The sequence below is a fragment of the Taudactylus pleione genome, unplaced genomic scaffold (assembly GCF_031769625.1).
Source record: "Taudactylus pleione unplaced genomic scaffold, aTauple2 ptg000039l, whole genome shotgun sequence".
NCBI lineage: Eukaryota > Metazoa > Chordata > Amphibia > Anura > Myobatrachidae > Taudactylus > Taudactylus pleione.
Window position 1 is genome coordinate 317,759 of NW_028284441.1, and position 144,179 is coordinate 461,937.

Sequence of the window (144,179 nt, forward strand, 5' to 3'; positions counted from 1 at the left end):
CGGGGGCGGGGTATAGGGAGGGTGGATCAGTGCATCCTGGGAGCTAAAGCTTTTAACTGCGTGGTGCCCGTGATCCAGATCCAACCTACACCCCAAGGTCTCCCTGTGGACCATATGGACTTTGAAGAAAACGAGTTAACAAAGGTAAGTTCTTAACATAACACTCATTTTTACTTTTGTCATTGGGGGACACTGGAAACAATTGGCATAGTGAAGCTACAGGAGTCTTGAGCACCAAAGAGTTAACATCTTTTTGGATAGCATCACATGCTCCTCCACCCCTATACTTCACCCCCGGCCCAGGGAAGCCAGTTTTCTTTGGTGTCCAAGGAGCTGGGCACAATTTTTGGGTTGCCTGAAGCAGCCTGATTTATTTATTTTTTTTTTTTTATTTCTTTAATTTATTTTTACTTTCATTTTTGGGCTGTCAGTGGGCAGCGTTACACACACTTCTGCTGAACACTCCACCACCTTGGTGTCCAGTGCACTGGTGAGCAGGTCGGTGCAAGGGACATGTAAGCTGCTCCCAAGCAGCTGACACTGCTGGTGCTCTGGACAGTGGTGCCCAGTCTACTCTGGCACCACCACTAGATCACCAGGGATATGGTTTACAATTGGGCACCATTGCAGTGGTGGCAGGTCCCTGATATGTCTGCCGGAAGCTTTGCCCTGTTCTCTTCCCCCACCCCATATCGGTATCCTGTGCTAGGCTCCCCGCCAAAGTACTTCTCTCTCCTTCCACTAATCACCAAGCAAACAACTTGCCTCACAGTGCTGTCTGCTTATTAGGAGAGAGGGCTATACCTCCTGCCTCCCCCTATGCATCACTCTTGTGGTTCCAGGTTATATCCTATGCCCTTCCTCACCTGTACTTTGTTGCTGGGACCCATTGCCTTTTCTCTATGTACATGAATACTTTTGTGTCGGTGGTTTGATTCTAGCATATTTAGACCTAACTGATAGATTTGTGTATGTATATATTACATGCATACATAGTCGAGTTACATTATTATGACCACCAGCTAATAGCCAGAGTAACCGCCATGTGCAGCACGGACAGCAGCTGCACGAACTGGGAGTGAATCAATATGCTTGAATGTTGGCACAGGTACCTGGAGCCATGCTGACTGCGGTGTATTCGACAGCTGCTGGAGGGTGCGTGGTGAAGTATCCATAGAGCAAACAACGATCGAGGTGGTCCCACAGATGCTCATTTGGGTTAAAGTCTGGGGAATTAGGGGGTCAGGGAAGTACTTGTCTTGCTTGTCCAACCACTGTCGGACATTTCAAGCCATGTGACATGTCTCATTGTCTTGCTGGAAGATCCTATCTGCCTCAGGGAAGACCATCTGCATTTATGAGTGTACATGCTCTGCAAGGATGGATTCATGATCAAATTGGTTGAGGGTGCCCTCCACATGGATGAGTGGGCCCAGAGAATGCCATGACAACATTCCCCAGACTATGACGCCACCACCAGCTTGTGTTCTTCCAGCATTGGTTGCAGGGTGTTTGTTCTCAGATTTGTTTCTTGCCTGACATGCCAATGTTCATCCATTCGATGAAGCAGAAAACGTGACTCATCGGAGAAAGCAAACCTATTCCCCAATCAGTGGAGGTCCAATTCCGATACAGGCGTGAATATTGAAGCCTTCTCAGCCGATGCACCTTTGTTAGCATAAGTGCAGTGACCATCCCTTTTGCTTCGGAGCCCCATGCACAGCAGGATTCACTGAACTGTCGTTTTAGACACGTCTGATGGCCCCCAGGTTCATTTGACGGTGAGCTGCTTCACGGTAGCGTGTCAGTCGGCCCCCACGCACCTTTTGGAGCCGGCATTCACCTCACATCAATGGCACGTTGTGCTCCGCAGTTTCCACATTGGTTATTCGCAATGGTGCCATTTGTCGAGACATGATACACCTTTACCACAGCACACGAACACCCTTGGCCCGAAAGCCAATAATCATTTTTTGCAACGCAGATCACCCCTTTTACCCATGACAGCAACGAGTGATCTGTGCAGATGGCCTATCGCACACCTTTTGTACCCACCAAGTCAGCACAAGGTACGGAATGTACTTCATGGGCTATGCGCTGCCAATGTCAAATGTAGGAGGTGGTCGTCGTAATGTGACTCGACTGTGCGTGTGTGATAGAGAATCTGTTTCTGCTAAATTTAGTTTAATTCTGCAGTTTAGGTGTATTACAACACGTCTGCCTGCTAAATTAGTAATTTATGCAGTCTAGAGGTGGTGTTTTTCTTTTGTGCTTATGCCTTGTCTGGCTATATATTTTGTACTACAACACTGGTCTGCCTGCTGAATTAGTAAAATTTGCAGTTCAAGGGTTGGTTATTTCTGTTGTCAACCACGCTTCCCATTCCAAATGTGACCTCCTTCAAGGACCCTACGTATAGGAAACTGGAAAATTTCCTTAAGTCAGTCAATCTTTGCTAACGCGGGTGCCGCCTTACGCCCTGCCCGTGTGGCCAAGGACCTGGGTCGCTAGGCAAATTGCTTGGAACACGTTACTCTTATCAGTAGTGGACAACATCCAGGACGTAAGTGCGTACCTGGGGGTGGCCACTATTGACTCCGGCATGCTCTCTTCAAAGGTGTCTGCCTTGGCGGCAAGACTAACACTATGGCTTCACCACTGGTGGGTGGACAGCAAGTCCATATAAGCCCTGGAGGTTCTCCCTTTTTCAGATGAGGTTCTCTTTGGACCAGAGCTGGATAAGATCATTGCCATAGTTGCTGCATCTAAAACTGGTTTCTGTTTATTAGAAGCTCCCAAAACTAAGAGGTTCTCCTTTCGCCCACAGGGAAGAGCGAGAGGTCATCCTTTCTCCAGATCTAAGGGCTCTACTGCTACAAAATCTGAGGTCCAGGGGTTGACAGGCTTGTTAGATCGCCACCAGGCTCCCAAACAGACAAGCCTGCGTCATGATGGGGGAAGACATCATCTGGGGTATGCGACTGTCCCTTGCTCTTTGCCAAGGTGTGGCTGGGAATGACCGCCAATGCTTGGGTAAGGGGCATCATGTCCAGAGTGTATGCCTTAACCTGCCAGGAACACCCCCCCCCCAGTGCATTTCTTTTCCACCGGTTTGCCAGTTGACGTCGGCCAGGTGGACACTCTCATGGCTTCCACTGGAAACCTTCTGGCCTCCAACATTATAGCCCCAGTTTCTCCACCTCAGAGAGGAACAGGGCTTTATTCCAACCATTTTTTTCATTCAGAAACCACTGTCCCTTCCATTCCATCCTCAACCTGAAGACTCTCGACCTATTCATCGGGGTTCCCTGGTTCAGGATGGAATTGCTATGTTCCATCATGCAGACCATGGAACCAGGCGATTTCATGGCCTCCTTGGACATCCTGGATGCTTACTTACATATTCCTCAAAGATGTCTTTGGTTTGCAGGGCAAGAACGATCACTTCCAGTTTCAGGCCTTTCCTTTTGGTCTTTCTACAGCACCTAGTGTTCACAAAGGTGATGGCTGCTGACCTTAGCCAGATTCTGCCATATCTAGATGACCTCTTCCTTCTGGCCCAGTCTCTGGATGTTCTTCAGGAACATCTTTGCCTCACTGTCATCTTGCTGCAAACCCACATCTGGCTGATCAATTGGCGCAAGTCCAGCATTACTCAGTTTTAAGGAAATGCTCTATCTAGGTACTGTTCCGGACTCCAAAGCTTAGAGGGTCTTTCTTCCCAGGGACAAGCAGTTCTCCCTTCAGTCCTTGATAAGTTAGTTTCTCTGGCAATGCAGAATCTGTTCACCTGTGTATGCGGGTTTTGGGGCAGCTGGTTTCCTCCTTTGATATGGTGGAATACATTTCGCTCCACTCCAGGTCTGTACTATTGGGGCAGTGGTGCGGCTTTCCCCTCCTTCTCAAGTCTCAAACAATTGTTTTGTCGCTGGTAATGCAGCCCTCCCTTATCTGGTGGCTCCAGTCATCCCACCTGGACATGGGTCGGCCCTTTCTGATCCATGAGTGGGTTTTTCTCACCACGGATGCAAGCTTCCATAGTTGGAGTGCTGTGACAGTCACTCATTCCAGGGGAGTTGGTCAGATCGGAAAGTGACCCTACCGATCAACGTCCTGGAATTTTGGGCAGTTTACCGCATGCTTTGTCGAGCACAGCCTGTCCTGAGTTGTAAAAGTACAGTCAAGCAATGCGACCACGATTGCTTATATTAACCATCAGGAAGGTACTAAGTCTAGGTGCCATGCTGGAGGCCTGCTGCATCCTTCAGTGGGCAGAATGCCTCCTACCAGCCTTTTCAGCTGGACTTCCTCAGCTGGCAGGGGGTTCACTTGGGGGAGTGGTCCCTACACACTGATGTATTCCAGATGATGGTCCGCCGCTGGGGTTGTCTGGACATCGACTTTATGGCATCACGGCACCACCAAAAGCTGTCTTGATTTTAGCTTCTGCACCAGAGACCCAAGAGCCTTTCTGGTGAATGCTCTCGTTGTCCCATAGAACTTCCTACTGGTGTACATCTTTCCCCCGATCTCTCTACTCCCGTGCGTTCTCCGCAAGTTGAAGTTGGAGGGTGCACTGGATTGGCTGCAGAGGGCATGGTACGCAGATCTGCACGGTCGGTCTGTAGGCACCTCATGATGCCTACCTTTCAGGCCGGATCTTCTCTCTCAGGGTCCGTGCCTTCATCCTGACCTAGCCCTTCTTGCTTTAACCATGCTCTGTTCCCTAATCCACGAGGATCTGTTATTAGGTTTGGCTATTTCGAGAGTAGTTCGGACTGTAATATGGATCCCTTGGGTTTTTTGCCTTTCCAGAATCTTGCTGGCTTGGATCTGGGTCTTCATCTCTTTCTTTTAAAAGTCCAGGTATCTGCCTTCTCTGTCCTTTTCCAGCTCAAGGTGGCCCATTTGCCTGTGGTACAAACCTTTCTGTAGGGGGCCCTGTACATTCACCCTCCTTTTGTCCTCTCGATAGCTCTGTGGTACCTAACCTTAGTGTTACAGGATCTTCAATCGAGCTGCATGTGCTCACGTGGAAGACAGTTGTTTTTGTTTTGTTTTTTTAAATACATTTTGCGTAAAGCACCATAAACATCAACAATACACAATTATATATACCCTACAGTTGCATGGCAGCAAATAAACATCCAAATACAGTAGATAATTATCTCAGCAACAGAAAAATGACAAGGCTTAGAAATACATGTTATCAATAGTGATCATCCATCTATGGCCAAAGTGAATTAAATACAGAGCATCACAAAGAATGAGTTAAATGCTTTTCTATGGTCACTTAGTGCATTATCATTACAGTAACAAAGTTGTTACCTATTTACAGCCAAAACAAAATTAAGATGGGGGAGCCATGCAGGACCGCAAGACCCAACCTCCGGAGTTTCCTTAAGCTAAATGGGAGGGTAAAATCTGAGTACCGACTGTGTACCGAAGGGAAGATCCCCCAAAAGTCGCCGTTTCTCATACAACATAGAGTTGAAGATGCTTTAAAAAAACACCATGTGAAGTTCCCCAGGCAAAATGGAGATGTAACTCTCCCATGTGTTGAAAAGTTGTGAGGTTAAACTCACTTTGTTCAGTGAGGTTTCTATCCAGTCCATATTAAAAATATGGAATAACCTATTTTGAAACATCTGCAAGGAAAGAGAACTTGAAATCCAGTTCTGCAAAATAACTTTTTGAGCAGCAGCACTAATTGCTAAAATAAATGCAGCTTCTTGCATCCCCTTGCTGGCCTTTGTGTGGTTGGTGCCATCCCAAATAAAGCCCATTCCCCTGTGAATGGGATATAAATTATCTAAGGAGAATTTCCAGATTGAGAGACAAAATTGACTTAGTAACGGGCAGGACCAGAAATAATGTAGGAAATCTACTTGTGGAGTCTGACATTGTAAACCATGATTTGAAGAGGTCATACCTGCTAAGTGTTGTCTATGAGCTATGAAATAAGACTTTGTGTGTATATATATATATATATATATATATATATATATAAAATGTCAGGTCCATAAATATTGGGACATTGACAGAATTTTCAGATTTTGGCCTCTATTCACCACCACAATGGTTTTGAAATGAAACAAACAAGTTGTGCTTTAACTGCAGACTTTCAGATTTAATTTGAGGGTAATTACATCCAAATCGGGTGAACGGTGTAGGAATTACAACAGTTTCAATATGTGCCTCCCACTTTTTAAGAGACCAAAAGTAATGGGACTATCAACTCAAAAGCTATTTCATGGACAGGTGTGAGCTATTCCCTCGTTATTTCATTATCAATTAAGCAGGTAAAATGTCTGGAGTTGATTCTAGGTGTGACATTTGCATTTGGAATCAGTTGCTATCAACTCTCAATATGAGATCCAAAGAGCTGTCACTATCAGTGAAGCAAGCCTTCATTAGGCTGAAAAATCAAAACAAACCCATCAGAGAGATAGCAAAAACTTTAGGTGTGCCCAAATCAACTGTTTGGAGCATTCTTAAAAAGAAAGAGCGCACAGGAGAGCTCAGCAACACCAAAAGACCCGGAAGACCACGGAAAACAACTGTGGTGGATGACAAAATAATTAATTCCCTGGTGAAGAAAAACCCCTTCACAACAGTTGGCCAAATCAAGAACACTCTCCAGGAGGTAGATGTATATGTGTCAAAGTCAACAATCAAGAGAAGACTTCACAAGAGTGAATATAGAGGGTTCACCACCGCAAACCATTTGTGAGCCACAAAAACAGGAAGACCAGATTAGAGTTTGCCAAACAACATCTAAAAAAGCCATTACAGTTTTGGAACAACATCCTATGGACAGATGAGACAAAGATCAACTTGTACCAGAGTGATGGGAAGAGAAGTAAAGGAACTGCTCCTGATCCAAAACATACCACTTCATCAGTGAAGCATGGTGGTGGTAGTGTCATGGCGTGGGCATGTATGGCTGCCAATGGAACTGGTTCCCTTGTATTTATTTATGATGTGACTGCTGACAAAAGCAGCAGAATGAATTCTGAAGTGTTTCGGGCAATATTATATGCTCATATTCAGTCAAATACTTCAGAACTCATTGGACGGCGCTTCACAGTGCAGATGGACAATGACCCGAAGCATACTGCAAAAGCAAACAAAGAGTTTTTAAGGCTAAAAAGTGGAATGTTATGCTATGGCCAAGTCAATCCCCTGACCTGAATCCGATTAAGCATGCATTTCACTTGATGAAGACAAAACTGAAGGGAAAATGCCCCAAGAACAAGCAGGAACTGAAGACATTTGCAGTAGAGGCCTGGCAGAGCATCACCAGGGATGAAACCCAGCATCTGGTGATGTCTATGCGTTCCAGACTTCAGACTGTAATTGCCTGCAAAGGATTTGCAACAAAGTATTAAAAAGTGAAAGTTAGATTTAGGATTGTTTAGTTTGTCCCATTACTTTTGGCCCCTTAAAAAGTGGAAGGCACATATAGAAACCGTTGTAATTTCTACACAGTTCACCTGATTTGGATGTAATTACCCTCAAATTAAATCTGAAAGTCTGCAGTTAAATCACATCTTGTTTGTTTCATTTCAAAGTCATTGTGGTGGTGAATAGAGACCAAAATCTGAAAATTCTGTCAATGTCCCAATATTTATGGACCTGACTGTGTATATATATGTATGTGTATGTGTATATATATATATATATATATATATATATATATATATATATATATATATATATAATATTATAATTCCTAATACTGGGTAACTTGCACAAACTCTGCAGATTGTCGGGCAAAGCTTCACAAGTTAGTGAGGGGGAAGGAGTATGCCATTGACTGTCCCCTGTGCTGACCTGCTCATGATCTATCTGCTTTCACTGGATGTTATAATGTAACACTATTGCCCTCCTGGCGGGGGGAGAAGATCGCAGTATATCCTCAATGGCATTATACCAACCAAATCAGAAAAACCCTGATTACAGAGCTCGCATAATGTGCCTGAAAGAATGCTTAATGGAATTGTTGCTTGCTCAAAAGTTAGCAGGCGTATATTAGAGAGATATATAAAAGATTACTCACATCTTTCACTCCCTCTCTCCACCATAATGTAAAAGGAAAGGATGCAAGTCTACTTTGAAAATCAGGATTGGTTAGAAAAGGTAGAAATAAGGATTTGTGTGAGCTTAAATGGTGCTGATGGTGTAGTATATGCCACAATCTCCTCTTGCATCACAAAGGTGTTTTCCTGTACCTCCTGACTAACTTCTGCATCATGTTAGTGTATGAAGCTGATTAGGTTGTCGTCCAGCAGAAACTGTTTATAACCGAATATGTATATATATTACTATAGTGTAGCCAATCCCGCAAATAGCAAAATATAAATGTGTGATTGTAATAGGTTAAATATTGAAAATTGATACCTCCATTGTGTCTGGTCTGCTGTAGTTTTTAAGAGGGATATTCTGGGGTGTTTGCCCTTCCAAAGGAAAGTCAGGAAAAAAGCATTAATCTTTAAAGTGTCAGTGACTGCAATAAATTAGAGTAAGCGTGGGAAAGTCATCATTTTTATTAGACTTGCCCTACCTAGATAGGATAACAGGAGCTGACCACACCCCAACAATGGACAAAATGGCCTTGGTGATATTTGACCGATAGAGAGCAGATGGTGATCTCAGCAATTGTATACCAAGATATGTAATTTGAGATTTAGTCCAAGACCATGGAATAGGGTTACTCCATAATGGTTGGACAACCCCTGGCGTCAAACATAAACCCACAGACTTAAGCTACATACACACGTAAAGATTTTCTGTCCAACCATCCAACTAGTTGATTTTTTTTTGGAATGAAAATCTGGTAACGTATGGGAGTAACTGATGAGCAGGAATTTGCTCCTAAATGCCAGAAAACAGATGAAAATGACGTCAGACAAGTTTGAACAAATTGTTTAGATCAAACATTTAACAAACAGTTTTTGTCCATTTTCCGGTATTTGGGAGCAAATTGCTGATTGTCATGTGCTTTCATACCTTACCAGGTTTTCATTCCAACCAATCAACTAGTTGGATGGTTGGACAGAAAATCTTTACGTGTGTATGCAGCCTTAGACATATTTAATTCAAAACCAGAGACACTCCCAATAGCTCTCAGAATATTTAAGAGAAAGGAATACAGTCTATTAAAAAGTGACTATAAGGTATGGTGCGCAAAACCTGCTGCCCCCAGTTCAACACAACAAATGGAGGCTCACCCGACTCCAATACATATAATCCAACAAAGCAAAATTATTGTGTCATCCAGTGGCGCTGGATATAAAATGTTGCAAAACACAAAGTATTGGGATAGTACTTAATCCTTATCAGAAATTTGAGATCCTGCTGATCATCCTTTTGTATCTGGAGTTCTCAAAATCTTCATACTTTGTCCATATGATACATGTAACAAAAATAGTAAAGGAATGTCTTAATAGTCTGATGTAATTTTCCTGTTAATGTTCATATGCAGAATGACGTTGTTCTTATCAAATAGGCACATATGGTTGATGCGTACCCCACTCACATTAGAAAGTGTGGTTTAACTCCTAAAAAAGGTTTCTTTACTCTTCCTTCCTAATTGTTATTCCAAACAAGTCTTTTTATATCGTGACACACAAATGTTTATGAGGGGTGAAGTGATGCGTACCCTACTCACATGGTGTAAATGCTGTAACCTGCATATAATGGTTTCTTTTCGGATATCCTCCTGGAGTATCCTCGGGGTTAATTCCCATATGATGTTTCCGAGCCAGGGAGCAGCCTGACATGCTCAGTACACAGCCCCTTAGGTTGTCGTTTCCTGCTCATACCGGCAGCTGCCATCTTCACCGGGGCGCAAGAGTCGAGGAACCGAGTGTCGGTCTGACAGCGCCTCCTGCCCCAGGCTGAGTTGTGTCAGGCTGCTCCCTGGCTCGGAAACATCATATGGGAATTAACTCCGAGGATACTCCAGGAGGATATCCGAAAATAAACCATTATATGCAGGTTACAGCATTTACACCATGTGAGTAGGGTACGCATCACTTCACCCCTCATAAACATTTGTGTGTCACGATATAAAAAGACTTGTTTGGAATAACAATTAGGAAGGAAGAGTAAAGAAACCTTTTTAGGAGTTAAACCACACTTTCTAATGTGAGTGGGGTACGCATCAACCATATGTGCCTATTTGATAAGAACAACGTCATTCTGCATATGAACATTAATAGGAAAATTACATCAGACTATTAAGACATTCCTTTACTATTTTTGTTACATGTATCATATGGACAAAGTATGAAGATTTTGAGAACTCCAGATACAAAAGGATGATCAGCAGGATCTCAAATTTCTGATAAGGATTAAGTACTATCCCAATACTTTGTGTTTTGCAACATTTTATATCCAGCGCCACTGGATGACACAATAATTATGCTTTCTCAGAATATTTAAGACTGCAGATAGTTAATCCTTGGGATTAGGTATATATACTAAAACATCATCCGCAAATGCAATAATACGAACTTCCACATTACCTATCAGGATTTCCTGAAAAAGAGATGGGGTTTGTAGGATCCTAAAGAGGGGTTCAATAGCTAAATTAAATAAGGGTGAAAGGGGACACCCTTGCCATGTTCCCCTATGGATGGTTATCGGAGAACCACGTGAGCCGTTAGCAATTAAAGAAGTGGTAGGAAAGGAATAATGGCGAACCAGTTGTATAAACGAAGGGTCAAAGTCCCATTTCTCAAGAACCTGAAACAGATGGGGCCATGCTACGGTGTTTGAATGCTTTTTGAGTGTCTAAACTCAACGACATACAATCAGGATTTGAGGAATGGGAGGCAACAATCACAGCTGCAAGGGCAGTCTGTATTGCCTTCTCTAACTGATGACCTCATACAAAACCAACCTGATGGGTTCACGGAGTATACATTGAAGCCTATTAGGCATTAATATAGAACATATCCCACAAACTATTATAATGCCTTGGGCATACTAATACATAAAATATTGATGATGAAAAATGTGTCCATATATAATCCAGTCCTCATTTATTCTGTCTGTGTCCCCTGCATTTCTACATCAGGGTCCATAGGGTATCCACAGGATACCTTGGGGTATAGGTGATGACGTCAGGCATCGGGCACCATAGAGTTAAGTTTTCAGCCTCCCAGGATGCACTAGGGTCCCCCTCCTTTACCCCGCCCCCGAGCCAAGGCATCTCAGTTTCATTGGTGCCCGGCCGGAGTTGGAGCACCTGTTTAGAAGGGGGCTAAGGATAGCCCCTGAAGTTTTCTTCGAGGCAGCTGTGACTGCACATCTGGGAGTACAGCATGGACAGTCACTGCTGACGTCCATGCTGTCTCCCCTACACCCCGCCAGTACTGATCCGGGGATGCTGGTAAGCATCTGGGGTCACGGCTAGCGGTGACCCCAGATGTTTCGGACCATGGCCGGATTCAAGGGGCAGCAGGGGTCCCGCGGTGGGTCCCTCCTTAAAGCACATGGTCCACAGTCCCCAGGCAGGGGGCTCCCTGGGGACTGGCTGCAGCGTGGAGCCAGGTACTAACCTGCGCTTCCACTACCCCCCTGGGACAGCGGGCCGCAGCTGAGCAGCAAGCGCTGCGGCGTCCCAGGGGTTAATTGCATGCCAGGGGAGCGCGCCTTCCCTGTACACAGCCGGTGCCTCCCCCTCTGCACACAGCCATCTCTGCGCTGCCAATTGGTCCTGTGGCAGCGCTCCTCCCCCAGGCCGGCCTCCTCTCTGCTCCTCGGTGGCCATCTTTGTATGGTGAGCGCTGCTGACGGTGGCATCGCGGTCTGGGTCCCCCGGCATACCTCTCCTCCGTGGAAACAGGTCTGTGTATGCAGCGCTGTGTCCTACCAGGCTCTGTCTGTAGTTGAGGAACAGCGCTGATAGTGCAGGGATTAATTCTTCTGCATTGTATGTGACTTCTGCTAGCGTCTGCTGCCTGTACTTTCACTTTCTACTGTCAGCCATTTTACTGTCCCTGCTCTTCCTCTGCTAAAGCCCTTGCGGTGCGGTGCTTGCAGGGTGGTTCTCCCACTATACTAACGAGTATCAGTGAGAGAGGTCACATACTTACCATCATGTCTGAGAGTGATTTTCCTCTCCAGCTTATGTGTACTAAGTGCAGTCTACCAATAGCGGAGGGGGAGGGTAACGCGGAGGGGCTATGTCGGCAGTGTTATTTATTGGCGCGGCCAATTACTGTCACGGCTCCTGTACACAAACCTCCCTGGGCTTGTTTAGCTAAAGCGCTTACAACCCTATTGGGCCAGTTAGCTCCGCCACCTGTGTTTTCTCAGATGGGATTGTCCCAGCAGTCAGTGGTGTCGTCACCCATGCAGGGGTTCCCGAGACAACTGATGGTAACCCACAGTCTCCCTATTTCCCCTCCCCAGGTTTCACAGGAGCCTGCGTGGGTTAATACACTGACAAGTTCGGTACAGCATTTGTCGGACGTGTTACAAGGGGAGTCTGTGTTGCGGCCTGTGACGTCTCTGTCTGCTCCTTATGAGGATGACGACGTGACATCTGATGGTGAGATTCTGGATCTATCTGACAAAGAACCTCTCCGCACTAAAGAGTCGGACGCTAAGTCCAAGGTTTATATTCCTGGCCTTATTCGGGCAGTCCGCACGGCTTTATTGAGGATGATGATCCTCCGGTGTCGAAGTCCAAATATGCCTTTTTTAAGGATATTAAGGGTGACGCCACAGTGTTTCCTCTTTCAGGTCAGTTAGTAGACCATTTAGAGGAGGCGTGGAAACACCCTGGTAAACTGTTTCAGCCCCAGAGGCGTTTGGCTGTGGCTTTTCCGTTTGCGGACAATTATTTTTATAAGTGGGAAACTCCAAGTGGATTCTCACGTGACACACCTAGTCCGAAGTGCCACCTTGCCCATGCCCTCCATGTCCTCCTTTAGGGATGCTACGGACCGCAAGGTGGAGATCTGCCTAAAGTCCATTTATTACCTTCCGGGGGGGGGGCATCCAGACCGGCTATGGCCATATGTTTGGTAGTCAGAGCTATGGAGCGCTGGGCTGATAGTTTGGAGGCATCTTTGGATTCCGACTGTTCGGCTGAACAGGCCGAGTTGGTAGGCAATCTCCGGGATTCGGCCACTTACATCAATGAAGTGGCCTTGGATATCATTATCCTCACGTCTAGGATTTCTTCGGCAGCTGTTGCTGCTCGTCGCACCTTATGGTTGCGATCTTGGAAGGCGGACGCTGATTCCAAAAAGGGCTTAGAAGCTTTGCCTTTTAATGGAGAAGTCCTATTTGGTCTGGATCTGGCCAAAATTGCAGCCACGCTGGCGGCAGCCAAATCTGCATGTCTCCCGTCTGCTGCGGCCCCTTCAAGTTCGGGTACGTCGTCCTTTCGGCCTTACAGGGTAGGCCTAAAGCAGTCTTTTCTCCGGCAGGCTGGGCCCAAGAAATCGGCCAAGCCCAGGAAACAGGCCTGAAGTACCAGACGTCCGGCCCCTAAGTCAGATGACAAACCTGTGGCCTGACGGTCCGGGCCTCCCTTTGGGGGGTCCCAAAGTGGAAGGCCGCCTGCTACAGTTCGCCCAGTGTTGGTCGATAACCACGACAGACAATTGGGTTCACGAGGTGGTTTCTCACGGGTATGCCCTCTCCTTTAGGCACAGGCCCCCATCACGATTCTTCACCATGGGCCTTCCATTAGACCGGAACAAAGCCTTGGAACTGGGGAAGGTTTTGCACACTATGCTCCAGGCTGGAGTTATAGTGCCTGTTCCATTCTCCCAGAGGGGCCAGGGTTTCTATTCCAATCTATTTTTGGTGCAGAAACCCAATGGGTCGTACCATCTGATTCTCAACCTCAAGGCCCTTGCAGGTACCGCGGTTTCGGATGGAGACCCTACGGTCCATCATTCTAGCGCTGGAACTTGGGGATTACATGGCGTCATTGCACATACAGGACTCTTATCTGCATGTCCCTATTCTCTTGCACCATCAACAGTTACTTGGGTTTGCAATCCGCAATGATCACTTCCAGTTCCGGGTGTTACCTTTTGGCCTGGCGACAGCACCACGAGTGTTCACCAAGGTCATGGCGGTCATGGCGGCTTACCTGCGGTTGCATGGAGTCCGGATGTTGCTGTACCTAGACAACCTTCTGTTGGTGGTAGGATCTCCAGAGCTCCTTCTACGCCACTTGGACCTGACGATTGCAGTTCTGCAATGTCACGGCTGGTTAAACTGGCAAAAGTCCACCCTGATCCCGTCTCAGAGGAGTCTGCATCTCGGAGCCTTATTGGACTCCAGACAGCAGAGGATCTTTGTGATGGGGGAAAAGATCTCTGCCTTACAGCTGAGGGTGCGCAGTTGTCTGCAGAGTCGCCGAGTGTCTCTGCACTCGGCGATGAGGTTACTGGGCTCCATGGTGTCAGTATTCGACATGGTGGAATATGCCCAGTTTCACTCCAGACCTCTGCAGCAATTGATCCTGTCCAAATGGAATGGACTGCCTCAGAGTCTAAAATCCCAGACGATGGTGCTCACTCCGGAGGTTCTCCTGTCTCTAGCCTGGTGGTTGCAGACGACCCACCTCAACAAGGGTCGTCCATTTTGGGTGGCGAACTGGGTCTTGTTAACAACGGACGCCAGTCTTCGGGGCTGGGGAGCTGTCACGGGTCCACACTTGTTCCAGGGCAGGTGGACTCGGGCCGAAAAGGAGCTTCCAATAAACATCTTGGAACTCCGCGTGGTTTCAATGCTCTCCAGCAGGCACATCGGGTTCTCCAAGGTCACCCCGTGCAGGTCCAGTCCGACAACGCCAACACCGTGGCCTACATAAACCGACAAGGAGGAACCCGAAGTCGGGCGGCACTCGTAGAGGTGTCCCGCATTCTGGTCTGGGCAGAGTGCAACCTCCCGGCCATATCAGCAGTATTCATCCTGGGAGTCCTCAACTGGGAGGCGGACTTTCTCAGTCGCCAGGACGTACATCCGGGGGAATGGTCTCTGCACCAGGACGTCTTTCAACTTCTGGTGGACAGGTGGGGTCTTCCAGAGATAGACCTCATGGCGTCACGGCACAACAACAAGTTGCATGTGTACGGGTCTCGAACAAGAGACGAAAAGGAGTCTCTGGTGGATGCTCTGTCCGTCCAGTGGACGTTCCGGTTTGCTTATCTCTTTCCTCCGTTTTCCCTTCCGCAGGTAATCCGGAAATTCAAACAGGAAGGAGGTACGCTCCTGTTGATAGCTCCCGAGTGCCCCAGGCAGCACTGGTTCTAAGACCTTCAGAGTCTGTCCGTGGACATTCCTCTGCGGTTGCCGCTACGACCGGACCTGCTATCGCAGGGTCCTTGTCTTCACCCGGACCTGGCTCGGCTGTCTTTGACGGCGTGGCTGTTGAGATGGCCATGTTAAGGTCCAGGGGGTTTTCCAGCTCTGTGGTGCAAACCATGCTAAGAGCTCGGAAACCATCCTCTGCGAGGATATACCATCGTGTGTGGCATACGTTCTTCCAGTGGTGTCGACCGAGAGGTTATGCCCCTCGGGAGTTCCGTCTGTCTAGAGTGTTAGCTTTCCTACAGGCTGGGCTAGACCATGGGCTTCGCCTTGCTTCTTTGAAGGTGCAGGTGTCTGCCCTGTCTGTCTGCGATCCCTGATGTACGCACCTTTATGCAAGGTGTTCTTCGAATTCAGCCACCTTTTGTTCCACCGGTGGCGCTTTGGGATATAGCTGTGGTCCTGAGGGCTGTCCAAGGACCGCCGTTTGAACCACTGGGCTCAGTGGACCTTAAATGGCTGACAGCTAAAACAATATTCCTTCTGGCCATTGCTTCGGCCAGACGTGTTTCTGACTTAGGGGCTCTCTCCTGTAGACCCCTTTTTCTGATTTTTCATAGGAACAGGGCGGTGCTGCGCACTCGTCCTGGATTCCTTCCCAAAGTTGTTTCAAGTTTCCATATCAACGAGGAAATCGTTGTACCGGCTCTTAACTCACCTGATCATTCAGTGGGTGAGGCCACTTTGGACGTGGTGCGGGCCTTAAGGATTTATGTTGACTGTACTTCTTCGTTTTAGGAAGTCGGACGCCTTGTTTGTCCTCTATGGCTTCCATAAAAAGGGTTGGCCTGCTTCAAAGCAAACTTTGGCAGGTTGGATTCGTATGGCAATTTCATGAAGGCCTTCTGGTTCCATCCTCTGTGAGGGCTCATTCCACTAGGTCTGTGGGTCCTTCATGGGCAGCTCGACGTGGTGCCTCTGCAGTCCAGATCTGCAAGGCTGCCACGTGGTCCTCTGTCCATACATTTGTGAGTTATTAAGCGTTTGACACCTTTGCCTCTCAGGATGCTTCCTTCGGGCGGCAGATTCTCCTTTCAGCACAGGAGCGTCCCCACCCTTAAAGGATACTGCTTTGGGACATCCACAAGGTCTATATGGACCCTGATGTAGAAAATATGAGATATGGTAAGAACTTACCTTTGTTATCTCTATTTCTACGAAGTCCATAGGGTTCCACAGGACTCCCGCTCTGTCGCACCTGTGCTGCAGATAGGCTTTACTCTGGTCACCGTTTTTTTCCATCTCCCCCTGGTGAGAATGTGATTCTTGTGTGTGTCCAGATCTTTTTTCTCTCTTCCTTCTCCTCCTCCGGCCTATGGCTTGGTAACTAACTGAGATGCCTTGGCTCGGGGGCGGGGTATAGGAGGGGGACCCTAGTGCATCCTGGGAGGCTGAAAACGTCAGGCATCGGGCACCATAGAGTTAAGTTATCACCTATACCCCAAGGTATCCTGTGGAACCCTATGGACTTTGTAGAAATAGAGATAACAAAGGTAAGTTCTTACCATATCTCATATTTTTCATTTGGTGCCCATTCTCCAAACAGGAAGTCTAAAGCGTCCTGTCTTTCATGCTCACCGCGGTCTCCATTCCGACCTCGTTAACCAGAACTGGATGATGATGTCTTCCGGTGAATGGAACACAAGCCGGAACCGCGGTACTCTGCGGTGGGATGCACAGCAGGAATTCACAGAAGCCTCCATAAGGGATATATTTATATGGACAGCGCAATTCCAAAGGATGGGTTTTGAGCATTCCTTTTTCATGTATAAGTCCATCAACATTATACCTCATACCATGAGATGTATTATGTAAGAAAAATAAAAATGATAATCAGTTAGTACATTGGATACCACAATCTAATAAGAACCTCTATCCCACAGTAAAACAAATCTCTAAAAATCTAATATCCATTTATTCCAAATTTATAAAAATGGATAAATACCAAAATAGTCTTATTCATATAAATAATAAAAATTATATAATAAACAATATATATAATAGATAAAATCAGGACTATAAAAACCACTTCATCTTGAAATCTACATTTAAGCCCCTAGGTGCCTGTGTTTTTTAACATCAACATAGTTTCCATTTCCATCTTAGCAAGTCTCACATCCCTATCATTATTCCTCCAATGTGGTAGAGCTACCTTTACTCCACAAAAAGATATCAGATGTTTAACATCACATTGATGTACTTTCTTAAAATGTAAGGAGACGTGTTTCTAATCCTTTTTTGATGTTCCTGACATGCTCGGAAAGCCTCTCTTTTAGTGTTCTAGTGGTCTTGCCCACATACTGGCTTCCACAGGAGCATTCCAATAAATATACACAGTATTTTGATTTCACGTAACAAAATCCTTGATCTCGTAAACTTTTAGTTTGTGTTGATGCATACTGTGTAATTTTGGATGTACCACTTTTACACGTTTTACACGTGCTACACATCCCACATGTAAAAAATCCCTTGGATCTAATACTAGTTCCAATCCTGGAGGTTGGGAGAGCACTCTGTACTATATTATCTTTAATATTACGGGCATTCCTATAGACAAAATTAGGACGTTCATCCAATACTGTTTGGAGGGAAGGATCATTTTGTCAAAATCCCCCAATTTTTCCTTATTATGCCCTCAATTTGTTTATACTGATTACTATATTTTGTGACAAATGGTATTTCAAATCCTTTTGGTTTCATTCTGTTCTCCCTTTTTCTGTGGATAATCTCTGTTCTATTCATATTGCTCCCTTTATTTTCAGCATTATTTACTATCTGGATATCTTAACCCTTGGATGTAAACTGCTCTTTCAAGGCTTTTGCTTGTTCATTATAAACATCTATATCTCGAACAGTTACACCTAATTCTCTGAAATTGGCTGATACTTTTCAACCAATTTTGATGATGGTTACTTGTATAGTCAATGAACGAGTTACAGTCCATGCTTATTATAAAATTCTTTGTTTTTATACAACCTTCCTCCACATAAATGGAGAGATCCAAGAAGTCAACTGAAACATTGCTGCTATTAAAGGTCAGGACAATATATAACTACCGATGGAGGTATATTGACGATGTTTTGTTTGGGATGGGGATCAGACCTCCCTGGATAAATATAATTTTTTAGTTTTATATGGTTCTTTTTGTATATGTGCTTATATTCATTTTTCTTTTTACATAATGAAGGATATAAGTTGAACTTTTAGTCTAATTAAATTAATTGTATGTAATCGTGATGCACTATTTTGAATGCTGTTTGCTAAAACTTAATGCTGAAGCAGATGGAATGCAATTAACATATAATTGAAAGCAGATGATCCACCAATGTTCTGATAGGTCACTCACTACCTGTATAAATTGTTGTTCATGGACAGAGTAGTCATCTCAGCCTTTTGATAAAACCCCTGTGAGGGGAGAAACACGTTAAAGGAGACCTGCATTTGTTCCTGTGAAAACTTTAAACAGATTACACGGAGACCTTTTCCAGCCAGGATTTATCCATTCACTGCCCTACACCCTTGTGGCTTTTTCATACAACCAAGGGTTAACCGGAGTGTCCAGGCTCCTTGCTGGAATTTCTAGATCCCCTGTGGGGTGCATCCACGGTGAGCGGCAGACCAGCCTGCTGTAATCGGCATCCCCGCTGCAGGTGCTTTTGCTGGAGGGAGACTGCTCTGTACGAGTGTTCTCCAGCCCTACACAGAAGATACACTGTATTTCCCCCACACAGTGTAACAATCTTGGTTCTCAAAAGAGGCACACTGCATCCACACTACCCCTTTAATACTATACAAGCCTCCAGGGATATCTGGATTTCCACTGTTTAGCAGACGGGGAGTGGTGAGTCTATTGTGCTTAGGAACACTTTTTTTTGCTGGGTTTCCTTCTGGAAACAGGAAAGCATTTATATCACAGTGTTCATGCCGATTGTGACATTCTTTTACAATCAGATCTCACAAGCATCTTTTTTTTTTTCTGCCAAGCAGGACTTTATTTTATATATTTTGAACTTTTTTATAACTTCATTTGAGGATTATGATATATATCCAATTCTTATGTGTATATTGATGCATATTTGCACCTGCTGATTGTTCATTTAATATTCAGGAACTGCATTTTTATGTGTATTTCATTATTAAACATTTGGTATACTTATTGCTCCATTCTGCTTTTTATGCTTTAGTGATCCTAAGCGCAGACATATATATTTTTATTCTGCCTTTTGTGAGAGGATTTGTGGCAGTCTCCTCTGTATGTCAGCTGCTGTGGATTCACTTTAGATCTTTGATTGATTAAGCGCATCACTACATTTGGTTTTTGGGGATCAAAACTAATCTGAGATCAGGAGGGGAGCTGAGGTCATCCGGTCACAGAGGGTTCTGCCAGAGGCTGGATCCTTAATTGTAGAAATAAATGTGCATTTTTTCCAAGGCTTCGACATCATAGAATGCAATTTGCACGCCCTATTGCCCCATCTGTAATATGAGTGGCTTGTATAAATAAGACGTTGACTCGTTGTTCTAGGGTTAAGTCAGAGGGTTTACTGATATAGTCACGGAAACTACGTGATGCATCCTTCTGCAAGGATTGATATTTTCTAGCATGATCTCTTTTCAATTTCACTATATAACCTATAATGTGGTTTCGACGGTTCCCGGAAAAGAATTTGATTATCCCAATGGTCTATGTTGTCACCCAAGAAATGAGTCCAGGAATAGGACAGAAAACGTTTGAAGTCTTCAGATTGGGCAAGGTAATCCGGGAAACGCCAAAAGGGGTCCTGAGAATGGGTAGTCTGTAAATACAAGCACAAAAGTATCTGGGCATGATTGGAAACTACTACATCCCCCTATGTCTGTTGATTGACCTTAGTCAGAAGTGAAGTAGTTATTAAGTTATAGTGGCCAGCCCAGAGACTGCGTGGACAGTCTTCTGGGCTTGCAAGCCGGCCAGCATGAGTAAGCTGAGGCTTACTCAGCTGGCCATCCGCCATCACAACCATCGCCCACCGATGGTCGCTATGGTGATCCAAGCCTGCAACCTCCGTCATAGTGCTGGGGATCGCAAATGCAGCAGGGGGTTGTCATACACCTCCTGCTGCATTTGCATTATTGCAAGGATCGCAATTGCAAAGCTGCCTGCGTGCAGCTTTGCAATTGCGATCCTTGCTGAATCAGGCCCCAACTACGGAGTCCAAAACAGTGTATCATAAATCCCAATGAAAAAGCAGTGCCACGCCTCGGATTTTGAATGATAAGATGCCGATAGGCACTCCCCTACCCAAGAAGCCCAAAGAGTAGAGTGACATCATCGGGATCCCCGCAAAGCCATGGGAGAAGGAATCCAAACTAGGAGGGTAAGTGCAATGGCGTAACAACCGTAGGTGCAGGGGGTGCGGCTGCTATGGGGCCTGGCCATCCTCCTGCACCTACGATGCTAGGTCTCAGTCCTTGGCCCTCCTCCCTCTGTACTCCCTGCACCCAGTGCAGTTTCTAGGGATGGGCTGCCCATGCTCTCCGCCCTGCCCCTAGCTGACCAGCCACTCAGCACACAGAGGAAAAACTTCTTTAAGCCATGCCCATATGCTGAGGAGCCCGGGTGCGGTGGGTGCAATTTCTGAGAGGGACTGGGAGGGTGAGATGCCATGCCACCGCCGGTCAGGCACTGGGGCATCCAGGCAGGCAGCAGCAGACAGAGCAGCAGGCAGCCAGTTTCTCTCACAGTAAGAGTGAGAGAGAAAGGAGAGGGGTCTGATACTGTTATATTCTGTGGGGGAGGAGCAAGTCCTCACTGTCAGCTCTGCCTCCGGCTCTTTATTGACGGATACTGGGAGGAGGCATGGCCACCTCCTCCCAGCTTCAGTCAATGAGGAGAGATGAAGTCGAGGGGGAGAGGATGTGTGCCTGCACTGTACAGCGTGACCACGGAGCAGGTAAGTCGAGGGGAGTGAGGGAGGGTGAGTGCAGAGGGGGGCTGTGAACATTTTTGCTATAGGGCCCCCCTAGGTCTAGTTATGCCCCTGGGTAAGAGACTAAGAAAAGAACCATAAAGAGGGTACAGAAGTGTTAGTGGAAAAGGAGTGTCAAATAATTGGATATGATCGCGTTACAAATATTATATAGTCGTCTTTGGTCTGATGATGTATTACTAGGATGCTACTTTGCGTCGTTGCAATCCGATGCGCTAAACTGCGAATTCACAACACATACACTGACGCACATATCGCACGCACACACATATATATATGGACGCTCATATGCGTATGCACATACTTACACTTGGATGCTCATCTGTATATAGTCGCATACATAACGACACATATTTGCTTTTTCAACACACAGACGCAAGATGGTTCCCACACATTATAGTTAATAACCAGAGTTATTAAAGGAATTTTTAGCTAATAATTATGATGTGAGATGTACTTAAAAGAGATCTAAGGTTCAGAATACAGTGGACATGTCATGTTTGGTATTCTACTAAATCCCTGCTTATTTGCAGACATCCGTTTCTATCGGCAAAGGAGTCGCATCTTGCGTCAGTTAGTTATGGATGATAGGGATTTATTGAATAGGATGTTTTTACTAGTATGCAGTGTTGTAGCCAGTATTAACCAGTTGTTCGGTGGGAAGCTACACAATGTGACCGTTGGAAGACTGAGCCATACCCCTGATGACACCGTATGAACCGACCAATGACCAGATTGACCAGAAGCAAGAACCAATGACAACCTGTCAATTTGTCTCTTTGTTAACTCTGAAACCTGTAAGGTATATAAGCTGTGTGCTGACCTCAGTGTACAGGTATCTTCTTGCGACCGCAGACGTCTGGATTGATGCCTGTATACTGGGACCAGTGCGCACATGTAAGTATCGAGCTGTACTTTATTATTGCTTTTTACTCTAATTGTTAAATCTTACATTGTGTTACCCCTTTATACATAAATAACTTTTTTGTGCTTTGGAACCACACGATTGGACTGGAAAGCAATTCTTTCTTAAGCGACTTGCAGCACTAAATAGCGACTTATAGGTATTCATAGGTTCGGCCTTGCGGTCACGCTACTGGAAATTATGCAAAGTGACCGGATCTCTGTTCCTCAATAAAAGGTGGATGATGCGTCACATACGGGTAAGAACGCAATCTGTTTAAAGCCTGTTTAGCACTTTATGTTGTGAAACCGAATATCCGTTTTTGTGTGATCTAAGGAGCGCTGATTAGAATCCAGGGACAAGAGAGAAGTCTGTTTCTTTTATTGTCAGTTTTGCTCTTCAATAGGCGATTCGCAAATAGCGTATGCGTCTTCTCTGCAATACTGCCACATGTTTAAGCAATCTGATAGTCTTGTATCGCTTGTTAAAATCTCTGAATAGATATTGTCACGGAGGGAAAGCATTTTTCTGGCCAGAAAACAAAGGTATATGAATGTGAACGTATGCTTGTGATGTGTAAAGGAAAAGGAAAACAGAGAAGGTTTTTGCTTTTTGAACTGCTTGAAATAGACAGGGCCGGTAAGGTGTCCAAGAGGTGGAATAGGGCAGCCGAAGCAGTATACATAGCGGGTATAACTGGGCGACAAAACAGAGGTTGTTTTCTCAGCCGAATCCCCAATAGTAATCGCAAAGTCCATTGATAAGTTCTAGTGTCTCTGGCAATGCGATCGGACCGCATGGTGTAAACAGTGATTGTGACTTGGGGGTCGTGGGAGGAAATCACTGGCAAGGCTAAGTGTTATTGGAATACTTAGATTCTACCAGTGGAGAGTAACTCAGAGTAGGAAGCGGTCGGACAAAGCTTGATTAATTTGTCTGGAAAGCATAGGCTATCTTCTGTTTCCTCGTTGTGCACGCTAACGGAAAAACGCTTAGCGGTCGGCGGTGCACAACGGGTGGAAGTGAGTGGACGCAGCTTGTTTAATTCATCCACCGGTCGAAATCTCTAGCGAAAGCAGCCAAAGCGTTGTCCCAGATGGGTGCTAAGCAGTCGCTAGGGATAGTCGATGAGGTGCTGCTTATGAATGGGCCGATTGGATCGACAAGGTATATAATGAATGTGAAATATGGCGCTTATGCTACAGCGTATTGCGACATATGGGTCAAGATGACCAAAGAATGTATGAAACCCTTTCCCAAAGTTGGCAGTTTCGATTCAGAGGTACTGAGTAATGTTAGAGATAACATATGTTTAGTCAAATCTTTGAAAAAGAGAGTGAAGTATAATGATTGTTTAAAGCTGTGGCTGCACGATGGGAACACGTGGCAAAATTGCACGCTGCAAAATAGCGTACACACGTGGCAAGGTAGCACGCCGCAAAATAGTGTACTCATCCCGGAAAGTAACACGCTGCAAGGTAGCGGTATCGCTCATAAAGGAGAGCGCGCATGTGCACCTCCGCCACCATATATGGCCACTGGTGAGAATACAGCCGATACCAAAAATAATTAAACAAAAATCGTAACAAGTAACCTATACCCTGTTTTAAGTCACCTCCAGGAAAATGTAATTGTAGAAGATGATGAACCCACTGTAATTTCAGCCATTTCCCAAGCTGTTAAATTTGCTAGATGTTCCACGGAGACAAGGAAAGGCAGCGGCTGAAATTGGTGAGATTAAATGTATCATGGCCATAAAGGGGCAATTGTTAACATTTTAGATATTTAGGTAATCATTCATAATGTTGGAATGTTAGCATTAAAAAGTGATTCTGACCATAGTGGATGTTTTACATACATCATTTGACTGTACTGTATGTGTTAAGTGTACGCAGTCTTAGTCATTGTGCATTTTGGTAAGATCAGGTGTCCTTGTTTACAGTATATATTGAGATTGAGAACTGAAGTCAGAATAATTTCTATATATGTTAATAAGAACAGGTTTTTTTTTTCTTTGATCTACTTGGAAGTCTAGACGACAGATCCATTCGTTGTTTAATTCACACTGAACAGCAGGAATAAACCCTGCAGCATATCTGCTGTGAAATTTATGCATTAAGGTACACATTGGCACATGTATAGTGCATGTTTAAAAGTACTGGAGAATTCATAATTAATCACAGCAAACCCAAATATGAAAGATCTCTGTGTGGAGTTTGTATGTACTTCTGAAAAAAATCCTTGCAATACAGCAGTTAAGGAATTCACTTCTGAGTAAGTTATAACATGTATTGTGTTTATACTGTGTTATCTGTGTATTAGATCGCATGTAAACCATATATAATATTGCAGTCATAACTTATTTTGATTTGAAGGTTTGCTGAATATGCATTGTTTAAACCGTTGTTGCTTCATCTCTCACAAACAGGGCACAAGTATGCAAAGGACAAATTACAGCCATGCCAGACTAAGGTCAAATACTTGGGACACTGTCTAACCCAGGGGCTAAGACACTTGACAACGGACAGAATACACGCCATACAGACAATGACACTGCCGCAAAACCAGCAGCAAATCCGTACCTTCTTGGGCATGTGTGGATACTGCAGGACGTGGATCCCAGGTTTTTCTATTTTGGCTTTATCATTACAGGACTTAGGGCCTGATTCAGACCCACTCGCGAGCGGCTGTACGCTCGCAAGTGGGTCGATGGTCTGCACTGAGCATGCGCACGACGGAGGGAGCTCCGTCGTGCGCATGCGCCAGACACGACGAGCGAAAGACTTTCCTTCGCTCGTTGTGTCCGATCAAAGGGGGCGTGCTGTCAATGTTGATTGACAGCACGCCCCCTTTGGTGGGCGTGCCGGGGGCGTGCCTCCCTGACGGGGGCGTTCCCACGGGAACGCCTCCCGTCAGAAGCCGGCCCACTGACATCACTAGTGATGTCAGTGGGAGTGATTTTGGCTCTGATAGAGCCAAAATCACTCCGGAGCTTGCGGTTGAAAACCTCAACCGCAGGCTCCGGCTCGCAATTTCGATGGTCGCGATGGTCACGACCATCGCGGCCATCAAAATGCACGCTCGTATAGCCTGTGGGTGGTGACCCACAGCTATACGAGCGTCCAGGAGGACGCTCCATGAAAAAGGAGCCCGGCCCTCATGCAGAGCGTGCGCTCTGCTCAGAGCGTACGGCTCTGAATGAGGGCCTTAGTTTCATCCTCAAAACCCAACTGTGTCATACACACTGAGGAGACAGAGCAGGCTTTCCTTAACCTTAAGGATAGTCTGACAAAAGCACCTGCCCTGGGAATACCAGATTATGAAAAACCCTTTTGAGTTATATTGTACGGAAGCTGATGGCTGTGCAGCAGGTGTCCTCACACAGAAACATGGTGATGCTAGTAGACCTGTAGCATACTACAGTACACAATTGGACACTGTGGCAAGATCACTCCCTACGTGTTTAAGAAGTGTAGCTGCAACTGCTCTTCTGGTAAATAAGAGCGAGGACGTAGCATTAGAGCATGATACAACTGTCTATACACCGCATGCAGTATCTGCTTTGTTAAATTCTGCCCAAACCCGACATGTCTCTTCAGCAAGGTTCACAAAATGGGAACTAGCTCTGATGGCACCTGCAAATATTACTATTAAGCGGTGCAATACGTTAAATCCAGCAACATACTTACCATATGTGCCTCGAGATGCACAAAGAGTGGAGGAAGGTGAGTTTCTGGTTGAAGATGAGTTTTACAGGTATACTGACACATGATTGTATGGAATATTTGAATCAGACCTTTACTGCAAGACCAGACATACGTGACACACCATTAGAAGATGTAGATTTGACGTTTTACACGGATGGGAGTTGTCATAGGCAGACAGACACAGGAGAATTATGCACTGGTTATGCTGTTGTAAATGACGAGGATGTTGTAGAAGCTGAACCACTTGATCCACCTCACTCAGCCTAGGTGGCTGAACCGGTGGCAATAAGGAGAGCGTGTGAGTTGGCAGAAGGTACATCAGCTAACATATACACTGACTCTAGGTACGCCTTTGGGGTAGTAGATGATTTTGGGGCTCTTTGGCGTCTTAGGAACTTTATGACAGCAGCAGGCACACCAGTAGCAAATTAACAGCACATAAAAGGACTTCTGACAGCAATTCAATTACCAAAGGCAGTAGCTGTTATCAAATGCAAAGCCCACACATGCGAGGAAGACCCAGTGTCGATGGGCAATAACAGAGCAGATGAAGCTGCCAAATGGGCAGCAGGGTCAAGCGTTAATATACCAACTAACAAAGTGATGGTCTTCCAGACAATAGACACACAGAAATTAATTGAAATGCAAGATTTGTGTTCCCTACAGGAAAAGGCGGTCTGGAGATCGAGGGGATGTGGTCAGGACTCTGGAGAGTTGGACAAGGTAGGCCTGTTGCTCCCAAGGCATACTACCCAAGCTTGGCTGAGGCAGCGCACGGTCTGACTCATCTGGGAAAAGAAGGTATGTGCGAGTTGGTCAGAGCATATTGGTGTGCACCCATGCTTTTCTTCTCAAGCTGGAAAGAGAGCAATGTCCTGTCTGACTTGTTTGAGGAAAAATGTCAGGAAGACGATACCAACCGAGCCATCCCATATCCCTCCGACAGATGGTCCTTTTCAGGTAATACAAATTTACTTCATTCAATTACCACCTTGCAGGAATCTCAAGTATGTATTAGTTTGGTAGAGGCATATCCAGCTGCCACTAATACTGCTGTTTTTACTGCTAAGAAGATTGTTCAGGAGTTTGTATGCAGATACGGTATCCCTAGAATCATAAAAAGTGATAGTGTTACTCATTTCACTGGTGATGTTTTCCAGAAAATGTGTAAGCTAATGGGAATTAATAGTAGACTTCACACCCCCTACTGACCGCAAGCCAGTGTTGAAGGTGGAGAAAGTGAACGGTACTATTAAGAATAAACTGAGCAAGATCATGGCTGAAACTGGATTAGTATGGCCAGAAGCCTTACCGCTCGTCTTCCATAGCATCAGAACCACTCCCAGACCTCCTCTTAATCTGTACCCCTTTGAGATACTGTTTGGGAGGCAACCTCAGTTGATTATAAGTCCACAGGATGATTTGAAGAGTAATAATGAGGTTACTGTGAGACATCTTATAAAAATGAGTAGACAGCTGAAACAACAGCAACAAATATTGAAAATGTTGTTACCTGATATGCCAGAAACAAATTGTCATGATGTTGAACCTGGAGAATGTTATGATCCGAAATTTCTTATGCTCAGATTGTTTGACAGACCGATGGGAAGGTCCTTACCAGGTGTTGATGACAAGTACCACATCGTTGAAGGTAGCAGAAAGGGATACCTGGATCCATTCCACTCACTGCAGAAAGGTCAACCACCCGAAGGAGGTACAAGGAGAAATCGAGAAAGACAACGTGGACCTGTTGATTGCGAGCTTGTTCCGGGAGAACTAGAGACTGCAGTGAAAACACCCGACCTGGAGACATGTGCAGATTACTATTCCAGCAATGGAGTGGCGATCTGTTTTTGTGTCCTTCTTGTTCCAAAGTTCTTCTCATGCTTATTTGTTTCAGGATGTCTTATTTCTGTGACGGAGGACAGATGACGGAGATGGAGGCCGATAGTGATGCCGATGGAGTGGAGTCGGAGGAGAGCGCAATAAAACGATCAGGGTAACCTATGGTCAAACTCAGTTTAGGAATTGTTAAGAGATCTGTTAGCCATGGAACTTGGAGACAGTGTGAGGGGTTATTGTCTGAGGAATATTATATCTGTGAGTACTATGGATCCCTAGTTGATGAGAAATGCATCAAACGATGCCAGTCCAAGAGTAATCTGTATTTGGGCGGGCATCCTTTAGAGGATTACCATTCCTTAGTGGGTAAAGTCTTAAACCAGACTGCATGTTGGGTGTGCACTCACGTGCCTCAGGGACAACATAATGTAGGATTAGTACCATTCCCATTAAATTTCTCTGAGGTCCTTGAATTACAGGGAGGGAGGTCCATAGACGGGAAGTATAACATTATCAGGTCCCATAGTTTAAAGCTGTGCCAATACTCCATAGATCGGTCTTTGCTGTGTCTGAACATTTCATACATAGAAAGACTGGACAATTGTGAAGCAGACTTATTGGATCAGACAATGGCTCCCCACACCAGTAGTGACGAACACCAGAGACGAGGACATAGGAACTTTTACAATAAATACTACATTCGGTTTGTTCCTATGGGTTATTGTAAAAATGTTATTTAAGCTGAAATGTGTCTTGTACAGATGAGAACAATAGGCATAGGTAGTTTTGTTAAAACTTTGTGATATTGTGCAGGATCGTAATATACCATATGTCCATAGGTATTGACAAAAAATATACAACACAAATTGCAGTAACACTGCAGTATGTCTCCTACGATTGGAGAATTGTTTGTTTGTATTGTTCAAACCTGATAGGTGTTTTTGGCCATTTTTTTCTCCTATCCTACTTTTTTAATGAATATCAATAAAATTTATTTTTTATAGCTTGTTAATGCTGTAGGAGTGTGCCCCACATACGGAGTCCTTTTTCTCTCTTCTCTGATATATACAATTTACTCCTAGGGTGCACCTTCTATCATTATTGCTTTATAACGATCTTTCTTACCCACCAATATTCCTGTGCAATAAATCCTTCCCTACCTCCCCCCTTCTCCTATCTATATATAACATATGCCCTCCCAGATCATGTACACTATGTTTGTGGAAGAAGGGCATATTCTTGGTTATCTCCGAGTTCCAAGGGTTTATGTTTTATAGGTAAATTGTTCCCAGAGGTAATGACCCTTGCACATGATGAAATGATTAGTATAAGTTGATAAAGAACTGCATTACAATCCTGAAATTGAGTGTACCATCAGATAATAACATGTGAATAGGCTTCGTCATGTATAATAAAATATATTGTAAAATGTTCCGTTAAACATCCTAGATAATGTAGTCCAGTGGCGGAACTAGAGAGTGGTGGGCCCAGGTGCAAGAATATGCTTTGGGCCCTCTTGCCGATTCTTGGCACCCCAACATTTTTTCACCACACCTCACTACCCCCCGTCATTAAATCCAGTCTGTCCTGACTCCTGCTGCCCATCTCTGTTTTTCACCACCTCACACCACAACACTCCCCCCTGCACAGCCTTTATTTAACCAAATCTTCACACACCGCATCATCCGCCCTGCTGCCAGTGTTTTTATAACACTTTACACCGCAACCCCCCCCCCTTGCCAGAGGCAGATTGGGATGGAAAACCAGCCCGGGAAAAATCTAGAAGCAGCCCTTATGGGGGCGCGTCTGTTGAGGAGGGCAGAATACTCCCTCCTTTTTGGGGCCTAGAAGTGCTTTTGCAAGCCCATGAGGGGAGCAGGGTCGGCAACAGAAATCTTGGTGAATGATACACCGTCCATCCCTCTGCACTAGGTACAGGCCAGTCAGTTTGGAAGTCTTTTCTTACCTATATGGTGGTTTCTCTGCCATGGAGAATTTAAGCCTCACTGAGCAGCGTCTTCAGCTGGTATACACTATTTATGTAGATCATACTGTCTGGAAGATGCCTGTTTACATAGAAAATATAACCAATGTCATCATCATAACCAGATAATTTATAGTAACAGAAGTTTTTGTGCAGGGCAAAATGTGAATTTCCCTGATCAAATAATTTCTTTGTCTCTCCTGGCTCCCGTGTTACTCCAGACCCTCTTACATCTCTCCATCCTCATGCCCCCCTGTGGTTCTCCAGGCACCCTGTGTCTCTCTCCCGGGCTCCATATCTCTCCATCTCCAGGCCCCCTGGTCTGTCTCCAGGACTCCATATGTCTCTCCAGGCCCCCCTGCATCTCTACATCCCCAGGCCCACCTGTAGCCTCATTCTCTCAGCTCCAGTATGTCTCAGCCCCATTCCCCCAGACCTAGTGTGTGTCTTTCCCATTCCCTAAGACCCAGTGTATTTCTTGGCACCATTCCCCCACTGTGTCAGCCTCATTCTCCCCCCAGCCCCAGGGTGTGTCAGCATCATTCTCCCCTCCAGCATGTTTCCCAGCCCCAGTGTGTCAGCCTCTTTCCCCCCACCCCCAGAGTGTGTCTCAGCCTTGCCTCCCCCCCCCAGTGTGTCTCAGACTTGCCCCCCCCAGCCCCAGTGCATGTCTCAGACTTGCCCCCCCCAGCCCCAGTGCATGTCTCAGACTTGCCCCCCCCAGCCCCAGTGCATGTCTCAGACTTGCCCCCCCCAGCCCCAGTGCATGTCTCAGACTTGCCCCCCCCAGCCCCAGTGCATGTCTCAGACTTGCCCCCCCAGCCCCAGTGCATGTCTCAGCCTTCCCTCCCCAGCCCCAGTGCATGTCTCAGCCTTCCCCCCCCCCATACCCAGTGCGTGTCTCAGCCTTGCCCCCCCATACCCAGTGCGTGTCTCAGCCTTGCCCCCCCATACCCAGTGCGTGTTTCAGCCTTCCCAAGCCCCAGTGTGTGTTTCAGCCTTCCCCCCCCCCCCCAGCTCCAGTGCGTGTCTCAGCTTTCCCCCCTGCCCCAGTGCATGTCTCAACTTCCCCAGCCCCAGTGTATGTCTCAACTGCCCCAGTGTGTGTCTCAGCCTTCCACCCACAGCCCCAGTGTGAGTCTCAGCCTCCCCGCTCCAGAGTGTGTCTCAGCCTTGTATCCTCCCCATCCCATACCAGCGCAGCCGCCACTTACCTTGGCTGCTTCTTCTCCGCGGCTCCTCTCGATCTTCTCCTTCCGGCAGCCCGGCCCCTAGTTATAACACAGCTCGCATGACGTCACGCGCGCCGTGTCATAACTAGGGGCCGGGCCGTGGCGGGTGGCTGTTATTGTTGGTGGAGCTGGAGCGGGCTCCAACCATTTAAGTAATGGGGACTGGGTCGGCGAGCAGCGGCGCTGTCGGATGCAGGCGGCCACGGGCCCCTGCACCACAGAGGGCCCCGGGGCAAGGCACCGGATGCACCGCCGCTAGTTCCACCCCTGATGTAGTCTCAATTTCCCCCCAAACTTCCTTTATAGGTTTGATGAGGTCCCACATCTTACCAATGGTCCCCCTATAGATCCGATGAGTGCATATAAGGGTTGTTTTACCCTTTCTTGAAGCGCATTGACAGTTCAATGACCAAATTGTGTCATACTGTTTACAACATTGAACAATAATTTATTATGCATGACTAAGTAGGTTAAGAATAGAATGTGATAGTGTATGTTTGTTATCAAAGGATGGGCTGTCAACGTCAAATAATTGGATATGATCGCATTACAATTATTATCTGACGATATAGTCTATGGTCTGATGATGTATTACCTGGACGCTACTTTGCATCAGTGCAATTCGATGCGCTAAACTGCGTATTCACAACACACATACACTGACGCACATATCGCATGCACATATATATATATATATATGATAAAAAAGTACTAATCCCAGCGCTTGACCTATCAGACGTTTCTGTATATCATTTTCAAAACAGTTCAAAGAAATATTCAGCTATGGTTCTGGTCTCCCAGTGGCAGCTCAGGTTCTCCCAAATGGATCCTCGTTGTATGGTCCCGGAGTATTATGAAAAACAAAATGTGGAAGACAAGCGCCTCATAGCGTATTATGTTTTACAACGGAATACCCACACCATACGTGGCCAATATGCGTACCGTTAAGTGCTCATCCAATAGCTTATATGAGATCTTTACATCACGCCTGAACCTTTAGGATGGTACTTTAGCTCCTCCAGCGTAGATATATGCCAGAAGGAAAATATTCACATAGTGTATTACCATAGATAATTTTATTCACATACAATAACACATATCCAAAAATTGCGTAATTACATTAAAGAGCAACAAAAAAAGGCTTATCTGAAAGAATCACTGGGTCAAACAGAGGTCCCCACTTCCATATATATATATATATATATATATATATATATATATGATGCTCATATGCGTATGCATATACTTACACTTGGATGCTCATCTGTATATAGTCACATACATACCGACACATATTTGCTATTTCAACACATAGATGCACATATGCGAACGCATATGTGCATGATGGTTCCCACGCATTATAGTTAATAACCAGAGTTATTAAAGGAAATTTTAACAAATAATTATGATGTGAAATGTACTTAAATGAGATCTAAGGTTCAGAATACAGTGGACATGTCATGTTTTGTATCATACTAAATCCCTGTTTATTTGCAGACATCTGTTTCTATCGGCAAAGAAGTCGCATCATGCGTCCCCTAGTTATGGATGATAGAGAGTTATTGAATAGGATGTTTTTACTAGTATGCAGTGTTGTAGCCAGTATTAACCAGTTGTTCGGTGGGAAGCTACACAATGTGACCATTGGAGGATTGAGACATACCCCTGATGACACCGTATGAACCGACCAATGACCAGATCGACCAGAAGCAAGAACCTATAAGAACGTCTGGATTGATGCCTGTATACTGGGACCAGTGCGTACGCGTATGTATCGAGCTGTACTTTATTATTGCTTTTTACTCTAATTGTTAAATCTTACATCGTATTACCCCTTTATACATAAATAACTTTTTTGTGCTTTGGAACCACACGATTGGACTGGAAAGCAATTCTTTCTTAAGCGACTTGCAGCGCTACATAGCGAATTATTCATAGGGGGATTACCAAAGACAAAGATTAGTAAAGAGGTCAATGATCACTTGAGACGAGCCAGAGAAATAGAAGGTTCAGAAGCAACTTGTCTGGAGTCACGGTTATGATTGGAACGCAACAAGCAGGATACCTTCCAGTGGACCATACCCAAGGTATCCAGGGAATTCAACCATTCGGGAGGAGAGCAGGTAGTAGGGTATGGGGTATTCAAGGTTTGAACTGGAGGTTCCCCACAGAGCCACCAATGTCAGCGCACTGCTGGTGTGAATGCAACAGGCAGCAGAGTCCGGCAGCTTACAGCAATGAACAGCAGCCAGAGAGGTAAGGAAGGGCTATGTCACACAGGTACACTGTGAAGCAGCAACCAACACAGGGGGGGGGCGTTCTTAGCCTCTGGTCCATGGTGAATTCAGGAAGGTAAAGCCGGGCATGTGGCAGTAAGGAGCGGTAACCAGCAGAGATACAGAGGGCAGCAACGCTCCCGGGACTTTAAATAGCTCCGTTCACACAGAAGGGTTACTTCAGTTTCATGGCTCCCTTTTGTCGCTGGGATGCCAGAAAGATAGCTGGAGGAAGCAGGTTCCACAGGAGATATACTTGATAGGCAGTCTCAACTGTTCCCTGCTGGCGGTCATTCAAGCCATCAATCTCAATGGCTCGACTCTGGGGTAAATAAGAATTCCCAAACAGTGGAAGTAGCTCCAGATTCCCTAGGTTCCAGGGAGCGCAGGGGGATATCCAGCAAACCAATAAACAAAAAAAAAGGAGGATTGTTATCCTTTATTTATATGGCATTTTATTCCGCAGCACCTCCCAAAGTACTATACATAAACTAATGAGCAAACACAAATACAGCGACTTACAGTACAAAACAATGCAGGACAAGGATATAGTTTATATACATTGCTGTAATAGCAGTCATAACACACAAAAGAACGTCAGCTACCAAGTGTTAGGTGCCCTTGTGGGGATTTTGGAGTAGATGATCGTATGAGTGAGGGAAGCAGAAGCACATGAGGGAAGAGGGCCCTGCTCATTAGACCTTACATTCTAAAGGGGAGTGGCAGACAGACTGGTGACACAGATGGGGTAGACAGGAAGAAGCTTGGAGCAGCAGGCTAAGATGACAGCTGGAAGACTTTGATGAAGTATTGACTTTTGAGAGCCCGTTTGAAGATTTGTGGAGAGTTCCAGAGGTAGGGAGCAGCAGGGGCAAAATCTTGGAGGCGGGAGTGGGAGGAAGTAATCAGTTGGCAAGAGAGGTGGCATGCATTTGTTGAGCGAAGTGGGCGGCCAGCAGTGTGAAGTGAGATGAGATCAGAGATATAAATGGGAGAGGTTTGGGTGAGGGCTTTGTAAGTGAGTGTAAGAACCTTGAATTGGGTTCTGAAGGGGAAGGGGAGCCAGTGTAGGGCTTGTAGGAGAGGGGAGGCAGATGTAAAACTTTTGGAGAGGAAGATGAGTATAACAGCAGCATTGAGGACAGATTGGAGTGGAGAGAGGTGGGAGTCAGTGAGGCCAGATAAGAGGAGGTTGCAGTAGTCCAATCTGGAGATGACCAGTGAGTGTATAAGGACCTTAGTTGCCTCCAGGGTGAGAAAGGGTCTGATCCTGGAAATATCCTGGACTGATTGACCTGTTCCCTCCATTTCCTATTCCTCCCCAGGTTCTGAAACATATTGAGAGGAAACAATCAACGATAATCCTGGTGGCTCCGGATTGGCCACATCGGATTTACATCGGCTTCTGAGCGACGATCAGTTGCCTCTTCTGCTTTGTCCAGACCTGTTACAACAAGGCCATGCTGCCTTACCTTGACTGCGTTTAACCGTGTGGCTGTTGAGACCTTGATCCTAAGGAGGAAGGGTATTCCAGCAGCAGCTATTCTTACTATGCTCAGGGCCCATAAGCCGGTTTCCACAGCACATTACCACTCCATCTTGTGGGCTAATGGGCTCCTTACTGAATCAAGCCCTGCGTTCCTACTGAAAAATAGCACTATATATATATATATATATATATATATATATATATATACACACACTCGCACGCACGCGCGCAATTCAGAGAAAAGTAACTGGACACCCCCTGTTTCAGCTGGTTTGATATGGGTCCACTAGTTGTGATGCATGGTCACTTTAACTCTGAGAAGTACAGAGACGTTCTCGATTACCATGTGCTCCCTACATTGTTGCAGTTCTACGGAAACAACAAATGTTTTTATCAGGACGACAATGCCACCTGTCATGTTTCCAGGGCAACACTGGACTGGCATACAGAAATATTGGTAACCCAGATGGACTGGCCAGCTCAGAGTCCAGATGTTAAATCCACTGAGAACCTCTGGGACGAATTGGAGCGATAGGTGTATTCTAGGATCCATTGTCACAGTTGGTTACTGTACTTAAGGCGTAATGGCAAAACATACCGCCTGCTGTTATCCAGGTACTTGTGGACAGTTTGTCAGGAAGGGTGTCTGCAGTAATCACTGCAAGTGATGGACCTACTCAATACTGACGTCAATAAAATATCGTATTTCTATTTACTGTGAGTTCCCAATCACTTTTGTCTACATAGTGTGTGTGTGTATATGTATATATATATATATATATATATATATATATATATATATATATACACACACACACACACACACTATCTGTTACATGTATTTAGTGTTTACCTAGTGTGTGATTTAAGTACATGAAAGACTGTACTGTTTGCCAATACATTACTAGTAACTCACTTTCCATAACACAAATACACTCGTTAACCCATGCAACACCTCAGACAATACTCTGACTGGAAACTTCCACTTCTTGCAAAAAAAAAAAAAAAAACTGCCCATCCCCTGATATAATTCACAGATGAAGAAACCGCAACATCCAAAAGTGTAATCCACACAATTGATCTAATCCTTAAATCTATAAGAAGCCTTCAGTAAATCCCCCGGGCCTATGTCACAGGCTCTGACTCATCGCCCATTTCTATTCTGAACTTGTGAACTCTCACTTTTCCTGAAAAGCTACATAGCGAAGTCTGCACATAGAGTACAAATTCTCTAAATCTTACAATTATTGGGTTCAAAACCCGATAACTGATAAATATGACCCTAAGGGGCCTATTCATCAACACTAAAATAACGTTTTTAAGGACATTTTCCTTAATTAACGTTATTTTACTATATATGAACACACCCCGAGCAAGGAGATATCAGTGATATCTCCTGTGCTAAGTCCCCCTGCGTTAATTTCTACACTCCCCATATATTAGTATGGGGATATGGAAATTATGCTATTTATCAAATTCCTAAAATGATGTATTTTCGGAATTTGTTGGAGTTACTATTCACCACTGTGAGGTGGTGAATAGCAGGTGACACTTACCTGCTTCCAGCTGGTGAGGTCCCCCGGCGTCTCCCTCCGGCACTCTGGTCCATCCTCTGGCTCCTGGGGCTGTGCAGACATGTGTTCTCCCAGCAGAACACAATAAAGTTTAGAAAAAAAAAATTATTTTTTTTTCTAAACTGTACTGTGGGCTGCTGGGAGAACATGTGACAGCACAGCCACCGGAGGCGCTGCAGCAGGCAGCTAAGTGCGGGGACGGGGGTAAGGTGAGTGGGCAGCGGGGGCACAAACTTACTGCTGCTGTAGGCTATGCTGTGCATGCGCTGGTTTTACGATGGTGAACAGCGCATGCGCAGAACGGATTCCAGCTGCAGTAAGTTAGTGTAGATAGAGATAACTATCTATTTCCCGAAAAACTGTCATCACAAAAATGACAGCTTTTCGGGATAGATAGTTATGGGGAGGAGGAATGATGAATTCCTACGGTAATTAGGTAGAACTCCATGCAAGGTCTAAACCTAATTACCTCCAGAGAATAGGCCCCTAAATCTGCTACTACTAGTGACCTCCTTGATAAACCATGAAGCACTTACCCAGATCCTGTGAAAATTGCACTCCAATATAGAATTACAGAAATATATTTGCAAAATGGAGAAATGAACAGAAGGACTACTCCGCTCAGGTAAACACCAGCGACAATCCACCAGAACAGACTGCAGACAACAAAAGTAAAGGAAATCCCAATGTATTACCTGCTCCTAATCCATCAGTACCAGCACAGTCTAATTGGAATGTCTTCCTCTATTACTCACACTTTGCTGTTACTAAACCTGTCTATTTATCAAGTATTGCCGTGGTATCACCAAGAAAACTGTACTTGTGATGTTATCAGGAAAAGAAGATTGAAAAAAAATAATATACTGATTAAATAATGTTTTTTCAGTCTCACAGGGGTATTCAATATGGGAGCGAAAAGTCCGTGCTGGACTTTTCGCTCCACATCGGAGATTTTCCTGGGATAAAGTATCGGGCGCGCGCCCGCTTTATCCCCGTATTCAATATAACACCTACGAAAACGGGAACCTGCAAAGTGGGATCTGTAAAAAAAAACAAAATTTATCTGGAATAAATTGTAGGACCCCCCTAAAACTGTAAAAACATGGGGGATCACTATGGGTACCCCCGTTTTAGCCTGCAAATGAAAGTCGGGGATTTAAATAGCCGCAGCAGGTGTTTTTTTCCCGACATTGAAGAAGTGTTGCAGAAGAGCACTCAGGTTATTTTTTTCGTTTTTTTAAGTGGTCCCATCAAATTTGGGGTACATAAAAATGGGTACTAGCATATTTTTATGCCCCTAAAGTAAGTTTTAAAAAATTCTGCAACTATGCACCTGCTGCTAATAGCCTATTCTAGAATACACCTGCCGCATACTTGCAGAACAGCCCATAACCTATTTCCCTATTTTTATACACTTTTTTCCCATTTTTTTTTTCACCCCAATTTTTAAATTCATTTTTTGGGGTAGTCCCTATTTTTTTAAAAACTTTTATGACACAGTTATTTTTAAAATGTCATTCCCAGGGGTGCAGGCTATTTTGTTTAAGCCTGCACCCCTAAACCCCCATTCTGCACTTTTTTTCGCCACCTATTCAGTGGTGAAAAGTTATCCCCGTTTTTTTGCAAAGACTTTTCGAACCTGCAGAAAGTCTTTGAATTTGAATACGGTGTAAAACCAAAACCTCCGAATATGACGTCATCGGTGCGAAAACATTGCAAAAACTGAGTTTTCGCTCCATATTGAATACCCCTATCAGTCTTTTTAAAATAAATTAACCTGTAATTGTATAACTGCACTAACAAATCCTTTAATAATCCATTGCTGATATCTAGTGGTGATTTGTAACCTGTATTCTTACTGGTGATATACAGTAGCTACTGGGACTAATTTCATACATTGTACTGAGATTGTTATGCTAGATGCTCTTTAAACTCAATCTGTAATTGTGTAACTCTATTGGGTATTTAGTTCTGAACTTTCTCGTGTAACCACATACTTGAATACTACTTATTCTACACTTTTAATAGTGTAAAAGTTTATAACTAACTATATAATTATATGATAACATTTCTATGTTTTCATAATTGTTTGACAGCACTAACTAATCCTGTAACAGTCCATTGCGGATGTCTAGTGGTGGTCAATTAATATCACGCTAGATAGTGTTTCATTGTAATTATTCTCTATTTTCACTAGAGATTGATATACCCAGGAAATTCTGACAGAACTATGTAATTTGTATTTTTTATAGGGGATCACTTATATGATTATATAAGAAATCTAAACACCGCTGCCCAGGAGCCCGATTCTATTTTCAGTAACCATTAGGTGATCCTTTCGCAATATTCTCCGAGTGCTTTAGGGCATGGACAAGTATATTTACAAAACCATGCCACCTAAACAGCATAACTCCGTGAATAAACAGGGGAAAGCTAAGGCGCCATCTCAAAAATCTGACCCGTCTTCTCCAACACGGTCTGATCCGGTACCTCGGAGTCTTCTAAAGCTGTGGCTTCCCCCTTAACTGCTTAAGAGATCTATGGCTTTATGATGCCACTCATGAATAAGAGATATGAAGACTTCCAGCCCCATTTAGATGCAGGTCTGGCTCGAATTGATATTCATGACTCTCGCATTACAGCACTAGAATCCAGAGTTAGTGGTAAAGAAGATCGTTTGCAATCTTGTCACACCGAGGTAGCAACACATGACAGGCTCACACAACAACTTCAGGAAAAGGTAGACTATTTAGAAAACAGATCCAGATGAAACAACTTAAGGTTTGTAGGGATAGACGAGTCAATAACAGGGTAAAATGTAACCTCTTTTCTTAGCACAGACTTGTGGGGATCCTGGATGATATTGTTCCACATACGTAGAGAGCTCATAGGATTGGAGCTGAACGTGAAGGTGCTCATCAGAGATCTCGCCCCGTGATTGTGCGATATTTAGGTTATAGAAGCAAGGAAAAAGTTCTAGTATATCAACACTGAAAAAGGCCTTTAGTTTTCCCGAAAAACACTACTATCCAGCATTTACACTGAACTCTTTCTCATTACATATCATAATACCTATCTATCCCCACTCTGCCGTTTCCGAATGGGGACCTCGGAAAGTCATGATTGTCCAAAATGTCATCAGGAGGGGGCTGATACATATCATTGCCTCTGGGCCTCAGGGGCGCCGAGAGGGGGGGGAGCGGGTACAGATTACCTGGGCTTCCTGAGGGGCCCGGCGCCGCCCCCCCTCCCTCACAGCAGCCCAGCACACAGCGTGTGCTGAGCTGCAGTTGGAGACTGCTCATGGCTGCTGAGCAGCAGCCACGAGCAGTCTCCTATGCCTGTGCGGGGGACCGATCACACTGATCGTGCCCCCCCTGACTTTGCGCCGGGCTGAGGGGGCTCCGAGCGCCCCCCTCCCCGGTGCACAGCGCCGCTGCAAATCTTTTTTAATTCTTTTTTTTTCAACAAGGGGGCGTGGCCACGCCTCCCGATATTAGGCCACGCCCCCTATTACCGGGGCCCGCCTTGGCAGCCCTGCTGGGCCTGCCCCATAGCCCAATATATTTGGCACCTTATTCGCCGCTATGTAGAAGCGAAACTTGTAAATGTTGTGCCTTTTACCCCGCAATGGGCAGTCTTAAGTATATATGATTATAATATACGAATGACTATGGCAAGTAGGAAACTTTTAGAAGCTATCAGTGCCGCTGGTAGGAAAACAATTCTGCAGGGCTGGATAGACTGTACACCTCCTCAAATACCTCTGTTCCTGAACAAACTTTATATTTTGGTCAGGATGGACTGGGTGGAAACACTTCTATATAAAGAAAAATATGTGGAACGTTTCTTTATGTTATGGGAGTTGTATATAGATAGTTTCCCACTCACAACTAGGAAACAAATCCATCATAGCTTTAATAATATCACGTAGTATCTTACCAATTAGCGGCACAAGACCCACCTATTTCCTTAACTTAATCGATAAGGAATTCAATAAGTTCCTTCCTGCTCCTATTATAGTGTTTCGGAATCGCAGCTGCAGTTGCTCCTGATTGTTGCTTATTTTTGCTCTTTTTTCGTTTGTTTTATTTATTTTATTTATATGTTGACCATCTGTATGTTACAATGTGTAGGTCAGGTAAGTTATTCTCACTATCAATATTACCTCTTTTGTCTATGTGTGATTTTCTAATTGTGACCACATTTATTCAGACTACTGTATATTGTATTTGCTACATATATTTTGCTATACTATGATATTTGTTAACATTTGTTCTATGAAGTCTCAATAAAAAAATTGTTTAAAAAAAAAATAAAACAATGAATGAACCTAATGCACTTTACATAAGATAAATGTTATCTTATGACGGGGGCAGAGTGAAATATAATAGTTCACAGTATCAAACCTTCACATGTGGTAACAATCTTCCTAAACGCTGGTTCGGAATTAGCAGTGTTACTACTTAGCAGTGTGATTGTGGAAGAGATCAAACTTCTGATCAGAAATATGGGGTTTGAGATGAAAGTTGTCGTCTCCCCAAACCCCACATTGCTCCACTACTATCTATTCTACTACTACTTGCTAAATTTACCAATTCTGTTACTTCCTTTAAAGTCTGCTAAATGTACCCCTTACTACTTTAGTGCAAATATTATTTATATTATCATTTTTGGTCAGCACTTAGGTAGTGATTCTTACAGCACAGACCGATGACACCCCAGGCTCACCTCCACATCCACAGTGACATCGACTTTGCTGCACTCATTGATAACCCACCACAAAATAACCCTCACACTGTTATCACAAACCCCTTCCTACTATTCACATCACACATAACAGCAACCTTTTTTTTTTTACCAACACAGGACAGTCTACTCTACCTAATGATGAACATCGGAAGCCCGGCATTGAATGACTGTTGGGCTTCTGATATCAAATCACTCAATGCAATGGCTACTTCCGGCTGTCCGCAGTTTAAAAAAAAAAAAAAAAAAAAAAAAAGCAGTGAGCCATTGGGCAGGCATCAGAAATCTGCATGCGATGGCTGGCAACCATTGAATACGCATAATTTGATGGAAAAAGTACTTCCATCGGACTGGAAACATCGATGGTTGCCAAGCAGTGACTTCCAATGTCCATCGCTACCTCGACTCTACCAGCAGCTTCTCCATTACACTTCGGCTAAGGACATGCTAACACCAGAAATCTGAGCAGTAGGAAGAAATGTAGCAGGTCCCAATGGGTTACGTACATCTCCGATAGCGTGAGACCTACGCATGCACAGATGCCGCACTGCATATGTGCAGATCTCTTCCTGCAAGATCGATCGCTTGGACACCGCAGTCTGATTGACAGGCTGCAGAGATTTGTGGTCTGAGCGGGGTCGACGACATGCAGCACTGCAGAAAATGGGGGGTGACGTCGGCCATCATGAGGGTTACTCAGATGACCAATGTTCACGCAGATGATTCGATGCTGTGTCTTCTAAATATCTGCGCCCCGACTTATCCCATGGGCCCGGCGGGAGCTCAGGCCATATGTCAGGACAAAACCCCCTTCCAGAGCATGTGCATAGTATTTTTCACTGTTTTTTTTTGTTTTTATTTAGAGTGGCTGTGGCCACGCCTCCTATGTATTCCTTGGGCCAACCGTTCAGCTCGATAGCCCTGGAGATGATCACATTAAATATAGAGCCCCCTACTCTCCCATCTGCCTGCAGTATGTGCAGAGGTCGCTATTCTCAAACCATATATTATCCCCTCGTCCATTGCACAGGCAGACTATGGGCCTCACTCAGTAAGGATCGCAATTGCGATGACAGCTGCGAAATTACACACAACGCAGCTGCACAAATATCCTAATTCTTGTCACAACTAAGCCAGAATAAGACGCCCACTGCTGCTTTCTCATATCCGTCCAACCTCACACTTCTGCGTAAACATCGGTACCATTGATGCACATCGGCCCTTCACGCACATCGGTACCAACGTCGCATATCGGCCCTGACCAGCCGCAGAAACTGAAAGTCTTGTCACCCACAGTGAGTACTCAAACTGCGTATGCCATCGCAGTGGCTAATTTATGCACGTCCATGAAACAGCGTTCAAACGGACAGGCACGCCTGCTTTTTACTGACCACTCCCCCGTCTTCACCCACAAATGCTGACAGCCTGTCACTCACTTTTAGATGGTTTCCTTTGTGCGTGCGTAATCGCAATGTGATTGCTGTGCACGTACTTATACGCATTCGCAGTGACAAACAATCGCTCGACTGCGTCCATAATCACTATTGCATACGCTGTTGAATCAGGCCCTTTTTTTCAAGCTGTACATCCCTAGATAGAGAACCAGATATTGGGCCAAATGTAATAGGGTGTCAGTTTTAGTAACAATACAAACTCGCACTTTCTCGCACTTTTAAAAAGTGCGAGTTTGTACTGAAATGCGAGTAGCATTAAAAGGTGCGAGTTTTAGAGAAGCCATCACAGATCAGTGAGATCCGTGATGGCTTCTCTGTGTGTGTAAAAAAAAAAAAAAACGTGCACCCCCTCCCCAAAAGCATAACCAGCCCGGGCTTTATAAAGCCTGTTCTGGTTCTAAAAATACAGGGGCCAAAATGCATAGGGGGCCCCTGTATATTAAGAGCCAGCACACGGCTTTGTTGAGCTGGTCCTGGTTCTGGAAAATCAGGGGACAAAACGAGTAGGGGTCCCCTGAATAGTCCAGAACCAGCACCGAACTCTTTTTTGCGGGGGGATAATGCCACAGCCAGGGAAAACCTTTCACCAGTTTCCCCGGCCAAAGCATTATCCCTGACTGCTAGTCAGTCCAGGCCAGGGATCCCTGGGGAGTTGGGTACCCCCCTAATAAAGGGGTACCCCTCTCCAGGGCACCTCAGGCCTAGACTGATAGCCCGGGATTTCAGGGGACACCTACTCATTTTGTCCCCTGATTTTCCAGAACCAGCTCAACAAAGCCCTGTGCTGGTTCTTAATATACAGGGGCCCCCTATGCATTTTGGCCACTGTATTTTTAGAACCAGAACAGGCTTTATAAAGCCCGCGGCTGGTTATGCTTTTGGGGAGGGGGTGCACGTAATTTTTTTTATTTAAAAACATTTTACATAAGTACACACAGAAACATGTACATATCTCATGGATATGTGCATGTTTCTGTGTTACTCTGACCTGCTCAGGATGTACTCGCTAGCCTGAAGCAGGTCTAATATTTGGGGACTTTTGGTAATCTTTTTTTTGCGAGTCTGAAACAGACACCCTACTACATTGGGCGAGTTGATTGTTTTCAATGTGAAAACATCTGGATGCGAGTTTGAGAATGGAGAGTTTTAGTAACTCTGAAAAATGCGAGTTTTAGTGAACAGACACCCTATTACATTGGAGAGTTGTGAAAAATTGCGAGTTTAGCACCAAACTCGCAATTTACCAAAACAGACATTTGGCCCAAAGAGTGGAAATGTATGTGTGAGTGGCACTGGTTTAACATAAGCTTTTATAATATATAAGTGAAAAGACTGGTAATGTGGATGTCTTAGTTGCTTCATTTACGGGCACCAATGAAATGCTAGCCTGGGACTATTTCCACCCACTGTATGGCTATTAGCTGTGCACAAAGAGGAAACGGTCGCCATGCAGCGCCAAACCACTTCAAGTCTTCTCCCAGTCCTCAGGCGTTCTACACCTTTATAGGGACCTGCTGCAAAGAGCATTTCCAGGCACTTTCCTAGTGATGGAATATGAAGCTTCATGCACTCAAAACTGCCCCCCGTAATACAGACAGTGCCCATGCCATGGTTCACTTACGTTATCTACACCAAGCAGCATTATAGGAAAAACAATTAATAAGTGGGGTGGAACTACAGTAGGTTGGCATTTGATGTGGTGTTTAGCATCTGCCCAGGGACATCTCTAGTCTCCAGAGCTGTCTCCCTAGAAAAGTGCCTTGGAACACCCAGTCACATCATGCACTGGTGTAAGTGTAATAACAGTGATCATATTTTTTATACCAACGTTCCCCTTCTCAGACTGCATGGGTCTGATTCTGAGGTGGACGCCGTAGCAGCCAGGACTGCATCTTTATGCTAATGTGGCTGCCGAAGGTCTCTCTACTGATTCGCCCACCAGCTGCAGTGCTAATGTGCGTATTAAGACGCACCATCGGTCGCTACATCGGAGATTGCACCAGCCCTACAGAGACGCAGTACCTTTATCTGAACAGTAGACGCAGTCACTGGCTGCGATATATATGCCCATGACATGCCCTCGTCAGACTAGCCACCCCCTTGTTATCACCCAGAAATGCCCACCACATTTGCATATCTCTTCATACAATTTAAATCTGCGTCTTTGGGCCTGATGCAGAGATGTACACAAAGCTGATGGCTTGCATACATCTCCCATGGCTACTAATCGACGCAGAATCTGTACTGTGCACATGCCCATCAGTCTCTGCCAGATCACTCACAGTGTCCAATGACTGACATGCTGCAATCGTATGAGGGCTGGGCGGGGTGGTGACGGGGTTAGTTTTAAAAGAACGAGGGCGTGTTGTCCCCATTTTGTAGGTGTGCTGAGGCCAGGGTCTGTGTCTTCCAACCCACATTTCCTGGCCCCGCCAGAGGAGTTCTGTCGGCCATTCTGACTAAGCTTAGGCTCACACAGATCCCTGATGGTTACCGATGGGGATGCGATGCTGCACCCTTGGACGCAGCAGTGGATCACAGAAGCCGCCAAGAAGCATCTATTTATATAGGGCACCTCCTGCTGTATTTGCATAAGTTAGCATCACTGCTGTGTTCGAAAACTTTATGTGGTATCCTTCGGAACATATGCACATTGTGGCCATCAGGACACACGCACACTGTGGCCATCAGGACACATACACATTGCAGCCATCGGGACACACGGACATTGCAGCCAACGGGACACATACACATTGCAGCTCGGATGAAAACATTGGCCGCTTGCGTCCAACATCGCCACTGCGCCCAGCTGTTAATCAAGCCCTTTGACTCCTAGATAAAACGTTAACAAATAAGTTGTGAACAAATTTCGACATTTCTTTTAATCTGTTTGAACTCTATAGGAAAAAGGTCACGTTTCATTAATTATTTACTTTACTAAAATCGACACATTGTGATTTAATCCCTGTGCTGTTTGATTAAACAATATATTTGTTATGCTGTATGAAAGTAACATTATATTGACATATATAATTACAGGCATGCACAATCACTTACAGTCATTATTCAGTACAACCTACAGACAAGAGGTCTCTGAAAATTGCTTCTATTAGTTCTAGAATTCTGAGGGCATATAATATGCTCATTGGGCCTGATACAGTACTGATCGCAAGTGCAACTACAGAGGCAGATTGAGTGTTTGCCATCGCACAAATGTGTATAAGCCGCACTGCACAGCATTTGCACTGCAACTATGGACGCACAGAGGAACCCATCGCAGAGTGAGTGATAGGCTGTTAGCATTTGTGGATGGTGAAGGGGGGGGTGGTTGTTTGTTACCTGGGTGTGCATAAATTAGCCACTGCGATGAGAGCTCGCTGTGTGAGAGGCGACTTGCAGTGCCTGCGGCCGGCCAGACTAGTTGTAAATGCTGCGTGACTGGCCGATGTACATCGATGGTACCGATGTTTATGCAGAAGAGTGTAAGAAAGCAGCAGTGGATGTCTTTATGCCGGCTGAGCTGTGGCAAGCATTAGCATATTTTCGCAGCTGCTTTCCGTGTGAATTCGCAGCTGCAATAGCAATTGCAATCCGTACTTAATCAGGCCTATTGTCTGTACAGAGTGGAGGAGTCGCTTTGCGGACTGAGCCATTATTTATGAGATTGGTACCCACATTCTGATCAATATTGGTTCAATGCACAAAATGGCCTCATTGTGTGGGCACTGGGTGCATTTGAGTGGCGTGTTGATGCAGCTTATGCAAATTCAGGGTTTTGTTGGAAATGGAATCGGAATCTGGTCCTGTGGAGGTTAAGAAAGATTTTTTGGAACCGTTCCTACCCATGGCTATTGATGGTCTGTCCATCCTGCACAAGGTAAGATAACATAATGTGACACAGGGAAAGCTTGGAATGCCATCCTTATTCTCCCAGTGCAGTGGCCCAAACAAATCACCTTCGTTCCTAAATGTGACAATGTAGGAGTTGACCTTGCTAATGTCTGCGCTTCAGAAATTTTTATTCATTTGGAGTAAATACAAGAATAGGCTCCTGAACCTAAGTTTTTATCCCTTGAACCTAAGATATTAACCCTTAGGTCAGTATGAAACAAAGGTCAAGGTGACATCTCCAGCAACTTCAATCATGTCAATCTGGTTGGCGGGTAGACGATGGACATAGTTGAAAATCTTTGTTCCATTAGAATAGACACCAAAAGCTCCTCCCTCGTTCTTGATTTCCATCTGTGATGAGTAATATAGAAGAGAAACATGAATGCATACAGGTAGTTACAGATATCCCCAGATGCAGCTTCCAGGCCTCTGGTAGCATCTGTTCTTCTCACCTGAAAGCCTTGTCCTTGACAAAATGGCATGTATGACATCTGCCGTTCCTCAGGACCCCAAGTGCCCCTGTCCTGGGTATTTCTTACCAATGCTCCTTCTCTCAAGCGGGGGTTTATATGGAGGTGGATGTTTCTTGTTCTGCTACTAATCAGGTTGACATGGAACCTGTGAAGGTGACAATGACACAGAGGGTTTTACAAACTACTCTGCTTAGTTTTCCATACTTGGGGGATGGGAGAGAGAGATCTACTTTATCTCTCTCCAAGGCTTAGTACATAGACCCCTTTGTATTTCACTTTTTAAGGTAGTTAACCCATCAGTGTCCTCTGCAAGCATCTAGCAAATAAAAGTAGACATTAAATGTACAGATTTAAAGTGACAAAAATAGTCTGCTCCATCACCCAGATGGTTATGTAGTCAGAGGAGGTAGGGAGTTCCGAGAACCACAGAGGCGGATATACCTGCCTGGCCAGACAATGCTCATTTGCTAACATCACAGTTAAGAGCACCCATCACCTACACAGAGAGGCCCTTTTAGGATCCAATTTTTATGTGAATACATTCTACAATATATTAACTGCATTCTACTATATTCATGTCTGAAGAGCACATGTGCATTTTAAGACACAGGGGCCTATTCATTAAACCTAAAAATTCTCTGGAGATAATAAGCTTTAGAACTCTCATGGAGTTCTAGCTAATTATAGGTGGAATTCATCATTCCACCTCTCCATAAGTATCTATTCCGAAAAGCTGTCATTTTTGCGATGACAGCTTTTCGGGAAATAGATACTTTTCCCTGCCTACACTACCTTATCGCATCTGGAAACAGTGCTGCACATGCGCTGTTACATCTGTAAAACCAGCGCATGCGCAGCACTGCCTACAGATGCGTTAAGTTTGTGTACCCACCCCTCCGCTCACCTCCCCCCCCCCGACTTACCTGTCCGCACAGCAGCCTCCGGCTCCGTCCTGCTGGTCTGTCATGTGGTTTCCCAGCAGATCACATGACAGATTAGAAAAAAAAAAAAACTTTTTTTTTTTGTCTAAACTTTCTTGTGCTCTGCTGGGGAGCACACATGTCCGACCAGCCTCCGAAGCCTGAGGACGGAGCAGAGCGCCGGAGGTACTCGTCGGGGGACCTGCACACGCGGATACAGGTAAGTTTCACCTGCTATTCGCCACCTCACAGTGGCGAATAGTAACTGCATCAAATTCCGAAAATTGATAATTTTCGGAATTTGATGAATACCACAATTTCCACATCCCCATACTAATGTATGGGGAGTGTGGAAATTAACGCAGGGGAACTTAGCTAAGTGGCTACATGAATGCCAAAATAACGTTATTTAAGGAAAATGTCCTTAAAAACGTTATTTTAGTGTTGATGAATAGGCCCCACAATAAGAACACCGTAGACCCTTTCAGTTTGCAGTTACATTGTCCCTTTCTCTAAAAATGTGACCAAGGGGTCTTTGTACAAAGCCTTGGAGAGAGACGGTGGCGTCACAAGATGGGTGCGGGTCGCACCCGGGTGTCACCTGCCGAGGGGTGACACCAAAGTGCTGACTCCTCCTCGGTAACATGAGCCGGATAACATGCAGCACTCGGCTCCTGACACAGTGAGGGAGCCAGCATTATGAAACAGAATTGTCCCCGGGGGGCAGTCTGCATCTCCCGGACCCCTGGAGTGACTAAAATGGGGGTTCGGCCACAAGGCCACGCCTCCAACCTACGAAGCTACGTTCCCTGTCTCGTGAGCCCACTCCCCCTTTTAGGAAGCGTGTGATTTTGCCGTGTGCACAACATCCCTCTCCGCCCTAACCCGCACAGGGTGTCACCTCAGTGAGGGACACCATTGGAGAGAGAGAAAGTGGATGGAGATAAAGTATCGACCAATCAGCTCCTAACTGTCACTTTACAGGCTGTGTTTGAAAAATGACAGGAGCTGATTGGTTGGTACTTTATCAGGGCTTAGTACATAGACCCCCAATAGTCTCTGGGATCTAACAGTAATCAATGGTTTAGCTCAAAGACAGCTGTTAGTCACAGCTAGTGGGTACAAAATGTCGGACATTTGCTGTCATTCTTAGGCCATGGCTTTTGATAGCGTGCCTGAGCTTAGTCCTGCAAAAGACCAAGGAAACACAATGTCATACAGGGGAAGCTTGGACACACCATACAATTACCATGTCAGTCCAGGTTACAGAGAAACACGTCTGGACAGGACACAAACGCACCTGTCTGCTCCATAAGACACGTTTCCAATGAGGGTGATGTTTCGGTTTTTGGTGAAATGTGTCTGCATCGCAGCTTGGAAGGGCATCACCTGGGCAAAGAGAAGCAAACCATCTTATGAGCTAAGCATGGCTAGGGGGGAGATTTAGAGATGGACGCTTATTGCATCGCTGCAGCTGCTGCTTCTTTGGATTTTATAATCAGATAGATAGGAAAGAAAGAAAGGCTAAAAAATGTCTACGTTCCAAACCACAAACGATACAATAAAATATCAAAGTAAAACAAACATACCGGGTTATGCACAGTCATAGGTCCTTTCTGGGGCTAAAACGATAAGATAGTACGAAATTGATACGATCCTACATTATTTGAAAGTTTGCATATGCCATGTACATTACAGAGTACCATAATAAGGGGATGTAGTCAGCATACCGACACTGAAAGGCCGACATGGACTAAATATAGACGTCGAAATCCTGACGCCTATCATTAGTCTCACTACGAAATCCCGACACCCAGCATACCGATCAAAGGTAAGCCGGGTGTCTTAGATTCTAGCCACAGGGGGGGAGGCGGGGGAGGTTTAGGGACCCCCAGCGGGATTTAGGATTAGGCACCCCCGGGAGGGTTAGATTTGGGGGAGTTAGGGTTAGGCACCACTTGGGGGGGTTAGGGTTAGGCATCCCCCCATCCCCCCCGGGAGGGTTAGATTTAGCGTGCGAGGAGGGGGGTTAGGGTTAGGAACTAACGGGGAGAGGTTAGGGTTAGGCACCTCCAAGGGAGAGTTAGCGTTAGCGTAGGGTAGGCCAACTCACCATAGACATTCCAAACACAGGTGTCGCTACCATGCTTTGTACCTAAACCAATAAGAAAAGACACAATCATTCTCTCATTTGTTATTGATAAGTGCTTGCCGCCATGCCAAAAAAATATATAATTTTTTTGTTTCTGGTATAATATACTTATTTATTTTATACTGATGAGATATGGCGGATGTTTGGGAACATGCCATAATAGAGGAGACGGGATAACAAAAAGTATTCTTAGAGCTGAAAGCAAAGTTACATATAACCTGATGTCAGGGCTCACATACATAGTACTACATGTGGCCAGAGCTATGATGACTATTTGGTAAAAGCAACTTAGCCAGAACGGCAGAAATGGTCCATTGTACCATATGAAGACAGTAACGACAGATTACATGAGCATTCGGAGTGAGAGTAATCCATGGCAGAGCGATGTGGTATGCTTTACCTTGGTAATATGGCACCAGTTAAAGTATTTTTTAACCGTTATAAAACATTGGGTATACATTTATTTAGTGATCTGAAACAACATTGTCTTTTAGATTTTCATCAATGTATATTTAACTGTTTATCTCTTTTTGCAAAGAAAAAAAACAAAACTTGACTCACCATGGGTGCTGCATATGCTGGAGGAAATGCATTTTGACCCTGAATTGCAACAAAGAATAACAAGATGAAGTGTCAAATTATAGCAATGATCCAAGTCTTAATAACATTAATAATGTTAGCTGGAAAACAAGTTAAAATCAGTAATATTAATCAATGTTCGCCCTCTAGATTCTCATCCCTTAATGCAAAATGCGTGAAATAAACTGGTCAAGAGAAGAAACTGGTAGATCTGTCCACAATAAGCTTCCTGCTATCCACAACCTCTTCATTTCCCACTCTCTTAACCTTTCGCCATCACCAAAACCTGGCTCTCCTCCTCTGACACCGCCTTTGCTGCTGCCCTCTCCTATGGGGGCCTCTCCTTCACCCAATCTGTCAGACCTGACAACCGTCAAGGAGAATGGGTGGACATTCTCTTATCCCCCAACTGTACTTTTCGCATCATCCCATCTGAGCCCTCGCTCTCTTTCTCTACCTTCGAGGTCCACTCTATCTGTCTCTTCTCCCCCATTGATCTCCATGTTGTAGTTATTTACCGTGCCCCAGGCTCCTCCACCCAATTCCTTGACAACTTTGCTGCCTGGCTTCCCCACTTCCTCCCTGCTAACCTCCCCTCTATCGTCCTTGGTGACTTTAACATCCCTATTGATATCACTAATCCAGCATCTATCAATCTTCTCGCCCTTTCCTCCTCCTTTAGACTTTCTCAATGGACCGCCACTGCCACCCACTGTCCTGGCCACTCCCTTGACCTTGTCTTCACCCATCTGTGTGCGCTCTCTGACTTCTCCAACTCTTCCTTCCCCCTCTATGACCACTATCTACTCTCCTTCACTCTCACAACTCCTCCACTCCTCCCCTCTCCCAAAGCCACCATCACCAGACGTAATCTCAAGACTCTCGACCATGCTGTCCTGTCCTCCTCCCTCACAGGTGAGGAGGTCCACTCCCTCATCTTGTCCTCTCCACCTGCTGCCTTGACTCCCTCCCTTCTTGTCTCCTCTGCTCCCTCTACACCACTGCCTGCTCCCACCTTGCTCTCCTCTTCAACTTATCTCTCTCCAACGGCATCTTTCCCTTGCCTTGCAAACAGGCTCTTGTCACACCTATTCTAAAGAAAAATAGCCTCGACCTGTCCTCACAAACTTCCTACTGCCCCATGTCTCTTCTCCCTTTCACCTTGAAAGTACTTGAGTGGCTTGCCTACATCTGCCTCACCAGGTACCTCTCTGACAACTCTATCATTGATCCTCTCCAATCTGGCTTTCGCTCACTTCACTCCACTGAAACTGCCCTGGTCAATGTCACCAATGACCTGCTTTCAGCCAAATTCAGGGGACACTTCTCTCTACTCATCCTCTTGGACCTCTCTGCGGCCTTCAACACCGTGCATCATCCTCTCCTCCTTTGTATCCTTCAGACCATTGGCCTCTCTAACATCGTCCATGCCTGGTTCACCTCTTACCTCACCAACCACTCCTTATCTGTGTTTTCGTCCAGCTCCACCTCACCCACTTCCATCCTTCTGTCCTGGGCCCCATGCTCTTCTCCCTGTACACCTCTTCCCTGGGAGAACTCATCAGTTCCTTTGGCCTCCAATACTACCTCTATGCCGATGACACAATACCTCTCCTCTCCTTAGCTCTCCCCTTTTGTCCTCTCTCAGGTATCCAGCTGCCTCTCTGCCATGTCCTCCTAGATGTCTGAAGCTCAACATTGACAAAACCAAACTATACATTTTCCCCCATAACCAAGTCTCCACCCCCACCAATCTCTCTATTACTGTTGACAATGCCATCATCTCCTCTGTTCTCCAACTTTGCTGCTTGGGTGTCACCCTTGACTCCACCTCTCCTTCACCCCCCATATTAAATCTCTGGCTCAATCTTTTCAGCTACGCGCATTAGGCCATTCCTCTCCCAGAATGCTACCAAACTGATTATTCATTCACTAATCATTTCTCGGCTCGACTACTGCAACCATGGTCATAACTACCATAGATGCAAGGAGTGCAGTGGCTATGGGGCCCATGAGGAAGTCATAGCAAGTGTTGAAAGTGTTCCACATTAGCATCCAGGCCAGCTATGCACACATGCATGAAGTGAAGGCCAGCTGTTCCCCACCCTAGTCAGCAGCGCAGTCCAAAATTAAAATAGGGGAGCCACACCAACTGCCCGTGAGGATGCCAGTGAGGATGGCAGTTGGTGTGGTTCCCGTATATGAATTTTGAACTGTGTTGTAGCCCCACCTCTGGAGCCGCCACTGCTAGTCAGTAGGTATTCCTGCTTCTGACAGTGGTGTTGTATACTGAGGCGTCCACATTCATTGTGTCTGTGTGTTACGTGCCAATATGAACCGGTACACAGCTGAACAACACGTATTTATTGTCCAGACGTACTGGAAAACTGAGTGTATAAAGGCATGCCAAAGACAATTTATGGAATATATTTATATTTCAATTATTATACACGTCAATTACTTTAGTTATAAGAAAAACTTTGGGGCCAATACCGAGTGAATTAGTGAGTTACTACCCCACAAAGGACATACTCACATAACTTGGGGTATACGGTGGTGGTGGTGGTTGTGCCGGTGACATTCCAGCCTAAAATTGTAATATAAAGAACATTGATCATATCAGTTTGTTTAATATCCTAGGTTCTGACTTAGGTTACAAAAACCCCTCACAGTATTAATATTGCGAGTTCAGTCTGCTTGTGAGTTGTAAATGACCCCCGTTTATGCACAGAAAAGTATGTTGGTGTATAATTTTGTATTGTGTTTATGTATAGAACTATATTTAGGCTGAGAGTTTTAGTTGACAAAACGAGTTTTGAGAAAATGTTATGTTATATCAAAGTGTACTCAGGACCTATACACAGAGGGCCTGATTCAGAGCCGTACGCTATTTGCGAACGGTCGTTCAGAAAAAGGTTCCGGCTATTTAAATTGAGCGCTCGCTCTTTGCGGTCTGTTGACGCCTCTATGTCTGAGCGAGCGAACGAAATATGCGCTCGCTATTTTGTAAAGACGCCCCCTGGCCGCTCGCATCCTACGTCATCTCCGCTATTTATTTCATTAATCGAGTACATCGAAAGGCGTCTGAACTGCTCGCAGTGCATGTGGTTGGATTTTCCTACCGCAATCATGCGAACAGTTCAGGCTAAGAAACAACCAAGTGACGTGGCCGATGACGCTGCTTTGTTAATTATGCACACGCTTAAAACGCCCGTTTTGACCGTTTGGCACGCCTGCGTTCGGATCTCCACTCCCCGTTTTCAAGCACCTTCCCCTGTTACCACCCACAAACGCCTCATTCTGTCACTCAAATTAGCAGGCATTCGCTATTTTGCGAGCACACAATTTCCGACCGCAATGACTGGTTCGCGCATGCGTATTACAACCCATACGCATGCGCAGTTGTGCGAACATCGCTCGGAGCGAACGAGCGGCCGCTTACGAGCGGCTCTGAATCAGGCCCAGAGTTGGGAGAAAATTGTGTCGTATACACAAATGTGAAATGCGTTCTGAAGAAAGGCTTGCTGGGCTGGTAGTAACCGCGAATGTGACCAACTTAGCCTGCCTAGAATATGCACCTCCTGTGCTCCTACAGACAACAGAAGCAAATGTGCCAGGGTTATAACAGGGGTTGAGGCTTTACAAAATTTTGTGTGCTCAAAAATCAGTACACAATTCACAGAACATACAGGCCAGACAGAGTAATTAAAAACTAATATAGTCACGGGGAGCAATTAAAAGGAAAAAAAAGAACACAACACAAGTAAACGCCCTTTATTACAGCAGACCGGTCTCTCATTTCCCTGTAATCATGCGAACAGATCGCAACAGAATATTACTAAAATATTATCATAAATAGGTGGGATTTAGAGGCATTTAGCCAATCAAATGTGACTGAAGATCATCATCATTATCAGTTTGTGGCTTGTACCAAGTGATCCGCAAACATGTTTATATGCATCTGTATGGCACAGTCGGCATGGCTGTAACAGTGTAAAGTTGGTTGGTGCCATTAGAATAAAAATTAGTTGTGAAACAAGTATGTGTCCAACTCTCCACCAGGCCCTGTGCAGGCAGCCGTTATCTAGGATGGATCAATAGTTAAAGAGGATGTATCTTATTAATGTACAAAGCATCTTGTTCCTCAGTGATGTGACTAAGGGGTCTATTTACTAAGCCTTGGATGGAGATAAAGTGACCGGAGATAAAGTACCAGCCAATCAGCTCCTAAATGCCATGTCACAGGCTGTGTTTGAAAAATGGTTGGTTGGTACTTTGGGCCTGATTCAGACCCGCTCGCGAGCACACTGCGCTCTCAAGCGGGTCGATGGTGGGCAACGCGCGTGCGCAAGCCCCGTAGCGAGTGAGAAATCACTCGCTCCGGGGCTCGCAACAAAAATGTTTTGTAGGTGGGGAGGGGGAGTGGCTGTACAAACGGAGGCGTTCCCGAAGGAACGGCTGCCATTTGTGGGCGGCCCTACTGGCATCACTCGTGATGTCAGTATTTAAATGATAGGAGCTGAGCTGACAAAATTTTCAGAATTAACTGCAATAGTAACAAAGTACGATCTGGAGTCGTATCCTGGATACTCTCATCAGCTGGAACTTGGTGACCTGCCCTTGAGTATATCCTCCCCGTCTACCCCATCTGTGTCACACCTGTTTGTCTGTCTTACCCTTTTAGGATGTAAGCTCTTGTGAGCAGAGCCCTCTACCCTCTTGTGCTTCTCCCTTCTTTACTTTCATCTACTTCTTACTCCCCACTACACCTAACACTTGGTTGCTTAAGCTCTGCTGCTTATGTGGGTGTTATGGTCGCTAATGTGGCAATGTATATTATCCATGTTCCTTGTCCTCTATTGTATTGTATTGTACTGTAAGTCTTTTGTCACCTAATTGTTTTCATACATTGTAAGGCACTGCGGAACACTTGTGGCGCCATATAAATAAATAAATGATAATAATAATTATAGTGGACTTCCTGCTCTATTAGAGCAGGAAGTCCACTTGGCATTGCGAGTGCTGAGACCCTACCACAAGGGTCTTATCGCAATGCCGATGGTCGCGATAATCGCGACCATCGCCAGGCCGCATGCACAAGCAGTGGGTGGACAACCACAGCTGTGCGAGCGGCCTGGAGGTCGGAATTTTAAAAAACAAGGGACGCCCTGATTCAGAGCGAGCGCACGCAAATAGCATGTGCCTCTGAATCAGGCCCTTTGTCTCCATTCACTTTATCTCCTTCTAAGGCTTAGTAAATAGACAAAATAAATCTCAGTGAATAGATTAGCCGCATTCTAGTGCTAAATGGTTCAACTGCCAAAATGGTGGATTCCATTAAGTACAGACAAAAAGTACAATTTACAGGTATATTCTAGTACTCATTTAGGTGACTGAATTCTCCTGAAATGCTGTCTGACATTTGGGGGGGAAGGGAAAGGCTGAGTTCATTACAGGAAATATAGGTATGTTGGTGCTATTGCCCGTTACATTCTCTTTACATTACAATCCTCCTCTCTAAACCAAAACAAAGAGATGTGTAATATATTTGTTTATTGTCTTCTGTCCTGGGTTGCCAAATGTCAATACATTTAATGACAATCTATATGAAGATTATATAAATTGTATAATAAAGAAATTAAACCATTCTACTGCTGGTGTACGAGCTACAGGTTTACAACAGTAGGCTATTGAGCAAAGGAATGCAATAAGGTAATTCAGCAGCAGATTCGGGTTCCGAACTATAGATAGACAGTAAAAAGGTCGACAATGTCTAGATAGACACCAGATGTTAGACAGTCAATAGGTTGACTGGGACAAAAGGTTGACAGGGACAAAAAGTCAACACACTAAAGGTCAACATGTAATAAAAGTCGGTATGTATAAATGGTAGACAGGGTCAAAAGGTTGACATAAAAATGGTTGACACAGGAATGGTCGACATATATTTGTTTTTGTTTTTTAGGGTCAGGTTTATGGTTAGGCACTTACCGGAGGGCTAGGCACTTACTCCGACGGTTAGGGTTAGGTACTTACCCAAACGATTAGGGTTAGGCACCAAGAGGAGGGTTAGGGTTAGGGTGAAGAATAGGGCTAGAAAAAAAAAAAAAAAACACATGTCGACAATTTTTGTGTCGACCTTTTGACCTGTCGACCATTTGTACCTGTCAACCTTCTTACATGTTGACCTTTAGTGTGTCGACTTTTTGTCCCTGTCAAATTTTTGTCCCAGTCGACCTATTGACTGTCTAACATCTGGTGTCTATCTAGACACTGTCAACCACTTTACTGTCTACCTGTTAATCCACACCCAGCAGATTCCACCTACACAGTAGTACCGTTATTGTTTTAGCATTTCCTCTACTAAAGCCATGTAGAGAAATATGGTATATTTCAGCTAATGACGTCCATTTAAAAGCTTCCCAACCATATTGGTGGTATATACAGTGACCATGCTCTGCTAAGCTATTTCCCATCACAAAAAGAAGCCCCATCAATTTTATATCTGTTCTGAGCCCATCTACCTTCTTATCCAGCCCTCCCAGGAGATCAGATCTATAACCTAGAATTTCATTGTTGACTTTCTGAACATATTGTGGATAGTGAATACATGAACAGCCCATAGCATTAAATACTTACTTGGGATGGATAGAAGGTGACACAGTTGAGACTGACATCACCAGTAACTTGAAGAGCCTGGATGGTTTGATAGGAGACACGGTGGCGGTATTCTAGGAGGTGTTGCCCATTCACCACAACCTAAACAGAAGAATAAGATTGCCATCTACTCAGTCCAATGGGCTGTAAGATTATGTCAAATGAATTATGGGTCCACAATAATGGTGAGTACATGTAATTCAGCATTTTTCCATATTGTGATATATTTATATATATAGAGAGAAATAACCTATCAAGATATGTTTTGCTCATAGCATAAAACTCTAAATTACTATTCATACTGTAAATAGGGTAATAAGGTAGTTTATTAACAATAATATATATATATATATATATATATATATATATATATATATATATACATACATACTAGGGGTGAGCGGGTTCGGATTTCTGAAATCCGAACCCCCCCGAGCCCCCCCGATCCGAGTCCGATCCGAGTCAGGCTCGACTTTTCCCGCCTGACATCGAGGCAAAACGTCATCATCCCGCCTTCCGAGTCTCGCGGGTTTTGGATCCTATATAAGGTACCCGCGTCGGCGCCATTTTCTCACTCGGCTGTGGACAGTGAAGAGGGAGGGTGGGAGTTAGTGCTGTGTAGTGTAGTGTAGTGTAGTGCTGCTGTTGTCCACTACTTCAAAGTCCATAGGGGCTGGCTGTGTTGTGCTGTGCTGCTGTTGTTAATAGGGGCTGTGTCCACTACTTCAAAGTCCATAGGGGCTGGCTGGACTGTGTTGTGCAGTCAGTTCTCCATAGGGGCTGTGTCCACTCCAAAGTCCTGTGCAGTGTCCCAGTCCTAAAGGGGTGCTGTAGTGTTGTCCAGGGGGTGCTCTGTCCATCAGGGGTGCTCCCCCCAAGTGCTAAAAAAATAATATATTTTCTGTGTTTGTGAATTGTGTGCGCAGTAGCCGCACGTGCATCAACAAAGTAGTGCCAAGCGTGCGCCTGTGTCATAAGTAAAGGGCCGGCTGGCTTGACCGTTAAAGGGTGCTGTAACCCCCGAAAGTACACTCCAGTCCAAACCAAAAAAAAATTATTTTCTGTGTTTGTGAATTGTGTGCGCAGTAGCCGCACGTGCATCAACAAAGTAGTGCCAAGCGTGCGCCTGTGTCATAAGTAAAGGGCCGGCTGGCTTGATCGTTAAGGGTGCTGTAACCCCCGAAAGTACACTCCAGTCCAAACCAAAAAAAAAATTATTTTCTGTGTTTGTGAATTGTGTGCGCAGTAGCCGCACGTGCATCAACAAAGTAGTGCCAAACGTGCGCCTGTGTCATAAGTAAAGGGCCGGCTGGCTTGACCGTTAAGGGTGCTGTAACCCCCGAAAGTACACTCCAGTCCAAACCAAAAAAAAAATTATTTTCTGTGTTTGTGAATTGTGTGCGCAGTAGCCGCACGTGCATCAACAAAGTAGTGCCAAACGTGCGCCTGTGTCATAAGTAAAGGGCCGGCTGGCTTGACCGTTAAGGGTGCTGTAACCCCCGAAAGTACACTCCAGTCCAAACCCAAAAAAAAATTATTTTCTGTGTTTGTGAATTGTGTGCGCAGTAGCCGCACGTGCATCAACAAAGTAGTGCCAAGCGTGCGCCTGTGTCATAAGTAAAGGGCCGGCTGGCTTGACCATTAAGGGTGCTGTAACCCCCGAAAGTACACTCCAGTCCAAACCAAAAAAAAAATTATTTTCTGTGTTTGTGAATTGTGTGCGCAGTAGCCGCACGTGCATCAACAAAGTAGTGCCAAGCGTGCGCCTGTGTCATAAGTAAAGGGCCGGCTGGCTTGACCGTTAAGGGTGCTGTAACCCCCGAAAGTACACTCCAGTCCAAACCTAAAAAAAAATTATTTTCTGTGTTTGTGAATTGTGTGCGCAGTAGCCGCACGTGCATCAACAAAGTAGTGCCAAGCGTGCGCCTGTGTCATAAGTAAAGGGCCGGCTGGCTTGACCGTTAAGGGTGCTGTAACCCCCGAAAGTACACTCCAGTCCAAACCAAAAAAAAAATTATTTTCTGTGTTTGTGAATTGTGTGCGCAGTAGCCGCACGTGCATCAACAAAGTAGTGCCAAGCGTGCGCCTGTGTCATAAGTAAAGGGCCGGCTGGCTTGACCGTTAAGGGTGCTGTAACCCCCGAAAGTACACTCCAGTCCAAACCTAAAAAAAAATTATTTTCTGTGTTTGTGAATTGTGTGCGCAGTAGCCGCACGTGCATCAACAAAGTAGTGCCAAGCGTGCGCCTGTGTCATAAGTAAAGGGCCGGCTGGCTTGACCGTTAAAGGGTGCTGTAACCTCCGAAAGTACACTCCAGTCCAAACCAAAAAAAAATTATTTTCTGTGTTTGTGAATTGTGTGCGCAGTAGCCGCACGTGCATCAACAAAGTAGTGCCAAGCGTGCGCCTGTGTCATAAGTAAAGGGCCGGCTGGCTTGACCGTTAAGGGTGCTGTAACCCCCGAAAGTACACTCCAGTCCAAACCTAAAAAAAAATTATTTTCTGTGTTTGTGAATTGTGTGCGCAGTAGCCGCACGTGCATCAACAAAGTAGTGCCAAGAGTGCGCCTGTGTCATAAGTAAAGGGCCGGCTGGCTTGACCGTTAAAGGGTGCTGTAACCCCCGAAAGTACACTCCAGTCCAAACCAAAAAAAAATTATTTTCTGTGTTTGTGAATTGTGTGCGCAGTAGCCGCACGTGCATCAACAAAGTAGTGCCAAGCGTGCGCCTGTGTCATAAGTAAAGGGCCGGCTGGCTTGACCGTTAAAGGGTGCTGTAACCCCCGAAAGTACACTCCAGTCCAAACCAAAAAAAAAATTATTTTCTGTGTTTGTGAATTGTGTGCGCAGTAGCCGCACGTGCATCAACAAAGTAGTGCCAAGCGTGCGCCTGTGTCATAAGTAAAGGGCCGGCTGGCTTGACCGTTAAGGGTGCTGTAACCCCCGAAAGTACACTCCAGTCCAAACCTAAAAAAAAATTATTTTCTGTGTTTGTGAATTGTGTGCGCAGTAGCCGCACGTGCATCAACAAAGTAGTGCCAAGCGTGCGCCTGTGTCATAAGTAAAGGGCCGGCTGGCTTGACCGTTAAAGGGTGCTGTAACCCCCGAAAGTACACTCCAGTCCAAACCAAAAAAAAATTATTTTCTGTGTTTGTGAATTGTGTGCGCAGTAGCCGCACGTGCATCAACAAAGTAGTGCCAAGCGTGCGCCTGTGTCATAAGTAAAGGGCCGGCTGGCTTGACCGTTAAAGGGTGCTGTAACCCCCGAAAGTACACTCCAGTCCAAACCAAAAAAAAATTATTTTCTGTGTTTGTGAATTGTGTGCGCAGTAGCCGCACGTGCATCAACAAAGTAGTGCCAAGCGTGCGCCTGTGTCATAAGTAAAGGGCCGGCTGGCTTGACCGTTAAAGGGTGCTGTAACCCCCAAAGTACACTCCAGTCCAAACCAAAAAAAAATTATTTTCTGTGTTTGTGAATTGTGTGCGCAGTAGCCGCACGTGCATCAACAAAGTAGTGCCAAGAGTGCGCCTGTGTCATAAGTAAAGGGCCGGCTGGCTTGACCGTTAAAGGGTGCTGTAACCCACAAAGTACACTCCAGTCCGAACCAAAAAAAAATTTATTTTCTGTGTTTAGCCGCACGTATATATCAAATCGATATAACATAAATGGAGGACCAAACTTTCTCCGATAAAAATAAAATAGAGAAAGATCAAGAACCACTTCCTCCTAGTGCTGAAGCTGCTGCCACTAGTCATGACATAGACGATAACATGCCATCAACGTCGTCTGCCAAGGCCGATGCCCAATGTCATAGTAGAGGGCACATACAATCCCAAATGGCAAAGTTCAGGAAAATGACCTTGAAAAAGACATTTAAATCAGCTGAAGAGAAACGTAAACTTGCCAATATGCCATTTACGACACGGAGTGGCAAGGAACGGCTAAGGTCGATCCCTAGTATGTTCATGACTAGTGGTTCAGCTTTACATGACGATGGAAGCACTCCTCCCACTAAAAAAATCAAAAGAGTTAAGCTGGCAAAAGCACAGCGAAGAACTGTGCTTTCTAAGAAGATATCACAAATCCCCAAAGAGAGTCCAAGTGTGGTGGTGGTTGCGATGCCTGACCTTCCCAGCACTGGACGGGAAGAGGTGGCTCTTTCCACCATTTGCACGCCCCCTGCAAGTGCTGAAAGGAGCACCCACAGTCCACTTGCTGATATGCAAATTGAAGATGTCACTGTTGAAGTACAACAGGATGAGGATACTGGTGTAGCTGGCGCTGAGGAGGAAGTTGGCGAGGAGGATTCTGATGGTGATGTGGTTTGTTTAAATCAGGCTCCGGGGGAGACAGTTGTTGTCCGTGGGATGAAAAAGCCCATCACGGTCATGCCTGGGCAGAAGACCAAACATTCCACCTCTTTGGTCTGGCAATATTTCTATCCAAATCCGGACAACAACTGTCTTGCCATATGTACCATATGTAAAGGTGAAATAAGTAGGGGTAGGGACGTCAACCACCTAGGAACATCCTCCCTTATACGGCACCTGCAGCGCGTTCATAAAAAGTTACTGTCAAGTTCAGAAACTTTGGCTCAGACCGTAAGCAGTCCAGGGACACCTAAATCCCGTTGTCCTGTTGTATCCAAGCGCCTGCAAACCACACCGTCAACTCCCTCCTCGTCAATTTCCTCCTTAGTCAGGATCGGAAGTAGTCCTGCAGGCCATATCACTGGCATGACTGACTCTCCTATCCGGGATTCCTCCGGAGGATCCTGCATTGCTACGCCTACTGCTGCCGCTGCTGCTGTTGCTGCTGCTGCTGGGAGTCGTTCATCATCCCAGAGAGGAAGTAGGAACACCACTACTTTTACTAAACAATTGACCCTCCAACAGTCCTTAGCGAGGAGGATGAAGTACGACAGCAGTCATCCTGAAGCAAAACGTATAACTGAGGCCTTGACTGCTATGTTGGTGTTAGACGTGCGTCCGGTATCCGCCATTAGTGCAGTGGGATTTAGACAATTGATGGAGGTAGTGTGTCCCCGGTTCCAAATCCCGTCTAGATTCCACTTCACTAGGCAGGCGATACCGAGACTGTACAGAAACGTCAGAAAAAGTGTCCTCAGTGTCCTGAAAAATGCCGTTGTACACAATGTCCACTTAACCACGGACATGTGGACAAGTGGAACAGGGCAGACTAAGGACTATATGACTGTGACAGCCCACTGGGTAGATGTATCACCTTACGCAGCAACAGCAGCAGCGTCACCAGTAGCAGCATCTCAGAAACGCCAGCTCGTTACAAGGCAGGCTACGCTGTGTATCACCGGTTTCAGTAAGAGGCACACCGCCGACAACCTCTTAGAGAAACTGAGGGAAATCATCGCCCAGTGGCTTACCCCACTTAGACTCTCCTGGGGATTTGTGATATCTGACAACGCCACCAATATTGTGCGGGCATTACATCTGGGCAAATTCCAGCACGTCCCATGTTTTGCTCACACAATAAACTTGGTGGTGCAGAATTTTCTGAAAAGCGACAGGGGCGTGCAGGAGACGCTTTGGGTGGCCCGAAAAATTTCTGGCCACTTTCGCCATTCAGCGACTGCGTGCCGAAGACTGGAGCGCCAGCAAACACTCTTGAACCTGCCCCGCCATCACCTGAAGCAAGAGGTTGTGACGCGGTGGAACTCAACCCTCTATATGCTTCAGAGGATGGAGGAGCAGCAAAAGGCCATACAAGCCTATACATCCACCTATGACATAGGCAAAGGAGGGGGTATGCACCTGACTCAAGCGCAGTGGAGAATGATTTCCGTGTTGTGCAAGGTTCTTCAGCCCTTCGAACTTGCCACACGTGAAGTCAGTTCAGACACTGCCAGCTTGAGTCAGGTCATTCCCCTCATCAGGCTTTTGCAGAAGCAGCTGGAGAAAGTGAAGGAGGAGCTAAGACGGAGCGATTCCGCTCGGCATGTGGGACTTGTGGATGAAGCCCTTCATTCGCTTTGCCAGGATTCCAGGGTGGTCAATCTGTTGAAATCAGACCACTACATTTTGGCCACCGTGCTCGATCCTAGGTTTAAAGCCTATGTGGTGTCTCTCTTTCCGGCCGACACAAGCCTGCAGAGGTGCAAAGACCTGCTGGTGAACACACTGTCAGCTGAAGCGGAACGTGACACGTCAACGGCTCCTTCTTCATTTTCTCCCGCAACTGGGGCTGCCAGGAAAAAACTTAGGTATCCTAAGCAACCCGCTGGCGGTGATGCAGGGCAGGCAGGACCAAGTTTGGACATCTGGTCCGGACTGAAGGACCTGGCAACAATTTCTGACATGTCTACTGTCACTGCATATGATACTGTCACCATTGACAGAATGGTGGAGGATTACATCGGTGACAGCATCCAAGTAGGCATGTCAGACAGTCCATACCTGTACTGGCAGGAAAAAGAGGCAATTTGGAGGCCCCTGTACAAACTGGCTCTATTTTACCTGAGTTGCCCCCCCTCCAGTGTGTACTCCGAAAGAGTGTTTAGTGCAGCCGGGAACCTTGTCAGCGAAAGGCGTAGGAGGTTGCTTCCACAGAATGTGGAGAAGATGATGTTCATCAAAATGAATTATCAGCTCTTCCAGGGAGACCAGCCTCCAGAACGTACAGAGGGACCTGTGGTGGTGGATTCAAGTGGGGACGAGTTAATACTTTGTGAGGATGAGGATGTACACACTGAAGAGGGTGAGGAATCGGTGGATGAGGAGGATGAGGATGACATCTTGCCTCCGTAGAGCCAGTTTGTGCAGGGACACATTAATTGCCAGCTTGTTTTGTGGGGGCCCAAACGAACCAATCATTTCAGCCACAGTTGTGTGGCAGACCCTGGCGCTGAAATGATTGATTTGTTAAAGTGTGCATGTCCTGTTTATACAACATAAGGGTGGGTGGGAGGGCCCAAGGACAATTCCATCTTGCACCTCTTTTTTTCTTTGCATTATGTACAGTTTGGGGCCTAGTTTTTCTAACTGCCATCCTGTCTGCCACTGCAGTGTCACTCCTAGATGGGTCACGTGTTTGTGCCGCCCACTCGTGTCGCTTAGCATAGTCATCCAGCTACCTCGGTGCAACCTTTTGGACATAAAAACACTATTGTGAGGTGTGAGGTGTTCAGAATAGACTGGAAATGAGTGGAAATTAAGGTTATTGAGGTTAATAATAGCATAGGAGCAGAAAAACCTACAAATTCTGTGATTTTAGCTGTTTTTATGCTTTTTTTCAAAAAAATACAGATCCAAAACACAAAACCCAGAACCCAAAACACGGAAGGGTGGTTTTGGCAAAACCAATCCAGATCCAAAACACGAAGAAAGATCCAGATCCAAAACCAAAACACAAAACACGAAAAGTGGCCGGTGCACACCCCTAATACATACATACATACACACACACACACACACACACACACACACACACACACACACACACACACACACACACACACACACACACACACACACACACACACACACACACACACACACACACACACACACACACACACACACACACACACACACACACACACACACACACACACACACACACACACACACACACACACACACACACCAACCATGTATTCTAGTATTATACATCTCCTGTAAGTTGAAATTACAAAGTATTTTTTTATCATGATCTTCCTATTTTATAGCTACCATTGCTCAGTGCCTTGTGATATCCATGACCTTCCCATTCAGTTCACTATAAATGTCAATCAGAACCACATTAGAATATTCCAGTTGGAGAGGATGTTAGTATATTCTATGTCACTAACATACTGTATTTCACTGTGCTTTGTGGTATGCTGTACACAGAGGCGTCACGGGGTATAGTGACTAGGGATGGACATCAGAAGCCAATGGTTAGCAACACTCGATGTTTCATTTTCGATGGAAGTACTTTCTCCATTGAATACCAGGAATTCGATGGCTGCCAGCCATCAGATGCAGCTTCCCGGTGCCCATCCAATGCCTGTCTTTGGGCGGAGAACACATGCAGAGCAGCGGGAGAGTGCTGGGCACACCCCCACAGTGACGGGGTGTCATGAGGTACCACCCTCTTTACAGAGGCCCCACACCCTTTTTGGCAGCAAGTATAACCATCATGATGGTTCAACTATCTAATAGTTGTGATGTCATGGCTAGTTGACATCGCATTGCTGGATTTGATGTCAGAAGCCCAGCAATCATTCGATGCCGGGCTTCCGATGCTCATCCCTACTGGTGACACCCGGTGCATGCTTCATATCTCCCCTGCGTGGCAGAGCCGAGTGCACCAAAAAAGAGGGACATGGTCTAACATAAAGATGGCGTGGCCTCACTGAATTCCCGATCGCATAACTTTGGGGGCATGCCCAGCATCCCCGGTGATTCTGGGCTGCCCCCGGACACTAGTGCCTGCACTGTCGGCTCTTCCTCTGTGACAGGAGCTGAATGCTGGAGGAGAATGTCGCACTGCAGCACCCAGCTCCTGCCACTGGGGAGGAGCCGGCATTTTGGTGTCACCCCCTCTGAGAGTGATACCTTCATAGTGACGCCAATGGCTGTACATTCCAATGATAGCAAGTACACATTGTAATCTACAGTACATAGTTCAATGGAGACCTTAACTACTGGCACTTTATGGTGTAACATGAATATCTGGGTTCTCTGCTGGTTTATGTACCTCTGTTTATTGAAGCTAAAATGACAGCAGCATTTTGTTTTTTGGATTACACACATTTAAAAAGGAACAGAGGGGGAGATTTATCAAAGCTTGGAGAGATAAAAAGTACTCCTAGCTGTCATTTTTCATACACAGGGGTCTATTCATAAAGAAAATGAAAACTGAATTGTTACTTTTCACTATATATCGCATCAGTTTGATGTGATATACAGTCAGGTGCATAAATATTGGGACATTGACAGAATTTTCATATTTTGGCCTCTATTCACCACCACAATGGCTTTGAAATGAAACAAACAAGATGTGCTTTAACTGCAGACTTTCAGATTTAATTTGAGGGTAATTACATCCAAATCAGGTGAAGGGTGTAGGAATTACAACGGTTTCTATATGTGCCTCCCACTTTTTAAGGGGTCAAAAGTAATGGGACAAACTAAACAATCCTAAATCAAACTTTCACTTTTTAATACTTTGTTGCAAATCCTTTGCAGGCAATTATAGCCTGATGTCTGGAACGCATAGACATCACCAGACGCTGGGTTTCATCCCTGGTGATGCTCTGCCAGGCCTCTACTGCAAATGTCTTCAGTTCCTGCTTGTTCTTGGGGCATTTTCCCTTCAGTTTTGTCTTCATCGAGTGAAATGCATGCTCAATCGGATTCAGGTCAGGGGATTGACTTGGCCATTGCATAACATTCAACTTTTTAGCCTTAAAAAGTCTTTGGTTGCTTTTGCAGTGTGCTTCGGGTCATTGTCCATCTGCACTGTGAAGCGCCGTCCAATGAGTTCTAAAGCATTTGACTGAATATGAGCATATAATATTGCCCGAAACACTTCAGAATTCATTCTGATGCTTTTGCCAGCAGTCACATCATCAATAAATACAAGGGAACCAGTTCCATTGGCAGCCATACATGCCCACACCATGACACTACCACCACCATGCTTCACTGATGAGGTGGTATGTTTTGGATCATGAGCAGTTCCTTTCCTTCTCCATACTCTTCTATTCCCATCACTCTGGTACAGGTTGATCTTTGTCTCATCTGTCCATAGGATGTTGTTCCAGAACTGTAATGGCTTTTTTAGATGTTGTTTGGCAAACTCTAATCTGGTCTTCCTGTTTTTGAGGCTCACAAATGGTTTACATCTTGTGGTGAACCGTCTATATTCACTCTTGTGAAGTCTTCTCTTGATTGTTGACTTTGACACATATACACCTACCTCCTGGAGAGTGTTTTTGATTTGGCCAACTGTTGTGAAGGGGTTTTTCTTCACCAGGGAAATAATTCTTCTGTCATCCACCACAGTTGTTTTCCGTGGCTTCCGGGTCTTTTGTTGTTGCTGAGCTCTCCGGTGCGTACTTTCTTTTTAAGAATGTTCCAAATAGTTGATTTGGCCACACCTAATGTTTTTGCTATCTCTCTGATGGGTTTGTTTTGATTTTTCAGCCTAATGATGGCTTGCTTCACTGATAGTGACAGCTCTTTGGATCTCATATTGAGAGTCGACAGCAACTTATTCCAAATGCAAATGTCACACCTAGAATCAACTCCAGACCTTTTACCTGCTTAATTGATAATGAAATAACGAGGAAATAGCCCACACCTGTCCATGAAATAGCTTTTGAGTTGATAGTCCCATTACTTTTGGCCCCTTAAAAAGTGTGAGGCACATATAGAAAGTGTTGTAATTCCTATACCGTTCACCCGATTTGGATGTAATGACCCTCAAATTAAATCTGAAAGTCTGCAGTTAAAGCACAACTTGTTTGTTTCATTTCAAAGCCATTGTGGTGGTGAATAGAGGCCAAAATATGAAAATTCTGTCAATGTCCCAATATTTATGCACCTGACTGTATAGCTTTGTTAAGTAGCATTTCATGTATATATACCTTTCCGGCGATGCGATCCGGTATACAGGGGTCCGGCGGTGCTTTCTTTGGCTGTATCCAGGGTGAGTAGCCGGGAGGCGAAGGCAGGTCCTTCCTGCGCATGTGCCAGCAGCTGAGCTCAGAGGAGGCTACAGTGGCTGCTGGGACATCAAGGGGGTGGAGCCAGCATGTGTCGGGCACTGCAGGCAGCAGACAGGAGGTAAGCAACTTCCCTGCAGCTTCGTGACGGTGTTCAGGTTACGCTATCCCGAGATGGTGAATGTAAACACATAAGAGAATCGGAAAGCTGAGCTTTCCATCCTTTAATGAATCGCACTCACCGTACTAAAGTATGGTGACGCGATTCAGCCACGGAGCGGGGGTGCCACAGGAGAAGTAATGGCCTTCTCCACAGTAACACACTCTGGGCCTGATTCAGAGCTGGACGATCTTTCAGAGCGCTCGCTCTGAATCAGGGCGTTTTCTTTTTTGTTTTGGTCTCCTGGCCGCTGGCATAGCTGTGGGTGACCACCCACAGCTCTTGCGAGCGGCCAGGTGATGGTCGCGATCATCGGGGCTTGCGACGAGACCCTTGTAGTAGGGTCTCGTTCCCGCAAGACCCAGTGAGCTTCCGGTTCTAAATAGAGCCGGAAGCTCACCACTGACATCACTGGTGATGTCAGTGGTGCCTCCCACAAACGTTTATGTAGCCACCCCCCCTGCCCGCCTCCAAAACGGGGCGAGCTGTCAATCATAATCGACAGCTGCCCTGTTTTGGTGCGAGACCCGTAGCAACGGAGCGCCTGTCGCTGGCCGGGTCTCGCGCATGTGCACACCGGAGCTGGCTCTGGCGTGCACATGCGCAGTGGGGGACCATCGAGCGGGTCTGAATCAGGCCCTCTGTGAACTGCACCAAGCAGAGAAAAGCCCAGTTTACTGCAAAACAGGACTTTTCTCTGCTCTATGAGTAGAGCCCATAGCCAGTAACATGACAATTAGGAGCTGATTGTTGGTACTTTGGGGGTCTATGTACTGAGCCTTGGAGAGGGATAAAGTAGATGGAGATAAAGTACCTACCAATCAGCTCCTAACTGTCATTTTTCAAACACAGCCTGAAAAGTGACAGTTACACACTGATTGGTTGGTACTTTATCTCTCTCCACTTTATATCTTTCCATGGTGTAGTATATATACCTTTTATCTCTCAACAAGCTTTGATAAATCATGTCCAGTCACAAAGTACAGTACAAAGGTAGCTGTTCAGTTCTAGCCTAAGCGGTGTATATGGTCCTGACTGAAACCAGCTTCTCTACATGGATATTTTCATTTAAAAGAACTACTCAACTTAAGACCGACCCCTGACTGTTATTCCTACAGTCACAGGTGTTCTCACATTTGTCTTGGTAAAAGTCAGTTCTCAGGTATTGACATAATGATAAGCTTAGAATAGATATCGTGCACTCTGCAAACTGTGGGCCTGATTCAGCACGGATCGCTATTCTGCTAGAACGCACGCACCGCAGTTGCTAATATTAGCTGTGAAATGCAGTGTTTGCAATCGCAGCTTACCATAAGGACACCCACTTCCCCTTACACACATTTTCGTATACTTGGGCAACATAGTGAATTAATCGGTAACATTGCGTAACATCGGACCCATACGCACAGTTAAGGCAGGTCAGACCTCACTCAGGAATTGCTAACTTCAGGTCACGCTATAAAGTGTAAGGCTGTGTATGGTATTGCAGTGGATAATTTATGCACGCCCCTGCAATGCCGTCCCAACGCACTGGCACGCCTGCGTTTGCCCAACCACCCCTTCGTTACCAACCACAAACGGCACTTTCTGTCAATCGATGTGCTCGGGGTCTGCATAGCCTCTGCAAACACATTTCCCAGCGCAATTGCTAGTTCACGCCTGCGATGCATAATCGACCGATTGCGTTTGTCTTTGCAACTGCGATCCTTGCTGAATCAGGCCCCCTGTGCAGAATGTTAATTGGGCAGGGTACTGTACCGTCCAATTACCATTATGAATACATTTGTCTGTTTTTCAGGGTATTTACTATTTATCCCTGCTTTACTAATCCCTAAATTCTGCGGCAGGGGTCTGTATGTGAAGAACTGAGGGGATATCGTACATGATCCATTCATTATTATATACAGATTTAAAATCTAACCTTAATAGTAACTCATACAGAATAAAGTGACACGTTAGGTAAGTGATAATCTCCTATTCTAATAACTCAGACTCCGTCTTGTAAACAGAGACGCCCACCTTCGGCGTCTCACGTCAGTCACAGACTTACAAAACGTTTTTCTAGCCACCCCCCATTATCTACCCCAGTCCCCAGCTACCTATCACTCACTTTACAAGGAAATCGTCTGTGTGTCCGCCGTCGTTAATCCATCGCCGCAAGTGTGCAGTAGATTGTAAGGGACAACTGTCGCACTTACATTGAGCTTCCGCTGATTGTCTAAAAGTTCTTTGCCCTAAAGCTACTGTACCCACCTGAAAGGCATGTCCCAGCACAGTAATGGCTATATCAAAGTAAGTGTTCCTCTGGAAAGGAATATGACTCTTCCTTTCCTCTGAGCCCCAGCTGTTGCACTGCTGTGTGTTGCACACGATGATATTGCCCTCGTTAAATCGGGGGTTAAAGTGAAATGCGATGTCATTGTTGTAGCAGATAAAGTTTATAGCAAACCTAGAAAAAGAGACAGCTTTAGACAACTCTGCACAAGTATCACAGCAATAAGTAAGATATAAGCAGCTTCCCTGTATTGTTAGCAATGTAATTCGATATCCCCTTTGTGACTGGGATTATGACTTTGAGTTACTTAGTAAATTTCACCTGTCTTCTTTTTTGGAACAGCTAGATGCTAATTAAATGCCAGTGACACCGCAGCAGTGGTACCCAGGCCGTGTAATTGGGCATTCCATCCCATTCACTGCCTGTAATTAAAGGAGCAGGCAGAGTGCAAAACATGCTGCTGCACCACAACACTCCTGACTGCAAGCGTAAAGGCTTAAGGTGCCCATACACAAGATGATTTTTAACACAATTTTGGCAGTTTCTACAGGTTGGACAGACCAATCGTTCTGCAACCTCAATGCGCGTCCCCGCCGTCGTCTAGTTGGATCGCAGATCAAATGGTTTTGCAGAGAGATCCCAACCTATCGTTTACAATGTGATACACTTCTATGCATCTTATCCTATGATCGTAATGCTCAATCTTACACCATTTGACCACATCTTATGAAAATTTTGAGGGAAGAATTTCAAGGGCAATCGTCCAACTCATCTTACCAACTTTGAATCTTACCGTGTATGGGGGCTTTTATGGTGCATACACACGGTCAGATATGATTTGCAAACAATTCAACGATTTTTTCTTTCTGATATGAACGATTGAACGATTTTTAAAATCGTTATCGTTCAAATCTGAAGAAAAATCTGACCGTGTATATGCACCATAAGGGGGTATGGAGTCACTGGAATCAATGGATTGCATTTCCATACTCGTCAATATGCTTTTATTATCGTTAAAAAAGTGGCAGCTAAAACATGTATTTTGACGGCAGTGACTAAGGGGCCTAAAGATATGTATGTCATATATTTATGTGTGGATTTTTTGTACCTTGTTGCATGTAATCTCCACTGCTGAACACCACTACCAATTTTAGCATTAAATAAGAAAATTGATACATTTGTAATGTAAGTACTGCCATTCACCACATTTAAACTTGAGCATACACATAAGAAAGTGATAGCAAACTGTAGTACTGATCCCCAGGGGCGCCGAGAGGTGGGGGAGGGAGCGGATACTGATTACCCAGGCCTGGGCTTGCTAAAAGGGGCCCGCCTGCTCCGCCCCCTCTCTCCTCCTATCAGTGGCAGCGGTGCCCAGCACACACTGCTGTGTGGTGGACTGCAGTGAGAACAGGGAGTTTCCTCTGCCTGCACCTGATAGGAGGGGGCAGAGCGATTGCATTACATTAGGCCACACCTCTTTGCCATCAGCTGAGCCCGGACAGGCTCTCTACAGCCCTGCTGATCCCAGCTGTTGTGGCTAGTGAAACATACTAAGGCATCTGGTCCCTTCATAACCTGTTACCTGCCGCTTATGGGTTGAGTGGTAATTATAATTTAGTCTCCCTCCCTCTGGGCACCTGTATAACTCACGTCTTGGCTTGGCCGTGGGCTTGTCCTTGTATAGTCACCTTCTTTCCTTCAGTAATTCCACCAAGTATAGCACTCTGGAAGGGGACAACCTGCAAATATGAAACAAAAATAATCACTGTATCATTATATAGTTTTGTTTCAGTTACTCTTTTAGAATCTTGAATAAACCACTACCCCTACCTCTGACTCTACTATTCATCCATCTGCCCAAAACCAAGCCACCCACTTCACAACCATCCACTCACCTCCAACGACAAACCGCATTACCCGCTGTCAGTCAAATTTCACAGCAACTGGAGGATTTATACTGGGGGGGGGCGGGGGAGTTGTTATTTGATTGAAATGTTTACAGTTAGTGGATGATAGAGCAATCTGTAGCCAATAAGAGCATCATATTGTTCAAAGCAGTAGCCTGTCCTCTACTGTAATTATGTTAGTCAGGAGGAGGCATCAGAACCAGAATGTGGGGTAGGCAGGGACGGACTGGGGCTGCAGATCAGCCCTGGCAGTTTGCCTTGTGCGCGCGCGCCTTAGGGGTGCTTACTCGCGAAAGGAGGCGTGGCTGTTTCAGGGGGCGTGATGCGAGTCACTGGGGCCTGGCATCGTGGCACGGTAACAGATTCCTTTCTGTAGATTGACCATGACGTCATCAGCCAGTGTCCAACGTCATTCCCTACCATCCAAGTGGGCATAGAGGGGGAATATAACCATGTGGCAAGCGTAGCGAGCAACCGTGCCAGAAGCATGGCGAGTGTAGCGAGCCCGCGATGGGTTAGCTTTCTTTTTTTGGTGCACTGTGTGGGCAGGAAACTACACTTCCGCCCTCAGTGCACGTCACTTCCAGGTACAAAATCTGAAGTGGAAATAGTCTCTACCCTCGTGGTACACCCCTGTTTCTTCCCGGCCGAGTACAGTACACCGCCCATCACTACCGCCACCCCTTCTGTCTCCCTGAGCTCACATAGTGAATCTGGGGGCAGGGACACTTCCTCTCTCCTCGAGCTGGCCCTGAAGCCATCGGCCCTTCTGGTATTTGTCAGAAGGACCCGATGGCCAGTCCAGCCCTGGGGGTAGGACATGGAGGCAATCAGGACACCAGACAGTGGAAGTAACAGGGTGACCAGTAGTATTGAATAGTGACCAGGGGTTCTGGTCAAATTGATGTGGAAAGAGAATGGACTTGGAGTCCCCTGCCACCTCTATGTTAAACATTTATCCACCCAACTTCTTACAGATCACATATCTTTACTGTTAGTACATTTGCTGAGGGAGAGCAACAATGCCACCATTGTGCCCTGTGTACATCCCGGTAGACTGCAAATGATTGCTATACAATACAGTAGTTAAATATTCTGTGGGTATTTATATGCCATGTGCAAGCCCCATAGGATGACTCTCCCAGAAGCATCCATGCTCACTTTGGATTGCCGGGAACACCTGCTATTCATCGCTTGCTTTGAAACCAATTAACTAATTTCCCTTGAACACTCAAGCAATGCTCCTTCTTGCATCTACACTGAATTGCCATGAACAATTATGGAGGACTTGGATTGCCATGCACGCAGTTTTCAGTAGGCTGTTGTGGAATTACTGGGCTAATTTGTGTAATTATGTGGAGTACAGTAACTCTTTCAGCCAAATCTTATTGTGTAATATTTAAAGGAATTTATTTTACTGTAGCTGCATTTCTTGCAACCTCTACAGAAGTTGTCAGTATCCTTGAAGATACAATTGTTTCCCACATTAGAATACTCCACCTTCAGATAAGTTCTAACAGTAGTTTCCTTATGGTATTTCAGTTAACACAATTAATGCGCTGACTGCTACACATATGTTGGGACAACTTCCTATGCAGTCATCCAGAGTTCTTAAGGTGCGTACACACTTGCCGATATTTTGAACAATAACGATATCATTATCGTTCAGTCGTTCACTACATCGGCCAGTGTCTACGCTGAAAAGATGAACGATAATGACGAACAACCAACAATGCGCGCTCCCGTGGGTCGTTGGTCATTGTTGTTCATCGCCCGAACATGCAGGCCAACCTGACGATATTGTCAGGTTGTTGCTATTTCGGGGATGAGGGAGAGTGCCCGGCTCTGAATGATATAGTTTATGATACTGTTCAGTGTGTGTTCAATGTCATTAACGACACTGAGCACACCCATGCCAGGGACACACTAGACGATATCGCTCATGGAGCGAATCGTCTAGTGTGTACGCACCTTTACTCATATTCCTAAGATATGTAAAACAGCTTTTAATACTAGACTGACTGGATCCTTCACATTGAATTGATATTTTCTGCTTCAACAAAATATAGAAAACCTCTTATGTATCAAGCTATTTTATTCTCTCTTTCTTACTTTTTTTATTATTATTTCATAAGTTGCTGCCCTATTCTATGCTAATACCAGTGGTGCCATGTAGAAATGGAATCACAATCACAGGTCTCAGCAAGCATGATACATTGAGAATGGGAAGAAATGTCAAAGAACATACAAAACAACAAACATTGGCCCTCATTCAGAGCCACTCGCTATTTGCGGTCGTTCGTTCTAAAACAAGGGGTGGCTATTCAAATGAACCGTTCGCTGTCTGTTCACGCCTCTATGTCTGAACGAGCGAACAAAACTTGCGTTCGTTTTTTGGAAAGATACGCCCCCTGGCCGCTCGCATCCTACGTCATGTCCGCTATTTATTAGATTAATCGAGTACATCGACAAGGGTATGAACTGCTCGCTATTCTTGGGGTTGGTGTTTGCTACCACAATTTTGCGAGCAGTTCTGACTATAAAATAACCCAGTGACGTGGTCAATGACGCTGCTGTTTTAAATATGCACACCCATAAAACGCCCGTTTTGACCTATAAGCACGCCTGCGTTCTGATTTCCACTCCCCATTTTCAAGCACCTTCCCCTGTTACCACCCACATACGCCTCTTTCTGTCACTCAAAATAGCAGGCATTCGCTATTTTGCGAGCACATGAATTTCGGCCGCACTGACTGGTTAGCGCATGCGTATAACGATCCGTACGCATGCGCAGTTGGGCTAACATCGCTCGGAACGAACGAGCGGCCGCTTACGAGCGGCTCTGAATCAGGCCCATTATTGTATGGTTCAAATAGTGCAGCCTGGCTGATACAGGTATACCTATAGTTATAGCAGCCCACACAGCTGTTATAGGGTGTGACACTGCAGTGCTATAATTAACGTCTCATGTGCAGTGAGCAAATATGTCACCCCTCCCCCACTCTACACACTATCTAGCGGTGTTGGTCAGAGTGATTGTGTAGCTGTCACCTCTCAGTGGGGCAGGTGACAGAAATAGAAAAGTGAAATAACAGTTCCCCTTTTTTTCAGCTTGTATAAAGTAAAGTGAAAGTTCCCCTTAATCTCCGCTTCTAATTCTAAAGCATTTCATAGTGAAAATGTGAGACACAAGGGGCCTGATTATGAATTGCATGCAAAAGCGAACGCAGCAGAGTGTATTGGCGATTGCCCGTCTGCGGGTTTATGCAAATGGCGCTACAACTCCCTCTCTTGTATACATCCATACGGCCATATGTGTAAGGACTGAGACGCCCACTTTAAGCGCCTGTGCACAGTGCATATTTATAACGCCACCATCAGTCGCGGCGCGCCATGGAAAATTGCACCAGCCCTATGGCAGGTGCTGTTTCTGCATCTGACCACTCAATAAAATAGCAACTCCCTTGTCTCCCTTCATGTAAGAACACTGATCTGTGTGTGTCTGAGGAGTCGGAACACATTATATTCAGATAGATAAACATCAGTACTGACGATCACTGAAGAGATCAGATATTATCATGGTTCCCTTAATTCATCTCTTTACAATCTGCTAGTAAAGAGGTTCCAAAACACGGTCCTCAAGGCAACCCAACAGTTCAGGTTTTAGAAATATCCATGGTTCAACACAGGTAGTTAAACCAATTAAGACACCTGTGGTCAAGCATGGATATCCTTAAAACCTGGACTGTTAGGGTGCCTTAAGGACCAAGTTTGGGAACCTCTGTGCTAGTGACTGGTGAGCAGTCTCCCACGCCTAATTACAAGTCTGCTTGGGCAGCTGATTTAGGCAGACCCCCAGACGAGGACATGTGTGCCACACTTAGAAAAGGAATACATACGTGAGACCGGCAGTTGGGATGCCGGTGGTCAAAAGACCGACAGAGGCATCCCGATGCTCAGAATTCTGACAGGGATTAGTATACTAATCCTCTAACACCTTAACCCTAACCCTCCCTTCCTGCATCCTAACCCTAAAGCTTCCCCTAACCCTTCCAATTAGTGTCTAAACCTAAACCTCCCCCTTGGTGCCTAAAGCTAACCCTCCCCCCTTGGTGCCTTACCCGAACCCCCTCCCCTGGTGGTGCCTAAACTAAACTCCCCCTGCCCATAACATAACCCTTAGCTAAACCCCCGGTGGTGCCTAATCCTAATGCCCCTCCCACCGCGACGTAAACCTAACCTGCCCGCTATACTTACATTCGGGCAGCCGGCTGGCAGTGATGTCAGGATTCTAGTGCTGGTGTTCTGGCTGTGGGTCGGGATTCTGACACTGGGATTTCGACCGCCGGCATCTTAACTGCATCCCCTTAGAAAACTAGGGGTCAATTTACTAAAGTTCGATTTCGATTTTAGTGTGATTTCACATTCGATTTTCATTCGATTTTGCATTGGGAGATTTACTAAAGGCAAAATCAAATGTAAAATCGAACATAAAACCGAATTTTACTCAAATCCCACACAAAATCGAAAATATCAGAAAAACATTGGTACTTTTACATAGACCAACACACAAATCCCTCATTTACTATTATTCGATTTGAAATTGAACTCAAAATCGAACTTCAAATCCCCAAATGAATAGACCTGCTTATGCTTTCAATTTTAGCAGGAGCAGGTCAGATTGACACAGATACATGCATACATCAGTGAGATTGATGCATGTATCTTACTGTAAAAAGCTTAGAAAGAGTTACAAGTTAAAAAAAAATGATGATGTTGGGTCCCCCCCTAAAACAGAACCAACCCCGGACTTTTCATAGCCAGTCCTGGTTGTGTAAGTACAGGGAAAAAATTGCGTAGTGTTCCCCCTGTACTTAGCAAAACCAGCACTGGGCTCTGATCCGGTCCTGGTTCTGGAATTACAGGGGAAGAAATGTGTAGGGTTCCCCTGTAATTTCCACAACCAGCACTTGACCCTTTCTAGTGGGGAAGCTGATGCCACAGCCAGGGGAACCCTTTCACCGGGCCCCCCAGCTAAAGCATCAGCTCTGACCACTAGTCAGCCCAGGCCAGGGATCCCTGGGGAGTTGGGGACCCCCCAATAAAGGGGTTCTCCTCTCTAGGGCACCCTTGGCCTAGGCTGATAGCCAGGGGCTATCACCACCACACCTGGGTGGGTGGCGGGTTGATAGTGTAAGTGTAGTGTAAAAAAAGAAGAGTATAAAAATTGTCTTTACAGTAGACCTGCAGGCCTCCCCGGCTTGCTGGTACTTGGAGAACAACAAGTACCATGGTGCATGCGGGGCATTAAAGGCCCGCTGGTACCTGTAGTTCACCTGTAAAAAAATGTTTAAATAAACACAATACATACACCGTGATAGTATAGCTTTAATACATACCTACACACTCAACCACAATACTTAGACTGGTCCTCTTCTCCCTGTAGGCATCCATGGTCTTCGTAAAATAAAAGACAAGTAAACACAAACAACGAAATAGGTTAACAACCACGATGGTTGATACCTCCCAAATGAAGAGCTCAGACGCGGCTTCCACCCTTGTAGAGCCTATCTGAGCATTCATTCGCTGAGAGAGGCCAGCCCCCGCTTCTCTCTTAGCCAATGAACAGCTCCCTCTATTGAAGTCAATGGTGGGAATCACAGAATTAACTTTAGTAACCCTGCACCTCTCAATGAACGCTCAGATATGGCTCTACATAGGGTAGAACCGTGTCTGAGCTCTTCATTGTGGTTGGTACCTAGTGCATGGATCGCGTTTCTCATTTTTTTATTTTACAAAGACCATGGATGCCTACAGGGAGAAGGGGACCAGTCCTGGTAATGTAGGTGAGTATGTGTGAGTGTGTACTTATGTATTAAAACTTTATTATCACGGTGTGTGTGTATTGTGTTTATTTAAACATTTCTTTACAGGTGAACTACAGGTACCAGCGGGCCCATAATGCCCCGCATGCTGGCACTTGTAGTTCTCCAAGTACCAGCATGCGGAGGAGGCTGCAGTTCTACTGTAAAGACAATGTTTATGATTATCTTTTTGTACACTACACTTACACTATCAACCCACCACCCAGGGGTGGCAGGGATAGCCCCGGGCTATCAGCCTAGGCCAGGGGTGCCCTGGAGAGGGGGACCCCTTGTTAGGGGGTTGCCCTGGAGAGGGGAACCCCTTTATTGGGGGCTCCCCAACTCCCCAAGGATCCCTGACCTGGGCTGACTAGTGGTCAGGGCTGATTCTTTGGCTGGGGAACCCAGTGAAAGGGCTCCCCTGGCTGTGGCATCAGCTCCCCAGCTAGAAAGGGTCAGGTGCTGGTTGTGGAAATTACAGGTGAATCCTATGCATTTTTTCCCCTGTACTTCCATAATCAGGACCGGATCAGAGCCCAGTGCTGCTTGCGCTAAGTACAGGGGGAACCCTACGCAATTTTTCCCCTGTACTTACACAGCCAGGACTGCCATGAAAAGTCCAGGTCTGGTTCTGTTTTGGGGGGGACCCCACATAATTTTTTTTAAAATGTAACTCTTTCTAAGCTTTTTACAGTAAGATACATGCCTACATCAGTGAGATGCATGCATGTATCAGTGTGAAAACAAACTGCTCATGCTGAAAATGAAAGCATGAAGCAGGGATTTGTACTTTCGATTTGATTTGATTTTAGGTGAGCTAAATTGAACATCAAAACGAAAGTAAAAATAAAACTTTGATAAATATACCCTCTAATGTCCAAGTTCTCGCTCTCCACACATAAAAAGCAAAACACCTATAAGATTTATTACAGGTGGTACTTGGTGACTGATAACTAGCCTGCGGAAGATGTTTGGCAGGACTTATTATAACACCTCTGATATAACTGTATGGCTAATCTGGCTTTCACACTTGCACGTGCCTTAGCCCTTTCCCTACTTTAACCTACAGAGCCCAGTGATGTCATTACAAAGTAATTTAGAAAAGTCTTTACTAAATAGTTCATGCTAGTACGAACGCACAAAGCCACCCTGATCCTTGACAGCTATTTGGGTTTGAAACAGGGCTCCAGCAAACAAAACAACATAGGTGTAACTACAGTATCTGTGCACCAGTAGAGAGCTGTCCACACTCCCGTCCCTACATATCAGAAGCAGCATTTCCACTTTGAGAGGCGTTGCTGTGTGTATGGGCTGCAGAGGTTGCCATAGGGATTTCATGATTTGTATGACATCTGTCTTTACTTCTGGTGAATGCGCATATATATGCATCAATAGTTGGGTTATGGAGAATTTGTCCATGTGCAAAAATAATTGGGGATGTGACCATGCTTTATAGGGGGATGTAGGGCTGGTTGGGGCCATAGGCTGTGAATGTGGTCCATTAGGTCCAGCACCCTTGGTTAACTAGAAGGCTAACAGTTACAGAGCCTGATTCAGAGGCTCGATGTTTGCGCAGTTGGACGATATTTTATGTACTGCGCATGCGGTCGAGTCGCACAGAGCATGAGTCCTGATGATTACCGCATGTGCCCCAATGATTACCGCATGTGTCCCGATGATTACCGTCGGTACTCATAGAACAAATTTGGATGCAAAGAGATGGAATTACGGTGGGTGTTACTGAGAGGTAACAGGGGGGTGGCTAAACAGACGTGTGTAGCATACAGGTTCCAGCGACTGCGTCCTAAGACATTCTGAGCAACATGTATCATGCTATTGGGCCAGACTAGTACCGGACGATGCTCGAGGAGGGGTAGAACCAGACTGAAAGCTCTGAAAATCAACCAGAACAGCAGAATGGAGATTGGTAACAGGCTTCCCTGAGCCGTCCACCAATCCTAAAGGGCTAATGACAGGTTACTTCCCTCCACTGATGAAGATGCGCATCGGTGGTGCATCTGGGTCTCAACGGGAGCGACCCATAGCCAGACTGGATTTATGTCATAGGGCCTGAATTTCCCTGTGAAGAAGACAGGGAGAGAAACAGAGCACCTGTCAAAGGGATAGATTAGAGAGCCAAAGATCTGCCTGCAAGAGATGCCAGAACGGCAACCAGAAGACCGTTAGTCAAACGGCAGGGAAGAATACCCGCCGGCCACTGGAATGCAGCAAGCTCTCCACCAAGGGAAAAGGCTTCCAAATGATTATCCATCCGTGGGACCATCGAAGCTCTACCTTGAGACAGATGGATATCCGTTGACTGAGCCCTGATAAGCAGGTTGAGAGGAGCTGCCATGACTATCCTGATCCTCATGAAAACCAGGAGTGGCTGAGGACCTACCGTAATGATAACTGGAGAGCGATTGTACTGCACAGCATAACCGGGGAAGCTACAGCACCTGGTATTCCCAGACAGTCTACCATCCAAGTACTAATCAAGCCTGACCCTACTTAGCTTACGAGATCAGATCGAATAACACGTGTTCATGGTGGTGTGGCCATAGGCTGACTGATTCGGATGGCAACATGTAAATTGCCCTCCTATATGTGAAAGGATGCTTTGTAAACCTCCAGTCTGAGCGAATGATGGAGTGGAGTGACACAATGCAGAACATGAGACTCCTGGAGTCCCTGCTAGCGCCCTGAGAATGAGGATGGGCTGGAACCAGAAATCCGACATCTGACCAGTAAGAGACTGGTAAAGTAACTTGCACCTTCAGAGACAAGCACCTAGACAATAATCGTGGAGGTCAGAGGGGAGCGAATAGAGTCTCTCAGAGTGCTGCTCCTGGGAGTGCTTGGGAAACCCACTAAGGCATATATGAGTCCCCTATGGGACTCAAATCAGGGCTGTGCTGGTCCCAAGACAGTAACACTACCCCTGTATCAGAAGTGGGATCTGAACCCACGTCTCCAGACGAGACTGCGCTCTAGACCACTTGTCCTGACAAGTTCCCCAAGTGGAAATCCACCCCAACCTGTGGCAACAGACCTGGCAGCTGAATGACGGACTAAGGTTACCTATGTCAGGGTCCATAGAGGAACTCCTTAATCTAGAAGGTAGACGGCCTGGTACAGAAGGCAGACAATGTATGTGGGCACTACCTAGAGACTGTCCAACCCAGGACCACAAGGACCTTCTCTAAATACAGAAGTATATAAGTATCTGTGACAGCACGCCAGGAATGTGGCCAGAGGACTGTCCTGGCCACCATGGCGTCCTATAGGATGCCCTGCACTGTCTGCTCTTTGTGTAATCAAAATGAAATAAAATTAACAGGGGGCAACTACAAAGCAGCCCTAACAAAATGGTACCCTTGCTCCTTGCTCAGCATGAAACTTAAAACTGGCCGGCCGATGCTGGGGACGGGGTATAGTGAAGAGGAAGCCAGGGTGCTTCTGGGAAGAAATTAGTAACTGTTTGGTGCCTAGATTCTCCATCTCCAGGCTATTCCCAAAGTAATCCCTGTGCCCCCTAGTGGAGTAAGAAGAAAACTTTTACGTGTGAATGCAGCTTAATTAGCCTATGGTAGAGTGATCACACAGACTTGGAATCATTAATTATAGTTATATGGAAGATAAACATAGTAGATTGCTGCAACCTATATTCATATATTTCTATAAGAACAGGTTAATCAGTAGCTCACAAATTACCTCACCTCTGTAATGAAGACAGAAATCTGAGCACTCCTCTGCCACCTTCCGCATAAAGGGCCAAGGAGGATGGAATGTTTGAAGGGAGACAGATGATACAGGGCTGAGAGTGACATCACTAGACGACAAAAAGGAGCTGAGCATCGCTGCTTCCCTCACTGGACTGCATGCGACAGCCGAAATGTCAGGAAACACTTTAAAAAACCATACTTGAAAACTTTCTAATTCTCCTCTCCTGGTAGGAACTTTGGTGAGTGTATATGTGGCCCTGCATATAAAATCACCGCAGCTTGTGCAAAGTTACCATTGCAATGTTTAAATACTTTTTTGGTAGAAAATATACACCAGAAGCAGGGGCGTTTCTAGAGAGGCGGTGGCCCGTGTGCAGTCTCTGACAGGTGCCCCCTCCTCTCCGCCCGGTGGCCAGCAGCGCACTGAGCTGTGTGTGGCCAGCACCGGAGTTATAGACTCTGGGCACTCGAGTGTGTCCCCAGGGTCCATAATGAATGCACAGGCCACTGGGAAAATGGCCGCGGCGGCCATTTTCCCTGTACTGCGCATGCGCAAATGATGGGAAAATGGCCTCCATGGCCATTTTCCAGTCGTTTTACAGGGCCGGACGCCCACTCTGACGTGGGACTCCGGAGAGGTAAGTATTATTATGGGTGCAGGGTGTGCGGTGCGGGGCCCCCATGGACTCAGGGGTCCGTGTTCCCCACACACCTTCACCCAGTATAGATACGCCCCTGACCAGAAGAAATTTCACTACACCGTGAAACTGTTCTGGAATTTTTGAAAGCTCTGCGTGTTGCACGAACGGTGTCCTGTAGTGACATTTTTTCTGGTGTATATTTTCTACCATTTAAGACTAAGAGGCCTATGTATTAATAAATGCAGTACTGCCGCGATTATTAAGGGTCCAACTCGCCAGGGATATTTTTTTTTTTAAACAAAAATATCCCGGCTATGCACTATGGGGAACTTGCATGGACAGCGGTTGCGGTAACCACTGCCCTGCGAGTTACATCCCTGGCATTTAGGAGAAGTCTCTCACAGAAGTGAAAGACTTCTCCTATGGAAGCTGACACTGCGCATGTGTACAACCTCAGATTCTGGGACTGACCGGGGGCTGCAGGGGGAAAGATCGAAAGATCTCTCTCCTGCCCCTGGAGCCCCCATAGGCTTACAGTAGTTTACACGGTGTTGCCAAATTTCTGGCTGCCCATCCCGGGAGGGGGCAGCCAGATCGGAAAATCAGGGAGCGTAGCCAGTATTTGTGGGTGGATCAGGGGGCATGACCACACAATCGCATCATTTGGCCCCGTCCCCGCTACACAATGTCGAGATTACCGGCATTGTGAAGCAGAGGGCGGGGCCAAGATGACGGGCGGGGCCAAGATCACCGCCCCCCCTGCTGCGGGGGATTCTCTTATGAATGCGGGGGGAGCAGGAGGGGTTTTTAATTATTTTTTAAAGCCCCTTAGGCTTTAAAATAATAATAAACAAATGTTTTAGCAGGGGGGCATTGTGAGCCTCTCAGCCTGGCACAAAGCCGGGGAGGGGGAGGCGTGATCAGTGTGATTACTCCCCCCACAAGCTTAGGAGACTGCTGCGGCTGCTGTAAAATAAGAGGAAGGGCAGGGCCAGCGCTTCCAATAGGCAAGCTTAGGCAACCTCCTAGGGGCGCCAGCCACTAGAGGGCGCCCAGCCCTCTGATCACCCCCCTCCATTTGCCGGGTGCCCGCTGAGATTGTGTTACCAGCGGGCACCCGGCTCCTTCCCTACCCCCCTCACGTTCACCCCGCCTCCCGGCGCCAGCTGGAGAATGGAGCTCACTCCTGAGCTCCATCTTCCGGGTCCCGCAGTGCACTATGGGAGTGACATCATGACGTCACTCCCATAGTACCGAGGAGCGGGCGCCGGGGACGGACGGCAGCAGGGACTGGAGCGGGGTTTAAGGTAAGTGTTTTTTTTATTTTCATGTGTGTGTGTGTGTGTGTGTGTGTGGGCACGTACTGCAGGGGGCCTTACTACTGGGAGCACGCTCTGCAGGGGGCCTTACTACTGGGGGCACGCACTGCAGGGGGCCTTACTACTGGGGGCACGCACTGCAGGGGGCCTTACTACTGGGGGCACGCACTGCAGGGGGCCTTACTACTGGGGGCACGCACTGCAGGGGGCCTTACTACTGGGGGCACGCACTGCAGGGGGCCTTACTACTGGGGGCACGCACTGCAGGGGGCCTTACTACTGGGGGCACGCACTGCAGGGGGCCTTACTACTGGGGGCACGCACTGCAGGGGGCCTTACTACTGGGGGCACGCACTGCAGGGGGGCCTTACTACTGGGGGCACGCACTGCAGGGGGGCCTTACTACTGGGGGCACGCACTGCAGGGGGGCCTTACTACTGGGGGCACGCACCGCAGGGGGCCTTACTACTGGGGGCACGCACCGCAGGGGGCCTTACTACTGGGGGCACGCACTGCAGGGGGCCTTACTACTGGGGGCACGCACTGCAGGGGGCCTTACTACTGGGGGCACGCACTGCAGGGGGCCTTACTACTGGGGGCACGCACTGCAGGGGGCCTTACTACTGGGGGCACGCACTGCAGGGGGCCTTACTACTGGGGGCACGCACTGCAGGGGGTTTTACTACTGGGGGCACTTCTAGGGGCATTACAACTGGGGGCACTACTTCAGGGGGCATTACTACTGGGGGCACTACTACAGGCGGCATTACTTTTAGGGGCATTACTACAGGGGGCATTATTACTACTGGGAGCACTACTACAGGGGGCATCATTACTTCTGGGGGCACTGTGTAAGGGGCACCCCCTCTTCGTACTCATTTAGCCCCTCAGGTGAAAATGACTGTGCACAGGTGGAATGGTGGATCAGTTTTGTGTTTTATTTATTTATATATATACTGTATGTATATATATATATATATATATATATATATATATATATATGTGTGTATAATTTTTTTTTTAACACAAATCTGATTCGCCACTCCACCTGTGCAAAGTCATTTTCATGTGAGGGGCTAAATAAGTATGGGGGGTGGGATGGGAGCACATGCAAAGGTTTTTCCTAGAAGTCTAGCACCGGCCCTGAGGAAGGGGGGGGGCAGCGCTGGACAGGGGGCCCCTCTAGCAGGCTTGGAACCAGGCAATTAGTACCCGCTCCCCCCTCTCTCGGTGCAACTACCATAGGTGCAAGGGAGGCAGATGCTATGGGGCCCAGAGCTGAGGGGGGCCCGTCTTCCTTGTCAAAGTTACATGTGTTATATACATTTTTCACCATTGGGTGGTGGTACATAGGGGCCCTTACAAACCTTTGCTATGGGGCCTATAAATACCTAGTTACGTCCCTGAGTGGAGGGGCCTGTTTGGCATTCTTCCACATTCTACCTCTGAGGTAAAGCATTGTGATTACTGGTGAGGAAACCTCTTATGCTGACTGTGGGTATCTTCATGCTGGCAACTATGAGCAGAAAAACTATGCTAGATTTGGTCAGGCCTGGTGTGCTTGCTGTGTGCACTGGGCAGTGCCATAAAAGGTTTTGAATGTACCTTTTAGTTGTCCGTTTGCCTTCCTTTTGGTCTTTGTGAACTCCCTGGACAAGGATAAAGCAAGGGTGTCTTTTCGGGCAAGAATTACACCTTAAAATCTTAGGATGAAATGAATTCACTACTTCTAAGCCAATGGTGGACAGCTGGTCCAAATGTAACAGCCTGCGATTTTCCAGGAGCCGGCGTGATTATGGAGAGATAGGTTTCTAGATTTAAAGCAGCAATAAGTTTAAAGGCAAAGCCAACCTGGTTTTGCCTTTAAACTAAGGTCCGATTTAAATCTTGTGCCAGCTCCCGCAAATTCAGTGTCCTCCATTGCAGCGCCAGGGTGCACATGCCACGTGTACTATTTGTCGACGGGAGTGAAATTACTTTCAGTTTACCCTACCTTCAGCAGAGATCAGGAGGCTTGCCTAAAGGTGCCTACACACTTGGCGATGTGCTCACGATCCCGATTTCCCCGTGAACTCTCCCCAGCAGCTCCCTGGCAGTCATGGGCACGATTTGGTGTTAAAAACTGTCCAATGTGACAAGCAATCTATCGTGCCTCCTAACTATTCCAATGCATCGTGACTAGATTGGCAGATCTGCCCTACAGCACGGCAGATCTGAAGATGCGACGTGCGACCTGCGGTACGCGCATCGGCATCGTGATCGTGAGTGAAAACTGACGATGTGGGCATATTTTAAATGATTTGTTGTCACAATTCATCAGAATCGGGAAAATCATGTAAAAAATCGGCAAGTGTGTAGGCACCTTTACTTACTAGCTGTCGCTCTTTGGTAAGCCTAGTGACGAATCTGGATTGGCCCTCTCTGCATAATTATGATTACCATTTTAAAAAATAATTTCAATAGCTGTAAAGTGGGTGGTTGCCAGACCATGGGTGATAATATTGTTTATTTGCATTTGAAATGCCTCTTTACAATAAATAATAACTTTTAGATTGTAGAGTAGTCAGTGGTCATTGCATGTAATGATACTGTGCCGTAGCTCAGAAAAATACAGTCATAAATCTTTCAAACCAGAGACAATCCCCGGATAATTCAGACTATTGGCGAGAATGCAACAGCTGACTTTGCAAAAGTGGCTAAGGAGCAAATGCATATGGATATGATAGGGATACTGGGGAGGGGGATGGGGAGATGCAGAGTTAAAGCAGAGTTCAAGGAAAATAGAGCATATGATCCCCAACTCTGCATATCACGCGGTTGAGACGACACGTCCTTACTGAGCTTTATCTACATGATAACATCCCGTTACAGCCCAGTTAGGCCTGTGCAGACATAAGTGTACAGCTGTGTCCTCCTTGCGCGTTAAACAGCCCTTCTAGTCGCGCAATGCCATGGCGTGACTCGGTAGTGCCGAGCATCTTTTCGTGTGACTTTTTACCTTCAAATGTGTCTTATTCGCACAGCGATGCGTTACATTGCAGTGTCACAGCCGTGTTACACATGCAGATACACCCGCAGTCGTACACAGAATATAGGCATGCCGCATATCATTTTAATCAGCAGAAGCTGCTTGGGCATCCTAATTGCATCGATGTGTGTTATGTGTAGCACGACTTGTAGCGCACTGAGGATAGATGTATGTGGACACATCTGCAGATGTGATTGAAATGCATATGATTCTGCACTGCCCGTATTGCGTGCGCTAATTTCTGGAGCATGTGCAGCGTAAAAAAACACAAGTTACTCTACGCAAACAGCTTCAGGTTCAACTGTGTATCAGCCCCCTGGGGATGCAGGATAATGATGAATATTCTCATGTTTTTTAAACTGAAGTGTTTTGTGTATACTGTGTGGTAATAAATTCCACAAGACGTGATAAAGGGTGTATCTGAGACTAAAGCTGGGTACACACTGATAGATATATGGGCCGCGTTCCATTGAACGGGTGATATATCAATAGTACATCGGTGGGTGTGCACACCCAATATGCCTGCAAACGATGCCGTTCACATTCATATCAGATCAGTCCTGCAGTACATGGGAAAGATTTCTGGACCAGAAATGCAATAAAGCACATTAAATGGAGTATATGGGAAAGATTTCTGGACCTGCAGTACAGCAGATGCCTGATATATCAGTCATCTGCCGGTGTGTATGGGCGACCTGCCGATCGCCCGTACACATGCTGCAAGGACCCGGCGATGAGTGACAGCTCAACTGGGCGGGTAAATTTAAATGCCCACCCAGTTGTGACATCAAGCCTGGTACATTGGGCAGACCATTGGTAAGTGTGTATGCATTTACCAATCGTCAGATAGATCGACGGGTCGGTCATACCCAGCTTTATGGAACCTACTGTCAGAACATCACATAAGTGTCAGTATGGGAGACGGACTACAGCAACGCAGACAGCGCTCTCTCTCTTTCTTTCTCCATACCACCCATTCATATCTCTCTGATTCTTCTGAATGACAAATGATAAGCTTTCCCTAACATCTCTCATAGTAGACACTAAACATCCTTATTGCAACTGATCCTTATAGAAGTAAATGTTGCCTATTCTCTCTATGTCAGACACAACCCGGTGAAATCAAATAACCATGTTATTAATTATAAGATTTAAAAAAAAACTGCTCACATTTATTTTACATTCACAGAGAAAACCTGAATGAAAAAGGGAGCAATTAGATTAGCACAACACTTACTGGATTGTAAATAGGAGAGGCCATCTGTTCTGTCAGTCCTGTGCCTTCTGAATCTGTACAATGAAACTAAGTTTCGTTTTCCAGTGAATAAGATAGAATGGTAACAGGAAGTGTAGAAACAACAGTACAGAGGTCATACTGTACGTAAGGGCTGCCTACAGGTTTTATCACTCTATGAAATGGAAATGCAAATAAGAGAAAACTAAAGCTGGGTACTCACTGATAGATATATCGCTCATTCCATTAAACGGGCGTTAATCTATAGTGCGTACAGCGGATATGTCTGTGAACGACATCATTCACAGACATATCCAGTCTGCTGTGCAGCACAGCAGATGTGCAATATATCTGAAAGATACTGTATATCGCCCATCTGCTGGTGTGTACGGGCGACCTGCCAATCGCCTGTACACATGCTGCAGGACCCGGCGGTGATTGACAGCTCAACTGGGTGCGCGATTTAAATGCCCGCCCAGTTGAGCTGTCAAGCCTGGCACTTCAGGCAGACGAATCTTACCAATCGTCAGATAGGTCGACCCGTCGACCTAGTGTGTACCCAGCTTAACTGCTTTTGTGTGTATACTTCAGACCTAGAGATGATTGATCCCTACACTTTAATGTATGTACTGTTACCAGCAGCACAAACAAGAACATAATCAAATCTTACATAGCATAGATTGTAAGCTCTTGCTAGTTTGTTTGAAGTTATAATCGCATACTGTAACCAAGGGTTGGGTACGGGATCCCGATGGTCAGAATACTGACAGGGGCATCCAGACAATCAGAATCCCCAAAAATTTCTGTTAATATTATAACCCTTGCCCTAACCCACCCCTCCCCAAAACTAGGGTTTTTCCTTAAGGTACACACTGGGCAATCAGGAAAGACAGTACGATTACGACATCGTAATCGTACCGTCGTTCCTGATCACCTGGCATGATCAGGAATGCGCACGACGGAACTCCCGCCGTCGTGCGCATGCGCAGTGCACAACATCGACCCACTTGCGAGCGGACAGCCGCTTGCGAGTGGGTCTGAATCAGGGCCAAGATGTGCTTTAACTGCAGACTTTCAGATTTAATTTGAGGGTAATTACATCCAAATCAGGTGAAGGGTGTAGGAATTACAACGGTTTCTATATGTGCCTCCCACTTTTTAAGGGGCCAAAAGTAATGGGACAAACTAAACAATCCTAAATCAAACTTTCAATTTTTAATACTTTGTTGCAAATCATTTGCAGGCAATTACAGCCTGAAGTCTGGAACACATAGACATCACCAGACGCTGGGTTTCATCCCTGGTGATGCTTTGCCAGGCCTCTACTGCAAATGTCTTCAGTTCCTGCTTGTTCTTGGGGCATTTTCCCTTCAGTTTTGTCTTCATCAAGTGAAATGCATGCTCAATCGGATTCAGGTCAGGGGATTGACTTGGCCATTGCATAACATTCCACTTTTTAGCCTTAAAAAACTCTTTGGTTGCTTTTGCAGTATGCTTCGGGTCATTGTCTATCTGCACTGTGAAGCACCGTCCAATGAGTTCTGAAGCATTTGACTGAACATGAGCATATAATATTGCCAGAAACACTTCAGAATTCATTCTGCTGCTTTTGTCAGCAGTCACATCAATAAATACAAGGGAACCAGTTCCATTGGCAGCCATACATGCCCACACCATGACACTACCACCACCATGCTTCACTAATGAGGTGGTATGTTTTGGATCATGAGCAGTTCCTTTCCTTCTCCATACTCTTCTCTTCCCATCACTCTGGTACAAGTTGATCTTTGTCTCATCTGTCGATAGGATGTTGTTCCAGAACTATAATGGCTTTTTTAGATGTTGTTTGGCAAACTCTAATCTGGTCTTCCTGTTTTTGTAGCTCACCAATGGTTTACATCTTGTGGTGAACCCTCTATATTCACTCTTGTGAAGTCTTCTCTTGATTGTTGACTTTGACACATATACACCTACCTCCTGGAGAGTGTTCTTGATTTGGCCAACTGTTGTGAAGGGGTTTTTCTTCACCAGGGAAATAATTCTTCTGTCATCCACCACAGTTGTTTTCCGTGGTCTTCCGGTGTTGCTGAGCTCTCCAGTGCATTCTTTCTTTTTAAGAATGTTCCAAACAGTTGATTTGGCCACACCTAATGTTTTTGCTATCTCTCTGATGGGTTTGTTTTGATTTTTCAGCCTAATGATGGCTTGCTTCACTGATAGTGACAGCTCTTTGGATCTCATATTGAGAGTCGACAGCAACTGATTCCAAATGTCACACCTAGAATCAACTCCAGACCTTTACCTGCTAAATTGATAATGAAATAACGAGGGAATAGCCCACACCTGTCCATGAAATAGCTTTTGAGTGGATAATCCCATTACTTTTGGCCTCTTAAAAAGTGGGAGACACATATAGAAACCGTTGTAATTCCTAAACCGTTCACCCAATTTGGATGTAATTACCCTCAAATTAAATCTGAAAGTCTGCAGTTAAAGCACATCTTGTTTGTTTCATTTCAAAGCCATTGTGGTGGTGAATAGAGGCCAAAATATGAAAATTCTGTCAATGTCCCAATATTTATGCACCTGACTGTAAATAACTGATAATAAATAAGCAGGGCTGTCTAGCATTGTAAGCCCTTGACAAAGCAATGCACTGGGGCCCCTACTCACCCATTCACTGGAATAAAAAAAAAAGATATAACTTACCACTCCTGTGGTTCTGCACTGTCTCTCCACATGCTTCCATACAATGAATGTATGCCATGTATGCATGGAGGGTGGGTGCGCAGGACAGGATGGAGTTAATTCATTGTACAGACCCTGTCATGTGTGCACAGAAAAGCATATGTACATATATGGTAAGGTATGCGATTCCAATGTTTATACAGCACTATAGTCTCAATGCAGATATTGACAACAGATGTGTTACTTGGAACCTATAAATGAGTGTCTGTTAAATAAAGCAGCAGAGAGATGGAGATGCTTTTGGTACATACAGCTGTGTCCTTCTTTCACATGATCATATGTAGGTTATAACAAACAAGCCTGTGGGTGACCAAGAACTAATTAATTCATTAGCTGTATAGCTAGTGAGGAGATATGACACCTCCAACAATCAAAATGTTGTCAGCCATTCACTTTAGATTGCAGGCTGGGAGGCAGCTAGATAATTCTGCCCTCTGATTATTGGATAGCTCCAGACATCCACCAATCAGGATGCTGTTAGCCATTCACTGTCTGGCTGCAGACGGGGAGGCAGGTAGAGAATTCTGTCTGGCCACCTAAATCACACACGGGGAGCATCTTTCTCGGTCTGCCTCCCAGACAGCTGCCCTATGCATAGAGCGAGCGGCTGCACACTCCAGAGTCAGGCAGAGAAAGATGCTCCCCAGCCACTCTGATTGTGCATTAGGCCTACACACAATCAGAGTAGCACATGTTACTTTATGAAAAGTCTGATTGGGAATTATGCAAGCTATGCATTCCCCAGCACTTTACAGTTATAGTGAGCCACGTTTCAACACAGTTACACCGGGGCTTGGCTCTGTGTCAGCTGGTCCGGAGCAGGTGTTTGGAGAAGCAGGCTATAATGATGGGGCAGGGTTATCTCTCAGTGGTACTTCAGTACAAAGTAACCTGCAGGTGCCGGGCATACACCAACTTTCCTGCATACAACTTCCGTGCATAATACAAGGAGATCTCTCTGCTGCTGCCCCGCACAGCACAAGGCAAGGGACCAGCGGTCGCAAAGTCACTTCCAGCACATCTTCGAAGGCCCCTAGAATCGTGGGGCCATCGGCAGCTGACCAGTGTACACATAGGTTAAGATGGCCCAGGCTATCAGAAGTATTTCCTTAATAAAGTAGATGCTCTTATTGGTAATATGTTGTTAGGAATACATAAATCTAAAGCTGCATACACACACAACGATTTAGTTAATGAACGATTTTAGTAAACGATTTTTTCCCTTGAAAAAATTAACTAAAATCGTTTACTAAAGTTGTTCATTTACTAAATGTAATGAACGATTTTTTTGAACTACAAACGATTTTTGCATATTAACTTACTGAAAATCGTTCAGTTGACAAGTCTGACTGAACTACAAACTACAAACGTGAATGCGCATGAACGATAATCGTTCATCGTTTGACTCAGAAAGTGAACGGTTTTTACAAACGATTATCGTTAAACGATATCGTTTAACGATAATCGTTCATAAAATCGTTGTGTGTGTATGCACCTTAAGAGTTCACTCTATAAATAGAAGCACTTTCTCTTATCTTCTTTGTACCAATCTGTTTTGATAAGAAAGCAGATAAGAGTAAGGGGTCTATTTATCATTGGCTGGTAGTGGGCGGTGGTAACTGTCTATATTTATTGCTGCAGATCACAAGGATACATAGAGGCATATTCAAATAGACGCGAAAACTCCCTGAATTTTCGCATGCCGGAGTTTCCGCCGACATTGCTGGTTTTCCATGCGGAAAAGTATTGTGCTCGTCCCAGCTTATCCCCGTATTCAATTCGAAATCGGCAAAAATGGAACCCGGCGAATGTGGACCTGGCGAAAAGTGCTGTCAGATTTGGTTAAATGAGCCTGACACCCCCCAAAAGATGCACTGACATTGGGGATCACTATGGATACCCCAGAATAGCCCTGCTGAAGGTATTTGGGGTACTTAAATGCTCTCAATAGCTGCTAATTAGCGTCTTTGCAGAAGTGGTGAAGAATAGCATTTAGCAGGGTTTTTTTTGCAGAAAATAACTAGTCCCAGCAAATTTGGGATACATGAAAATGGGTGCTAGCATATTTTGAAGTTGCTAAAGTGAATTAAAAAAAAACTTAAAAATCCACCTGCCGCAAACACCTGCAATCTTAAAAACACCTGGGGAATACTTGGGGACCCCCCCTGGAGTCTATTTCACTAGTTTTTAAGTTTGTCCCCCAACTTTGATCTTTTTTCACCTCCAAAATGAAAGTACTGTTTTGGGGTCTTCTTAATTTTTTTTTTTACTTTTTTTGACACAGTTTACCTTAAAAACTATTTTCACCCAATTGATGTGGACAGTGGAGCCAAAGAAAAGCAGCTAGGCAGTCCATGGGTCTAAATCTGTATCACATGCATCTATGAAAATGGACACTTCTCCCATTTTTGAGACAACTGTGTGAATGAGCCTATATTGCAAAAAATGGTGTGCATATGTGCTACAGGATGTGTCTGAAGTCACAAGTAGGTGCTTGTGTGCCACATGTGGCGTGAATGGAGTCCAGCGTGAAATAGACATTTCTGGGCGACGAGTATCAAGAAGCACAGAGCGGCTGTTTCTGAAGGGAGTGTTGTGGGTGTGTACCAGTGATGTGCGGTCAGGTGAGGCAGGTTTGCAGAGCCTTTCCTGTCATACTCAGATATACTTTAATTTTTTCTTATAATTTTTATAGTTAAAACTTTGAAGAAAATATTATAAATATCTTCTTTATATCATTCTAATAATTTTTATAGTCAAGATTTGGAGTAAAAGTCTATGGCAGGTGAGGCACTGCCTCCCCTATCAATATTTTCCACACATCCCTGATCAAAACTCACCAAATTTCCAGCACTATGTAATGCTGCACCTTTGTATAATGCCCACAGGAACCTTTGGGTTTATATATGTATGTTTAAATCTGGCTCTGATACTAGCCAGTGCCTCCCCAGACATTTATCTGGCTGGGAAGACACCGCACATCACTGGTATGTACAACCCTGTGCGATTCTGTGTTGTGCATATGGGAAGGGGACACCTGTTGCAGACAGATCTCTTACACCTAGTATGGGGCATGTGCAACTCTAAATACTAATGATTGAATTGCGTCTGCGGATGCGAGAACAGTGGGCAGGATAGGCTTGCACTTTGAGGCTTGCACTTAGTTTGGCCGATTGTCGCATTAGCATTGAACAGTAAGTTTGATGCCGTGGCCCGCTGCCGTAGGGAAAAGCGGTCACAGAAGCTTGTGACTCAGAACAGGCCCCATGTGTGTTTTCCAGGTGCTGAGAAGTCAGGCCTGGTGAATTCCAACTAGATTAAGTTTAGATAATGTGAAGGATTCTTCTGTTACTTCAGCATCCAAAAGAAGGGTACGTTTTTAAAAGCAGGCCGGCATTTGTAAGGAGTTGGCATAAGAGAGCAGTGAGTTAGCATAGTTACTGGAATGAACAGGAGACTCGCACATTTTTTGTTTCCTCCAGTAATATAACAAGATATTTGATAAGTATGTGGCCTGCTACTTAAAATACTTTATATATACAATATTTTAATTCCAATAAGGGTAAATTCTAACCAGGGCAGACAGTGCCACCAAACAAGGATCCATGCTTAAGCATCTCTGTTACCCAAAGCCTTCACCTGAGACTCCCATGCCAACTCCAGGGGCACTGCAGCCCCCAGTAAGTGGTGCCCCAGGCACGTACTTAGTGGGAAAATGGCCATTGGGGAAACAGGAGATGAAGGATCCTTTAACCAAATAAATGGAGGTATGAGCAACTGTATAACACTGTTTACATGGAACTGTTGCTAGTGCCAGCGCAATTTTCCACCCTCTATGTTGTATGCAATGCTGGGCTACCATGACATATGGCAGGCCCAGGTGCTAAAGAAGGTGTGGCCAAACACAGAGGCATGGCTGCACAAAATCGTTAAAACTTTGGCTTGAAATACTATGCTTTGCGATGGCATGCGACTGGAAGGGGGTCATACCACCCTATCAATGACTGGCCTGAACCCCCTCTAGGCCCCACAGATGAGCGCAGGCCCGGGTAATCCGTACCTGCCCCACAGAGGCGTCACCGGGTCTGCTGGCACCTGGTACGCATTCGTCCGAAAATGGGCATGGTCTAATATAAAGGGGCGTGGCCTCATGGGAAATCCCTCCAGGGGAGTGCCCAGCATCTCCGGTGATGCTGGGCTGCCCACAGAGGCTAGTGCCTTGCACTGCCGACTCCTTCTTTGTGACAGGAACAGAGTTCTGCAGGAGAATGTCACACTGCAGCACCTGGCTCCTATCACTGAGAAGCTGGTATTTTGGTGTCACCCCCTCTGAGGATGACACCCGCTGCAGCCCGCACACCCATAGCAACAACACTGCCTCCCCACCCCTTTCACGGCACTCATGAAGATACGATCCACAGACGGCCTTACGTTCAATTCTACATCAGCCACTTTGCGTGGTTTAAAATCTTCCAACTAATGTTAAATTAAGGCGGCCATACACTGTACATTTATCGGTCCGATCAGCTGTACGATTATTAGCTGAGAGGGATGATAACTGTACAGTGTACAGCCACGACTAAACTGTAATTATCACTCTGTGTCGGGAATGAGAAATCTTTCAACATGACCGACTGATGCAATAATTGCTGCTCGGATCTGACAGAGGAAATACCATCATACAGACAGACCAATTATCTGTCAATGGGCCTGGTTCAGAATTGGGAATTGAGTATGAAAGAGCAAGTAACTGTGCACCTTGGTAAAACCATGCTGACTGCAGATGTAAAATGTGCAGATTTGGGAGGGGTGTGTCCAAACTCAAATATAAAGTGCAGTGTACAAATAAATCTGTCCAGCATTTGTGGGATACATGCAAATGCAGACAGTATTTACCCCATGTGCAAAAACAATTATGTATTTGTACCCCTTGCATTACAACATGGTTTGTCCAGGTCCACAGTTACTTGGCGTCCACAGTTACAGGTGGTTAAATCAAATTGACTGAGGTACTAATTAAGTCACTTGTGCTCAACCATGGATAGCTCTAAAACCTGAACAGTTGGGGAGCCTTGAGGACTGTGTTTGGTAACCTCTGACTTAAATGGTAGGTTTCAATGTGTGTGGTGAAAAATGATTAAAATGCATAAAAATAATAAAAGTAAATGAGCAAAGAATGGGGTAAAATAAATGGGGTAGAAATGATTAAAAATGATAAAAGTAAATGTGCAGAGAATGAATAAAAATAAAATAAATAAACATCAAACATTAGTAAAAAAATAAAAATAAAAAAGTAAATATAAAAGAAATGATCTAGCACAGTAAATGTTTATACTCTTTTATTATCTGTGGTGGGCTACAGCCAGAGTCAATGCATGGTTTGGGCAAACCTTCCCTACTTCTTACCCTACCTGGTCCGGGTTCTTCAGACTGACGCTGCAGTCTTCTCCAGGCCGGCTTGCATGTTTGCTGCCGTGTGTGTTTCGGTGGCAGCTGCTGTGTCTTTGCTGCCCGTTGTGCGCTTGGCTACTTTTTCAAGGATAATTGTTGTTACTGTGACTGGATCCTTATTTATAGTGAAAAACGTTCAAAAAACTTTATTGTTTTGTTAAAAACAGGAACTTAAAAGACAGGAAGTCTCCTCAAAAAAAGCGGGAGTCATATGTCTCATTTGGTTAAAATTTACATTTGTGCTAGATCAGAAATAAATAAACAATATAAAAGAAAATAATATAAATAAACAATATAAATTTTTTTTTAAGAACAACGTATAAAGGTTTCTACCCGATTCCTTTTACCCTATTCTTTGCTCATTTACTTTTATTATTTTTATGCATTTTAATCATTTTCACCCCACTCATTGAAACCTACCGTTTAAGTATATTTGCTACATTACAAACATTAGCACTCGATCTCTTCTCTATACTAACTTTGATGAATATTGAGCAGCTTTTAATACACTGACAAAGCGCAGATAACCTTGCTTACCCTATCCTCCCCCCTTAGTCCCTAACACTCCCCCTAGTGCCTAACCCCTAACCCTAACCCCCCTGATACTTACCTTCGGGATGCCGACTGCCGGGATACTGGAGCTAGGATCCCGATGCTGTCGGGATTCCGACACCGGTATTTTGACCATCGGCATCCCGTGCACCGGGATGCCGACTACATCCTCTTTATTTTATTTTATTATATATTTAAATCTATCTGTCTGTTTGTATATCTATCTATGGAAAGAACAGTAGGTTGTCAGTGTAAATATGATTTTAGTGAGACTATAATATGTACTGAGAATTTTTTTTACAACTACATTGTTTAGTTACACTAAAATGTCTTTAAGATTCAAATAATAACAGCATTTGCATGAGAAAGACGGTGGAAGATAGAAAATGAGTTTTCAAGCTAAGAAAAAGCAGAAAAAAGCTGAATTTTTTTAAATGATTTACAATTTTTCCTTACTGATGGGCAAAAATATTGCTACATTTTTACTGTCAGTAACTGTTATGGCCCGTACACACGGGTCGATCAGACAAGGATCAGATATCGTTGTCTGATCGTCCTGCATGTGCTGGATGTTCGATATCACACATCCAGCAACATGCACCAACCCTCTAACGACTTAACGATCTAGGGTTCCTAGAATAAACTTGCTAACCTGGTCGATATCGACCAGGTTGGCCTGCATGCACGGGCGATGGTCGATATATCAATATCGACCATCCGTACCCGCACATCGACCATCGTTTGGTTGTTAGAGGGGATGAAAAAATTAACGATATAAACGATCAAACGATAACTATATCGTTTATATCGTTCTTTTAAGTTGGACCGTGAGTGAACCCTGTGCTTTAGTGTTTTTTGGGTCATAGATGTCTTGTTGCACAGGAGGTTATGGGTTTGACACATTGTTTTACACAGCAAGTATTATTGTAGAAGGGTTTAAACTTTAATGTGGAGAGAGGAGGTTAAGAAAATGTTGTAAAGAATGTAACAAGGCTATGAGGAAGCATAAAGTTGGGATAAAGCCATGGGCTATACGATAGCCAGGGGATGAACATAAGTACAGTAGAATATTGTTAGGAATGTAAGTGGGTGCAGGGACGGGCAGTGACCTTACAAGTATGATTTTGAATCATATAAAAAATATGATATACTGGAAATCAAAGTCATTTGGTGAGGAGGCCAAAAAAATGATTACAGTAATAAAGCTGGGAAAGTACAGGAGCCTGAATGTGCATTTTGGCAACAGAGACACTCAGGACAGGTGATATTTACCAATGTTATGGAGGAGGAAACAGCAGGGCGCAGCTGTTGTATGCCTGAGAAAATCAAACAGAGCTCTCATGTATGACTGAGCAAGGGGACTAAAATAATCGCTGCATTGTAATGGCGATGGGGAAGAAGAGCAATGAAGATTGCTTGGGTGGAATGATCAGCCATTTTATTGTGGGCATTTATACACAGAATGGCCAAATTATTATGACCATGAGGAGATTTTATGCAAAGTAGCTATTCCACCTATAATGCTGACATAGAATGTCTGACTCTGTATAAGAACGGGAAGGTGAAGGTATGAAGAGACTAATGACATGTATCACTCGTTAAATAATAGGTAAACTATGTAATCTGATGGACTTTAAACCTGGAATGTTTGTTGGCACTTGTAGCAGAGGTGGAGCATTAGCATAACGGCTGCACTGGTGAATTATTCAAGGGTACACAAAGTGGACCAGCAGACAAAAAACTGGGTCTGAGCACAAGGCCTGTGGTCGTAAATGGCTACTGGATGCTGGAACAGAGAGTGGGTAGATTTCTTCAGTCCAACAGACTGGCAATAGTGCATTCAATTCCGGATAATCTGAATCAGGGACCAGGTCAATGGCCTCTTGATGAACAGTATGCCCAGGGCCGGTGCCACCATTAGGCAGCTGCCTAGCGGCGCCGGCCACTGGAGGGCGCCGCTTGCTGCCCATAATGACAGGCAGTGTCTTACTAATGGCTCTTAGTAAAGAGGGGGAACTTTCCCGGGTCCTGCCTGTTGCTGGCCCAAACATAAATTCCCCCTATGGCTGCGCAGGCCCAGAAATGAGCAGAGGCAGTGGGGTCAGACAAAGTTCTCCAGCCTGCAACACTAGTAAACGGGGCTGTATGTTACATTACACCCATAGCTGTGGGGGCCAGTGTCTTATATATAAAAAATAAAGTGAGGTACCTAATTTGCCTAAATATGGGGGTACCACATACTGTATGTATACACTATTCTGTAATATTATATATATATATATATATTAACAAGCAATGTATGATGTGTGTATGTGTGACAGTAAGTGTAATGGCGCCGTTACACTGACTGACACACAACACACATTGGAGGGGGGTCAATGGGCTGAAGTTCTGCCTAGGGTGGCGGGAAACCTTGCACCAGCCCTGAGTATGCCGCGCATTACATTGTATGGGATACAGAAGCAGAAGGCCCGTCTGTACGCCATTGCTGACTGCAGGAAACAGTGTAGAACGGCCCCAGGAATTGGACAGTAAATATTAGGAAACAGATTATGTAGTCTGATGAATCACATCTACAGTTACACCATGCAGATGGTAGGGTGAAGATATGGAGACAACGAAAGCATGGGCCCGCAGGGCCGCAACTAGGGTGGTGCAGCCTGTGCCATGAAACAGGGCACCGCAGGGCAGTGGGTGCTTTTTGGACCTGTCAATATTCTGTTTATTATCATTCTCACTTGTAGCTTCCTCTTATTTTATCCCCAGCATCTCCTGGCCTCCCCTATCTCTTCCCTGGCCCTTCCCCATGAGGCCATTCCCCTTTTTTGGGTGCGTTATGTCCCTATTTGAAAAATGAGGGGGGCACCAATGCTCTTTCTGGCACAGGGCACCAAAAAGTCTAGTTACGGCTCTGCTTTCTTCCATCATCACGACTCTCCAGGCCAGCGGAGGCAACGCTATGGAGATGCAGTTCATCGCATTTGCGCTAATATTCCCCACTAAACATTTAGTTAGTAGAATCCAAGCCTAGAAGAATTCAAACTGTATTAAGGGCAAAAGGTGGCTCAACAAAGTACTAACCCGGGGTTCATAATAATTTGGCCATTCAGTGTATACTGTATTAACACATTCTCTCATTGATTTTGATATGGCTGAAGCAACTGAAATAAAGGAGAGACGTCGGGTGTACACTGAACTGTGCATCACCTCCACAATGGAGATGTGTAGAGGAGACAGAACTTTGTGTTACCCCTACATATACAAGCATTAGATTAGGAGCACTGATAAATATAACAGGAAAACCAGTGGGGTGCTTTACCTCTGATGTGACGGTGGGCACTGAGTGACACAGAAGAGAGTGACTTAAATAGGGCAGTAAAATGGGCAGTGCGGAAACCGGACTGTGAGCGTTTAATGAGAATATGGAGCTAAGGAATGAAAGGAACCATACAGGAGCCCGCACAGGGGCTCATGCTGAGTTGCTGGCAAAATGGGTGTATATTACACAAAGAAAAGTGCAAGTATAAGTACCTTACATCTGCACATAAAGAGAGCTGTTTAGCATGTACTTACACCTGCCCTATACTAGGCGTAAAAGATACACCTCCTAAAAGACACATATACTCGTAGCTGCCTACCCTCTTCCGAAAATCGGGGGGTGCCCGGAAAGGTGGGCAAGTCCTCAAGAGGCTGGAGCCACCTGGCCACGGTTGGCCACTTCCTGAGTGAAGTTAGCTGTACAGGCCTCCGTTGACGCTATTGACATCATTGTGGCTCTGTCCACACTTCAAAATGCTGGTAATCGCAGGACAGTATCGTTGGGGGGCGGGGCTACAATTACGGAATCGTCTCATCCCGCCCCCAGACCTCCCACCACTGAGCCTCGTCCCCTGCAGTGCCGACCTGGCTGCCCCCCTCCAGTAGGGGGCAGCCAAAAGGTTGGCACGTAAGCATATGTAACTCCTTGCTGGTCTGCAGGGGTGGCATTTGGGTGAACCTATCCTTATTGAACTTTGCCTATGTGTGAATGCCCCTACCCACCTCTGTTATGCCTCTTCGGTCATAAGGTTTGATATGTTACAAATGCATGCAGGTCTGCATAGGCGCATTTGCATGCTTTCACTGTCTGAGCAGTTCACAGTGCTAAATCATACACCATGCAAACTGGCGCAGTGCGAAATCGTACACCATGCAAACTGGCGTAGTGCTAAATCATACACCATGCAAACTGGCGCAGTGCTAAATCATACACCATGCAAACTGGTGCAGTGCGAAATCATGCACCATGCAAACTGGTGCAGTGCAAAATCATACACCATGCAAACTGACGCAGTGCTAAATCATGCACCATGCAAACTGACGCAGTGCTAAATCATACACCATGCAAACTGGCGCAGTGCGAAATCATACACCATGCAAACTGACGCAGTGCTAAATCATACACCATGCAAACTGACGCAGTGCTAAATCATACACCATGCAAACTGGCGCAGTGCGAAATCGTACACCATGCAAACTGGCGTAGTGCTAAATCATACACCATGCAAACTGGCGCAGTGCTAAATCATACACCATGCAAACTGGTGCAGTGCGAAATCATACACCATGCAAACTGACGCAGTGCTAAATCATACACCATGCAAACTGGCGCAGTGCTAAATTATACACCATGCAAACTGACGCAGTGCTAAATCATACACCATGCAAACTGGTGCAGTGCGAAATCATACACCATGCAAACTGGTGCAGTGCGAAATCGTACACCATGCAAACTGACGCAGTGCTAAATCATACACCATGCAAACTGGTGCAGTGCGAAATCATACACCATGCAAACTGACGCAGTGCTAAATCATACACCATGCAAACTGACGCAGTGCTAAATCATACACCATGCAAACTGACGCAGTGCTAAATCATACACCATGCAAACTGGCGCAGTGCGAAATCATACACCATGCAAACTGGCACAGTGCGAAATCATACACCATGCAAACTGACGCAGTGCGAAATCGTACACCATGCAAACTGTAGCAGTGCTAAATTATACACCATGCAAACTGACGCAGTGCTAAATTATACACCATGCAAACTGGCGCAGTGCAAAATCGTACACCATGCAAACTGGCACAGTGCGAAATCATACACCATGCAAACTGACGCAGTGCTAAATCATACACCATGCAAACTGACGCAGTGCGAAATCATACACCATGCAAACTGACGCAGTACTCACTGTGCATCAGCACCATGGGAATTTTAGGCAGCTTAGATGCAAATGAGTCTCATAGTCCTTCAGGAAAACCTTACTATTCAATTTTGACAGGCCCACGGACAGCTATAGATATGAAGTTCAAAACCACCATTAACATTGGAGAGCGGGATCAGGCAAGATAGTCCCCATCCTATTTATTATATCTCTACATCTTTTACTTATGTACTTACAACAAATCCCTTTTGTTGCTGGAATAAGAAAGAGAAATAAGATGATCTCCTTGTGCAGGTTATGGGGTGCATGCTGTAGGTGCAGGCAGCCACGGAATCCTGATTTACTAGCTAATGCTCATGCAAGAATCCGTCACACTATACAGCCCCTGGCAGGGTGCCGCCCATGTACACACCCCATCTGATGGCAGGCTGAGCACAGTACTATAGGTTCCATCTGGTGGTGCTGGCCACAATATGCCCCATAGGTTGAGGCCTGGAGCTAACATCGTTTGGTGTCTCAGCTGGCGCTAAGGAGGAGGTCCGATCCGCGAGTCCTGCTGCGACGTGCCCCGAGGGTTCACGCTTTTATGTGGCGGTGTCTGCTGGTGCCTTGCTTGATGCTGTTATTATTCTGCTACATTGTGAGTGTTCTGAACTATTTGTAATAAAACTGTTACTTTTTACATACTTCACTATGGTGCGCTCCTTGTCTATTTGCTTCTAGAAATGATTGCCCATGAGGGGGGCCAAAGAAGTGAGCTGCACCTGCTAATGTGGAACTTTCTAAGAAGCCGGATTAAATGAGACTGGGACTGAGTTTACATCTGCGCAACAGATTCTGTTTTTTTTGCTCAAATCTTCTTTTATGTGCAGAAATAGCAATGCCATATACTCACAACATCAACATTAATAATAGCTTCTATTTATAAGGCGCCACAAATTTCTGCAGCTCCGTACAGAGCAAAAATACAAAATAGGCTAGAGTGTAATAAAGACACGTAATAAAGGCAGCTGAAGTGTCCTCTTGCTCACACAACGTCATTATGACATAAATGAGGTTAGAAAAAGCAGTACTTTAAAAGAAACATGTATATATTACTTAAGGTGTGCAAAAGCGATAGTAGGTAGCACTTGAAATCGTCATCCTCTGAGAGGGGAGGGGAAGATTCAGGGGTGCACGTACAGTAGTCTCCACCACGGCTGTGACTGTTTACAGAGCCACAGAGGTGATAATATGCAAATGCTACTCTCTGCCTTCCCCTGGTGTACTAGCATGCACCTGAATGTGCAAGCACTGAAACGCCCTCTGTCAGCGCCGCTGCAACAGTTTTTTTTTTTAGTACACTTCAGGCCACCTCTCAGTCACCACTCAGGAGCGCCCATGGTTTTCCCTCACCTTCTCTCATGCCACAGCGCAGTTGTGCAGACACACAGAGTAACGCATGTGGCGTAGGGTTCTTCTGAATAGTTTGCGAATGTGCAGTAGCAAATAATCGCTCAACTACATGTGCATCGGCATTACGTGCACTCAGTGTGCGTCTCCGAATCAGGCCCATAGCAGAGAGAGTCTAGTGTAATAACTACAGTGACAGCCTTATAGGAAGAGAGCAACAAGCAGGAAGGAAGAGATAAAACAAATCACACTGCTCAGTGAGAGACCAGACAAAGGAGCCAGCAATGAGAAGTAAAGTGGACGTGAGGTGACAAAGTGTGACGGATGTAATAACTATCTAGTGCTTTTATTTCCCACATTGCAGGTTATTTTAGTTGTTTACGACTACAGCGCATTTTATAAAATCGGAAACAAACAACCTTGGTCACAATGTATTGCAACTAGTATGCACTGTATGAAACGTAAGCTATATTTTTTCTACCTATACTAGTTCGTGATTCAGCCCTACTCATCCCTCTAGTCTGTGGTTGCTTAAAATTACATACATGCACATACATAACATTTTTGCTGGACAATAGGGAATTCTGATTTTTGGCGCATGCACAGTAGGAAATAATCACTCAATTATATGTGAACCTTGATCTTGAATGCAGTTTGAGGGCCTGATTCACTACGGATCACAATTATTATATGCACGCACTGCAGTTGCTAATATCAGCGGTGATATGTAAATGTTTGCATTCACATTGCGATCGCAGCCTAACATAAGGACGCCCATTTCCCCTTACTCACATCCGTATACTAGGGGAACATAGCGAAACAATCGGTAACATGGGACCCATAGGCACACTTGTACAAGCTCTGACCTTACTCCATACTTGCCGACAATCTGGCTGCTCCTTCCGGGAGGGAGCAGCCAGATTGGCAGAACAGGGGGTGTGGCCGGCAAAAGGGGGTGGTTCCAAACGAGCAGAGGTCGGTTTGTGGGCGTGACAGGGGCGGGTCCATATGATCGCATCATTTTAGCCCCGCCCCCGCTACACAATGCAGAAAAAAGGCATTGCGAAGCAGGGGGCGGGGCCAAAATGATGCAAATCGTGTCAGCGGGGGTTTATCAGGTAATGGGGAGGGGGGTCGGCTGCAGGCGGGAGGCTTGCCTGCCTTTCCGGGGGTGCGGGAGCTGCATCCGTTTATCGGGAGGCTCCCGTCCGAATCGGGAGGGTAGGCAACCCTGCCTTACTCAAAAATTGCTAACAGCCATGCACGCTATCAGTGCTATGGCTGCTTATGGCCACGCAGTGGATAATTTATGCACGCCCCTGCAACGGCATTGAAATGCACTGGCACGCCAGCGTTCACCGACCACCCCCCGTCACCACCCACAAATGGCACTTCCTGTCACTCACTCTGCTCTGGGTCTGCGTAGCCTCTGCAAACGCAGTTCCCATCGCAATTGCTAGCTCATGCACTGCAATGCGTATGCATGCGGAGAATGCAACAAACGACCGATTGCGTGCATATTAGCAACTGCATTTCTGAGTTTAGTGTGAGTGTGGCTTGATACCTAATTCAGCAATCATTCAGACACTGTGGGAGATCAAACACCTATAATCTAAAATTAGGGAGCAACATATGGGGTCAAATGTAATAGAGTGTGAGTTTTTTCGCAGATATACCTTATAGCAGGTTTTTAAATTGCGAGTTTGAGTCCCAGCTCACGTATGTAATATGTTGTGATATTTCAGCCACATACAATGTTCCCATGCTACTTCTCGCGAGAATACTCACTGGAAAACCAGCGATTTTCGAACCAACTGGAATGCGAGATTCATTTCAGCACTCATACTTTCACAAAGAAAATCACCCATTGGCAGGGCAAAGTCTCATGATTTAGGCATCACCCCCAGTGGCGTCACAAGGGGGGTGCGGGCCGCACCTGGGTGTCAACCGCCGAGGGGTGACACCAAGGTGCAAGCTCCCCCTCAGTGACAGAAACCGGGTGCTGCACTGTAGCATTAAGTTCAGCACTTGGCTCCTGTCACAGTGAGGGAGCCGGCACTGCCTACACGTCAAGCACTCCCCACCACCCCATTGTTAACTAGCACAGGCCAGGGGTTCGGGACGCGAGTCTATGCCCATTCCTGAGACCATGCCCACTTTCCAAGGCCACACCCCTTTTCAGCAGCAGGGAGGGACGCCACTGATCACACCTCCTATAAAACCCCTGATCCACCATTTTGATCTTTTGATAGGAAGTGAGGAGCAAAGTGAAGGAGAGGAGAGGTGTGGTCTGCAGGCGTCATGGCAAGCAGGAGAGCAGAGGGAGTACAGCAGAGGCTGGAGGATGATGATGAGGAGGTGTTTGTGAGGCAGAGGCAGAATGATCAGGAGGAGGAAGGTTTTGCTGACCAGAAAGCACAGGAGGAGGATCAAGACACACAGGAGGAGGAGGAGAATGAAGATGATGGGGAGGAGGTAGAGGAGGCCGAGCCTGCTGGTCCTCTGCCTGGGAAGACATGCTGTGGGCACAATATTCGCTTCACATATAAAGAATATTAAGCACTTGTACATCCTATAGTACCAGTGTTCACACGTCTCCTGGGATAACGCGCACACTACCCCCTGGCCAGGAAAAAACAAATGTTGGTCGGCATCACAAAAGCTGTTAATGCTGTCAGTAGCTGCAGATGTGATGTTTCAAACATCAAAAAAATTTCATGATATAAAATGTGTGTTAAAAGGAAAAATGGCGGATGAAGTTAAGCAGTCCTGCAAGACCGATGGTGGCCTTCACATCCCCCTACACTACACATCTTATAAACAAGAGCTAAAAGAAATCATTCCACCAGAGATCCTCCCCGGTACTCATACCAAGGAAACAAACCATCCTCCAAGACATGTCCCTACTGGTAAATAACATAACAATACTACAGTATCATCTTACATATTTGTCCTAACATAATTAACTTGGGTGTTAGTGCTGCTCTACAGTATTAGTGGACAATAAACTGCTGCTGAAGAACAACACACAAGTATGCTGTGACATAGATTAGACAGAGTTAAATGGTTAAAATCTATGGGTATGCTGGGATCTGTTGCTCTACAGCTGTTAGAGTCCAAATTAATAATGTACACCGGCCCTGATTCAGAGCCGGACGCTCTGAAAGAGCATTCGCTCTGAATCTGGGCGTTTTTTTTTTTTTTTTGTGCGGCCTCCTGGCCGCTCGCATAGCTGTGGGTGACCACTCACAGCTATTGCGAGAGGCCAGGATGATGGTCGCGATGGTCAAGACCATCGCGACCATCGGGGCTTGCGTCGAGACCCTTGTGGTAGGGTCTCGTGGCCGCAAGCCCCAGAGAGCTTCTGGCTCTAATAGAGCCGGAAGCTCTCCCACTGACATCACTGGTGATGTCAGTGGGGCCGCCCACAAACGGCAGGCATTCACATGGGTACGCCCCATTTGTGAAGCCACCCCCCGCCATGCCTACAAAACGGGGCGAGCTGTCGATCAACATCGACAGCCGGGACTTTTGTAGTGAGCCACAGAGTGCTTTTTGCGCTCGCTCCAGGGCTCGCGCAGTGTGCACGCCGCGCGTGCGATATGCGCTTGCGAGCGGGTCTGAACCAGGCCCACTGTTATATGTCCATTTTCATTTCTATAAATAATATTAGTAAGCAGGGGTGTACCTAGGGATCCAAGCGCCCCTGGCAATGTAATGGACTGGCGCCCCCCTCCCCCCCTTATGCAGTGCTCCCAGTAGTAATTCCCCCTATGCTGCATTGCCCCCAGTAGTAGTCCCCCTATACAGTGCCCCCAGCAGTAATCCCCCCTATGCTGCATTGCCCCCAGTAGTAGTACCCCTATGCTGCATTGCCCCCAGTAGTAGTCCCTCTATACAGTGCCCCCAGTAGTAATCACCCCTAAGCTGCATTGCCCCCAGTAGTAGTCCCCTCTATACAGTTTCCCCAGTAGTGGTCCCCCTATGCTGCATTACCCCCACTAGTAGTCCCCCCTATACAGTGACCCCAGTGGTAGTCCCCCCTATGCTGCATTGCCCGTAGTAGTCCCCTCTATACAGTGCCCCCAGTAGTAGTCCCCCCTATGCTGCATTGCCCCAGTAGTAGTCCCCCCTATACAGTGCCCCCAGTAGTAGTCCCCCTGTACCGTGCCCCCAGTAGTAGTCCCCCCTATACAGTGCCCCCAGTAGTAGTCCCCCTATACAGTGCCCCCAGTAGCGGCCACCCTCCCTAAAGTGCCCCCAGTAGTGCCCCCCTGCTGAGCCAGGCTTACACACATACACACACAGAAGAAAAAAAAATACAACTTACCTGATCCCCGCTCCTAACGCGACCGCCGCTGTCTGCTCCGAGTCCCGGCTCTGCTCTTGCACTATGGGAGAGATGTCATGAAGTCTCTCCCATCACCCGCTGCAAGGGTAGCCGGAAGATGGAGCTCATGAGTGAGCTCCAGCCAGCTCCCTCCGTGGACGACGCAGGAGCCAATGAGAGTCTGTCTGACTGTCATTGGCTGGCTGCTATAACAAACACACAGCTGCCACTGGCGGCTGTGTGTTTGTAAACTGTGTAGGGCAGACCACTCTACACAGTTGCAATGTTATGTTAGAAACCACAGACAAAAGTTTGGTCTTACTATTAAGTGTTTATAAATGGTATAGTTAGTAAAATATTTTTTTTTCTCTGGTCATAAAAGTTTTGCTATACATATAAAGGGGCAAATAATAAGGCTGCTCCAGGAAGGCAGAAAACTTCTTCAAAAGAGCTCGTTCACGTGTTGAAGAACAAGTTGCAGGTATGTGCTAAAATACAAATGTTGAAAAAAAGAATTAGCATTTGCCTTACCATTCAATGGGAAAACATCCATAAAGCTGACATACTGTACATTAATGAGTTTTAACCACAGAACTATTTAAAAATGTAATGTCGGCACAAACTGAAAACCATGTAGTAGCTAAATAACTGTCTAACATCCCCCTCTCAAAAAAAAAAAATATAAAAATATAAGTTAGGGATGTGCACCGACCCCGTGTTTTGGTTTTGGTTTTGGATCTGGATCTCCCCTGGTTTTGGATTTGGATTGGTTTTGCCAAAACATCACATCTGTGTTTTGTTTTCGGTTTTGGTTTTGGATCTGGATTTTTTTCTTAAAATATCATAAAACAGCTAAAATCACATAATATGGTCCTGTTTTTGTTCCTACAGTATTATTAACCTCAATAATATTTATTTCCACTCGTTTCCAGTCAATTTTGACCACCTCACAGCTCACAATATTGATTTTTTTCATCTAGTTAAGGGCATTCAGCTAGCTGGCTGAAAACTGAGTGATAAATAGAGTTCAGGACTGTGCAAAGATGATGGTTGGGGTACCCCTTGAGGATTGAAGAATTGATAGTTGATAATTGATACAGTAACTGACTGAAGGAGGAATTGATAGTTGATAATTGGTGCAGCCACTGGCTGAAGTAAGAGTTGATAGTTAGCACAGCCACTGGCTGAAGTAAGAATAGTTGATACTTGATAATTGGTGCAGCCACTGGCTGAAGTAAGAATAGTTGATACTTGATAGTTGGCGCAGCCACTGGCTGAAGTAAGAATAGTGGATACTTGATAATTGGATCCCTGACCCGAGGCAAAACCTTGCGACCCCTCTATCGAGTCTCAAGGTTTTGTTTTCAGCAGGCTTAACGCTGATTGACTGAGAGAGCCGTCTGTCATGGCTCTCAGCCAATCAGCGTTAAGCCCATTGAAAACAGCACAAAAGAAGAAAAGAAGATGGCGCCCATCATCCCCCGCCGCCTGACACCGTCGGCACCCCCACTGGCAGCATCCCCCGCTGCCGACACCACCACTGCTGACACTCTTGCACTGCTGCCCAACATACTGAGGACACCGTCAGCGACCCCAACACTGCTGACACTCCGACACTGAGGACACCACCAGCACTCCTGCACAACCGACACAGTCAGCAAACCTGCAATGAGGGCACCGCTGGCACCCCCGCACTGCCGACACAGCCAGCAATCCTGCACTAAGACACCGCTGGCACCCCCGCACTGCTGACACAGCCAGCACACCTGCACTAAAGACACTGCTGGCATCCCCGCACTGCCGACACAGCCAGCAAACCTGCACTAAAGACACCGCTGGCACCCCCGCACTGCTGACACAGCCAGCAAACCTGCACTAAAGACACCGCTGGCACCCCCGCACTGCCGACACAGCCAGCAAACCTGCACTAAAGACACCGCTGGCACCCCCGCACTGCCGACACAGCCAGCAAACCTGCACTAAAGACACCGCTGGCACCCCTGCATTGCCGACACAGCCAGCAAACCTGCACTAAAGACACCGCTGGCACCCCTGCACTGCCAACATCACCGGTACCCTTCACTGAGGACACTGCCAGCACCGCAGCACTGCCATTCCATGTACTGAGGACACCGTCAGCAACCCCGCTCTGCTGACACTGCTGTCACAGTAAGTGCACTATTGGTGTATCCAACCCACACTGTATAACACTGTATCCGTGTTGGAAATTAGAAACTGAACTGCCACATGTTAGTGCGCCCACTGTGTCACTTAGCTTAGTCAGCCAGCTAGCTGAATGCAACCTTTTGGCCTTAAGTAGATGAAGCAAATAATATTGGGAGGTGGTCAAAATTGATTGGAAATGACTGGAAATAACTGTTATTGAGGTTAATGATACTGTAGGAACAAAAACAGGCCCATTTTATGTGATTTTAGCTGTTTTTATGATTTTTTAAGAAAAAATCCAGATCCAAAACCAAAACACGGAAACAAAACACGGAGGTGAGGTTTTGGCAAAAATAATCCAGATCCAAAACCAGGTTAGATCCAGATCCAAAACCAAAACACAGGGGTCGGCGCACATCTCTACACAAAACAAGCTGCCAATGCGCAGTGGACATTGGTGGCAATGATCCCATACAAACTGGCTTTATAACATAGGTAATATCAGATGTCTTCATCATCATCCCCATCAGTGTGTACATCCTCTTCTTCACACAATATTAATTCGTCCCCGCTGGAATCCACCATTACAGACGCTTCTGTAGTTTTTTTACTTAATTGCTGGCAAAGGTCTTCCTTGTGGAATTTGTAATTCATTTTGATGAACATCATCTTTTCCACATTCTGGGGAAGTAACCTCCTATTCCGATCACTGACAAGGTTCCCGGCTGTGCTGAAAACTCTTTCAGAGTACACACTGGAGGGTGGGCAACTTAAGTACAGCAAAGCCAGTTTGTGTAAGGGACTCCAAATTGCCTTTTTTTCCTGACAGTAGTGAAACGGACTGTCTGACATGCCTAGTATTTGGATGCTTTTCCTAAAATAGTAATCCACCATTCTCTGAATGGTGACCGTATCAGACAAAGTCACGGTAGACATGTCACTCATTTTAGGCAGTTCTTTCAGACCCAACCAGATGTCATTAGTTTTTACTGCTTGATCTGCATAACCACAAACAGTGGGTCTCTTAGGAAAATTTAGTTTTTTCTTGGCAGCTGCAGAAACTGAAGGAGAAGATGCCAACAGTTCTTTGCATCTTTTCAGATTTATGTCCATCAGAAAGAAAGACACAGGGTATGACTTAAACCTAGGATCAAGTATGGTCGCCAAAATATAGTGATCTGATTTCAAGAAATTGACAACCCTTGGATCCTGGCGATGCGAGTGAAGAGCTTGATCTACCAGTTCGACATACCTAGCGGAATAACTCCATTTCAGCTTCTCCGTCAGTTTCTCCAGCTGCTTTTGCAAAAGTCTGAGTAGGGGAATGGCCTGACTCAAGCTGGCAGTGTCTGAACTAACTTCACATGTGGCAAGTTCAAAGGGTTTGAGAACCTTGCACAACATGGAAATTATTCTCCACTGCGCTTGACTAAGGTGCATTCCCACTCTTCTCCCTATGTCATAGAGCGTAGTGTAGCCTTGGATGGCCTTTTGCTGCTCCTCCATCTGCTGAAGCATATACTGTAAAGGGTAGCATATACTGTAGAGGGTAGAATTTCACCTAGTTACTACCTCTTGCTTCAGCTGATGGCAGGGCAAATTCAACAGTTCTTGCTGGTTCTGCAATCTTCGACACACAGTAGCTGAATGTCAAAAATGTCCAGAAATCTTACGGGCCACCGAGAACATCTTCTGCACGCCCCTGCCATTTTTTTTTAAATATTGCACCACCAAATTAATTGTGTGAGCAAAACATGGGATGTGTTCGAATTCGCCCATATGTAATGCTCGCACTATATTGCTGGCATTGTCAGAAATCAAAAATCCCGAGGAGAGTCCAAGTGGGGTAAGCCATTTTGCAATGATTTCCATGAGTTTTTTTTAAGAGGTTCTCAGTGGTATGCCTCTTAGTAAAACCAGTGATACAGAGTAGTCTGCCTCTGAATGAGCTGGTATTTGTTAGATGCTGCTGCTGCTGGTTGCACGCAATACACCTACCCACTGGGCTGTCACAGTCATGTAATCTTTAGTTTGCCCTGTCCCACTTGTCCACATATCATTTCGGAGGACATTAATAAGATTTTTTAATGTCCTTGTACATATTGGGAACTGCTATTCTAGTGGAGTGGAATCTAGAAGGGACATGGTAGTGGGGACACAGGACCGCCATTAGCTGTCTAAAACCCACTGTATTAATGGCGGATACTGGACGCACATCTAATACCAGCATAGCTGTTATGGCGTCAGTAATCCTCTTTGCAACTGGGTGTTTGCTGTCATACTTGCTCGCAAATGCAAAGGATTGTTTGACAGTTAATTGTTTGGTTGAACTACTAAAAGTAGTCTTCTTCTTGGTCCCCTTCTGGGATGAAGATCCACTGACAGCAGCAGCAGGCATAGCACTCAAGGATCCTTCTGAGGAACAACGGATAGGAGAGGAGTCAGTCCTTATGAAATTGGATGTGGGACTACTTCCGATCACAAATGAAGATGTTGATGATGATGCAGGTGTTGGTGGTGGAGATTGCAGGCACTTGAATCCAGATAGAAGGGAGCAGCTAGGTGACACTGGACTGATTATTGTTCGTTTTTTTGTCCCATGGTTAATGGCCTTACCTCTACTCACTATTACATGGCAGTGGTTACAAATGGCTTGGCAAAGGTTGTGCAGATTTGGGTAGAAATGATTCCACACATGAGATGTGGATTTTTTGGTCCTTTGCCCAGGCATGCCAACAATGGGATTTTTCCCACCATGGGCAACAACTGTTGCCTGATTTATAGTTTTTGAACAAACATCCTTGGCATCAACATCATCATCATCCTTGTTGTTATCACCAACTACATAAATATCCTCCTCATCCTCCTCGTGCAATTTCACAGAAGCATCCTCGATTTCTACATCAGCATGTTGACTTGTGCAGCTCATCCCCACATTTGCAGAGGGCACACAAATGTTATTAGAAAGGTCAGGCTCACACATGGCAACCACGGACACACTTGGACTCTCCTTGGGGATCTGTGACGTTTCTGAGACAATTTTAATTTTTCTTGTACCTCTTCTACAAGCAGAAGGGCTTAAATCATTACAACTAGAACCACCAGTCATAAATAAAGGCCAAGACCTTATCCTTTCCTTGCCACTTTGTGTAGTGAATGGCATATTGCCAATTTTTTGTTTCTCTAAATTTATTTTTTTACATGGCCTGACTTAAGCTCTGGTACATCGGCCTTCATAGATGGCGTTGACGACCTTGCATCGTCATCATAACTGCTTCCGGCAGCTACAAGATTGGTATGTGGATCCTGCTCTCCTGTCAAGTGACTGTCCTCCATAGTCACTGCGGGCTTAGAGCAGTGTCACGAAGCAATTATAGTGCAGCTAAGTTGCGGCTAACACACACAACCAACCACACACACAGAAATGTGTTTTTATTTTTTCACACTGGAGGTATGGCTAACACGCACACACAAAAAATTGTTTTAATTTTTTTCACGCTGGGGGGGGCGGGAGCACCCCTGAACAAGGCAGCAGCCCCTTGATAAATCACAGCACCCCTGCACACCTACGTTGCTGATAAGTGTGGCTAACACGCACACAAAAAATTGTTTTTATTTTTTTCACACTGGGGGTGAAGAGCACCCCTGAAAGAGGCAGCAGCCCCTTGATAAATGACACAGACAACACCCCTAGTGCAGCTACATTGCGGATAAGTGTGGATTGTTAACACGCGCACACAGGGAAAAAAATATTATTTATTTTAATTTTTGGGGGGCACTTGGGGGGGAGAGGACCTCTGAATTAGGCAGCAGTCCTTTGATAAATGACACAGGCAGCACACCTGCACACCAACATTGCTGATAATAAGTGTGGCTAATGCACACACACAAATAAAAAAATATATTTTAAATTTTTTCACACTGGGGGTGAAAAGCACCCCTGGTGGACAGAGCACCCCCTGGACAACACAGCAGAATATCCAGCCAGCCCCTTTATGGATTATGGACAACAGCCAGCCAAACTCTATGGACAACAACCAGCCAGGCCCTATGGACAGGACAACCTCACAACAGCCAGCCAGCCCCTATATGGACAACAGCCAGCCCCTATGGACATTAAGCAGCCAGCCCCTGAGTGACAACACAACTGTAGCCAGCCCCTATGCACAGCAGCACAGCAGAGCTCACAGCTCCCTCCCTCTTCACTCTCCACAGCTGGAATGGAAAATGGCGGCGACCGCGGGACCTTTTATACAATCCAAAACCCACGAGAATCCGACAGCGGGATGATGACGTTTTACCTTGTTTTGAGATCTGAGTCATGAGGGAAAACCCAAGCCGGCTCGGATCTGACTCGAATCCCCTAAGTTCGGGTGGGTTCGGATCTCTGAGAAATAAACTCCTTACGTTTTTTTAGGTCCTTCACGTCCACATCCACAATACCTCAAATAGACCTTCATGAAGAAGATGATGATCAGGCAGGGCCGTAAATAGGGTTGTGCGACCAGTGCCATGGCACAGGGCACCGCAGGGCAGTGGGCGCTGTTTGGGCCTGTCAATTTTCCTGTTTATTATCATTTTCACTTGTAGCTTTCTCTTCTTTTATCTTTTATCCCCAGCATCTCCTGGTCTCCCCTATATCTTCCCTGGCCCTTCCCCATGAAGTCATGGCCCTTTTTCAGGTGCAGGATCTTATGTCCCTATTTAAAAATGGGGGGGGCACCAATGCTCTCTCTGGCACAAGGCACCAAAAAGTCTTGTTATGGCTCTGTGATCAGGAGACTGTTTTAGTCACAGTTAATCCTGTTCTGCCTGTGGAAGATAATGCACAAGTGGTTACAGACAACACCCAGCAACTGGAGCACACATCACCAGAGCCTACACCCACACCTCAACGTCCCCCTTCTGTTGATGAGATTGATTTGTCCCTTGATAGTTTCAGAAATAAGCAGGTCTTCAGTATGGAGAAACAAACACAGCAAATGAATGACATAACTCTTCTGCCTAAAAAAATTGCTAAGGCTAACAGAGTGGCAGAGGGAACACGAATTAGAATGACCAACAATATAGAGTTAAGGCTGCTTGACCTCACTCAGGCTATTCATGCCCAGACCGAGGCACTTCTTTCCCTTAACAGAGAGTTATTAGGCCAGAGGGCAATAATACAGGGTCCATCAGTGTCCACTGTTAGTAGTGTAGGTATAACTTCACAAAGTCTATCACCTACCACTCCACCCCACCCCACCGCAGTCTAGGCAAACGTGGTGGTGCGGTGAGAGGCATAGTTAGAGGTCGAGTATGTTTAGTGGCCAAGAAGTAATTTAAATACATGTTACACTATATGTTTATAATGTGATAGGTGACTTATTGTATTGCAAGTCAATTTGCCTCGCATCATCTGTTTTGTTACTTTTTATTAAAATTTCTAACATTCATTGCCCACAATATATAGATAGATAGAAGCATTTTTAACGCTACAGTTCAGTCCCCTGTGTAATGTACAAACATTTTATATTGATATTGAAGGCATAAAAGTTTAACATATTCATATTCAGACAGATTTATAAAAAATATACTTACGTGAAAAATACTGCTGGATGACCATCTGACGAATCTCATTCCCGCCCTCTGTATTGACAACGTCCCCTGATGGTAAAGGGTCCAGCTTCTCCACAGGTGCTGCAATGTCCACAAGGTAATCATAGCCTTGCCCCAGGGCCATGTTATGGAGCATGCTGCATGACTGGATGATGTCACACACTTTACGAACATCATAAAGTAGGATGCCAGCCGACCGGTCGAAACCTGCTCTTCAGCACCCCAAACGTACGCTCAAAGACTGAGCATGTAGCAATGTGTGTGTTGTTGTACCGTTGCTGTAAAGGGCCTCGTGGTCTCAACAGAGGGGTCATGAGCCAAGTATGACACCCATATCCTGAGTCACCTGATTGATGAAAGAGGGTATTAAAATACCATTTGAAAACCTACACACAGAACAATTACCACTAAAATGACCCAGGCCGGATTAAGGTTTGTGGGGGCCCCTCATATATATATATATATATATATATATATATATATATATACAAACATCCATCCACGTACAGCGGCACTCGTCGGACACAGTTTTTAAACAGTGAAAAAAGGGGACTGCTTCTTCAACGTTTCGAGTTTATTGAACTCGTCATCAGGAACAAAAGAACAATACAAAAGCTTACCTTATATACCCTCATTGCAGATACACGCTCGGATCTCCCTGGCTCCGTCAGCGGCACCCACAGGACTTCCAGAAACACGTGTCCCCGGCGCTGCCTCAGTTGTCATGGGAACCCGATAGCATCCTGCATCAAGAGAAAATTACAATATATCCCCATAGACACCAGTACCCAGATTCCTAAATATACTGGGAATCTCAAATTAACAAACAATCTAAATAAACAGTGAATAAGAAATATGCACTATATAGTAAACAATCCCACTAATATCCAAAAATTTCAAGTATCAATCCATAAGATTAAATTTGAATTTATCAAAGTAGCACATCTATCTATAAAAAAATTATAAATAAATCTCAAAATATTAACAAAAGACATTAAACTGTAAGTGATAATTAAGGCCTCTTGGTTTAACTGTATCTAAATAAAATATCCATTTTGCTTCAGCCTGCAATAGCTTTCTGTGTCTATCTCCACCACTAGGACTCTCCGGGATGTGGTCTATAATCATATGTTTGAAATTAGATAGATTATGTCTCTGCTCAACAAAGTGTCTTGCAATAGGTTGTTCAGAAGGTTTGCCACCCAAAGCTTCCCTAATAGCGGACCTATGTAGTGCCATGCGCTCCCTAAAGGTGCGCATGGTCTTACCTATATAACATAGGCTGCATGGGCATTTCACCATATACACAACATAGCTACTCGTACAAGTTAAAGCAAATCTAATATCGGAACGTTTGCCAGTATGAGGGTGAAAAAAATGTTTACCAGCAGTCATATGTCTGCATGTTGTACACCCAGTACATTTATAGCATCCTCCTGATTTAGTCTGGATAGGAATACTCAACTTCATCTGTTCAGTCACATCTGCTTTTACTAACCAATCCCGTATGTTTCTTCCTCTTTTTAAACAGGACATCACTCTCATCTGTTTTAAATCATTTATTAACGATGTTATCTTATTCTGGCTGGGTAGTTATGATGAGTTTGTGTCCTTGATTGAAAACATCAATAAAATGGAGTGTCCTATAAAATTTACTTACAAACTAAGGCCCTCATTCAGAGCCGCTCGTTAACAGTAGTACGCTCGTTGCGTTCCGATGTTGAGAAAGCGCGCATGCCTCGGTGTAACACTGCGCATGTGCGTACGGCATATTGCGAGTTTTTCTTGTCTCGTTCGTCAAATTGTGTACAGGAAGTGACATGTCAAATGTGATTGACAGAACAGGGCGTTTTTGGGCGTTTACGGGGGTGGAGATGGAAAAACGCAGGCGTGGCGAGGCGTTTTTTGGGCGTACATACATTATCTGATGCGAACGTCAAATGTGTTCGTACCAAGTCATACGTCACTGGATGATCCTCTTTCTGTTCAAACTGCTCGCACAGCTTGGGGTCTGGATTACTCGACCACATTGGCGATGGCCTTCTCCTCCGTCCCGGCCCTCCACGATGTTTCATCGATTAATCACGGCTTGTCAGAAAAACAATCAGTTTTGTATTGAAAACCAGCTTGTAATGTGTTTTGAAAACAGTTTTTTTGGATAGCACAAAACTGTATGCAGGTGGAAATCATAGCTGCTAATTTCAGGATTACACAATCAATTAGCGTACATTTGTAGGTATGTTTTTTTTGGTTTGTATTTGGTTTTTGTGCTATTGTAACAATAATGTCATCATGTTTGTATGTATTTTGATTTTGTCTGGAGAATTTGCATCCTTATGTAAATCTTAAAGTGTTTCTTAAAGTGCCCTTTTTTTTTTTTCGTTTTAATTTTTTGGGAGCTCGTTTTTGCCTTGTGGGCCAGGATTAAATGTAAACCATTTCTAAAATAATGTCAGAATACAATGTCGAACATTTTTTCACAATTTATTGGAAACTAAAAACAATTTCTGGCACATTTTTGGCAGTGTTATTCAAAAAAAATTATAATTTGTGCAAACATAAAAGGTATGGAAACTTAAATCAAAAAATTAAAAACAATTCACAAGAAAGGAGAGGGAAGTTTTGGCCAGAAAGGAATATGGGGCAAGCACAGAAGGAGTGTGGGAAAAGTAGCCAGTGCTGTCAACGTTTTTTCCCCCGTTTGGCTGGGGGAGGGAGGGTGCCCGACCGGGTCCGGGATGTCATCGGGCTGGCCTGTCCAGAGGCAGATGTTGTGGCCTCTGGACTAGGCACAGGGCTAGGCACATTTGGAGGATTGGCTGATGTTGTGCCAGAGGTGGAGGATCCTGATGTTCCGGCAGGAAGGGAGGTCGGCTCCACCATGTGCTGGCGAACGAGCTACTCCAGGGCATTGGTGATGCGGATGTTGGCCCTGGTATTTTCCGCCAGGGCCTGACCAATGGTCACGTTGGCCGCAGCATTTTGCTCCAGGGCTTCAGCCACCTGTACCAGACTGGCGTCCATCCTCTGCAGAATCTCCGTATGGAAATCTGATTTAAAATTGAGTTCTGTGAGGAGGGACACTGCCTGCGAGGGGGATTGCCCTTGACTGGCTTCTGCAGGGTCCTCAGCCGGATGTACTGGTTCCTCCCCTGGAGAGCCAGCAGAAATTCTGCGGCCAAGGCTCCCCTCTGGAGCAGACTCATCCGCCTGTGTCTCTGTTTGAAAAATGAGAAAAGAGTCACATTAGAATCTACATATTGGCACAATAACATTTCAGAGTTGCTGACATCACAATATTTACCTGGGACAACATGAGGAGCCGCAAAGTCTGGCATGTCCATATCCATGTTGGACACGCCAAACACCTCCACAGGCTGCACACACCCCTGTGCCAGCTCTTCTAAATCATTCAACTCCAATGACACAGGGGTGGGACCCCCACCTGTCCCCCTTGCATGCCTAGCCCTGTCCGCCATTTTTTGTTTCAGGCGATATTTGAAGTATTGCCATCTGTGGGTGAAAAAGGAACCATTATTCCGTTTTTTTGGGGGGTTTTGGTTTTAGGGGGGTCAAGTTTTTACTTACCGCCGTTTGACATCCCGGGCTAGACAGACATAATTACCCACCCTATTGACAGCACTGGCTACCTCCTCCCACATTCTCCACTTCTGGCTTGCACCCATATTCCTGTCTGCCTGTGGCAGGATGTCCACACACTTCTGAACCAAAACCTCCATCTCCTTTCTTGTGAATTGTGGCTGCCTTTTCTTTTTCCTTGCTTTGGCCGGAATACTGGGCCCAGCAGCCTCTTCCATGTCATCCTCCTCACCTATTTGTTTAAATGTTGAGAAATTTAAGCTTGCAAACTTGCACTATATTATGTTTCAAAATAATCCTTGTTTGGAAATGCATGAAATACTTACCGGCAAACTCTTGGCCATTGTTTCCCTGGTCTGTAGCCATTTCTTATCTCCAAACAAGAAATACACCAGAACGTTTTTTTTGGGTCGTGACGTATTTATACATGCGTCCTTATTTTTCGTCCGCATAATTGATTGTGCGTTCCTATGATCCCTCCTTAATTTGTGCGGGAAAATAAACACTATTTATGGCTTGGGGCATCTCGAGTCTAGGTGGCGGTTGTTGGTTGTTGGAGGTTACGTTGGTCGGAGTGGATTGTTGGCAGGATTTGTATTTGGCGTTGTTTGGAGTTGTTTTTGGTTTGTCTTTTTGGAGTTTTGTTTTCCGTTCGCTTTTTTTGGTGTGGTTGTTTTCTTTGTCGTGTTTTTTTTTGGTAAGTTTTTGCCCGTCTTACTTTTGTTCACTTTGTGTCTCCTTCTTTTTGTGAATTTTGGCTCGTTAATTTTTTCAATAATCTCCTTTGTTAGGTTTCTTTTGGCTCTGCCCCAACGACCTTTTTATCCGGTGACTTATATATCCTCTATTGGTAAGTTTATTTTTTCACTTGTTTATTAAATGGTCATGTTTTTTTAACGCAACTTTGTTTGACCTTACACTTTTAAACTTTGGTTTTGTGATTCCGAAATGTATGAACTAATTTGCGCTTTTTTATCTGCGTATTTTTTGTCTTGTTTTTGCGAATTAATTAGCGCATTTTTATCTGCTTATTTTTTTACTTGTATTTGCGAATTAATTAGTGCATTTTTATCTGCTTATTTTGTACCGTGAAATTGGTTGTGATTTCCCTTTAGCATTTTTTTAATACATTTGGGCCAAAATTGAGGTAGTCTGCGCACTGTCGTTTTGCTCTTTGCCCAAATGTGTGTTTCTCCCCTTTTCTGTTTTGTCTTGCACCCAATTTAGAATCCTAAATGCCCACCCTAAATTGTTGCAGTTTATTTGTTATTATTTATAGGTTGGGAAAATCATGACAATACCCCGGCATGTAAGCATCATTGGATTGTATCGTCAAGCTAAGTAATTTTTCAATTATTTTTGGCCAAAAAAACCTTACATTCAATTCTTGCCATTTCAGGTTGATTTTGGTCGGATTGTTCTGGCCATGCTCCCGGAAGCCGACCAACCTCAATCTCGTCCCAGGCATAGGCATCGTAGGCGTGCAAGGCCCCAGATATATCGAACACGTGTCACCCTTTTTGGAATGCCCGATGATGAGGTGTTAAGACGCTACCGTCTTCCGCCCCAAATCATCATAGACACTCTCTCATTAATAGAGAGTGATCTTGAGCGGCAAATTGACAGTCCTACAGCAATACCACCACTTACACAATTTATGGCGGTGTTACATTTCTGTGCCTCAGGATTGTTTCAAACAACGGTGGGAACAGTGGCGGGAATCTCCCAATCCTCCTTTTCCCGGATCCTGAGGGCAGTGATGGAGGCCCTTTTCAAGCACCTCCATCATTTTATTAAAATGCCTTTGGATATGGGTGCCCTTAGTGTGGCCAAGGCAAATTTTTACCAAATAGCTGGCTTCCCACACATCATAGGGGTTGTGGATGGTACTCACATACCACTTCAGCCTCCAGCACGGCTGGAGGCCATATTTCGCAACCAGAAACACTATCACTCCCTGAATGTAATGGTGGTATGTGATGCCTCCCTCCAGATCCAGTCCCTGAATGCAAAATTACCCGGAAGTGCACATGACTCATTCGTCATCCGGCAATCAGGGATATGGCACAAATTAAACAACCTACAAACTGGTGATGCATGGCTTCTGGGTAAGTGGAGACCTTTAGTACATAACAATGTTAAGCTTGATACACAGTGATCCTGATGTTGTCACTTCTTTTTCACAGGAGACAGTGGCTACCCTTGCACGCCCTGGCTGCTCACTCCTTATTTGGCTCCCACACCAGGGCCACAAAGTAATTTTAATTCCGCACTTACAGCCACCAGGCAAGTGGTGGAGCGCTGTATCGGCCTTTTAAAAGGCCGATTCAGATGCCTCCACCGCTCTGGTGGCGAGCTCATGTATTTGCCGGATATGGTTTCAAAAATTGTGGTCCTGTGTGGGATATTTCACAACATCGCCATAAGGAGTGGTGTCCCAATGCAGCCAGAGGATGCCTTGCCTGAGGATGGCCCCCCCGAGGTTGGTCGGAGGTCAGTATGTGGGGGGGCCATACGCGATGATGTGGTGGCCAGATATTTTAGGTAATTATTGGCACCAAAGAAGTTTTTTGACACAATGTGGTAAGGATTTTTGGAGACCATCTAATTAATTTGTTTTTTGTTTCCCATCTTCTGTTTGATTTCATAATCTTTGGGACTCAAATGATGACTACTTCCTGCTACCAAAAACAAACCTTCATGGGGACACATTGGATATATATTCTGGAACCAATATTGCAACGCAACATTTGTGGAATCATGTTGGCATGCTCCTTCGTCAACCAGTTCTTGATTTTTCTTTATTTTTTTCATATGGTGTTTGATGGGTTGTATTTTTTGCTATCACTGTGTGTATTGTTTGTGAGTCAACACTTTGGTTTTTTAGTTATGTTGTGAATAAATGTTTTGAGAGTGTAATTTTGCAAATTTTATTGACCATTGCAAGCAAGTGTAACCAGGTTCACCCACATCAAAATTGCTTAAGGGTTAATCCTGTAATGATGCAATTTGATCTAAATTTAAATATGCTTTCTGGGTCAAAACCAACACCAAAAGGTATTCTGTACAATCAGTAGGCTTTGTAATCTCGGCCTAAGCAGGTTGCCCCCCAAATTGGAACATGTAAAATGTAGTAATATATAAATTGTCACACACAAAAAAGGCCAAGCAGATTGTTACTGTTAGCTGTTTCATGTGCCTGTTTCCCAAAAAACTACAACACGCAATCTTAGTGACATTAATTGCAAATACTTGCTGGAAGAGTCTGCTTATGTCAGTGTAAACAATCTAAGATTTGGAGACAAGGAATGAGACAGAACTCTAAGTTTAAATTTTTTATTAATACAAATATTTTAAAATGAAAAAAAAAAATTAGGGACGCAGGATCACAGACATATGGTCAAGGACCACCAGCAGCCCGATGACGTAGCCCCGCATCCTTTCGACGCACCCGGCTAGGTCCGCCAAACGCCTCTGGTCCTCTGTGGGTTAGAAAAGTGTGGGGCTTAATACATAATTAAAGAAACCCAATGAAAAACAAGCCAAACAAAGGTATCCAAAAATGACAATATTGTGACCAAAAGCACATTTAACCCAAAAAATCCAAGGACACAAAAATGGACACCCAAAAAATTGCACCAAAAAACATCAGATTTTGACAGGTGGGATATGTGTATGGGGAAATCAGCAGTAAAAGGTAAAGACAAACAGAGATCTACACCAAATTCTGACAAACCAAAAAAAGTAAAAGGCACAGACACAGGATTAGATCCAAACATTTAAAAAAAAAAAAGATAAAAGGGAAACATACCGTTCAAAATGACGCCCGGCCCAGAAGCAACTCCCTCGTCCTCCTCGGAGGTGCCAACATTCCCCAACGAGGTGGGAGGGGTGATTTGGGATTCAGGGGAGGGGGTAGTTACGAGAGGGGTGGTTGGAGGGGAGGGGGAATTGGGATGGAGGGGAAGGACCCCCGACACATGTGCCACAGGGTCTGTGCAGGCTGGGGAGGAGGGGGAATTTAGGGAATTTTGGGGTGTGGATGTTTGGCTGGGGGTTGGGGAGAGGGGCCGAGAGCGCCGTCTTTGATGGCGATGACGCCGTAGTCTTCGCTCTGCCCCTAAAAGATGGAAAACAAATTGTGGTTATTTTCGAACATGACCTTGTTAAACGCTAATTTTTTACACCACAAATATGTAAACATGCCCATGCAGATATGAGTACACAGAATAAATAGGCCATACATGAAAACATGCCCATGCAGATATGAGTACAAAGAATAAATAGGCCATACATGAAAACATGCCCATGCAGATATGAGTACAAAGAATAAATAGGCCATACATGAAAACATGCACATGCAGATATGAGTACAAAGAATAAATAGGCCATACATGAAAACATGCACATGCAGATATGAGTACAAAGAATAAATAGGCCATACATGAAAACATGCACATGCAGTTAGAGCCACAAAGATAAACATGAAAACCACAGTCAAAAAAACTTACTTTCCGCGATCTGCATGCGAAAGCATGCCTGTAAGAGGGGCGTCCGCCGTTGCAGGTCGGACTACCTGCGCTCCAGCTGGCCAATCTGGCGGCGTGAGCCGAAGGAACGCAGGCGGCCACGTACCTCCGCATATGCGGAATGCTTTTCCCTATTGGTGATGGGGGGAGGCTGGCTGGTGATCCGCCTGTCCATCACCTCTGTTAACACCATCAGCTCGCGCCTGGTGAATGCCGAGGCTCTCATGATGGCAATGGTGTATTTTATAAAAAACAATTTTAATAAAGACCCGAAAAAAAATTTGATTGGCTAATGTATTTGGGTAATTAACAGGACAAATTCTATTGGTTAGTGTATGAGTCATGTGTTCGACAGGGCCACAAATCTATTGCGAGTTATGATAGGCTTGATGCAGTGACATGCGTAAGCTAATTTAAATAAAGAAATGAACCCAGTAAAATATGCGTGGTTAAAAACAAAGAAAACAAATGGATAATTGGCTCAAATGTATTTTGACAAATAAAAGCGAATGTTTAAGCCGTACGTATTCTGCGGGTAAACACAAACACGGACAAGAGTAAAGTTTATTGTATTGCCAAAAAAAAAAAATAGACGAGCAATTAAGCTAATTGATATATTGATTGGCATGATACAATTGAGGGAGGTAGGCAGAATAAAGGAGCAGGTAATCGGAATCTGACAGGCCCACTTCCGGGTTGAACTTGTGCGTGCGTTCCCTGCAAGCCACAATGGGGATGTACGCTCGCTATTTGGCACGCTTGTTAGTTAGAGGAGGGGTTGGTAGAGTTTGGGGAGGATGTTTAGATGCGTTCGAAATTACGAGCGAGTGCTTGAATTAACATATTTCAGTACGTACGCCGAACGTACGAACGCCCACTTGCGTCCGGGTCTGAATGAGGGCCTAAGTTTGGAGGAAATATCATACCTTGATGTTATCATCTCTACAAAATAATAAAATAGTTACAGAGATATATACGAAACCAACTGACTGTAACACATTACTCATGTGTAATAGTCATCATCCGATGGCGGACAAAAAGAGTCTCCCATACTCACAACTACTTCGAGTTAAAAGGATTACCAATGAAGAGGAAAAACTTATGCATGGATTGAATAATATGGTGAATAAATTTAAAGAGCGTGGATACCCAGATGATCTTCTGCAGAAATCAGTGGAAAAAGTTAAAAAGCTACCACGGGATGTTTTGTTGAAAAAAACAGTGCCTAATAAGGATAACAACAGAGATAGACTACACTGGGTGAGAAGACTTAACACATCCCATCCGGTTGTAGAAAGTACCACTAAAGCTCTATGGCCCATTATACAAAATGATAAGGACCTCCGTGATTTAAAACAGATGAGAGTGATGTCCTGTTTAAAAAGAGGAAGAAACATACGGGATTGGTTAGTAAAAGCAGATGTGACTGAACAGATGAAGTTGAGTATTCCTATCCAGACTAAATCAGGAGGATGCTATAAATGTACTGGGTGTACAACATGCAGACATATGACTGCTGGTAAACATTTTTTTCACCCTCATACTGGCAAACGTTACGGTATTAGATTTGCTTTAACTTGTACGAGTAGCTATGTTGTGTATATGGTGAAATGCCCATGCGGCCTATGTTATATAGGTAAGACCATGCGCACCTTTAGGGAGCGCATGGCACTACATAGGTCCGCTATTAGGGCAGCTTTGGGTGGCAAACCTTCTGAACAACCTATTGCAAAACACTTTGTTGAGCAGAGACATAATCTATCTAATTTCAAACATATGATTATAGACCACATCCCGGAGAGTCCTAGTGGTGGAGATAGACACAGAAAGCTATTGCAGGCTGAAGCAAAATGGATATTTTATTTAGATACAGTTAAACCAAGAGGCCTTAATTATCACTTACAGTTTAATGTCTTTTGTTAATATTTTGAGATTTATTTATCATTTTTTTATAGATAGATGTGCTACTTTGATAAATTCAAATTTAGGCCCTCATTCAGAGCCGTACGCTCTGAGCAGAACGCACGCTCTGAATGAGGGCCGGGCTCCATTTTCATGGAGCGTCCTCCTGGACGCTCGTATAGCTGTGGGTCACCACCCACAGGCTATACGAGCGTGCATTGTGATGGTCGCGATGGTCTCGAATTTGCGAGCCGGAGCCTGCGGTTGAGGTTTTCAACCGCAAGCTCCGGAGTGATTTTGGCTCTATCAGAGCCAAAATCACTCCCACTGACATCACTAGTGATGTCAGTGGGCCGGCTTCTGACGGGAGGCGTTCCCGTGGGAACGCCCCCGTCAGGGAGGCACGCCCCCGGCACGCCCACCAAAGGGGGCGTGCTGTCAATCAACATTGACAGCACGCCCCCTTTGATCGGACACAACGAGCGAAGGACTTTCCTTCGCTCGTCGCGTCTGGCGCATGCGCACGACGGAGCTCCCTCCGTCGTGCGCATGCTCAGTCCATAACATCGACCCACTTGCGAGCGGACAGCCGCTCGCGAGTGGGTCTGAATCAGGCCCTTAATCTTATGGATTGATACTTGAAAATTTTGGATATTAGTGGGATTGTTTACTATATAGTGCATATTTCTTATTCACTGTTTATTTAGATTGTTTGTTAATTTGAGATTCCCAGTATATTTAGGAATCTGGGTAATGGTGTCTATGGGGATATATTGTAATTTTCTCTTGATGCAGGACGCTATCGGGTTCCCATGACAATTGAGGCGGCGCCGGGGACACATGTTTCCGGATGGCTTCCAGAAGTCCTGCGGGTGCCGCTGACGGAGCCAGGGAGATCCGAGCGTGTATCTGCAATGGGGGTATATAAGGTAAGCTTTTGTATTGTTCTTTTGTTCCTGATGACGAGTTGAATAAACTCGAAACGTTGAAGAAGCAGTCCCCTTTTTTCACTGTTTAAAAACTGTGTCCGACGAGTGCCGCTGTACGTGGATGGATGTTTGTATTTACTGGTCTGGCAGGTACCACGGTCTGAATACACAATTGAAGGGAGTGCCAATCGCACTGGATTTATATATATATATATATATATATATATAGTGACACAGTTGGGATAGGGGTCCCTGGGCTCCAGGATTATATGGACTCCCTCTTTACACACAGCAGCCGTAGAAATGGGAGACAAGTCTGGGAATCTCGTACAAACTGGTTGGCACCAGTTATTGTGCCACACACAAAAATATAGACAAAAGCATAAACATAAGTCCTAGCCCAGCTGGGCACTAACTACACAGCAGATTCCCTTGCTATAACAATGGTAGGGCCTATTGCCCTCACCATCAACAAAACACATGCACAGTACTTACAGGGTTTTAACCAAGTGTCTCTGAACAGACTAGACTGCCAGCTCTCCCAGGTGTGAGACTCAGCCACAAACAAACGCAGCTTAAATCAGCCAGTTCCAGGTGGAAGCCCTAATGAGCCTGCTACCAGGCTGGAAGGCCCAAAACCTGGAGTGGCCTGTGGATGGAACCCTCCCTCTCCTCACATCCACACCCCCAGGTCCCATTCTGGCTTTTCATAGAAGCCGACATTAGTAGTCTGCTTTTCCAACAGACTTCTCCTGGGGGTTTTAAAAGACATAAGACAGGAACCTGGGACAAACATAGAAGCCATTCCACACTTCTCCAGGGCTTCTTTCACATATCCCCCCCTTTTGTTTCGACCTGTGGGGTGGAACAACTGCAGCCCCCAGACAATGGACACGTGACAAAGCATCTGCATTGGCCAGCTGGCTTCCTGGCCTATGTTCTATCATGAACTTAAAGGTCTGTAATGCCAAGAACCACCTCGTTATTCTCACATTACTGTCTTTGTTCTTGGACATCCACTTCAAAGGGGCATGGTCAGTGATCAATCTGAACTTCCTTCCCACCAAATAGTACCTGAGAGTTTCTAAGGCCCATTTTATGGCCAATGCTTCCTTCTCAACTGTAGCATAGTTTCTCTCATGTACATTTAATTTCCTGCTTAGGTAAAAAATAGGGTGTTCCTCACCATCCTTGCTCTGGGACAGGACCGCTCTTATACCTACTTCTAATGCATCAGTTTGCACCACAAACTCCCTGTCAAAATCAGGAGTCACCAGAACGGGTTGGGTACACAACGCTGCTTTTAAGGCCTGAAAAGCCTTCTCTGCTTTAGGACTCCATTCCACCATGACTTTCTGTTTGCCCTTGGTAAGGTCAGTCAGTGGGACTGCAATGGTGGCAAAATTGGGTATAAACCTCCTATAATACCCAGTGATCCCTAAGAAGGCTCTCACCTGCTTCTTATTCAGGGGTTGTGGCCAGTTTTGGATTGCCTCAATCTTATTGAGCTGTGGCTTTATCAGACCTCTGCCAATGGTGTACCCAAGATATTGTACTTCTTCCATCCCCAGACAACACTTTTTTGGGTTGGCTGTCAAACCAGCCTTATAGATGGAGTCCAACACTACTTGTACTCTGGGCAAGTGAGACTGCCAATCAGGGCTATGAATGACTACATCATCCAGATAAGCAGCAGCATACTGTCTATGGGGCCTTAGAATCCTATCCATCATTCTTTGAAATGACGCAGGTGCCCCATGTAAACCAAAGGGCAACATCTTGTATTGAAACAACCCTTCTGGTGCTGAAAAGGCTGTCTTTTCTTTGGCATTCTCAGTTAACGGGACTTGCCAATACCCTGTGGTTAAGTCAAGTGTGGTTAAATGAGGCTGTTCCTAGCCTTTCAATTAATTCATCCACCCTAGGCATTGGGTAGGCATCGAATTTTGACACACTGTTCAATTTCTGGAAATCATTGCCAAAATGCACACTCCTGTCGTGCTTTGGAATAAGCACAATGGGGCTTGACCACTCACTATGCGATTCTTCAATGACACCCAACTCTAACATTTTTTTAAAATTCTTTAGACACTGACTCCCTTTGGGCTTCTGGTAACCTATAGGGGTTTAGGTTAACCTTAACCCCTGGGTCAGTGATTATATCATGTTTAATGACCATGGTTTTCCCTGGTATGTGGAAAACAAGACCCTATTTCTAATAAGAAATTCTTTAATTTCCTGCTGTTGAACGGCTGACAGGGTTTTTGCTACTGTCACTTCGGGAACCATGGGCCCTGGGTTTATTGGAGGGGCTCGGATGGCTGACAGAGCTGCTCTATCCTTCCAGGGTTTTATAAGATTTACATGGTATATCTGTTCTGGCTTTCTTTTCCCAGGCTGGTAAACTTTGTAATAAACTTCCCCCACTTTTTCTAGAATTTCAAAGGGTCCTTGCCACTTAGCTAAAAGTTTACTTTCTACTGTGGGAACCAATACCAACACTCTGTCCCCAGGAGCAAAGTTGCGTAAGCGAGCATTGCGGTTGTACACCCTCAGCTGTGCCTGTTGGGCCTGTTCCAAGTGCTCTCTTACTATCGGCACCACAGCAGCAATTCTTTCTTGCATTTGGGAAACATGCTCAATAACTGTTTTATACGGACTGGACTGCCCCTCCCATGTCTCTTTGGCAATGTCCAGTAATCCCCTTGGATGTCTCCCGTACAATAAATCAAAAGGGGAAAACCCTGTGGAGGATTGGGGAACATCTCTTATGGCCAACAGCAAAAAAGGTAACAAGTAATCCCAATCTCTACCATCTTTGTCCACTACTTTTCTTAGCATGTGCTTTAAAGTTTTATTAAACCTCTCCACTAACCCATCAGTCTGGGGATGGTACACAGATGTTCTGAATTGATCAATTTTAAACAGGCAGCACAACTCTTTCCTGACTGACACCTTGGTCAGTCAGGATTTATTAGGTATTCCCAACCTGCTAAAGACATGGACTAATTCCCTAGCAATGTTCTTTGTTGACGTATTGCGCAATGGTATCGCTTCCGGGTACCAGGTAGCATAATCCATTATCACTAGAATATACTGATGGCTCCGGGCAGACTTCATTAATGGTCCAACCAAGTCCATAGCTATTCTTTCGAAGGGAACCTCAATAATAGGCAACGGGACAAGTGGACTTTTAAAATGCTGCTTCGGAGCATGATATTGACATTCAGGACAGGACGAACAATAGTCAGACACCTCTTTATGGACCCCGGGCCAGAAAAACCTCTGCAAGATGCGCTCAGTGTTTTTTCTACCCCTAGGTGACCTGCCATTATGACTATGAGCCAGGTCTAACACTGTTCTTCTGTATGCCTTGGGAACTATTAATTGTTCCACAATGTCTTCCCCTTTTTTAGTCACTTGATACAAATATCCTGGCACACCGCCATGTGAGGATACGACAATGAACTATCAGGGTCTATGGGTTTGCCATAAATTACTTTTAAATTTTTCCTGGCTATTACTAGAGTAGGGTCATTCAACTGCTCCACAGCAAAGACCTCTCTCCTGACCTCAAGATCAGACAGGTGATCCACGGGCTCAACAACAATCCCCACCTCAGTGGGAGGCACTCTCAGGTTCACCAACCATGCTAGAAAAAGAGAACATCACAGACTCTGAAGAAACTCCCCCTTCTACTGCATCAGTAACCCTCTCAAATGGGAGAGGGTTGTTTACTTCTGGAACAAATTGGCTTTCCCACAACTTCCAGAAGTGGGCAAAGTCTCTCCCCAATATCACATCATACATTAAGCCATGTATCAAACCCACAGAGACTATTGCGGAACCACATGGTGTCTCGATGTTCACTTCTGCAGTAATATAATACCAGTTCAGCCTTCATAAGTGTAACCAGGCTACCCGAATCTAACAGAGGCCCTGATTCAGAGCCGGACGCTCTTTCAGAGTGCTCACTCTGAATCAGGGCATTTGTTCTTAAATTTGAGCCGGCCTCCTGGCCGCTCGCTAAACTGGGTTTTGCGAGCGCCCAGGTGATGGTCATGATGGTCTTGACCATCGTGACCATCGGGCTTGCGACGAGACTCTTGTGGTAGGCAGGGCCGGTTCTAGACATTGTGGAGCTCAGGGCGAATTTTCCCAGTAGCGCCCCCCCCCCCCAAAAAAAAGAAAGAAATAATTTTTTGGGATAAGATAACATTATGCCATAAGCAGTAATGGCATTTATAACACATTGTGCCACATGCAGTAATGCCCTTTATAACACAGTATGCCACATGCAGTAATGCCCTTTATAACGCATTATGCCACACGCAGTAATGCCCTTTATAACACATTATGCCACATGCAGTAATGCCCTGTATAATACATTGTGCCACACACAGTAATTGCCTTTATAATACATTATCCCCAATTCAAATTACACCACACAGTAGTCCCTTATGTTATGACACACAGTGGTGCCCCTTTTACATAATGCCAAAATTAGTGTCCCTTATACACAAGGCCCACAGTAGTAGTGCCCCTAATACAATGCCCACAGTAGTAGTGGCCCTTATACAATGCCCACAGCAGTGGTGCCCCTTGCACAATGGCCCCAGTAGTGGTGCCCCCCATGCAGTGCCCGTATTAGTCGTACCCCCAGTTCTAATGCCCCCAGTAGTAATGCCCCCTATAGTAGTTCCCCCAGTAGTAAAGCTCCACAGTAGTAATCCCCCAATTAGTAATGCCCCCTATAGTAGTGCCCCCATTAGTAATGCTCCCCAGTAGTAATGCCCCCATTAGTAGTGCCCACAGTAGTAATGCCCACAGTAGTAATGTCCCTTATAGTAGTTTCCCCAGTAGTAATGCCCCCCATTAGTAATTCTCCCCAGTAGTAATGCCCCCATTAGTAGTGCCCACAGTAGTAATGTCCCTTATAGTAGTTCCCCCAGTAGTAAAGCCCCCAATTAGTAATCCTCCCCAGTAGTAATGCCCCCATTAGTAGTGCCCACAGTAGTAATGTCCCTTATAGTAGTTCCCCCATTAGTAATGCCCCCCATTAGTAATGCTCCCCAGTAGTAATTCCCCCATTAGTAATGCCCCCTATAGTAGTGCCCCCTATAGTACAGCCCCCATTAGTAATGCTCCCCAGTAGTAATCCCCCTATTGTAGTGCCCCCATTAGTAATGCTCCCCAGTAGTACTGCCACCATTAGTAATGCCCCCTATAGTAGCGCCCCCATTAGTAATGCTCCCCAGTAGTAATCCCCCCTATTGTAGTGCCCCCATTAGTAATGCTCCCCAGTAGTACTGCCCCCATTAGTAATGCCCCCAGAAATAATGCCCCCTGTAGTTGTGCCCCCTATAGTCATCCCCCAGTAGTAATGCGCCCCAGTAGTAATGCCCCTATAATTGTGCCCCCAGTGCTGGTGCTTCTGACTGAAAAAAAAAACGTTAATAGAAATATTAATCAAACATGATGAAATTGTGTTGGATCAACTTGGTCAAGAAATAACGAAACTTGGGGAAAAATTAAAACCTTATGAATCTTTAGAACAATTTCAATATAAATATGAAAAATACAAAAAAGAGGTTGAGAAATTTGAGGAAGAAATAATGGAGAGAAAACGTAGAAAGTTTCAAAGGGATCGAGAGGACTATTTACAGAATAGAGTGTACAAATGGAATATACAGAAACAACAAAAAAGGAACATAAACTCCACTAACTATAGCACTTCAGAGATGGACTCGTCAGAAGGTGAAGGTACCAGTCAGATGTCCTTCACTAATAGCTCCAGAAGGGATTTTTTAGGACCAATCCCCAGAGTAGCAAGAACGAATATAGAAAGAGATGGTGGAAGACAAGGAGGAGCAAAAGGAGGAAGGAGAAAAAGAGAAATATTAGATTGGAATGAAGAACCAAGAGAACAACGGAGACATTGGAGGAAGTGAGGAGTACAACATCGAATGATTCCTTAAGGGTTATTAATCTGACCGAAAAAACCTTGAGTAATGAACAGATATCCATTTTGAGTAAAGGACTCTCTTTCTCTCCCACCGAGAATTTTAATAGGTTTGAATGTGAAAAGGACCTTCATCTATTCATTAGAAAAATACTCCTCAAGAAATTCTTCCTAAATCAGAGTCAATTAAAGGAACAATACTCAACCCCTAATTATGTTGATAATTCACTGCAATTTGAAGATCTTACTACATTAACAATACTGGAGGATTTAGAACAAGGCAGTGATCTTGCAAATCCCACAAGTGGAATACCATTTGACAGTACCAAAATTAAGAAGAAATCGATATTTTTTCCCAACAGTAAAATGTGTCCAGCAGCACAAATATACCAAGAATTAGTCTCAAAAGATTTAGATCAGCTATTACATCGGAACAAGCAATATACTGATAATATCACACAGGGAGAACGACATGCAATTGATCAAATTTCTAGATGGCAAGATACAATTATAAAGCCCTCAGATAAAGGAGGTAACATTGTTTTGAGGCCAAAAGAAATGTACATTGAAGAATTAAACAAACATCTTAATGATAAAGATTGCTACCAACAACTTATCTTTAATCCACCCTGTAAGTTTCTCCACCAATATAAAGGGTTAATCAGTACAACATACAATAATGGGGTGATAAAAAAGAGTGACTTTGAATTTCTGCAAATTGATAAACCAAAAACTTCAACACTATATCTTCTTCCGAAAGTACATAAAAATGAACAGATACCTCCCGGGAGACCTATAGTTTCAGGAGTGGGCAACCTCACTGAAAAAGCAAGTATATATGTGGATCAACATCTTCGAAATCATGTATTAACCTTGCCTTCTTATGTGAGAGACACAATGGATGTCCTCAACAAGTTACATGACATACACGTTAACCCAGGAACATGGTTGGTATCATGTGATGTGGAAAGCCTGTATACCAGCATAAAACATCATCATGGCATTCAGGCAGCCAAATATTTTCTTGATATGGGGGTGAATAACGAATTCAATGAGTTCATTATTTCGTTACTCCAATTTGTACTAACAAAAAACTATTTCATATGTAACGAACGCCACTACCTCCAGGTTAGAGGGACGGCAATGGGGACAGCTTGTGCCCCCACATATGCCAACCTCTACCTGGTGTGGTGGGAGAAGGAGATAGTATTTCATGAACAAATGGATATGTATACCAAAAACATTCCAATATATCTCCGTTACATAGATGACATCTTGATATTTTGGGAGAATGATCAAGCAAGTTTTGAAGAATTCATCATAATCCTGAATGACAACGATCTTAATCTGAGACTAACTCATGGTATGAGCCAGAAAGAAATTAACTTTTTAGATCTCACTATTAAGATTAATGAAGAAGGCCAGATTACAACAGATATGTTCAGGAAAGAGACTGCTACCAACAGTATATTACACTCAACAAGTTCTCATCTACCAGCTACCATCCGTGCAATTCCCAAAGGAGAAATCTTACGGACCAAAAGAAATTGTTCGACTCCTGAATCATATGATCTTCGGAAACAACAACTAAGTGACAGACTTAGAAATCGGGGATACAGCAATAGGTTAATAAAAAGAACAATCAAAGAGACTGAAAAAATACCAAGGGAAACACTTCTGAGACCAAAGGTGAAATATCAAAAAGAGGAACCAATCAGATTTGTAGGGACCTTTAATGCTCAGTGGATGGAGATCAAAAACATCCTCTAAAAACATTGGCCAATACTCCAAATGGATAACGATTTAAATAACATCTTACCCCCAACGATCCAAATAAGTTGGAGGCGCTCGAAGAACCTAATAGATCAGTTGGTACATAGTCATCTGACCTCCAACAAAAAATCGTTATTTAATAAGAAAGGGTCATTCAAGTGTGGACAGTGCAAGGCCTGTAAGTACATGATACCCACAAAATGGTTCTTTGACAAATATAACAAGAAATGGATCATACAAAACTATATTACCTGTACAACCATAGGGACAATATACCATCTAAAATGCCCCTGTGGTAAGATTTATATAGGCAAAACATCTAGACCCCTCAAAGTGAGAATATTAGAACATGTAGGAACAATTCGCAATGCCAGCTCTGATTTAGAGAAATTTAGACCTCTCACAACAGTAGCCAGGCATTTTTACAAATATCACAATAGCAATCCCAATACCTTACAAGTATTTGGTATGAAACATGTTCAGATGGGAATCCGAGGGGGTAATCTCGATGAAGAACTCTTGAAAGAAGAGACAAAATTTATTTTTCTGATGAATAGCCTGCACCCAGAAGGCCTGAACGAAAAGAATAGTTATGTTCCTTTTCTTTAAGACAGATCCCCATGTATGTGGTTAATTCGTTGTATGATTTAATGTATGTGGCACTACTTCAGTATTTTCAGTCTCAATTGACTGAAATATACCATACATTTTGAGATATAGTATAATGACACAATTATGATGGTATCAGTAGGTCAATTATTACTTATCACTAACACACTTTGTTTTAATGAAGTCTACATATATATAATGTGGACAAGAAAGAATAATGTTTATAGACACCATAATCACATTGTAATAATAAATAGTAATAACAGCATCCCTATGTATTATAATCACATGGGTGGTGGAGACCCACAATAGTTAATTATTATCTTAGGAGTCAAGGGAGGTAATTCTCCTTCCTTCCCTTTATATGACTTCATATTAGATGCATTAAAAATGTAATCTCATTAATATAATTCATAAAATACATAATCAACTTGAGTGATTACTTAACAACAATAATTAATACACTTTTTTAATTTTATTGGTTTGCACTTCACATGAGTTTTTGTGTTAATCACATTATATTTAATTTTTTGTCAACATTTTTTATCTTTTTTAATATATATGTCTCTTAGAGTACTGGGTTTTTTATATAAAAATGTTTACACAAAATGTATATTATTCACGTTTATGGGAGAGCAAAATGTACCCTTCCTCTGATTATTCTTCATGTTTGTAGTTAATCTAATGACTCACTATCACATTATTTCACCATCAAGGTATCTTCTTATTTTTTCACATTTTAAATTTTATTTCCAAACATTGGATTATGTTCCTGATATATTTATGTTGTTCAATAACAAGGTACATCTTTTTCATAATCTTTTTTATGTCTCTTAGAATTAATAGGCTGAATTTTGTGACCATATGCATAAGTGTTATAGATTAACTAACTATAAAATAACAACTTAAAAATGGGAATTATTGTATCAGATTTAATAATGTCTTTGTTATGAATGGATTTGAATAAGGACGGATATTGGATCCAAGAAAGGAATATAACATTTATATATCGGAGGATATGTATATAATTTTTGATTAAAAAAGATCGAATAATAATAGATATAGACACTGACATAGATCAACAAGGATCTATCCGTCTATACAGATTTCTATATCATCATGGGTTAATAGGGATAATTTCCCTTCCCTTAGAGCCGTCTGAGACAGTACCATCTAATGGATAAACTACGGAGTTGGGGATAATTCTAGTAATTATGTGATTGGTCCAAGTAATCAAATGACCAAGGAACACATTTTCATTGGTCCCCAGATATGAATATAGTGTGGCAGGATGTAGGCAATCGTCTTGCCTTGAGGAAGCTAATTAGCGAAACGCGCGTCGGCGGTATACCCGCCGCGTGATACTTGTGCCTTTATAACGATGTAATATTTGTCCAGTTACAGGACACATCAATAGAAAGAATTTATGTCTGTCCAGTTACAGGACCTTTTAGCTGACAGAATCCGCTTGCTTCCTATATTATCTGTGAAGAGAGACAGCAATACTGTTGCAAAATGCTAACTGTGTAACTACAGCTTGCACGTGTATGTCCAGTCACAGGACACTTTAGCTGATACAAGTTACCGACTGCTAATGGTAGCAGTGAAGGGAGACAACAACATTGTTTGCAAAATAATGAATATGCATGTAACAAATATGACTAAGGATATTAACCCTGTGTATTAATATCAATCAGAGGGGTAATAATACCAGCAATATTGTGTGCAAGATAACGAAATACATGTAATTAATGTGATCAAAGATATCAACTCTGTTTATTGATACTAATCAGAGGGGCAGCAATATTGTTGCACAATAGCAACATCGTAATTTTGGATTAACTTCTCAAATAAAATATATGCTGAACTTGTCATTTTTTCTAATTTAACTCAATATCTGTCCAGTTACAGGACATTCTATTAAGGAGATTCCTTGTCCGTAGGGTTAAGCTATGGGATAAATTCAATCGATAGATCCCACCTGCATTGGCAGGTTTTAGTAAATGTGAAAGAAACACAGTTGAAAGATAGAGACAGAATGATTACTATCTCTGCCAAGTAAATGTAAATTTACTAAATAATATAACAATATCAATATCATAATCATGGACCAGTGCTCCAAGTGTAACATCTTTGCTGTTAAAAATATGATGCAATTCAGTTCAATCTAATCAGACAACATTTGTCCATTTACATCACATATTAATAGGAAGAATCTTTCTGCATATATAATTAAAGGATTACATCCCTGAAAAAAATCGATATATACCTACCACTATGATTAAAGGTGGAAAGAAACACTATTGCAAGACTTTGACTGTATAACTGTTTCCATCTATGAATGTGAATGGGGATTAGACTTATCTATGTAATAGACATCCGACAGTAGGATATATTAATAGAGGGTCTCCTCCTTATATCAATTTACAGGATTATTAAATTCGACGGAATCCGTGTGTGGCAACAATACGATGTATATATAATGTTCCCATTAGTAGATATCTCATTGTGTATGTAACACACGGAAATTCTATCTCTATCTGTGAATGATATTAAAAAGGAAAGTGATAATGTGGCATTAGACCAACACTACAATGTATCCCATCACAATGTAATAGAAGTGTAGGAATATATGCAAATAATGCAATACACAAACAATATTCTTTATCAAATATCCTTATATGTATGCAGCAATAATGAACAAATATAACAATTGTTTTTAAGTTGACAGATACCTGAAGGGATAGAATCCCATATATGAGTGACATAATATATCCCTAATCTGTCATGTAGGAAGCTGTCAGAACCAATATGTAAAATATTCGCAATCTCTTAAGGCACTTAATAACAATATTATTTATAGAAGAATATAAACCATTAATAATTTCACGCGGCAGGTTATTTAATCAATTTTTATTCCATGATTCTTTCCTTTTCTTTTTTTCATTACTAATATTTCCAACATTATACTCTATGTTAAAAAAGACTTTCTATTTTTATTTCGCTAAGTTTGGTTCCCAACGAACTCTTTTAATATATACCTAATAAAGATAAATAAGTTTTAATTAATTTTTGGATTGTGCGCCATATAAGCAGACAAATCTTTGTTCCTCTTCTTCTCTTACAAGTAAAGCGTTATCTCTTTGTCAAGTGGCAGCACCCCCACTGTCTGAGTTTAATAATAAAATATAAATGCCAATATGGGGCTTTAATAATAGGAATTTTTTCAACTATGTGTGCAGGTTTGTACATCTTCTTGTTCTACTGAAAAAACCCCCCACAATACTTACCTTTAGCCCCGCTCCTGCTTCTGCTGCTGTCTGGTCCGACCGCGGCTCCTCGGATCTATTGGAGATAGGTCATGACATCATAATGTCCCTCCCATAGTACCCTCAGGAGTGAGCTCCGGCTTTCGGCTGCTGCTGCAGGGAGGGTGCCGGGTGCCTGCTGATAACAAATTATTATTTTTTTCTTCCTTCTAGGTTTTTTTTCAGGGGGGGGACTGAGTGGCGCCCTCTAGGTGTCGGCGCTCCGGGCGATGGCCCTGTTAGCCCGCACCTAGAACCGTCACTGGTGGTAGGGTCTCATCTACCGCAAGCCCCAGTGAGCTTTCGGCTCTAATAGAGCCGGAAGCTCACTACTGACATCACTGGTGATGTGAGTAGTGATTTGCATAGCCACCCCCCCTCCCCGCCTACAAAACGGGGCGAGCTGTCAATCAATATCGACAGCCGCCCTGTCTTGTAATGAGCCCAAGAGCTGGGGCTCGCGCATGCGCAGTGGGGGACCATCGACCCGCTTGCAAGTGCTGTGCGCTCGTGAGCGGGTCTGAATCAGGCCCAGAGCCTCTACTCGGTTGCCTTCTATAGTGAGTACACACATGTGCTTATTTGTCTCAGCCTGCTGGTCAGCAGTACAGGCTGGCTGTGCAAAGAAAGACATCCTGCAGTTAATATGAGCAGTATGCATAGGTTCAGAGGTAAGTGAACAATTAGCCGCAATATGGCTGAAACCACCACATCGGAAACACTGAATCACATTATATCCTAGTCTTTTATGGGGTAGGAACCTTCCTGGCCTGTCTGGCCTGTCTCCAGGTTCCTCACCCTCAGTCTTACGTACACTCCATCACCCAGCACCCTTCTCCCCTGGAACAGTCTTACCAGTCTCGATGGGAGTTCGCCGGTGCGTCATCGGGGCTTGGTGGGGCAGACTCAACAGCTCCTCAGCTGCCACATACCTCTCCACCAGTTCGACTAACTGGTCTGCGGATTTAGGGTCTGCATGGCTCACTCACTTGCGCAGAGATGCAGGTAGCGATCGTAGATACTGGTCCATCGCAACTCTTTCCACAAGCTGTGGTCCTGTTAGGGACTCGGGCTGCAGCCATTTTGTGGTAAGATGGACGAGGTCATGCATCTGCGAGCGTGGAGGCTTTTCCATTTGGAACTCCCAGCGGTGTACTCGTTGGGCGCGAATGAATAGGGTGACTCCTAAACGAGTTAGGATCTCTCGTTTTAATTTCTCATAGTCTTTGGCATCAGCTAGGCATAAGTCGTAGTAGGCCTCTTGTGGTTCTCCAGACAGGAAGGGCGCCACAAGACTTGCCCACTGCTCTTTAGGCCTCTTCTCTCTTTCGGTGGTCCATTCAAAGGCCGTAAGATACGCTTCCACATCATCATTCAGGGACATCTTTTGCAGAAAGTGACTGGTCCGTATGGTGTGAGTGTTAGTTAGAAGAGGAGGGAAGCATGCTGGTACGCAAATTTTTCCCTGTAATTCCAGAAACAGCACTGATTCCCATAGCCCAGTGCCGCTGGTTTTACCAAGTAGAGGGAGGCCCTACGTAATTTTTTTCCCTCTGCTTAGTCAACCAGATCTGGGTTTGAACAGTCCGGGGCTGGTTCTGTTTTGGTGGGGGACCTCACATTTAACTCTTTACTTTTTAGTCGGATACATGCAGGCATCTCACTGATGTCTGCATGTATCTGTGTGGGAACGAACTGCTCATGCTGAAAGTGAAAGCATGAAGCAGTTCTGTGCTGTAGGGGATTTGCAGTTCATTTTGTAGTGTGATTTGCCGTTTGATTTGTACATGAACATGCCAAATCGAACAGCAAATCACTGTTCAAAACCGACTCAAATCGAATTTGTTTTGCAAATCGCAAAACAAATCGAATAATAGTAAATGCAGTGAAAAAAACGGCGTTGACTGAATTCAATTTGAGAAGAGCTAAATCACTACTCAAATCGACCTGCAAACTGACCTTTAGTAAATTTACCCCTGAGATTCTTGAGGTTAGCATCACAGACCACCTGTCTAGTGACATAGACATACCCCCTCACATGCGGCGATTTGATCCCAATGTGGGTGCAGTCTATGGCTCCCAGCACATTAGGCAATGCTGAGAGACGATAGAAAGCTACCACCCGGTCCAGCCACTTGGACTCACAACAGGAGAATGAGATATATGTTCGCCACAACTTCTTTAGGGCATATCACAATTGAGATAATTGCCTAGAGAAAGTGGCTTGTGTAATCCCCAGCACTCTAGCGCTCACTGACTGATATGAGTAAGTGGCAAAAATATGCAGGGCACCCATTTATTTATACAGCCCAGGCACTGCATAGCTGCTACCAGCCAAAGGCTCCAAATCATCTCTCACCTGCTCATATAGGGTCATGAGGTTTGTGCGGTTTAATCTAAATAACTGAACCACCTCATGATCTGAGAGGGAGCCCAGGTCCATCCTTAGTCGATAACCTCACCTGGCACAAAGTAGAATAGGGACCTGGATCTGGTGACGCTCCTGCATCCTCCTCCTGCACAGCTCCTCCATAGAAAGCAAGCCACAAGCACACAGCTCCAATGAAGACTGTACAAACTAAATTTCTCCAACCCTCACAGATGCAATGGCTGTAGGTGTGGTTTATATAGGGATGTTATTGTGAATTATGGAGGTCACCTGTGTAAATTAGCCTCAGATGATTAATTTCTATGAAAGTGTGAGTAAACTCATCTATCTAAACCTGGTCTATTTTTTTTGCTATTTTTGGTAATGTTTCTGGTGCGGGTTTATTACTCGCACCCTATTACATTGGGCGAGTTCTATCTTTAACATTGGAAATCGCGAGTTTGCAAAATATTAGAAACATGCAGTTTTGTCTGTTCTCACTCCCTATTACATTTGAGAATTCCTAAATGCGAATTAAATTAGCAAAATTCCCAAACTCGCTCCCTATTACATTTAGCCCATGGTCTGGGTCTACAGTATCAAGCACATGTCTATTAAAGGATAACTGGTGTAATCTTTAAAACCCTTTGAAAAGAACCACTTGCAACTATGGGCCTGATTCAGAGATGATCGCTAATGCGACCGCAACTACGTCTCCGTACGCAACGCAGTTGCAAAAATATGCTAATGTTAGCAAAGATCCCCCAGGCATAAAGACCCCCGCTGCTGCCTTCTTACCTGTGTACAACTACGCATACCTATATAAACATCGGTACCATCTAAGTACATCGGCGGCCATTTTACCCTTGCGGCAGGTCTGACCACACGCAGGCCAGGGAGCTCTTCTGCCACGCAGAGCTGCGTATGCAATTGTAGTGGCTAATTTATGCACGCCCATGTAATGGCATTCAAACAGCCGGGCACGCCTGCGTTTCGCAAACCACCCCCTGTCTCAACCCCCAATGGTCACTTCCTGTCAATCAATCTGCAATGGGCCTCAGTGGTCTGTGTGAACGCACAGCGGACGCACTGCTACCTTCGCGCACACGCACTGCGATGCATATGCATGTGCAATGGCAAACAATCGCTCGATCTACAAGCAAATTGCAGTTGCGTTTATCTCTGAATCAGGCCCAATGTACTAACAATAATCAAAGATGCAATATTGTACTTAAGACACGGCATCCAATAAACAACTAGCTTTTATTATCAAAACTTACACTAGATAGATGAAAGCTAACTGGCGATTGGTTCCTATGGCTTTTGCGCAGATTTGCAAGTTTAATAACTGACTCCCAATATGGAACATTTATAAACCCCAAAAAGTGGGGATCGGCAATGATTCTTCAGGCTTTATTTACTAAGCAGCGCCTTTTGTAAGCCACCTCTTCATGGCGAGTAGCAGGTGAATATGTAAAACGACACCTGTAGTCAGTGTAACGTCCGCCAGGAAGCAGCAGCTTACAAAAGCCACTGCTTTGTAAATGAAGCCCCTCTTATCTGCAACTGTCCTTCAAGACATAGAGCATATTTATTTATTTATTTATTTATTTATTACCAGTTATTTATATAGCACACACATATTCTGCAGTGCTTTACAGATAATATCAAGTTGCACAGTCAGTGTGTGGTCTTTGGGAATGCGGTGGTCAAATTTATCACACTCCAGCTCTGCGAGTTCTCCGATAAACCTGAAAATGCAAATAGTGGTAACAGTAATATCATCACATCAATGTCTAACCTACTTCCACTTTAGGATCAGTTCCTTCACCACTTCCTTAATTTATAATTTTTTTTTCTTAAAACAGCTCAGTTTAGAGTCACTCATAGCTGAAATACATCATATGAGGGGACACACAACTCCCATACATTGTGCAATATAGCAGCCGAACCGACGGATTGGTACGATATCGCTTTTATATTGTACCGTGTGTGGGCATATCGGCCAGTGGGCTCTCCCGTGGGGTCGTATATCGCACCTCGAGATCTTACTGCATGTTCAGCTGATCTGGGGATGCGATGTACAATCCCATGTAGTGCTAAACAGGTGGGGGAGGGAGGTGCCGGCATATCGGGCGGTCAGGCAGTGGATTGCTCCGTGTGTGGGGACCGCCTGATATGTTGGCCATCGGATCGCCCCTCGCGTCACAAGGTGCATATCGCACAGTGTATGGGGCCCTTTAGGGTGATAATCGATAGGGTGGATAGGGTGGAAACCGGCCATTCACACGTAGGCTAAACGATCTGAGGGCATGTCATTGGCGTGTAGGCAGAACTGTGGGCTGTGCAGAGTTGAGCGTACAAAGAGATCTGTCTGATTTCGGATGGATCTCTTGCACCAGGTATAGGTCTGGTGCAAAAATGCAATGATAGCAATGACAGTTACTTCCACAAGTGGATGGATGGGGGTTTGTGGCCTTATAGATGTAGCCAGTTCTGCATACAGGCCAGTATCTGCATTTATTTCCGCACACATTGTTCCAGTGCAATTGTGGTTGACTTGCGTGTCTGTCTGCATTAGCCCAAAGTTTTAATTTCATGTGTGTGAGGTTTTACTTACTTTAGTCTAATTACAGCTAAAGCTGAGCGTTCCTGCAGAAGTGCACATATAAGGGGTAATATATCTTCCATAGAAAGTATACGGATCCTAATCAAAGTCCTTGCAGGGAGAGAATGGCCGTGTGCACTTCTATAAGGCAGGGTACACCCATAGGAAAGTGCCATTTATGTTCCATTATCTCATTTTAATAAACTGTTCCTGCAAAACAAAATCTCATTTATGAATATAGGTACAAAAGCTGTTGCAGCCATGCACCTAATTCATACTCTGCAATGAATGCCCGCAATGCACCCAAGTGCTCCCATTAGCTAGTGCTAACCTTTGAGCCCCTGCAGACACTATCATCTTGACATGTCTATTAATTTCCCTTTAAAAACAGGTGCATTTGCACAAAAGCAATTGCCTGATATACAGAATGACATTTGCACTACAATATTGCACTTTTGCATGGTTGTAAATGAGCAGTGGCGTTACTAGGGGGCTGCGGGCTGTACCAGGTGACACCATCCGAGGAAGTGATGTAAAATAGTAGAGCTGCTCTGCTATTTTGCAGTCATCCCCTAGGATGGTTTCATCCATTGCTGTCTGCATGCCCCTAATGACACCACTGCCCACAAGGACATGCTCTGACCCAGTCATCTAGCCATCACAAATTGGCCCTTGACAAAGTCACTCAGATACTAACACTTGCCCATTTTCCTGCTTCCAATATTTCAAGAACTGACTGCTCACTGATGGTGTCTCCTAGCGGTGAGCAGCGATGCTGGATGACATGCATGTATGTGTGCGTCATCCACTGTGCTGGAAGAGAGGCAGTGGGCTGCCCAGCGGCCCCCACCATGCACAGTATGCACAGCTGAACAAGGTATGGCAGCTGAAAAATCAGGTATATACAGTACACAGGCCGTATAATTGTAAGCAGTGACTGAAAATCAGGTACACATTTACAGTCAGGTGCATAAATATTGGGACATTGACAGAATTTTCATATTTTGGCCTCTATTCACCACCACAATGGCTTTGAAATGAAACAAACAAGATGTGCTTTAACTGCAGACTTTCAGATTTAATTTGAGGGTAATTACATCC

The 144,179-nt window shown here is 45.0% G+C and overlaps 1 protein-coding gene across 2 annotated transcripts; it reads right to left on the reverse strand.

Moving 5' to 3' along the window:
- Window positions 1-45,395: 45,395 nt before the first annotated feature.
- LOC148538552 (galectin-4-like) lies at window positions 45,396-90,823 on the reverse strand. 2 transcript variants are annotated; one of them, XM_088452573.1, is made up of 12 exons: window positions 90,754-90,823; window positions 88,048-88,113; window positions 71,977-72,065; window positions 70,302-70,497; window positions 57,186-57,305; window positions 53,083-53,133; window positions 50,529-50,567; window positions 49,929-49,970; window positions 49,405-49,437; window positions 49,116-49,204; window positions 46,875-47,040; window positions 45,396-46,773 (listed from the first exon to the last, which is right to left on the reverse strand). In XM_088452573.1, the coding sequence occupies exons 1-12, from the start codon at window positions 90,817-90,819 to the stop codon at window positions 46,630-46,632; spliced, it is 1,101 nt and encodes a 366-aa protein (XP_088308699.1). In that variant the 5' UTR covers window positions 90,820-90,823; the 3' UTR covers window positions 45,396-46,629. The 2 variants fall into 2 exon arrangements, with proteins under 2 accessions (XP_088308699.1, XP_088308700.1); XM_088452574.1 differs by having other exon boundaries at window positions 88,048-88,100; window positions 90,754-90,798.
- Window positions 90,824-144,179: the final 53,356 nt, after the last annotated feature.

What these genes read in the sequence shown, in the direction of transcription:
- LOC148538552 (XM_088452573.1), bottom strand. Translation starts at nt 90,819, where the DNA reads ATGCATACATGGCATACATTCATTGTATGGAAGCATGTGGAGAGACAG. An exon ending in TCACCTTCTATCCATCCCAA is followed by an intron (nt 53,134 to 57,185) that starts GTAAGTATTTAA and finishes TTACAATTTTAG; the next exon opens with GCTGGAATGTCACCGGCACA. An exon ending in GTGTCTTATGGAGCAGACAG is followed by an intron (nt 47,041 to 49,115) that starts GTGCGTTTGTGT and finishes TCACCTTCACAG; the next exon opens with GTTCCATGTCAACCTGATTA.